This window comes from Gymnogyps californianus, chromosome 4 (genome assembly GCF_018139145.2).
Source record: "Gymnogyps californianus isolate 813 chromosome 4, ASM1813914v2, whole genome shotgun sequence".
Lineage (NCBI taxonomy): Eukaryota > Metazoa > Chordata > Aves > Accipitriformes > Cathartidae > Gymnogyps > Gymnogyps californianus.
In genome coordinates, this window is record NC_059474.1 from 10136805 (window position 1) to 10280983 (window position 144179).

General features: G+C 40.7%; 2 protein-coding genes across 2 annotated transcripts in view; one reads left to right on the forward strand and one right to left on the reverse strand.

The window, feature by feature from the left end:
* Nucleotides 1-10684: 10684 nt before the first annotated feature.
* Nucleotides 10685-96938, forward strand: FAM193A (family with sequence similarity 193 member A). The gene is made up of 22 exons (XM_050895624.1): nucleotides 10685-10733; nucleotides 47165-47230; nucleotides 49986-50231; nucleotides 52482-52648; nucleotides 52940-53107; nucleotides 56029-56263; nucleotides 59580-59704; nucleotides 64151-64295; nucleotides 69777-69854; nucleotides 71393-71505; nucleotides 71660-71902; nucleotides 73864-74017; nucleotides 74119-74298; nucleotides 77363-77614; nucleotides 80031-80229; nucleotides 81508-81780; nucleotides 82125-82407; nucleotides 84656-84842; nucleotides 86700-86930; nucleotides 88804-89644; nucleotides 93232-93313; nucleotides 96055-96938. Exons 3-22 carry the CDS (start codon nucleotides 50142-50144, stop codon nucleotides 96146-96148), a joined length of 4140 nt encoding a protein of 1379 aa, XP_050751581.1. The 5' UTR covers nucleotides 10685-10733; nucleotides 47165-47230; nucleotides 49986-50141; the 3' UTR covers nucleotides 96149-96938.
* A 44482-nt stretch (nucleotides 96939-141420) lies between these two features.
* TNIP2 (TNFAIP3 interacting protein 2) overlaps nucleotides 141421-144179 on the reverse strand; it is an 8113-nt gene continuing 5354 nt past the window's right edge. Inside the window, exons 4-6 of the mRNA XM_050895704.1 lie at nucleotides 143447-143728; nucleotides 142946-143065; nucleotides 141421-142458 (exon numbers count right to left, since the gene is read on the reverse strand). Coding sequence (XP_050751661.1) covers nucleotides 142177-142458; nucleotides 142946-143065; nucleotides 143447-143728 — 684 coding nt within the window. The 3' untranslated portion in view covers nucleotides 141421-142176. The remainder of the gene's footprint in view (nucleotides 142459-142945; nucleotides 143066-143446; nucleotides 143729-144179) is intronic.

Consider the following 144179-nt stretch of genomic DNA (forward strand, 5'->3'; position numbering starts at 1 on the left):
TTATCTGGCACAACAGCAATGTCATATTTTTAATTTTGAATGAGATGACTAGAAGTGCTTCATTAGCCAAAGACAAGGAGCTGTTATATGGCCTGTAGAAGCTGAAATGTGACAGAAATAAGTATAAATAAAGTTCTCGTAACCAAACCCAACTACAGCCTGCTTCCCTCGACTTCAGTTGGCATGAATTGCCTACAATAATGTAGATATTTTAAAAGGGGGAAGAGAAAATTTCTCATTTCTCAGTCAGCCTTGACTCAGGTACCAATTAGCCAGGATGGGGAAAATTTACCCTTGAAAAAACAATTTCTGACTATTTAAAGTTGCGGTGCTGTCTCGCTGTTGTTCAAAATCATTTGGGTGCCATCCCGGAGGGAACTGGGAGAAGTGGGAGGAAGATTTGCACAGAAGAAGAAAGAAAGGAAGATGCTGCTTTTGTGCCCAAGCTCGCCAGTATTTGCCAGGGGGATCAAACAGGCAGAAATCAATGGAGCAATCCACAGGGCCTTTGAAGCTGCATTTACATGCTCTCTCTTGACGTCCTCTATAACTGGTAGGCTTGCATGTGGTAAAATGTTTGCAATGTCCAGTCTTTCCTTGTTCCACCCCTTTCCCAAACAAATGGCACGTGGTTGATGGCATGATACACTCTCTGAAGGTAGATGCTTTAAAAACAAACTGTGGTGTACAACTGTGCCCTGATTTCTCTCTGGAGTTAAAGGTATGCTCAAATGTGTATGCTAAATGTGACCATAGGGGTTAAGTTCCTTTTTATTCATATACATGAACAAGCCGGTGCACGTGTCATTTTTACTACTTCAAAATAAATAAATAAATGGATAGATAGATAAACTCAGACTAGCAAAAGGCCTGAAACCTGGCAACCGTGGCCTTCTGCTAATGGTTTGTGCCTAGAAACAGCGTACATTAACAAGCCCATCTCTGCTGAAGTTTTTGATATTGCTGTTGCACTTGACAACTCTGATACTGAAGTGGCTCAGAAAATGTCTCTGCTGGCCTTGCTAATGTACAAACTGCCTCCTTGCACTTACAGAAATGCCTTTTGCAAGCACATACTGTGCAAACACGTCAGTGTTTACTAAATCTGGGACTGAGATGTGGATCGGCCTCAGTCTTCTCTGATACCAAGGCAGACGATGTTCTACCCCCTGCAGAATCAGCTCTTAGCTGGTAAATAATGCTATATTCTCATTCTTCGTCAAGTAAATTCCCTTTCTCTGGCAATCACACACTCTTGGAGTGATGCCAGCCTTATCCAAATGTGACTTGCCCTTTGGGGAATTTCCTTGAATATTTTCTCTCGTAGGGATGAGAGAAGCTCAGAATTATGACACCCTGTATTCATATAAATACCATGAAATGGTTGTTCACGGTGAACTGCTTATCAATCCAGCAAAAAGCTCCACTGTGCAAATGATGTGAATTGGTTAGAATAACAGGTAGCTCTTAAAGGACCTGCAGCTGAAACCCAGACGTATTTATACTTGCTGCTATGAGGTTTCTGGTGCTCAGCATCTTTTTGGATCCCATCATTATATTAACTGCTCAAGTTTTCTGAGGATTAAAAGACCTGGTTTGGACTTTAGGAGACAAGATGGAAATGATTCGACAATCCAGGGGCAAGCCCAGTCAGTTCCAATAATCTCATCAAGCAAACAAAATATTTAAGTTGAAGTACAGATGCTTATTGTGGTAAGGAATTTGGTCTGGACTGGAATTTCACAGCTGGTTTTGGTATCTTTGATCTTGGACCAAACACTAGCCCCCAGCGCCCCAGGCTTGGAGGCATCTCAGCGAGGCCACCTCTGAACCTCAGTCTTCACTGAAATATGCTGCTTTATGGGGAGTGGAAATGAAGTTTCCCATAGGGTTGGACTCTGCATCTCCACATTCCTTCCCTTCCCCTCCCGGCTCTCTCATTTCCTCTCTGCCTGGCCAGGCAAGCGGCAGCATCTTTTATGCCATGCTTGAAGTTACACGTGGGCTGACTGGCCAGCGGGTTCTTGCTTCTTGTTACAGATAAGAGACTGAAGGTGTTTTTCTCTTTGTGGGATGTCTTGGTTTCGGCTGGGATAGAGTTAATTTTCTTTTTAGTAGCTGGTACAGTGTTGTGTTTTGGATTTACTGTAGGAATACTGTTGATAACACACTGATGTTTTAGTTGTCGCTAAGTAGCGCTTATCTTAAGGATTTTTCAGTTCCCCATGCTCTGCCAGCAAGCAGGTGTGCAAGAAGCTGGGAGGGAGCACAGCCGGGGCAGCTGACCCGAACTAGCCAAAGGGATATTCCATACCATGGAACGTCATGCCCAGTACATAAACTGGGGGGAGTTGGCTGGGAGGGGCGGATCGCTGCTGGGGCATCAGTCAGCGGGTGGTGAGCAATTGCATTGTGCATCACTGTTTTTTCTTGGGTTTTATTTCTCTTTTGTTTTTTTGTTATATTCCTTTTCATTACAATTATTATTATTACTACTATATTGTTATTATTCTTAGTTAGTATTATATTTTATTTTACTTCAGTTATTAAACTGTTCTTATCTCAACCCATGAGTTTTACCTTTTTCCCCGATCCTCCTCCCCGTCCCACTGGGAGCGGGGAGGGGGAAGCAGCTGCGTGGTGCTTAGGTGCTGGCTGGGGTTAAGCCACAACATGGGGCTACCCTGGGGATGTGAAAGGTAATGTCCGCCTAAGACTTGTAGGATGGCATATCTGGGGGATCTCTGCCTCAGTTAAACGGGACTGAAAGTGATTGGTGGATAAAAAACATTCTTAAGCAGGTCACTGAGACAAGGTCGTAGCATACAGTTTGGTTTCCTTCGCACACTACTGCTAGAAACAGCTTATAGAAACTAGCTTTTCTAGCTTACTTCTTTTTTAGTGCTTAAACTGGTATGTTCTTCTGCAGCCAAAAACCTCACTCCAAACATGGGATGTGTCTAATGCACCGCATCGGGTGATTCAGATTAACCTTGTGTCAGAAGCAAAAGCAGAAAAACTTAGTTTTGGTGCCTTGTCCTCCACTGTGTCATGTAGCTAAAGCATCACGGTTTGGTGGCAGGTGTCTGCACCACAGCCTAGGGTGCAAAGACGACAGGCTCATGGGGGTTTGAATCCATTCCGGAACTAGAGGCTTTTGATGGACCTCTTCTCTTTCAGACTTCGCTCAGGGTGGGGACAGAAACAGGGACTGGCACATTGCAGAAGACCTGGGGAAGAGAGAGGCAGAGATCAAGAACCTGAAACACACAGGATTATCGGCTTCATCAGGGTTCCTGCTAGTCTGTTTGAGCAAGGCACCATAAAACTAGTGCCATAAAAAACAGTGCCCTGCCACGGCTTTGAAACTTCCTCAACGTGAGTGCCCCATGTTTGCTCCCCTCAGCCTGCCCACATGCAGGACATGACTCCCACCCCTTCTGCCCCACCATGAGACCTACAGGCCCTGCTCCTTGCCAAGCCAAATTACAATTACTGCCAGCACTGAATCTTCATTGCTTGGATTTGATCCGTGTGTTGCTTTTCCGGCTCGCTCCCCACCCACCCCATAATAAAGGATGAGCAGTGCCCTCACTCTGCTGTCATCCCTTCCCACCTCCTGGGCGGTCATTCCCAGGGGAGCACCCATGTGCTCCTCATTCAGTAAGTGGGGAAGCTGTTAAAATGTGCAATGAAGAAGGAATATGTTCCAGATGCATGAAATGACACTGGCCTTCCTGAAGACGGCACTGGACAAGGCTCCAGGCATGGCTAGGCCAGCCCGCCTGGCCTTTGCACCACTAACACTGCCATTTCTAACACTAACTCTGCCAGGCAAGGCTGTATCCAGCAAAGTCTGGGCTGCAGGAGAGTTACTAACATTTTAACAAGGAGGGTAATTTGCTTCCTCAGTTGAACTTTTTCTGTGACCACGTGTTCTCCATTATTGAGTATTTTTAAGGTCGGGACCAGAGATCTTCTGGAAAACATATTGCCATCCAGCAACTGATTTGGGGGCATCCCAATAATAAGTGAAATTTTAAGAATGATGTTGAAGGTGGTCAGGTAAATTGGGCTTTTCTAGGCTCAAAGGCTATGCCTGCAGCATCCTAAGGCCCGAGTTCTCCACTTCTTTCTGTTCAACCAGGATGGACAAAAGATGCTGTCTGTGACTGCTGCTAATTCCCCAGTGTCATGCTGGTGGAGAGATGTTCCCATCCAGTACTCCCTCTCTCCTGCCATCAAAGAAAGGCGGCACGAGCCCATAAAACTCCCCACTGTTACTCTGGGTTCAACTGCTCTACAAATGGCAACTAAAATTCATGAACTTGATGATTGCTCAGAGACAAGCAGAGGGAAACTGGAAATTTTTATCCCTTTTCTTTGCTGGGTTTCTCAGATATAGGGTGGAAACCCGGGTGATCCATGAGCTCTGCTGAGCATCCTCATGTTATGAAGAGATCTGCTACTACAACCACAACTCAGTGATAGGGAAAAATAAATTATTTGGGATATTTTGAGGAAACAGCTGACAGAAGAGCAATGAGATATTCTTTTCTCCCCTGTGGTGATAAATTTAAAAGCCAAAGAAGCAGAAAGATAAACAGTAAGAAAGATTCACAAGCTGCATTGTTCATTTTGATAATGTTAAAAAGCTCCAGATCAACGAGTGCAAAAGCAGAACATGCTTCTATCAGCACAACTCGCAATGAAATTGGACGTGTGCTTGCAGGTGCTAATGGCTGCCAGGAGGCAGGTTCTGATCTTTCAGCTGTCATACTCTGGATTAAAACTGATGGATGGATTTAGCATCTTTTAAAAGGTGAAAAGAAAGGGTCAAAAGAGCCCCAAACCTTGTTATACAGCAGTAGCTGGAAAACACTACTAGAATAATTCTGACCCGATAGGCAGAACCAACCCAAAATGCTGGGAGACCTCTCAGCAAATGGCTGCCAGTGCTTAATTTTAAGGGTTATTGGCAATAATGACGGAAGGAAAAGGCAGAGAAGGTGAACAACCCTGGTGATCGTGGCCTTCAGAGGGAGCGGAGAGCCTGGGCTCCTTGAGGCATGGAGCTGGCTGGGCAGGCAGGACTGGAAATTGAGCAAGGAAACCGCTGCTGTATTTTCCTACTGCGCAGGGACTCTGTGAATAGAGAAGATCACACTATGGAAATATCCTCTTCACTCCCCCAGCACACCAGCAAAGCTCTGAATGTGTAGGTTAACACCTATGCTGAAAGGTGGAAATTGGATTTTCTTCCAAAACTCTAGCTGAGAGACTAAACTTCTTTTCCCATACACTTTATTTCAATGGTTTGAAAGCATCTGAGGGCAGACTTGTCCAAGCTGCTCTGCTTCATTTTGAACTGCTGCTGGTATTGCTGGTAGGACATCTTCCAGCTGCATGCCAGCAACCTGCAGGTATACCATTTCCTACGTACAGGTATACCTCATGCTCTTAGGAAAAACTGGAACCAGTACAGAGTCCTACCTGCGGTATCAGTACTGATGTGCTAAATGTTTCTTTGTAACTGTTTCAATAGGCAACAAGGGACAGCAATGTGGCTTTTTAATGCAAAAAGGCACCATATTTCATTATGTAAAATGTCAGCTCGCAGAGAGCAACATTACATGACATAACACATATTTCAGTGGCCAGAATTAAGCAATGCTTTATAAAACGCAGGTTATCTTTCAAAAGACACTTTTCAGAATAGGCTGAAAGAGTTTACTCTGAGGGGGGGAAAAGTTGAGAATCAAAGGAATATTGGGAAGAAAGTTGCTGAATTAAGATCAGTTCAGTAGACATACATGTTCTAGCATTCCCATTGTAAGAAACAGACCTTCATTCAGTTTATTTACTGAGGTATTTGGGAGGAAAAAAAAAATTTCTTGCTTTTCTGCTTCTGCATTTATTGTTTATAAGTTCAGCACAACACAGGAGTCTTTCAGTGCTGGCACTGTGAACAAGAACCCAGGAATGACACACCTTCTCAGATACAGCAAGTACCAAGTCAAGGTTTCCCTGGGATATTGTTCTCCATGGCAGAGGCTCTGGAGCAAGTCTGACTTTCTGCAAGACCTCTGTGCTTATGGCTTTAAAGAACACATTGTTTAAGGATCAGTGAAGATTGTCTAGAAAAAAGCCAATAACCATAAAGCCAAAGAGGTCATAAAGCTCCTGAAATCAAATTTTATTATACAACATGTGAGATTCCTTTTATTTTGCTCTAAACCTCTTCAGCGTTAGATAAAGTTTTCTCAGCTCAGGCATCTGGCTGTGAAACAAACTCTAGAGGAGATTAGGTGAAACTGAATTTGGCCATCTAAAGGAAAACCTGCAGTCCTTTGCTTTATAAAAAGCCTTGCTAGAAGAACGACGTTGCTTGCATCATTCTTTAGTTTAGCCCCACCAAGCAACCAAAAACTCTCTCAACCAAAGCCAATAAATCGATAACCTTATCCTGAGAACATTTTCTTTCTTTGAAAAGGAGGCAGTGCCTAGGACTCCATGAAGGCCATCCAGGAACTTGTTGTCAATATCCATTGCACGTAGAAGGAGCTCAGATACTCTGGCATTGGGTATGAGAACTGAAGGTAAACTGATTAAAAGGTACTCAGTGTAGATATATGCTGTGATGCTGCTTTAGTGATCGATGTGCCCGTTTGTAATCATGATACTATCGCTGTGTGACCACAGACAGAGCTCTTCTGTGAGACCTCGGTCACCTCCAGGTGCTTTCCCAAAGAGTGGTGGGATGTGAGTTTGGTACGTGGATCATGGAGGGGGTCTCTCACCGTTACGATGATCCGTAAATCAAAGTAATAGAAATGCAAGGCTGGAAGAGCCGTGTCTAGTCCTCATGCCGTGCTGTGGCAAGGTCCAGCACAGTAGGTCCTCTTAACCCAACGCGGGGAAAAGACAGAACAGCCTCTGGAGGTGAACAGCGTGGACCTCTAATGCCACAGCCCCTGTCAACACTCAGGTGAGATGAAGTGTCTGGGCTCAACATTTTCTAAGTGTTTTCACTTATGTGTAAATACATCCTTCCCTATACCCACACACATGCATGTGCACTCTCCTGTAGAGAAGCCTTTTAGAAAAATGAACTTGCTATTAAAATGACAGCTTGTTGGACAGCAAAGACAAATTAGTGCTAGTTGCAGAATAGTTACATTGACAAATTGCTTGAGTTGTATAATGTTAACATCAGTGAAAAGCCCCAGGTCCTCAGTAAAACTGTAGCAATATGGGAAAAATGGAGAGGAAACCAAGACCCCAAAGTAAGTTTTCAAATGTAAATAAAACAATAGTTCTGTGAATCAGGGTAATTACAGAACGGTGGGGAACAGAAGGACAGCTTTAAACTCTTCTCAGGGCTGCCTTGCATGTGAGTTGCTCCTTTGACTTCAGTCTATTACTAATGTCACCAAGTAGCACTTGCAGAATTGGGAACTAAATGCGCAATTAAGAACCCCTTGAAACTAAAGAAACCATAAATTTTAACCTCCCTGGCACAGAGACTACTATTTCAAGAACAGTAACAATTAGTAGATCTCTTATTTTTCACTTGAAGTTCTAACAACAGTTCAGTATATAGATTCCTTACATCATTGTGTGTGCAACAGGAGACCAGCACAAATATTCCAGTGAGGTAGTAAAACCTTACTGAGTTTTCCCAGCCACCTCGGCATCTTGAAGGCAGAACTCAAAGGTAACTGTGACCTGCACAACTCTCCATACAGCCTTTTATTGACTTTATGGCTCACAGAGAAAACTACAATGCTGCTGAAACTGAGCTGGTTCAAAGGAAGAGCATGGGAGAGCACTGCAGTGATCTGCACTGTTTATGCAGTGAGTTTTTATAAATGTTAGTCCTGGAAAATTTGAAAAATTTTCAGAGTATAAATTATTTTTCCCCCCAAAAGATTTTGAAGTGCAATGCCACGCTTTAAATTAACAATGAGGTAAATTAAAGTTAGTTTGTTCAAATGACTGAGTTTATTTTCTTAGGGATGAGGTGGAGCATTTTAAGTAATTTGATTCAAATAAGGGCAAGAAACCTAGTTGTAGGTCTTCACAGCAGTCAAATTAATTTCCTCTCCCTTTTGCTCCGGTTCATACAAACGTTCAAATCCACCACCAAAGTGGCAAGTTCATTTCTAAAACAACCTACTGGCTCAGCAGCTAATTGTAAGTTAAAAACAAGGTGTGGTAGCTGAGTTCAGTTCAAAATCATAAAAGTACTTCATTTCTCTGAGCACTAGTATTTACTTGCGGGTTTAAAAAAAGACCCTGACCTGCACAGTTTATAAAAACTTACTGTCCTGCCCTGTGAATTTTCTTTAATATTGAAAACTGGATTTAAATAAAATCATCTGGATGGCCCTTATCTTCTGAAGTGTAAAAGGAAAACATTTATGTTTCTACAATGAGAGTATGGGAATTAAATGCTGTGATGTCAGACAAAGTAGTATTACTTTAGCTCCTGCATGGTTGAGTGATTTTACTATAATAGTTCCTCATAATAATGCTTTTTATCTGTAATACATAGGGGATAGAGAGACTGACAGAGCTGTAATCTTTCTTTCAGAAGCATGGTGTTAAATGAACAGGGGCCAAGCGAAAATATAATTCTGAAAGGAAGATAAAGATGGCCCTATGTAAGACTGAAGTAAGACGTGTCACCATTTCAAGTGATAGATGTTAGCTCTGAAAATAATGCCATATATTAAGAGGAGATGTCACATGAAGTCAACTTGGAATTTATACTACAAGGCTTAGAATTTATTTGTTTGTGGCAAAGGGCTGCATACAATTGTGTGAGTTTTGTATAGCCCCTACTCTTGCCACTGCTATTTGCTGTTTATGCAGCACTGTGTGTGCTGAGTGTTGAACGCATTTATGAAGACTAGGGCCCTGCCCCAAAAAACTCACCATTTACTAGACCACAGAATGAACAAACATGTTCTCCTGGTTTCACAGCTGCCTGCATGTACATGCAAACTCCTCCATGTGTACCGAGGCAAACTAAGCCTGGAACAGCTTCAGCATGGATGGTAGCTGCTACTGGAGCTGCCAACCACTCAGTAGGACATGCTGAAATTAGCGCCTTCTTCCATTTCTCTCCCAAAACTCCTGAAATGTCTTTTCCATGACCTTTTAAGCGTGTATGGTCATTGGTGAATGAAAGGCAAATACGCTGGTGCCCCTGAACTATACCCTGACCCACCATCGCTACCACGCAACGCCATCAAAATTTTAACGCTGCAATAAGATTTTACATTGCTGGAAGTTATCACCAGGTTTAACGCGCTCATAGCTATCACTTTTACATCATGTCACCCAGTCACGTCAAAGCCCAGCGCTACAGCATTTCATCTTTCCTGGGTCCACGTGTGTGATCGTGCCTTGTGGAGAACAAGCTGGGGAAATGGCGGCGATGGCGGCAGTGGTTTATAATCCGCCAGCAGGTGATGAGGAGCGGCCTGGCTGCCGTGGCTGATGGCAGGCGACAGGAGAGCCTCCTTCGGCCTAACCTGGAGGCTGGCACCTCGGGCACGAGGATCCCCGTGGCTGAGGCACACTGGCCTCGCAGGCAAAGGCCTCGGGATGCTTCAGGGCGGAGCAGGGCCCTCAGCCACCAGCCCGAGACGTGTAACCTCCATGTTCAGCCTGCCCTGCCCAGCATTTGGGGAAGGCGGCGTTTGTGGGGTGCTGAGGCCTGCGGTGGGGGGCGGGGGGGAGGGGGGCGAAGCCCCCACAAAGCCGGTCGCACCGAGCAACACGCGACGCTAAAGCAGTCCCCCACCGACGGGCTGTATTCTCTACGGGAACACGGCCTATGGCGCCTCAGCCCGCTGCGGGAGCGGCCGGGAGCTGCGGCCCCTTTAAGGCGCGGGGCCGCGCGTCACGTGGTGCTCGCCGGCTCCTGGGCGGCGGTGTAGTCCCTTGACTGGGGTGGCAACGTCGGCCGGCGGGGCTAACGGCGGCGGGGGGGACTACAGCTCCCAGCGGGCACCGCGGGGACGGATGAGCTCACCGGCCGCGCCCAGGAGTGCCTCGCAGTGCACGCCGGGAGTTGTAGTCCGCCGTCCCCCTCAGCGACGGGCTGTGGCGCGGCGCGGGAACTACGCATCCCAGCGTGCCCCGCGGGGCGGGTTCCCGTCAGCGCAAGGGGGAGCCCCCCGACGTAAAGGGGGATCACTTTCCCCTTGTGTCCGCCATATTGGACGGTAACTCTGGTCAGCGGCGCTGGGGCCGAGGGAGTCCCCGTTGCCGTGACAGTCGGTGCGCTCCGCTCCTCGGCGCCCGGGGTGGCCCGTGCCCCGGCCCTGCCCGTCCCCTCTGCTCCCGGGCGCTCGCGGCGGCCCCGCGCCCCTTCCCCTCCTCCTCCTCCTCCTCCTTCTCCTCCTCCTCCCCCCGCTCCCTCCTCCCTTGCCCGGGTGTCAGGCACGATGAGTCCGGCCGACGCCAAGCGCGGAGCCAAGCGCCGGAAGAACAAGCGGGGCGGCGGCCTCAGCAGCACCGGCGGGCCGGGACCCAGCGGCGGCGGCGGCGCCGGCGGCCTGGGCAAGGCCGGGGCGGCGGCGGGAGCGGCCCCTCTGCGGGCTGCGACCCAGGCGGCCGCCGCCTCGCCGAGCGCGGTGGGCGGCCTGCTGACAGCGCCGGCGACGGCCGCCGGCAACGGAGCCCTGGGCGGCGGCGGGGCCGCGGCGGGACACGGCGAGGTGAGGGGGGGGGCGCCAAGGCGGGCGGCGGTGACATCCCGCTGCGGCGGGCCCGGCACACACCCACCCGGGCGGGCGGCGCTGGCAGCCGGGGGGCTGCCGCCGCGCCATCCGCCTTCTCCCTCTGCCCTTTTCGGCGGGTGCGGGCCCCGGGGCCTCAGCGGGGCGGGGGAAGCGAGTGCTGGGCCCCTCGCGGCGGCGGGGGGCCGCGGCGCTGCCCGGCGTGGCGGGGCGGTGGGGCTGGGCAGTGTCCCCGGCTCCCCACCCTTTGTGGGGGAAGGGCAGCGCAGGCTGCTCGGGGCCGTGTCGTCCTGGGGTTTCTCCTGAAATCCCGGCAGGAGCCAGCTCCAGGGTCCCCATCCTCGGGGGTCTTCGGACTCGGGCCCCACCGTAATGGAGGAGCTGTAAGAAGTAGGTGGACAGGCCTTGAAAAAGCAAAAATATACCGTTGTGTATATTTTTTTTCCATTAATATGGGAGCCCTTTTTGCAGTAGACAACTTCGTTAAGCATAGGAGGTTCATTGTAGCTTGGACTGTGGTTTGCACTCTGGTGCCTCAGAATAATTTAGATCTGTTACATTATTTCATAATATGGTGAAATTTATTGGGAGCAGATTGTGTGGTTTAATTTGTCTTTTTTTCAAGAAATATTGCTCAAGGATTAGGCCTTTAGAAAGGTATCCTACTGGCTCAAGTGACAAAAGAGCAAATAAGTTTATGTTCCTTTCTCTCATAAAGGTTACCCCAAATTTTTTGTTATCTGCACAAAGCTTGCGTTTAGGTATCATATTTACAAAAGCATTTCCTGCTGACAGCATCTTCAGACTTTTATGTGTATGTCATACAGCCTGCTCCGTTTCCTCTCTCGCTCTCATAAACTTGTACACGTGAGGGGGAAATAGAAGAAATGGCTTTTGTGATGTAGGGTGTCTGAAATATCATGTAACAAATGGATTGTTTTTGTTCTCCGTGTAATTTTGTGCCCATCTATTTTGCTAGGTCAACAAGCAATTTGATGATTGTAGATTTCCTCCCCCCACTTAAAACTTGTCTTTCTATACTCTCATACTTGGTTACCCAAAATCTACAGTGCTTTAGATTAACCATTTCTGTATGACTGTTCTAATCTGACATTTACTTCAGGCATAATTTCATTTTGGGACGGTAGCCCTTACGTGATTTAGGTATCTAGAAGAATGATGTGTATAATGACGAAGAGGTGTGCAAGGTTTTATTTGTAACTTTGCAAGTCATCACTAAACTCTGTTCTAGTTAAACCTCTAGCAGGAAGATGCATCGTGTTTTGTTTTACATCTTAGATTGTGAGCTCTTCCAGGCACAGGTTCCTAGATATTGTTGGAATAAATGTGGTAATGCCAAGGGAAATAAAACAAGCAGTGGAGTGATACGCAGAATGGGACGTTGATGTGATTCAAATAACGAAGGCTCCGCTATCCCTGATATTTTGATCTGTTTGTATCTTGTGGTTATGTGTAGTCTAGGACTTTGGTTCTAACCTAATTGCACTCTATCAGATCTTTTTCTGAAATTCATCTTAAAAGGGCGACATCACTGCTAATCTTCCTACTTCATGTTTCTTCTTTCTTTTATACTAGGTAGTTCCTAATAAAATTTCTCAGTCTTCAGGAGTCTTCACTTGGAAAGTATAAGTCATACCTTCAAAATTAAATGCAGTGTTTCGGCACTGAATTTCTGGGAAAATGCTTCTGTATATTACATGTACTGATATATTATTCATACTCTTATAAGTATGCACAACATGTTATTTTGAATGCATTTGTAACTTTGTCTTAATTGATCTTTTTTGCTTGTACTGTTAGATGTGTATGCAATTTGTCAAATGTTTCCATTTCACCTAACGGTGTGGTACAAGTGATTCTGAAGACTGATGGACAAACAGGGAATTAAGAAGTTGGTTAAACTGATCAGTTAGTTAAGCTAGAATAAACCTGCAACACAGACCTTATTTAATCAAACAGTAAGCATATTAGAATTAGATTTTGAGGATAGATAAATCCCTGTGCTCAGTTTCTGGAAGGTAAATGCTTATACTCTGTAATACTCCTTTCAAGTTGGTGTTACTTCCTCCATACTGGTTTTAGTGACCTTTTTCTTGACATTTTCAATACCTTTCCAATGGTGGTGACATATGAAAGTTGCCAGTACTTAAAAGTTAACTGATAATCTTGTTTCAGAGATGAAAGCAAAGATGAAATCTTGAAGCATCATTACATGACTATTACTTACATGAAAAGGCGATCTCCTTAATGGTTAATAATTTGCTACTTAAGGGTACGTGGTCAAAACAAGACTTCATTCTTTGAGTGAAAGACTAGCATATGTTGTTTCTGGATGAAGTTGAGAAAGAAAACTGTATTTTACATGACTGATCACTTCTAAATTAGGTGCAATATTTATTTTGGCTGGATGGAGAGTAAGCAACACACTAATAGCTGTAAAGTACTAACCAGAGTTGCTTTACTTTCATCTTACACAGAGTATTGTAAAGTTCCTGATAGTGTGTAAGAGAAATCATCAGCCAATTCTCTGCTGGACAAACTCGAACGTTTAATCTCTGAAAATATATAAAATATAAAAAACCCCAGAATTTCATATTTGCTGCACAGCATAATATTTTCTACTTGTTAGCACGCTTTCTGTTTCCGGCTTTCATCAGTTCCCTGGTTTTAGGGCATCCATTCTGGATGTGGTGGGTACATCCTTCTACTAATGTTCTAGTAGATGCTTCTTCCAAAACTTGTCTAAAATATAGAGTGAAACAAGATGTTTGAGGAATGATCCCATGTGTTCTGCACGTTCTTGTGTGTCAATAATTGTTCAGAATGAGGTATACTTTCAACATGCTTTATAAAACAGGTTGAACAGAGTTTTAAAATGGCTATATTTATGGTTGAAACTAAAAGCGCATGTGCCAGTATTGAAATTCTAGCTAAGCCTGTTAGAGCTAACAAATATATTTTAATTGAGGTTTTTATACATCTTATCTGGAGGGTTTTTTTAAGACTGTAGGCTAAATTCTGCATTAGAGTACATGCTAAGTCTTGTTCTGGGATGCAAGTGGGCAACTCCTAATGGAATCTTCCTGGAAGTTACGTTGCCCCATGCACATGCTTTATAGCATCCAAATTCATCCTCTCTAGCACTGTCAGATATTTTAGAATGATAGTGAAATTGAGGATACTTGGGCAGTGTTTTAGTATCTCGGTTCTGGAAACCTGTAACTGTGTTGACTTCAACTGGAATTGGAAACAAAGTCGTTTAGTTGTGTGGTGCTGCTGCTGGTGGACTTCCCTATGAGTTATATTTTTTCTTTACAGAACTATTTACAGCAGTGTCATGGAGTGAAGAGTCAAATATCCTATAAATAACAGTAATTTGTAACCAGAAAATAAAATAAATATTTTGAAGTTTAATGTATATATTTAAAGAAATAGATCTTGCTTTCTGTTGGTTTGTTTTTTTTTTTTAAATTCAGTAATGCATTGCATCAGGCCTTCATACTTTGATCCTATAAATTTTTGACTGATGGTTGGATTATTGATGCTGTGAGATGCATTTGATTATCTTCATCAACCACTGCATAATAACTCATAGATATACTGTAGTAAAATTGGCTGTTTCTTAATGTGTTCAGGTACTTTGGAGTGAAGAGTTGTATGTCAGTGGCTGATCAGCTGCAGTAGTAGTTTTTGTTACAGGCCTGACTGATCTTGTGTTATTAAGGGGAATTATTTAGTAGCCATTTTACAATTCTCTCACTTGCATTTTTCAAAGTGTTGTTTGTCTGTCAAGTGTAGTAATGTATTAAATCTTCTTACATTTGAGAGCTGTCAGTTTTAGAATTTTCATAAAATATTTCACTGGACTGTTCCTTTATTATGAGATACTGCTTTTTAGATAGAGATTCTGTACATAGCAGACCATACATTGCCACCTTTTAGACCAATTTTTTCAGCAGCTTTGTAGTTCATTGCGTTTTACTGATATCTGTGCTTGATTTGTTGTTTGAGATTTTCCCTTTTTTCTCCCCCAACGCCCCCCCCCCCATGATTCAAACATTCAAAAGAAATAGTATACAAAAGACGAGCTGTGTCAGGAACTCAGAAGTTCAGCAAATAGCTAGCTTTTGTACTTGTATGTAGGGCCTCCTCCTTTCCAAAAGCAAACTTATTTTGGCGAATTTTTATCAAGGCTCAGGTAAACTAGATAAATTCCAATAAATAAAATAGTATTGTAACTTCTACTCTTCAGGCTGGGGAAGCAGGTACTTCTAAACACTCATAACACTTACTTGATGAAGAATGAGTCTTTTTGACAGTCTCGTAGCACATTTGTTCCTCTGACTTAAATGCAGTTCACTCTCTCTTTTTTTTTTTTTAAATGGATATGCAGTCCCTGCCCTGAAGAGCTTATGCTCTGCTTTTTTTTTTTTTTTTAATGAAAGGAGATGTAACAGGATGGGATGAAACTATTAGGACTGAGTTTAGGTGGTATGGTTGAGTTAACTTGCTAATTTGGAAAGTGAATCTGTTGTGACTTAAATGAATCTAACTAGAACATTTCAAACTTTAAAACAAGCTTAATGGTTGCATAACATTCACATTAATAGCTCTTTCTTAGCTTCTTCCTGTGATCAGTTAAGGCATTTTTCAGCTAATAGATCTGAGACCACAGGCACACGTATTAGTGGTTCATTCAGATCTTGTAATACTGCTCCTGGGAAGTGTGTGCCTGTGTGTACTCATGACCTTGAGGTATATCCAATCCCTGAGCGCTCCATTTCTCCCCCACCTCCTGCACCTGCTATATCATGGTCAATTGATAACAAGAATAATCAGTTGTGAATTGTTAAATGAAACATGTGGAAAGTGTGTCCAAAAAAATGGCATCTGTTTCAGCGGTGTCTAATCTGTACTAGCTAAGTATCCTCCTATGGCTTTGTTATGAGACATTTGATTCTGAGTGTGAAGGCAAAGGATTTTTTTTTTTTCCTTGCTGTATTGGTTGCAAAATGGTTGAGAGAGATTGAGAGAGAGAAATCTTTTACTCTAAAAAACGTAGTGACTCCCTTCCCCTCCAAACTTTTGTTTCCTGACTGTGAAAATGAAACCTTGTTGATTTAATTTGGAATTAGGTTAATATGAAAAGTTAGTTCTGAAATAGGTGCACATTGATGAGAATGTTCAGAGTTCTTGTCCAGTTCTTGTCCTGCAATTTTTTTGATCCCAAATAGTACCTGAAGCTTCATTTAGGTATTTAATATCACATTCTTTTCTTGGTTACGGCATTTATCCTTTTGTAGTGGTATCCCATCTTGAGGGGAGCCCTCAGATCCTTTCTCCTTTACAGTCTGTGTAAGGAAGGGATCCAGGCTTACTCTTGTCTCCTTGCCTGGCAAGGAGAGCTGAGTGGATGTGGCAATTAAATTTGGTGGTGTTTGGTGCCTACAAGACTCATGTTTAGTCCCTGATGTACGTGTAGCGAGAGTGGTCCTTAACAAATACAGGTCTGCTGAAGATGTGTTCTGGAGAAGTTATTAGGAGAAATAGCTGGGAAATAAACTTGCTTTGCTTAGGACATACAGGGCTTCATGGATGTGCTAGGCAGTGTTCCAGGTTCATATGGATCTGGGTAATCAAAGAAGATTTAATATTTGTTGGGGCTCCTTCACTGGTGGGAAAGAAGGTCATATATCCTCTTTTATTAAGGTAATGAAAACAGTTCCTACATTTTCCTTTCTTGTGGTAACTTTTTTATTTTAATAGCGAATGAGGTAGCTTTGGAGTGCTCTGTTTTGAGAAAGAGTATTTCATATGCGAAATTTTCCTAGGATAATTAAACAGAAGGAAAAATTTGAGTTAAATGAATAGAAGAATGCTGCAGTTCAGTTCTCTTTCTCTGCTAATATCTTAATCTACAAGTTCCAAATTTCTTGTGCAGCAAATAAAGAGTTCAACTGGGAAATGACATTTATGATGCCGCTCTTAATATTGTTGTGGGAACTGCCCAAATTGAGGCTTGTCTGAGAAGGCAATAAAATAAATATGCCATTATTTTTGACACGAGAATTATTTAATTTTATATTGTAAAAATTCAAGGCAGCCTATGACATTATTGACCTTCACCTCCTAGCCATGTGAGGAAACACACCAGAAATAGTATTAAAGATAGGTCTGAGCAACATAGTAATTTTCCTGAAGCATATATTTTCTTTTTTATATCTTTTCTATATATTTTTTTATATAGAATGTACAGCTGCTGTAGTGGTGCAGAAGTTACTCCAAGCACTAACTTTTTTACGAAGTGGATTTTAGGGGAAAAATTAATGGGGTTGCCTGCGAGCCTGTTTGAGGCTGTTGAGCTGAAGTTGTTCGCGTTGGACCAGTGATAGTGCTGGAGAAAAACGTTCTTGGAGTGTGAACTTTAACTGTCGTCTTAAATAATCAACTTACCTTCTGTTGCACAAGCCACAAATGTAGTTCTCTCCCTCTCAAAATTCCTAGTAATGATAGAACACACTCAGGCATCTGAGACGGAGGGATTCCTGTTCTGCATCACTCGGTAGAGTGGAGATCTCTCTCCGCTCTTTATTAAAGGAAGCCTTGAGGGACTTTGGTACAAGCTGGATGCCCAAAGTTGGATAGTATGAAAAATCTCTGGATAGTATGAAAAAACCTCCTCCTAAGGCCATGCTTAGCCTCTACTTGCCTATTCAGTTATGGCTTCTTCCTTTTTTTTTTTAAAAAAAAAAAAAAGTTGGAGCTCAAAAGGGTTGAGATGTATGACTCCCTGGGTCATTTCTTAAAACTGAAAGAATAGCTTTGCTCATTTATAGGGAGGAAACAAAAGATTGACTCCATTGTGCGTTTTTCAGAAGAAAAGGTCTGGGTACTTCCATGAAATATTGCTATGCATAATCTCTTCTCAGGCCTAGAGAAATAAAACAGAACAGGTTGCACGTGCCTGTGTAGCGTTACTTATGGTGGAATGTCACAAGTTAAGTCCTCATGCACAGTAGTTCTTTACAATAGTCCTCCTTTAACACATTGATCTGTTGAACTGGTTTGTAGTAGCTTTGTCAAGTGTTTGCTTCTGAAGGAACTTCAAAAACATGAGATCACAATCATCCAAATAAATAATTATGTTTTTACAGGGTTACAAAAGTCATTATTTTCAAGTCCAGAGCTTTGGACTGTCTTGATCTAGAGCAGACTTGTCAGCTGTGGCATCTGGGCTTTAGGGCTTCTCTTAGGGTCTCATCTTCTACTCGTCTCAGAACGTGGCTGTGGGAGGTGAATTGCTGGCGGTGCAGGAGGGGCCAGGAGCCCTGTGCCACAATAGGCAGTGAGGACTAATTTCTGGGAGTGTGCATGGATGGCAGTTGCTTTTAGAAAAAGCTGCTGGATTTTTTTTTTTTTAACTGCTTTGGCAGCAGTTCAGTGGTCTGTGTTGAGCTGCGAACAGATGGAGGATGTGATCAGCTGTTGGGGCAGTGTTTGCTGCTCTGAATAGCTGTTCCTTGTCTTCTCCAGGGAAAGGTAGCAGGCTGGATAGAAGTGTCCAACTGGCAGCCCAGGGGACTGCACTGTTCTAGATCTAAATTTTCAGATGCCTAGTTTTATTCTTCTAGATATTAATTACGCTTATGCTATCAAAAGTGTTAGTTTAGTCATGGCTTGCATTGCAATGTCAGCTTTGCTCACTTTGATCCATAAGTCAGTTGTTGCTCTTTTTGGAAATAACAGCTTCTCTGCTTAAAAGTTAAAGCAAACCCAAACAATATAGAGAACTGGGCAGTGGTTGGTTTATGTCCCAAATCTGCGAATATGCTGAAGAGGTAAGCTTTCTAAAGATTGTATATAAATACATGCATCACTAGCATATAAAACTCTAGTGATTGTTATCTGTTTATTAAATATTATATGGTTGATATGTTAGCTATAGTAATTAAATCCAGTAGTTGTCCTATAAAAATGTAAAGGGCTCCATGGACCCGTAACTATCTGTAGTTTTCGGAATTAGGAATGTAAACAGTGGCAACTTAAGTCTACACTAAGGCTTTTAGTACTTAGACTTCTATGGACAACAGTAAAATAATTGAGAGGTGTTTTTGTGTAGTTTTCTTTTTCCCTCCCCCTTAAAGTCTCACTCATCTCCTTTAGGAAATCTGCAAGCATAGCAGAAGTAACCACTGAAATTATTCCCCAAAGAGGGTATTGGAGAGTAAAGGGTAGAGTAGTAGGCATGTTCCTCTACAGCATCAGAAGCTGAAGGAGGTTTACAGTAATGGGGATTTCATTTAGTTATAACACTCAGAAAGCTATTGGGAAGGGGGGAAGATGCATATGGCATGTTGTGTTAGGATCATCCATCTCCTGAGCCAGCTTTCATCTAAAATTGGTCATCTAAGCTAATATATGATCTGGATTCATGGTAGTAATCTGCCTCTCAGGTGCACTTAGCACAGCTGTGTGCTAGCATGACTGTCTAGCTTCTGCCAGAGCTGATGCATAATAACTCAGAGTTAGTGTTCAGCCATGTCCATCAAACGTTCTTTCTCTACCACCAACAACTATTTAGGAGCTATAAACCTGCATATTTACCAACTAGAGCGACTACTGAACAAGACCCTGAAACAGCACCTGGATATACCTTGTGTGTAGCAAAATACTACTTTCTCAGGGACTGGTCTTTTTTGGTCTACTTTTATTCTCCCCATCTGTCAGAAGAAACAGGTGGCAATTACAGATCTGGTAAGTTAGGAGAAGTCTGTGGTTAGTGAATGAGGATGGGGTCTTTGGAAGCATAGAGTAAGACTAAAATGGCTTTTTCAATTCAGTGGATAAGGAATTGGCTGGATGGTTACACTCAAAGAGTTGCAGTCAACGGCTTGATGTCCGAGTGGAAACCAGTGTCGAGTGGCGTTCCTCAGGGGTCGGTATTGGGACCGGTGCTGTTTAACATCTTTGTCAGTGACATGGACAGTGGGATTGAGTGCACCCTCAGCAAGTTTGCTGATGACACCAAGCTGTGTGGTGCGGTTGACACACTGGAGGGAAGGGATGCCATCCAGAGGGACCTTGACAGGCTTGAGAGGTGGGCCTGTGCGAACCTCATGAAGTTCAACAAGGCCAAGTGCAAGGTCCTGCACATGGGTTGGGGCAATCCCAAGCACAAATACGGGCTGGGTGGAGAATGGATTGAGAGCAGCCCTGTGGAGGACTTGAGGGTATTGGTGGATGAAAAATTGAATATGAGCCAGCAATGTGTGTTTGCAGCCCAGAAAGCCAACCTTATCCTGGGCTGCATCAAAAGAAGCATGACCAGCAGGTCAAGGGAGGTGATTCTCCCCCTCTCTCATGAGACCCCACTTGGAGTATTGTGTTCAGCTCTGGGGCCCCCCAACATAAGAAGGACATGGACCTGTTGGAGCGAGTCCAGAGGAGGGCCACGAAGATGATCAGAGGGCTGAAGCACCTTCCCTATGAGGACAGGCTGAGGGAGTTGAGGTTGTTTAGCCTGGAGAAGAGAAGGCTCCAGGGAGACTGTATAGCAGCCTTCCAGTACTTAAAGGGGGCCTATAGGAAAGATGGGGAGGGACTCTTGATGAGGGAGTGTAGTGATAGGACAAGGGGTAATGGTTTTAAACTGAAAGAGGGTAGATTTAGATTGGATATAAGGAGGAAATTCTTTACTGTGAGGGTGGTGAGGCACTGGAACAGGTTGCCTAGAGAAGTTGTGGATGCCCCATCCCTGGAAGTGTTCAAGGCCAAGTTGGACGGGGCTTTGAGCAACCTGGTCTAGTGGAAGGTGTCCCTGCCCATGGCAGGGGAGTTGAAACTAGATGATCTTTAAGGTCCCTTCCAACCCAAACCATTCTATGATTCTTTCCTCTTGGCTGATGTAGGAGATGAGTTAATGTGGATGAGGAGAGAGCGAGCTGTAAAAGAGCAAGCATTGTTGATGTTACATGAAATATGCTTAGCCTTTTGAAATGGGCAAGTGAGTTCATGAAAGAAAGACTTTTGAACATACGAACTGAGCATGACATTATGTAACTTTTTTTTTTTAACTTGACTAGTAAGTTTTGGTCATGTCCTTCGTAGGTTTTGAGTGTCTGTCATTAGTGATATCTAAAATAAACTTAATTGTACCAGCATTGTGAGGTGAGAGAAGGAAAGGAAGGCTGTCAATTGAATCCTACTCCTGGAAGAAGTCTATTAATGCAAGCCATGACTCTTTAAAATCTATGTATTTCTTTATTCGGGCATATCTCATTGTGTGTAGTGCTGAAATTTATTGGAAACTGTATTAAATGTAATGTACATGTAATGTTCTGCAAAGTGCTGTAAGGCTCTACCTTGACTCCTGTTCTGCTTTAAGCTTTGTGCTGTCAGACTGCGTCAATGACAGCTCCTTACAAACAGAAGAAGTGGCTTTAGGCAGGAGTGCCGGACTTGAATGCACTCTGCCACCCGCTTCTTCTCTTTGAGGCTGTTTTCAAAGAGAGAGAACTAGTGCAAACAGCTGTATGTTGATGTGGTTGGAGTCAGTGCACTAACTGTGAGCACTGCAAACTTTTGGATTTCTGTATTTTGGGACTAAAGTAAATTTGTTTTTAAACTAAGATGTTTTTTGTTTTTGAAAGCCAAAGCTTCTTTTCTGTTGTTTGGTTTTTTCTTTTTTTTCGTATGTGCAGAAATAGTAGCTTTAGCTCTCAGAGCAGAACTCTTCCAAAACTAGGAAGGTGGTACTACCAATGAATTGTACATAAGGGTAGTTCAGCTATTTTCTAATATTAAGTGATTTTTTTCCATTGATCTAGATGCAACAAACTAACAGTGTGATTTAAAAATACCTTGAGTTAACATGTTTTCATAGTGTTGTGGTTTAACCCCAGCCAGCAACTAAGCACCACGCAGCCACTCGCTCACTCCCCCCCACCCAGTGGGATGGGGGAGAGAATCGAAAAAAGAAAAACCTTATGGGTTGAGATAAGGACAGTTTAATAGGACAGAAAGGAAGGAAAAAAATAATAATGATAATAATAATAAGACAATAATAATACTAAAAGAATTAAAATATACAAAACGAGTGATGCACAATGCAATTGCTCACCACTTACCAACCGATGCCCAGTTAGTTCCCGAGCAGCGATCCGCCCCTCCCAACCAACTCCCCCCAGTTTATATACCGGGCATGACGTCATATGGTATGGAATATCCCTTTGGCCAGTTAGGGTCAGCTGTCCTGCCTGTGTCCCCTCCCAACTTCTTGTGTCCCTCCTAACTTCTTGTACCCCTCCAGCCTTCTTGCTGACTGGGCATGAGAGGCTGAAAAATCCTTGACTTAGTTGTTGCTAAGTAATGTTTATACTAAAAACATCAGTGTGTTATCAACATTATTCTCCTACTAAATCCAAAACACAGCACTATACCAGCTACTAGGAAGAAAGTTAACTCTATCCTAGCCGAAACCAGGACACGTAGGCAGACTTTGGGTAGTTTGTGAATATTACAAGAAGTTACGGAACCTCTTTCAAATTCTGTAACCATATTAAACCCAGTAGTTGACTATTTCAAACTTGTTGTAGGGAGTATTTCACAGAGATGGACGTGAGGCTCTGAATTTCGATAACACTAATGTTGACGCAAGCCCAGAGACACTTTTGTGGACAGATGCGTGAGTGAGAATGTGTGTGTGCGTGCTCATACATGTGTGTGCATGTATCCAAGCTTTTTAAAACATGGCATTTTTGAATGTGGGTTAGTGATGTTGCTATGTAGGTGTAAGCATGAAGTAAATACTTTGTATGTGTGCATGTACATTTTTTTGGATTAGGAGAACGTGTAGATATGTGTTAGGTCTACTGATGGACAAAGAAGTGCCTGAGTAAATGTTTAAAGGTTCATCGCCATACTGGGTCTCATAGTGAAACCTGTCATTGGGAACAGAAGAGTTTGCCTTAAAAAGCAGTTCTGAGCCACAGTACAGTTTTGCCAGCCTTTAGTGTTTAATTGGTGTGGAGTTAATGACCAAAAGATTTCTTAATTGCCGTAATGCTTCCAGGCTGCTTATCTTCAATAAGCTGCTGCCACAACAGATGGCAAGTTAGTGGTTTAGCTGAGGTTCACTAGAAGTTTTTCACCACTTTATTTTAATGGCCATCACTTATCTATGTGGCTGTAGATAATGTATAGTTGAAACCCAAATCTTCACTGGAATAGGCTTCAGATGAATTAAGGTTTTATTTTGTCACTCAGCAAGAAATAGAACACTCTCTTACTGTCAGAAGAAACTTTGCAGTTTTATCTGTGTGATCATCTTTATTTTATCTTCTTTTTCCTGGCTACTCCCAAGATTCGTCTCCATTATACTGTCATTCTCCGTTTCTTTTCAGGGAGTCTGCAGGGAATTGTACTGGTGTCTGCAGTGATATGAGACAGCTTGCAGCAGCAGCCTGAAGCTGACTGGGGGTTTTTTTGTTAGTGTCATAACTGGCTAAGAGTCTGAACCACAGGAATAAAAGTGGACAAAATTAAACTTCCATAATTTTCAGATATACATTACTTCAAAAAAAGATTCTTATGCTTTCAATGGAAAAAAATCATAATGATTTTTTCTGTCCTGAAAACAGGCTACCATACTTGTACAGTATCCTCCACTAGCTATAAATTTGAAACCTTAATGGAGGAGGAGGAGGAGGAACTTTGTACTGAGGAACATTGCATAGTAACTAAGTTAAATATTAATTATTATTTAATGTTTTTGGAAGTAGTGTCGTTGGCGACCTAGCTTACTGGTTTTCAGAATTATGGGGAAATCATGACACTTAATCACGCATACTTTGAATATTATTTAGACTGCTTGTTGCATGTTTTTTAAACTTGATGGCTGTATCTTATGTCTTCATAGTAAGAATGAAGAGGAATATTCTTTTGTAAATATTTAAAGTCATTCTGAGCCTGTGTTTTCATTTTTAATCAGGTGAAAAATCTAGTGATTGTGTAAGATTTAGGGGATTGTTCTGGTCCCCAGGAATTTGTTAAAACATTACTAGTAATGGCCTGTGGGAATTTATTCCTTAAGTACAAGTAGAGCTTTCAAATAGAAGTCTGAATGTGTGCTTGCCTTTGTGGCTTTAGACGAAGGACATAGAAATGAGTATTTGTCTAAATGTGAAGCCAGTTCTGAAACAAACTCTGAAGTCAGCGGATTACATCTGACGATGTTACCTGTTAGTGAGATTGGCTCATCCTCTCTGTCAACAAGGTATTTCTGACAATTTGACAGCTAAGCTGCAAAAGTCTATCGTAGTCCATGTCTGTTTTCTGTTAAAGCCTAGAGGATCCTAACCAGCATTAGACCTCCCTTATACTGAAGACACTAAAACATCCATTAAAGAAAGTTACTTCCAACCCTGTTAATATTTATGATAATCCTGAGAAAGTCGACATCCCTATCATTAGCTTTTTCCATGAAGTCTTGGCTTGGCAAAATGGCTGATAATAGTATGCAATGTTATAATACAAGGATACTTGAGGTATTGCCCTAATATTAAAAAATCATTCCCAAATAGTTGTATTTTTACATTTTAATTGTTTTCCCAGGTTAGGGATGAATTCTTCTGATGAGAAAAGATTTTTCTATGGTTTCTTTGTGACTCATGTATTTCCTTTTTTATAGCAGGAAGTTAGTCTTCACTGTTTTATTTTGCTTGCATTGTCCTATCTCTGACACTTCTGCCACAAATCTGTTCTTTTGTATAGTTTGCTTGAGTAATTTAACTTTTTGAAGTTATAGGCAAAGTTTTTTTTTAGCATTTGTATTAACTCATGATCAGCAAAAAAAAGTTGATGCAATGGAGTCTGCCGTTGTTGATGCTTTTAAGGCTTTGTATTTATGACTAGTAAATTTTTAGTGTCCTTCTCTTAATCTTTTTCACCAAAATGGATATTTTGTAGGGGGGCTGTCTATGACATGAGAGAGTTTGGATAAGTATAGGAATAATCTATCAATAAGTGTTAGCATGTGGTCAGGGAGGTGTTACATCTGATGTAGGTGTCTCTGCTTAGTGGGGTTTACTGGGGTTTAGTGGAGCATGAATCCCTTTCATTGAACCACGAGAGGATCACTGGAAGAAGATGTCTTTCTGGCACCTGTTGCATCTGCCCCTCCGATATGTTGTTGTGATTCTTCCTTTCCTCTTAAGCAAAATTTGATCAACACTAGTGAACAGGGAAGATGACTGTAGCTCTTCCTTCTGGAAAGCCAGCCCTCTTTGTGGTCAGACATCCTGATCTAGTTGGCCTACTTGAAAAAAATTACATTGGGTAGGCTTACAACTCCACTGTAACGCCAGAAAATAGTGGTGGGAAAGGCATAAAGGATGGCTATGTGTCCCACTGCTACTGTGTGGATTTATCCTTCTAATTAGGCTGTCTTTTTTTTCCATCTTCCTAATTGCACTTTTACTTGTACATTCATGAGAGAGAGCATGCATTTGGGTAACTGGTGAGCAGGCACTGAGCAGGCAGGCAGTCTGAGCACAGCAGCGTATCAGGAGCTGGGTAGCTACTAGGGAAGTTGAGCTTTGTGGCCCTGTTTTTTCCCTTTGTGAATTGTCTTAGGTAGACTCTACTGATTATAGAGCTTTTTATCTTCTTTTAAAATATTAATGTACAACAGTGTTGGTAATTGTATTGGGTTTGCGTGGCAAGGTTTTGTTAGTGGAGGGGCTACAGGGGTTGCTTCTGTGAGAAGCTGCTAGAAGCTTCCCCTATGTCCGATAGAGCCAATGCCAGCCAGCTCCCAGACAGACCTGCCGGTGGCCAAGGCCAAAGCCCATCAGTGATGGTGGTAGTGCCTCTGGGATAACATATTTAAGAAGGGGAAAAGTTACTGTGCAGCAGCAATTGCAGCCAAAGAGAGGAGTGAGAAGATGTGAGAGGAACAACTCTGCAGACACCAAGGTCAGTGAAGAAGGAGGGGGAGGAGGTGCTCCAGGCGCCGCAGCAGAGATTCCCCTGCAGCCCGTGGTGAAGACCGTGGTGAGGCAGGCTGTCCCCCTGCAGCCCATGGAGGTCCACAGTGGAGCAGATATCCACCTGCAGCCCGTGGAGGACCCCATGCTGGAGCAGGGGCATGCCCCCAAAGGATGCTGTGACCCCATGGGAAGCCCACGCTGCAGCAGGCTCCTGGCAGGACCTGTGGCCCCGTGGAGAGAGGAGCCCACGCTGGAGCAGGTTTGCTGGCAGGACTTGTGACCCCGCGGGGGACCCACGCTGGAGCAGTCTGTTCCTGAAGGACTGCACCCCGTGGAAGGGACCCACGCTGGAGCAGTTTGTGAAGAACTGTAACCCGTGGGAAGGACTCATGTTGGAGAAGTTCGTGGAGGACTGTCTCCCGTGGGAGGGACCCAACGCTGGAGCAGGGGAAGAGTGTGAGTCCTCCTCCCCCTGAGGAGGAAGGAGTGGCAGAAACAACATGTGATGAACTGACTGCAACCCCCATTCCCCATCCCCCTGTGCCACTCGGGGGGGAGGAGGTAGAGAAAATCAGGAGTAAAGTTGAGTCTGGGAAGAAGGGAGGGGTGAGGGGCAGGTGTTTTTAAGATCCGGTTTTATTTCTCATTATCCTACTCTGATTTGACTGGTAATATTAAATTAATTTTGTTCCCCAAGTTGAGTCTGTTTTGCCCATGACGGTAATTGCCGAGTGATCTCCTTGTCCTTATCTCAACCCATGAGCCTTTTGTTATATTTTCTCTCCCCTGTCCAGCTGAGGAGGAAAGGGATAGAGCGGCTTTGGTGGGCACCTGGCATCCAGCCAGGGTCAGCCCACCACAGTAATTAATCTACCTTAGTACATATTAAAAGGTGGATGATTTGTCTGAAAAATACAATTCATTTTCTTTAAGGTTGGTTTTTTTGTTTTGGGTTTATTTGGTTTTGGTTTGGGTTGGGGTTTTTTTTTTTGTAATTGCACTCTAGGAAGCAGACATAAACCCAAGCAACCATCTTTTAGAGTACTGCTCATAACCATGCTAATTTAACTATCCTTGCTTTACATTTTAAATCTCATGCTAGCCAAGTAGCCAGACTTGCCGCTAGTCTAAAATAGCTGCTTACTCTGTGCAAAAATGCTTTGCTACAATCTTACTGAAACACCTGTCTTTGATTTCATTCTGTTACAAAGGTATCCTTGCTGAATAGGCCATGGTTCTTGAGTGTGGGTTTGGGGATTTTTCTTGTTGAAGAGCCCCTTAGAACCTGATGTTTTATTCTTGTGAATGTGCTTGCTTACTATAACAGAATTACCCCTCAACTTCCTTTTTCATAATCAAAACTCATTAGACTCTCAATTATTTCAAGCGTGTGCGCTGGCTCTCAGGTAGTTCTTTGGTTCCTTCTACACTTTTTAAACTATCTCCTTGAGTTTGATACGAGCTGAATGTAATATTCCAGAATCTTTTATCAGTGCTATAAAATCTTGACGTCAAGTTTCATTCCGTCCTGGTTTTTATCTCATTCATTTATCTGTCTTCTGGCCAGTGGAGACAGCACTGATTATACTTTTGTCACTTGTTTGTCTAACCTGCTCTTAAAATGACCTCGTTGATGGAGACTCCACAACCTCACCAAGCAGCCTATCTTTGTCCTTAAATACTTTGCTGTTAATTTTCTATTGCATAGAAATCTCCCTTGCTGCAATTCAAGCATTTTATTGGTTGTTCTGTTTGCTGTGAATGCAGAGAACTGACTCTTCCTCCCCTCAGTGTTCTGATCTGTAAGCTTGGTGTTCCTAGTTCTTTTAGTGTTTCCTGGCAGGTAATATTGTCTACATCTGGTAGTTGTTCTCTTGTGGCTTTTCTCCAGCTGTTCCTGTCTGGCTTGAAGATATGTGTTCAGAATGAGTTGCAGTTGTCCCTCTGAGACTTACCGGAGCAGTATTAGGTGGAAGGATTATGTCATGTGTCACATAAGCTATACATGTCAAGGTAGCATTAGCTTTTTTCCAGCAGTCTGACCTTGTTGACTCCTCTCTTGCATATAGTCACCTATGCCTATTTGGAAATTCATGGGAGTTCTATCAAGATTTTGCTTTTTAGTTTGGATATGAGAAAGTCTCAGTAATTCAGACTGTCACAAACATTAATCAAGTAAATAATGACATTTATTCTTTCTCCCCTGTCTAACTCTGTCATGGAAGAAAGTTGTACTGGTTTGACATGGCTTGTTTTTGACAAAACCAAGGTGGCTGTTTCTCCTCTCCGTATCATCTAAGTGCTTGAAAAGACTTGTTTGAATATATTTGACTAACTTTTCTGGGAACTGAAGACAAGCCAATATTGTTCCTCAGGTGTTTCTGCCCTTCACCATCCCTTTTCTCTCCCTCAGTTTTTTGTTTTGTTTTATTTTTGAGGGATGTGGCTGTTTATTTGCTTTAAAGAAAGGATTTATATAGTTCACCTTTTTCTAAGCTTCTGATATCTCAGGCATCCTCCATGATTTTTCAAAGATAGCATTATTGATTTTGAGATGGCTCACAGGATTTCCTGAGCAACTTGGTTGAATGTTATCAGGTCTAGCCAACTTGGAAAAAAATGTAAGTATGGCTATTTCCAATAATAGACTGACTCTGGGTGGGTATTTTTACCCATTTATTTGTGCTAATTGTGCTGGTGACCTGCTTGTAGTTGATCTCCTTAGTGAGTTGATCTCTTTTGTTCTTCATTAATCTGTTTTCCCTCTTCATTCAGTAATGGACAAATTCTCTTATTATTGGTAGTGTACTGATAGAATGATTTCTTAGTATCCTCAAGCTATTTTGTGAGAACTATTTCATTTTGTGCCTTTAGCCTTTTCAATTTGTCCCTTGTATTCTCTTGCCAGTGTTATGCTTGTTATTCCCTTTGTGTGTTTTTTCTGAGTCGTTATTCTCTTGCTGTGTTTTCTATTCTCTTGCTGTGCTTAGTTTTCTTGAATTTGTTTGTATCTATTGTGTCATTTGAGAATTAGCTCTTCCTTGCCTTAGACTTGCCTTCTGTGAGCTCTTATTTAGTGATGTTAAATCTGTCTCTTGCTATTCTTCCTTCATTTCCCTCTTCAGTAACCATTGACTTGACAGTTCACTTCCAGTGAAACTGTCTCTCGTTCTCTACTGTCAACCGCTTCTTTCTTGCTGTCTATAGCTAAAGGAGGAGTCTCTGGTTGCTTTCTGTGTTTTAAAAAAGTGAGTTCCTTGAACTCTCTCTGGAGTTCTGCTATGTTTCCTTCCCAGAAGGTGCCTAGGTTCTTAGTATCTCCTTGTAACAAGAAGTCCTGTGCTTTTCTTCACTCTTCTGCCTGCTCAGAAAAGGTACCATCTGTCTGTCCACTATTTTTGATGGTCTGTAGTAAGCCTGCAGCTTGATAGCAGTCATGTGCTTTCCTCCTTTTATTATTTGTAGGCTTCCAAGATACCCCTCTCTGCATTTGTGATGCTGACATCCTTTAGATATAGGGCATAACGCTCCTGGGCACTTGGATTTGTTTGTTTTGTTTTGATTGTTTGGTTGGTTTTTCTTTTTTTTTTTTCCCCCTATGAACTGACTGTATCCTCTTTCTGTTAGTATTCCAGCTGGGAATGGACTCTTATGGAGTAGATCATAGTGTTGATCATGCTCAAAGAATTCTAGCTCCTTTTCTTATGCTTCATACATTAGTATGCATACCTCTAAGACTGATGGATTAGTTGCTTGCTTTTTATGAACTTTGTGTGAATAATTACTTGTTCTTTTAGGTTCTTGTTCAGGTTGCCCTGGTATATCATCTTTGGACTCTTGATGTTTTGCTTGTGATCCTAGTGTAAAATATTCTTCACTCAAGTTAACAAGCAGGAAGAGATTCTTTTGTGTGTTAATTCTTTGAAATCTTCTACATTCTCACCTACCAGCACGTGGAACCTCATCATGTGATCAGAGAAGCCAAAGCTGTCCTTCGATAGCATTTTCAAACACATGGGGTTGTCTGCAGGATGAGTTTGTTCCTGACAGTGTTAGGATATGAAGGGCTGATTGGGAGCTTCCTGTTCTTTCTTGGTCATTGTTAGCAGTACAACTACTACCCATGTGGATGAGCAGCCATGAACAGTAGTTGGTGTGATGAATGAACATTGAACAGCTTTCTGCGACACCTTCAAGGTGGTGTACATCTGCCTGTTGGTTAGACCTGATATATGTGATTTCTCCTCCTCTTCGGAGTTGCTCCAGACAACCACTTTTGTTTTCTTGGGTTGGAAGGAGGCAGAGAGCAACTGGAGCAGCATGCAGCCCTAGGTAGGGCCAGCAGACAGCTTGTTCTCTACGGCTTTTTCTCCGATACAGCTGTTTAGCTGCCTTTGTCTTTGGCAGTCTCTTCATAGATTGCCTTAAAGACATCACAGCCACGATGTCTCAGCTCAGCTGCCTACTGCTTCTCCTTAACGCCTCACCCCCCCAAAACAAAACCCACACCCAAACCCACCCAGACCACTTTCTAAGCCAATCTGTAATGAAGAATTTACTGCAGTGGATGTTTTCCTTGTGATCTTCCTCAGTATAGGAGATATAAGCAACTGTTCCTACAAATCCAGTCCAGGACTTGGGTTTGGCTTGCCATCTGGATATCGCCCTTACATCTTTGGGTCAGGGAATATTTGAGAGGAGAGTTTTGGAGATGCCACTTTCCTTTTTTGTTCCAGTTATGTATGTTGGGATCATGGTTGGCTTCCTGCTATTAGCACCCCTGCCTTTTGGTGAGGGGTAGCTGAATAGACTCCCCTGGATCTCCACTTCTTAAGTTGCAGCAGTAAATCAGATACTTAGGTCAAAGGACTTCCAGCTTTACGTATTTCCTCGGATAATTCAATACATTTCTGGTCCCTCCCATAGTGGTAGTTGAAGCACACCATATGTTATGTTTCAGTAGTGTATTTCATGTGGCTGTAAGAAATGTAATACATGATGTGATGTATGCATGTACGGTGGACATCTAGAGCTGGGCAGTTTGGGGATAATGAAGTGCAAGGTCTGAGGTAATCTGCTATGGATATTAGCTTAACTTGTGGTTTTATTAACTTTGTAGTGATTTGTTAGAAACATAACCTTTGAATGTAGTTCTGATGTTAAAGCTTACTTGCTGCATCTTCTCCTGTAATTTTTCTGATTGCTCTTAAGTCTAGCTATTAAACTAGGACTCTGCTTCTTATTGATGCTGATTTTTTGCAGAACTGAAGGGGCTTAGAACTGGAGAATTATTTCTCTGCCTTGTATTGTCTGTGTCATGTCCGAGTACAGCATATGCAATTTGCCTGACAGTTCTGTTTCTCTGTTATGGGAAAAACACGGCTAGTTTTAGAAATTGTATTTTGTGGATCCTTCTGAAAATGCCTTCTCCCATGCATGGCTTTACTTAATATTTTAGGAGATTTTGCTGTCAAGAGTGAGTATGTTTAACCCTTTACCAGTTAGCAGGTGAGGTCATTTTTTTGTAACATAATTCCTGGAGTAGAGCATCTACAGTTGGATCACTGAAGCTGCATAGTCAAGTAATTAATTCCTAAATATTGTCTTACGCATCTTAAACTTGCCTTTGGATGAATGCTTCTTACTGTTCATAGGGAAAGTGCTGGCACATTTTGGGGTTTTTTTGTTTTGCATAATCCTATTATTTTTCCATATTTCTGTTCAGGATTGAAGTATAAACAACAGATTAAATCTCTAACAACTCTCTACTAGGAAAAAAATGTATATGCATGGTTGTTACCTGTCAGGGCTAGTTGAGAGAATTTTGGGGCGTTCTAGCTACCTGCTCAGAACACTTTTGGCCATTGTACTGGGGAAAAGAAATGCTTGACTCATCTTCGTTATTAGCTTTTGGTATTTTTTTAGCACATGTGGCTGCATAATTGCTGGAAAAACGTTGAACATTTTTCTAGTACAGGAAAGGCAGAATCCTGGTAGGAGGTGGATTGGCTCTGTTCTGCTGTGTCATATTTGGTTACAAAGAAGGGAAGTATTGCATGTGGGATATGTGCTCCTAAAGAATTTGTGAGGTGTGTAATTAAAACAAAATCTCTTTCCCTCCCTTTTTCCCCTGGAGAGCCTAGGTTCTTGGTGGCTGCACATCTGGGTATTACAGACCCAAGTCTTTTTTTCACTCAAGTCTAAGCTTGTCTGTGCTTAAATTAGTTCTGTTATTTTGTATACCTGCTGCCATTTCACTTGTCAACTAGAGAGTAGCATTTAATGCTGTACAGAAAACTCTTTAAATATAATTAATTACTGTACTTCAACCAGTAAAAGATATGATTTCCTCCTCCTCCTCCTCCCCTTATGGCTTAATATTAAATTTGATTTTAATTTGGTTTCAGGTTTTCAAGTTTGCTTTATCTTGCAAATTGTCCATACCTTTACACAAAACTTAAAATACTAAATTTTTCTGCTTTTTATTTTAAATGTAATGTTAAAAGGTATGTAAGAGCCTTGTAAAAACTACTGTAGGCAAATTTCCCTTCATCTCCCCTGCTGCAAATAGAATTTAAAAAAAAATACCCAGAAGACAAAGGCAGCTCATATATTACAATGGAGTTGCAAATATATTTGGGCAACTGCAAAGCTTTTTCATGTGAATAGTGATAAAAATGTGAAGGGATCTGGGCAGTTTTTTTGGTACTGCCTATCTGTAGAAATACCATAAAATGCCTTTCATTAACTGATTCAACTTCATTTGAAATAGATCTTCACTATTGCTATCTTCAGTTCTGCTTCACATCCTTCATGCTGTGACTGATAGTCTTTTAGTTCAGTTTGAATGTATTCCAGGACATTTTACTCTGCTTTCCCTGTCCTCAGTTTAATTCTTGTCTTCCGCCCACCCCCAGTGCATTCACAGAGAGAACTTCATTGCTTTGCGAAGCTAAACAAACCAGGCCTCTTGCTGACGACCCTGTTTGGCTGTCACCGTGTCTATTCCAGTTAGTCGTTTCTTGAAGGTAGCTGACCAAATGAGGTGTCCTCCAGAGGGCTGTGAAGCAGCACTAATACTTTCCAGTGTCTCTTGAAAACAGTATGATGCATCTTGGAATCATGTTTCCTTTTCACAGTCTTAGGGATGAGCATAAGCCATTGGTATAACCAAATCCTTCTCCCCATTCGCTTCCAAATCTTGATAGAGAATTAATCTCAGAAAGGTATTTGGTTGCAAATACAGCACGAGACACTCATTAGTGTCTCTGACTTTTTTTTAATGTTCCCTTAGATGTGAAATTTCTTGATTTGGAGCTGGGAATTGAAAAATTCTGACAGTTGGAAATGTAAAATATGAATAATTATTTGAATAAGATGAAAGGGAAGAAGTTACAGAATTATCAGTACAAATCATTAAATATGCATGTGCACAGTGATACTTCTTAAAAAATAACCAATTTCTAATAATGTATTTTTCAATTTACATGCACTACCTCAGATCAATGCAATGCAAAATACAAAGAAGATAAGGATATTAATTGCTGCTGGCTTTAATCTGAATAAATGGTCTTATTTAGCCAAGTAATTGGTTGCACAAGTATAGGCGTGCTGTAGTTTCTTGGTTACACACAATTTAAGAGCTGAGAACCTCATACTTACTGTAGTTTGTTGGGTTTTGTTCTGCTTAAAAACATTTTTCTTGGAGAAGAATGAAGATATTATAAAAAGATGAGCACAAGCTTATGTCATGGTTTGCAGCTTTCTGATTTGTATTTCATTTTTTACTTCAAAACGTAGAGCTTTGATTCTTCCTGTCTTCACCATTTCTTTGCTGAAGTGTCATTGTTTTAGTATGCTAAGCAAGCTGTAATATTTCTATGCTAAACCCTGTTTTAACTTCCTCCCTTAAGCTTAAATATAGATGTATTTTTTTAATTATTATTTTTTAATGACCAAAATTAATGTTTTGTTTTATTCTGGAAGTGAATTTTTCCTCTCTTTATGATGCTATGAGGAAATGGCTCATCGGCTGAGGCTGCCCATTTGTACAAATAGTGATGCTTGTAGTTTACAAAGTGAAGTTTGACAGCTGGATAAAAGTGCAGCTTTAGGCTTCTGTTCTGCCCCCCCCCCCCGGCAATATCTTTCATTTATTGCAATACAGTGTGAATTTCAGTATGGTGGTAGATATACATTTTTCTAGTATGTGTTTATAAATTTAAGCATGGTATAAATTGTGATTCTGATACTTTTAGTTTTTTGTAAGATGAGACAGATTGTTTTAGGTTCAAAGGAAGATAAAATGACAAGATGGGACTTGCAAGCACAGGCACTTTTCATGGCATCAGGGATCTGTTGCTTTCTCCTGTATCTATCCTTCTCCACTGGAAGGCAATTGACCATTAACCACCAGAGACTTCAGTCAGTGCAGGTTCACTATGGCATTAATAACCATTGTTTGGAGGCATACATCTTCCTTGAAAATGAACGTATGCAGGGCCATGGGGACGGCTGGGGACTTTTATCTTCAGGGTTGGGGTAGCATTGCATCTAATGTTCACTGCTTTTGAAAAAGTAAGGGTGACTTCAGCTTGTTAGCTTTTGAATGCAATAGGAATATTTTTGTTCCCAGATGATGTGGATCTTCCAGCTTTTTGCCCTGGAAAACCTTCAGTTATTAATTGTAAATGGGTATATTGCTAGTGGGTTACCGGGAATTGTGGTAATGCTGTTAACCTTTTTGTGTTGGCTTGGAAGAAAACATGAAATTTTATTGATAAAGCTCCCAGAGGATATAATGACTTAGAAAGGGGTAATAAGAGCTCTCAGCTGATTGAGGAAAACCAGTATTTGTTCATATGCTACAAACAAACAGTATTCATGCAAGTGTTGCCAAATTTCATGTGACTTACCTAGATAGGTAGACTGACCTTGGGGGTGGCTGTGCTGATGGCCTGTGCCTAGCTGCACAATATTTTGTGCATAAAAAAAAGACGACTAGCCTGGTCCTTGAATTTATTCACAATGGTATCAAATGGAGGAGTAGGGAGGTTATTTGGTGTCCGGCAGGGATTTCTTCCTGAATACCAGTTCTTGTGGCTACCTAGTAGGAAGGATCATGCTAATTGTCTATGTTGCTGACTTCCAAGGGCCTGTTTTCTAACTCTTTCCAGTTTCTCAGAAGGTAAGCGATAAGTGGCTCATCAGATAGAAGCATCTGAATACATAACAGAAGAAAAATAATGATGGGAGAGTAAACAAATATAACGAAATTTGCTAATTGATTCTAAGCCCAGATGAATTCTGTTTTAGATGATTTGCTACTTGCAATCTTTAAATAGGGATTATGCTAGATCATATCTTCTGGAAAAAGCGCCCAAACAGGAATTAATTCGGGAAGATCTTTGGCCTTTGTTAATACAAATTTCATGAGATCATGTGCCAGGCAGTACTTAAATATTTTTCTTAAGTACAGCTTATATAGGTTTATTTTTAGTGGTGGAATTCAACTTAGAGTGTCCATAGAGCAGGACTTCTAGTAGGATCTGGACACTTCATTCTACAAAACAACTGTGTTTTTCTTTTTTTTTTTTTTCCTTAGGGTATTATTTGATAGTGATTAGTTGTCATACCGGACTTTAAAAAAAAATAAAAAAAAAAGGGGGTGGGGGTTATTGCAGTGGTTGAGGTAGGAATGAATATACCCATCTGTAAACTTCATGGAATGAATAGTTTAAGTCTGCATCATTCAAATTAACGTCCAAGGAAGTCATTTGTCCTTGTTTAATAAAACAAAATAGATGAAAAGCCTCTTCTTTGAGTATAACCTTGCTTTAACTTCCAGTTAAAAAGTTAAGCGATTGTAGATCGTTCTGTCTTATAATGGGATACAGATCAGAGTTTCATCTTCTTAATTTTGGTTTATGAATGCTTCCTAGTTCCTGTAGATATCATAGCTTTTTTGTGTGTGCTAACATTTTCATATTGTGGCACTATAACCTGTGAACTCCTTATTTCCTAACAGGTACTCATTTCCTGAAAGGTGTATTTTAGATTGATTCAGCTAAAAGAAAAATTGAGTGTGCTATTTAAGAATGCATGGGAGGAAGGGCACAGAATATAGATGTTGCTCCCTTAAAACTCATTACAGAATAACAATATCTGCATTCTTTTGAAAGTACTACTTCAAAGTTGTCTTTTTGAGGTACTACTGAAAAAAACCTTTCCCAGGATAGTTTCAGGCACCTTTATTTGCAGTGTAGCTCATTTCATTTAAGATGGCTGTGTTTCTGAGTATAGCTTTTTGTCAATCAAGGTTTGATGGGTTTGTGAATTTAAGTAGCTGTTTAGACTTTAGTCTATTCTGATCACTGTGCTACAGTAGAATTGTTATATATTGGCTCTGAGGACCCAAAGGAAAAAAAAGATGCAACAGGTAAATAATCAGTTCTGTGTAAATCCACCAAAAGCATTGCTTTTACCTATTTTCAGAGGACCTGAGTCCTTAAAGAACTAGAACTAGAAAGAATATTGGTTTTCTTCCTATTCTGCATTGTTCAGTGCTGTCTGATTTCCTTCCTCCCTGCTCTATTTTTGAGGCTTTTGTGTGTGTCTGGTCATACTGAAAACAAAACAAAACCTTGATTATGTATACTTTTTGCACAGACTTTAAGAAGTTATCTATGTATTTGATCCGGCAGATGCTAACAGTGTGTGACCAGCACTTTTCCGAACCATGGGGGGGGAAAAAACGCCTTTAGCTTTCTCCAGCTACTAATATTGTGCCTTATGTTGAAAAACAGGGCTGTGTACAGGTGACTTAACCCCTGCTCCCACCGCCCCTGTGATGAGCCTGTAAATAGTTACAACTTATAAAAATTCTTTGGCACAGGGTCTTGTTGGCCAAGAAACTGAGACTTGAGTTTTAGGAGGAGGTGGTAGAGACTTGTCATCTTGGTTCTGTTTTGGGGTATCTCCCAGAATGGGCGAGATGGGGACAGCCTCCCCACCCACCCGCAACCTCACTCTTAACTCATAACTTTTGCTAAACCAGAAAGTATTGGTCTTTTCGAACAAGTCCAGTATATGCCTACTACTTATACTTTTTCTAATTTCTCTCCCTAGATTGAACATCTATAATGATAAAGGCTGCAACTGGAAAAAGTATTTCCTTGGAAATAATTTCAGTTTCTGTTGAAAACTCCTTTGATGTTTTGACTTAGTATCAAAGGTCCTAAGGGATTTCACTGCTGGAAAAGAAGCAAATCAGGTCTGAGATCTTGGGGTGTGGGGAGAGGAATAATTTTTGGGGGGGTTTGAGTCATTCATAGTAAACTTGCTTTGTTATCTATATGCAAGGTAGATTGAGCTTTCTAGATTAAGCCTCCCCACCCTCAGCTTGTCAGCTTGTTTGAAATGAACAATTTATTTTAGGAATAACTTTTACTAAGCTAGGGAAATACAGTGTTATGTTTACTTAAATCGAAGTGATAAGTTTTAATAATATGACTTGTTGAAGAAGGGAAGCCTTCAGAGAACCTGTCTTGCAGGTTAGTCAAATTCTGTAATGGTGTGATTTTACTTAATAAAGAAAACACTGGAAGTTAATGTTATTACATTAAACAGGTTAAAATTGCAATAGAAGTGTCACTAAAATTATTGAAGTCTCGTAATGTTGATTGTATGTGAATAAAGAGGAAAATTACAAACAAGAAAACTATTTGTTATATTGGCTGAAGAGGGATTTACCTGGGATTTCACAAACTGTATTTTAGCAGTAGCACAAGTCAAAAGGGATAGAAACCATTTTGCTTGTAAGAATTTTCTGTGAAGATCCTTGGATAGTGAGTACCTAATTTTGGATTAATATGATGACTGTCTATTGCCAAATATATCTTGAAAACTTCTAATAGATTCATCTTAATATGTTGTTCCTAATATGAAGTAATATCATACTTCACCTTTTGGAGGGCGAAATGAGTGACCTACTTGACAACAGCCTTGTTAGCTCCTTGAACAAGTATTTGGTTTGTAATTGAGTGCAACACTGGTGCTATCCATTCGGCATTTTCCTATCTTTTGCTCGTATTTACAAACAAAACAAGTGCGAATTCTCAAGTTAGATGAATTATCTTTTCCTAGTGCCAGCATTGTCTCTCTTCCTCCTTCCCCCTTCATAGGTTACTTCCTGTGGTTAGCCCTTGAGTACATATTTCCTGCTGGCTAAGCATGATGGAGGGAGCGTGACACGATGGGCTAGTGTGCTTTACAGTCACAAGATTTCCAGCCTACCCTGTCCACATGTATATACACAAGATCGTACATAAATCAGTTTTAGTAACACGCTGTTGGTTGTCATAGCTAGTTGATATATCTCACAACTAACATGGTGTTCTGCAGCAAATCTGCTTCCACAAACATCTTCTGTGACCAGGAGGGGGGTGTGCAGTCACGTCATGCTTAGCTCCTTGGCTGTCGAGTGGAGTTTTGGCTTATTTCTACTTCAGAACACTTTGGTAAGGTTATATATTTGACTGAGCTCTCTGGTATGATGTTAATGATTTCTGTTAAGTATGGTAGCTATTGAACATAAATGTGCTGTATATTAGATACCAGCGTAAGTAAGAGTTGAGTTGACATGTTAGCTGTGTTGAAGTGCGGTGCTTTCTGCCATCTGGAGCCTCTGCCAGGTTTCTCACTAATGCTTTACTCTTAGCTGTTGTTCATCTTCTGGCAACTTCTCTTTCTCCTGCTACTTAATTATTTCAGATCTAAAAGGTAGTTTATCTATATTTGAGAGTAATATTCAGATTTTGTATTTCAAATTTTGGATATCAAGAGAGTCACAAAAGCCTTGTGATACTCCTCGGAATGCTTGTTCTTCCGCAGCCTTCACATTTCTATATCCCTGATAACTGATGTAAAGATTGAAAGGTTCTCTGAAATTGCCTGTAGTCTAGCAGCTTTTTAAAGGAGTACCAAGGGATTGACTTCTTGCATCACTGACTTGTTTATGGATATGTTTTTCTTCATTGAAAAGTTTTCCAATCTCAAGAGTGTGGGCTATCCTAGAATAATGCAGGCTGGGCTGGGAAAGGATAACTTAGGTGTTTGTGAGTATTAATGCCCAGAATAGCATGCTTGGTAAAATGGATTAATAGTCTGCAAAATTAATCAATTGGCAGATCAAGTGTTGACTGCCTTAATATGGATATTTGAATTTTAATTATTATCACCTAGTCTTTGCTTTCTCTGGTTTCTATTTGGTACTTTGGCATCCTTAGTAAAAACAAGGATCTTTTTGTGTAGGAAACCTTCACAACTTTCCCTGTTGGTGATGTTTGCAGCTAATCAATAATCACTTTTTCTGTCAGTGTGTCTCCTATAATACTGAGACTCCCTGGCAAGCAAGTGTGTGTTAGTAAGTATAACTGCATTCAGTGTCACTAGAAATGTGTGATTATCACATTAAAAATTTAGATGTTTATAATGTCAGTTTCTTAAGCAAAACACTTCTGCTTCTAAATCAGGGAGGGATACTATGGTAGTTTGTTCATCTTTTATCGTTATAGTTAATAAAACTATTTGGTGGTCTTTATTCATATACACCCTGTCCCCCCCACCCCAAAGGCGTGTTTCACTACTGCATCACACTAAAACCATGACTGTGTTTGGAAGTAGGAACCTCCAAACTTTTCACTGTTGCCAATCAAACATTTACCAATTTCCAAGCTACTGCTTAAAAGCTCTTTGGAATTAAATTTTGTATAACTGGTTGTCCTGGTTTTGGCTGGGACAGAGTTAATTTTCTTCCTAGTAGCTGGTATAGTGCAGTGTTTTGGATTTAGTAGGAAAATAATGTTGATAACACACTGATGTTTTTAGTTGTTGCTAAGTAGTGTTTATACTAAGTCAAGGATTTTTCAGCCTCTCATGCCCAGTCAGCAAGAAGGCTGGAGGGGCACAAGAAGTTGGGAGGGGACACCGCCAGGACAGCTGACCCCAACTGGCCAAAGGAATGTTCCATACCATATGACATCATGCCCAGTATATAAACTGGGGGGAGTTGGTTGGGAGGGGGGATCGCTGCTCAGGAACTAACTTGGCATCGGTCAGCGGGTGGTGAGCAATTGCATTGTGCATCACTTGTTTTGTATATTTTAATTATTTTAGTATTATTATTGTTACTTTATTATTATCATTATTTTCCTTCCTTTCTGTCCTACTAAACTGTCTTTATCTCAACCCATAAGGTTGTTTGGTTTTTTTCTTTCCCCAATTCTCTCCCCCATCCCACTGGGTGGGGGGAGTGAGCGAGCGGCTGCGTGGTGCTTAGTTGCCGGCTGGGGTTAAACCATGACACTGGTGTAAAAAGAATCTTTTTCTCTAAAACAATAATAAACTCTGATAGCTGCTTGAGTTTCTTGAGTGTTGTTGTGCCAATGAGCCTAGAAATGTGTTGCATATTGCTGATTTTTTTTTTTCTCTCCTGCCTCTTGTTGGGCATGTTAATTTTGCATTCTCCATACTCCAGTGCTAAGATGATAACTCTTACATTTAATCTTTTTTAAAATACTGGTTTAGTATGCTTTTCTAAAAGGTCATGTCCTCTTACTGCAAAGCCTCTAGTACTTTTGGGGGTTATTTAACAATGAAAAATAAGGAATCTTTAGACTTCTATCTCACCTTCTATTAGAAAAATTTCCTGTTCACCTGCCCCTTTGGTGTCACACTTTCATGACCATGGACAGGGACCATTAGTCACCTTGGGCCAGTCCAGCTGCCCCTTGCTGAGTGCAGCAGGCCCAGGCATGCTGTGTCAGAGGACACTTCTACATTTCTTGGCCATGTCGATATTGACCATAAATGTACCTGTAGCTGCAGTAGTAACATGGTTATCCTCTCTGAGAGGATTCCTGAATATAGTTCTGAGTGATCATTCATCTGATTCCAGGACCTCCCTGGACCATTTCTTTCAATGTTAGACCACCCTTAACAACAGCTACCTTCATGAAAAAATGATGGAATACACTGTTTTTTGTAGTGCAGGTAATGTTCTGCTTTATTAGGCATATGCTTTGTTTTGCTTCGTTTTTGCAGTAGTTGATATCCTGTAGGGCTGACGATATTTTGGTGGGTGAGTTTGTTCTCGCTTTCATGTGGTGCATGGACCTGGTCTGTCCAGAGTGTAGCGAAGACAACCTTTTCTGTAATGTATTTTATTACATAAATCCAGACAGTACTTTGCTTAGTCTCTTGAATGGGTCCTTCCAATGCCTTTAAAAATATTCATGGATTTCTTAAAGTACAGCAGATGAAAAATAATCAGATTGCTGAAGTGCATGAAATCACATAGGCAAGAGTGATGCCACTGCCAAGTAGATCTGTTTGTTTGCTCTTCCTCTGAAAAACTGGGCTGTACCAGATGTTAACTAGTGTCATGGTTTAAGCCCAGCCGCCAACAAAGCACCACGCAGCCGCTTGCTCGCTCCTCCCCCCCGGTGGGATGGGGAGGAGAAAATACAGCAAAAAATCTCATGGATCGAGGCTAGGACAGGGAGGGATCACTCATCACTTATGGTCACAGGCAAAACAGACTCGATTTTGGGGAAAAATAAACGAATTTAATTTGTAAGCAACCAAATCAGAGTAGAATGATGAGAAATAGAACCATATCTTAAAAACACACCTTCCCCACGCCCCTCCTTTCTTCCCAGGCTCAGCTTTGCTCCCGATTCCTCTACCTCCTCCCCCTGCAGTGGCGCATGGGGCGGGAATGGGGGTTGCGGTCAGTTCGTCCCACATTGTCTCTGCTGCTCCTTCCACAGGGGGAGGACTCCTCACACTGTTCCCGTGCTCCAGCGTGGGGTCCCTCTCACGGGGGTCAGCCCTCCATGAGTTCGTCCAACTCAAGTCCTTTCCATGCACTGCAGTCCACCATGAACTGCTCCAGCGTGGGCTCTCCCACAGACTCACAGCCTTCTCCGGGCCCATCCACCTGCTCTGCCGTGGCATCCTCCACAGACTGCAGGGGAATCTCTGTTCCACCGTTGACCTCCATGGGCTGCAGGGGGACAGCCTGCTGTCTCACCACAGGCTGCAGGGGAATCTCTGCTCTGGTGCACCTCCTCCTGCTCCTTCTTCACTGACCTCGGTGTCTGCATGGTTGTTTCTCTCACATCCCACTCCTCTCCTCACTGTAGCTCTTCTTCTCCTCCTCCTCCTTCTTCTTCCTCCTCCTACATCTTACTCTCCCTCTCAGCAGTCTTTTTTCCCTTCTCAAATATGCTATCACAGAGGTACAACTGCCGTTGCTGATGGGCTCGGCCTTGGCCAGAGGCAGGTCCAGATGGAGCCAGGGAAGCTTCGAGCAGCTTCTCACAGGAGCCACCCCTGTAGCCCTTTCCCCGCTACACAAACCCAACACAACTAGGTATAATGTGGACTTAAAGGATTAAGGAAGGGATAAGTGTTGAGAGTTTACTGCTGGCTTTTACACTATAATATCTCTTCAGTTCTGTAATATACCTTCTGCAGAGGCTATTGTTACTGCAGAGACTACGGTCGCTACTGACAATGTTCAGGAGCAATGTTTAAAGCAAACAAACCCCAAAACCTTGCTGTGCTAGAGGTCTGGCCAGCATGCTGTCCAGTCTGACGGTGCTTGGTACTAGATGAATGGAGAAGAGAACTGCGGTGTGTGTGTAGAATAATCCTCCTCCCTTGTGCCTTTCCAGGTCTTACCAGTCCAGACATGTCCTGTGTCAGATTTTGTTTGCTACCTACTGTTGAACCTCTCTCTCATGCATTTATCATCATTCTTTCCCCTCATCCATGCATTTGACTTCCACAATGCCTTGTCCTTAAATCAGTTGGGGTTAGGGAGGAAGGATCCTAAATTTTCACTTACTGAAGTCAGATAGTTTCCTATCTTTTGAACTGGAGGCATAAAGAAATCTTTCTTCATATCTGAAAATCACTTAGGATTTTGTAAGTGTCACTCATCTGCCAGCAGCAGTTCTGTGACCAATTTAGCTGTGCCTGGGAGAAGAGATGAACAGCTCAGCCTGCGACTGGAGAGCACCCAAGTCAGAGCTTCACTTGGGCTGCGGGGAGGGAGGTCTTCACCAACCAAGAGTGCGACTTGAGACTGCTGCCTCCCAAACGGCACTGGGCGACAGCAGGGGGAAGCGAGGCAGAGCTGCTATGTGAAGCTGCAGAGCAGTGTCGTAGTGTGCTCGCTGACTGGAAGTGCCTGAGAGAAGGCTTAACACAGAACAGCTGTGGCAAATGGGTTTTGGCATAAAAAGTGTAGGCAGGAGAGCAAGTGGCATAGACAAGACATTTTGATGGGTTTTGGGGGGGTAGCCAGGGTTAGGTGCAGTACCTTTCTTTAGTGTTACTCAGACACTTACAGAAAATGTGTTGTTTCAGATATTTCAACAAACTTAATTTTTTGCCTCCCTATATAAAAAATAAGGGAATTCAAGTGGCGTGGAATATCTTTGTTATATTAGGACCTTGTAGAATAAAGTGTACCCTTAATCGTCTCTTGGTAAAATTGGGGTTGTTTTCTAGTCTATATCTTTCCTAATGCACCTGAGAAAATCAGTGCAATATTTTCTAGCTGTTTTCCCCCAGGAGAAATTTGATTAAACCCTGCATTTTTTTTGAGCATCATATTTCTGTTGAACTGTTTAGGGTTCAGTGATGATGAGTCAAATCTAAATGTTCTTCCTGTGCTTTTCTTTTCCTGAGCTCTCCTGAGACTTTGCATCACTCTCACTGTCATGATGTTTGTGTGACTTCACCAGGCTTCAACTGCGAGAAAGATGGGGGTGTGTTGTCTAGTAATATGTCACTCAGCCCACTGAAGGTCTGATTTTGATAGTGACAGGCTATTAGAGCAAATTATGGCAGTCTTTGAGTGCTTATGTTCTAATTGCTCAACTGGTTCTTCAAGGTCATTCAGGTGAAATCCAGGAGTATTGTTGAAACTGTGATTCTCACTTTCTTCATACTTCCTGGTACGAATTATACTGTGCCAAGATGGTGTATGCCTTTATTCTCCAGAAAATTAACATTGTAGAGAGGATGAGTTAGTGTGACAGCAGCTTGCAAGAAAAACAGTATTTCCATATATCTTTTCCATTGTAAATAATATTTATAGAAAGAACAAAGATTTATATCCCCCCTGCCCCCCCATTATGGTGAAGAGTGCATGCAGATTCCCATGTTCCTGATCCATGTCAGCCTTCCTTCTGGCACTTGTCTTCATGAAATAGGGTTTTAAAACATAAAACTTTAAAATCATTAAAAAGGATACTCAGGACTGTAAAAATAAGTTTTCTTTAATTAAAAAAAAAAGTTAGGGTTGTCCAGAAGTGACAGCTGTCTAGCTTGTCACTTCTACTTTAAATCTCTGCACACAGAATTATATCTGTCAACATATGGCCCAGTAACTAGATCTTGTAAGGTCCTTCTGCCATTCTCCAGTCTCTTTAGTAACATGAAGAATTTAGTGCTATTGGTTAACTTTTGTAATCTTGGGCACTTTCTTGCTACAGACTTTGGATAACTGCAGTTTCCTAGATCTCCTTTGAAAGCTTAATAAATTTTTTTGTTGTTGTTAAAAAAATCATCTTCCGCTCCTGTAGTACTAGTGAAGTATAAAGCAAGCACTAACATACTGAAATTATTAGTGCAACTATAACATCCTTGAGCTTCTTTAGGACTCTTGGCTGAATGTCATCCACTCTTGGTGGTTTGCTAATTTTCGAGTTGCCCATTTGCTCCATACTTTTTTCTTAACAGTGCTTTGCTTTGGAACAGATCCTCTAATGCATCTTCCATAAAGAAGCCTTTCACTGGGAGAATATCTTTAAACTCCTCCATAGTGAAGATGCGAAAAATAAATCTGGTGTTTCTGCCATGACCTTAGCTTGTTTGAGCGTTTGTTTTTTTTTTTTTTTAATGCGTCTATTTGTTTACTTACTTTAGCCTTACAGATCCTGACAGGCTACCTGCTGCTCCTTGCTCCTCATGTGCCTTGAAAAAGGATTTAGTTGTCGTTTTTATACTTTTTTCCCCTCACTTCCTTAAATTATTTGTGAGACTGTCTCATTGTATTGTTTTTCTCCGTCTGTTTTTAGCTTGCTATTGTTTGAGCCCCATTTGGACAACTTCTACAAGATTCTTCTAATGTTTTCTCTAATATGCTATTTAGCCATCTCCTTCCCTTGCCTGTCATGTCATTATTCACCCACACTTAAGTCCTTTTTGTGATTTTTGTATTTGCGCTAAGCCTCACGTACAATATCTTAAATCTCATTGCCCACAGACACTTAATTTTTGATGATTCTCTTTAAGTTTCCTCCTATTTGTCTAATTCCTTTCTTTAAATTCCTTGGTGTTTGTTCCTTCTGCAGATATTTAGGTCACTACTAAATTCTGGGGGGTTTACACTAATATTTTTGAACCATATTCTGCACAGTGCTTAGGATCAAGAAATGCCTTTTCTTTTGTTAGTAGCATGACAACTCATTCCATGAAGCAGTCAGTCCTGATGTTCAGTATTTTGTCTTGGCATCCTGTGACATTTTAGTGGGTAACAGAAACGTCCCACTGTTTTTGTCTTTGCTTTTGTAACATTTCTGACTGCCTTCAGCTTGGTCACTCAACATCTGCATGTTTAAATGTGATTGCTCATGCATTTCTCGTTATCACTGTCTTGAATGTAAAGAAGGTAAATGTACTCCCTTAATGAATAGGTAATGTTTTTGGATAAACTTACCTTTTTTTGAATTTTCTCCAAATTTTTTTTTTTGAGCTGCAGATAACAATTTCATTCTAAACTTTCTTACTGATTTCTTTGTTCTTGAATGCATCTGCATACCAATAACCAGTGGATCTCCAGTACTGGAGGATTTCTTTTCTTGGTGAAGACAACTTTCTTTAATTCAAAAGACCTTTTCTTTTTTCCACTTTTTGGAAAGTGGCTGAATTAAAATAGGGAATGTGTTCCACATCAGCATTTTTGCTCCTATGATTTTAGATCTGAGATGTTTGACTTGCATATGAGGGTTTTTTCTTAAATACCTGCTCTTGAAAGTTAGCATAGGGTATGTAAGTGAAGTTGTGTGGCTTCTTATTTGTATCTTCTCTAGCAATGATTTGAAGATTGTTTTGTCCTCTACTTTGCCTTTGAAAAATCCAGCTGAAGACAATGGCTTTGCAGTAATCTCAGTGGCTCTGTAGACTGAGCAGTCAGTAATTCTGTGGATGTGTGAAACTGAAGGACGCTCCTTTGTACTGGAGGAGGGTCCAGTTTGAGTTTCTGGTTTGGTAGCAGGGTAAAAATATTTTCTTAACTCCATAAATCCAACATGCAAGATGTGGGGGTTCCTACGTTAAACAGGCTGTTTTTTATTGCAGTCTTTAGAGCTAGTCTTAGAAATATTAATATCAGGCAATAGTAGGTGGAAAACTGGAGAGCAAAAAGAGGTTAGCAAAAACATGTGAAAGGTGGAACAGAGGCATGAGGTAAATTATACCTGAAATTCAAGAGATAAACCAGTGCTCAAGAAAAGGGAAAATAAATAAAGAATAAAATAATTGACTGACTTTATTTCCGCGCCCCCCTTCCCCCCCCCCTTTTTTTTTTTAAATCAAATGCCTTTTCTTCAAGTCAGTGTGATCTAGGGCTCTTCATTGTCACTGACTTGAATTTTTGTATGCTGTCTTAGCTTTACTGTTGGTTTAGTGTCCTTAAATAATGCTGTATGAAAACACTTGGGGCTTCTGAAAGGCACTTCATTGATATCTAGTGTAGTCTCTGTAACACTTGTGGAGAAACAAGGTATAGAAGAGATCTCTGAGAGGTTTCTGTATGAATTATAACCTGGGGCAGGAGGAAGGCTGCTGCGGCAGAGTAGCTGAATGCCATTTGGAGGCTTGCTGTGGAAGAGTCTTCCTGGTTAACACTGCATATTTTTCTAAGCAGTATTGTATTCAACTTTCAAAAGGCAAGAATCTTTGGTAATTGTCTCAAATCACAATAGAAGTTTAAAAGCTAAATGCAAACAATCAAATACGGAAGGAAAAAATGTCATTTTGCTTATGACTCTTCTTTTTTCCTGTATCAATTCTTTCATCTCAGAGTCACTAATAAAACAGCTATAGTGCAAAAGTTTAAAATACATAAATTGTAAACTTTTGCATCTGTAGAACTTTTATTACAAAAGAAAAGGGGCTTTTCATCTCTGCAGTCAAACATTCAAGTTTCAAAAGCTGTTTTATCAACCCTCAGATGCAGGGGAAGGTTTTGTTGTTTAATTTTTTTAATGCTCTTTTAGCATTAAACTCAACTATTGTAACCAATGTACTATTCATTTTTTCCAGGTTTCGCTAAATGGTACACAGTTTACAGACAGTTCTGTTGGATCAGAGTTCACAGGTGTTTCTCAGGTATGTGCAGCCAAGTTTTGTGGGTGTATGTGATAGCAGAATTGTTTACTAACGGGAGAAGGTATTAAAGAGTATTAAATATACTAGAGAAAACTCTTCAAAAAGATTTCTTTTTGAGATTGGGACTTGGGTAACTGAAGTCAGTTTCTGATGACTTCACTATTCAAGCTTTAAAAAGCAGAGAAAGCTACTATTTCTAAAGTAAAATTTTATTGTTATAATAAGCTTGAAATTGGACATAGATGTGTTAAAAAAAAAAGCTATGCAGTTTTATGGTAATAAAGTTATTCTTGGAAATAAATCTATATACATAGCAGAGATGCAGTTATTTCTGTTCCGGCTTGTCCTACTTCCAGCTTTCATTTATGAATGTTATATCTGAACATGTTTCAGAGAGAAAGTGAGACTGGGTGTTTTCTCGCAGACATGCATCACACATTTTTTTGAAGCTTGACTAGTGGAAAAATATCTTGCTTTTCTCAAAATGTACACTTTGCTCTGATTACACTGAAGACACGTACAAATGTATATGTGACCTAATTCTAAGCTCATCTAATCTAGGAACAGTTTACTGCTGCTGTTGAAATGGTCACATGAACAGTCACTGCATTCATCATCTTTTAAATAAATAAGGAACTGCAGTTCATAGCTTCATTTTAGTATGACAGAGCCATAACGGGAATCTGAGATGCTTATGGTCTAGATTTTGTCAAGGTTCTAACTGTCAATTTTGTTAGAAATACACTGCTAAGAAATTTTCATTCTTAGCAGTTGATTTACATTGTGCTCTAGGAACCAAGTGCTTTCATTTGAACTTCGTATCTGTTGTAAATACGGGCCCGGTTGGGAGATTGTTAGGGTTTTACTGAGTCTGTGAAGTAGCCAGAATTAAGATTGTTGTTCCTGCTGTATTTGCCATTGCTTTTTTAATGATCATGATGCAGCTTTAAGCAAATTACACACACAGGTCTTAACTTCTAGAATTCCTTGCAGCATGGCTAGGATATGTTTGCCATGATCTTTACCTTTGCAAAAGAGTAAGTGTCAGGTTGTCTTAACTTCTGAACTTTCACATTTTTGTCACCTGCTTTTCCTACTTGTTGGAAGATGTCCTGCAGATGATGTTCGTAAGGATCTGCCTGCAAATAGCTGTAAAGATGTCATCGTCACTCCAACAGAGACTTAATCTGGCTTCAGAAAAATTTATTTTAACAAGGAAACTTTCAGGGCGAAGGAGATGAGCAGCCATGGCCTCCTGCATGCAGGGTTTTTAGGCATTAATAAGATCTGCAGTTGAGCGCAGGTCAGCCAATAGGAATGTCTAACTTGAGAAATCTGTTCATGCTTATAGAGCCAATAAGGAGATGGTTCCAGCCTTTCAGGAGGCAGAGTGAGTCTTCCCTCATGAGAATGTTTTCTGAAAACCTGCAGTAGACACCTGGAGAAATTGTGTTCTTTTTCTTGCCTTAATGCTTAGGTGTGAATTCTTGAAGTGGCATCAGTGAGTAAAGAGATTAGCTGTTCTTACTAAATCTATTACCTTAAATTTCTCATGAACTTCTGAAAGATAAGATGATACTTGTGGAGATGAATTCAGTGTATCTTTTTTTGATGTCTAGAATTCTCAGTTTTTCTTTCCATATTGCTGAGTCTGTCGGTTTTATAGATGCAGAGAACACAAAAATCAGAGTTCGTAATGCTGTGCTGTTTTTCTTCAGACATCAGCAATAGGGAATTGATTTGTTCTTGCTGTGAAGACAAGAAGAGAGTTAGTGAATTGTGTTATGGCTTCAACTAGTCCTTTGCCCTAAAGAACTTTTCACCTGTGCTTGTGCAGTTCAGCCCTACAGGATCTTTAAAGCAGTATTTCTGTTAGTATTGAGGTTAGAGCAATATCTAGAGGAATGCTTGAATGACTTAAATTTTGTCTTTCCTTTGAGAAAGAATTTAACTATTTTGAGGCTTACATAGAAGATCTTGCTCATTAAGGCAGAGCTAGTAGCTGTAATATAATTAGACAATTCTGTGATTCTACCATTACAAGATGTTTTGTTCCATTCATTATAACTTTGCTTATGTCTTGTAAAGTTGGGTTCTCTTTGGCTTGTGCTGCTTGACATGTTTTTGAGTATCAGTCTTGGTGAATAATCAGCATCTCATGGCTGAACCATAATTTCATGCACAGTAGCATCTTGGAAGAGAAAGTAAGTTTTGAACTGCCTCTGTCCTCGTAAATTACCAAGTCTACTTTATTCAGTAGCTGATAGTGGATTTTAAGACCCTACTGATTGGTTTTGTTAAAACTCAGTTAAGCTTTTATTTTGTAACAAGCTTAGCTGAAAGTGTCTTTGTTTCAGTTAGTATTGAAAAAGATGATGCAGAACTTCAAAGAGCAGGTTTTTTTTCCTTTTTATCTCTAAGAATGACAACGGTAAAAGGAATTGTACTATCCCTTTTTTATTTTACTTCTAGATTATTACATCTGGGCTGAGTTACTTTAGAGAGGAAGGCTGTAGTCCATGCTCCCTGAAAACATTACTTTTTAAATGGGAGTGTATTCATAATCAGAATTGTTTGCCACATGGATATTAACACTGCTGTGTTTGATCTTGGGACACTCCAAATATTCACTATTTAATGATGACTGTTAAAATATGTTGGTTTGTTTGTTTTTTTCTTTTTAAATCTCAGAATAAGTTTTTTCTGGTACATATTCTGTGAATAACCAGTTATCTATCAAAACATTTATTTCTAGACACCATTTACCTTTGGCTTGGGCCAAAGGGCACCATATACAACTGGCGAGCATTGTCTTCTTTGTAGAAGTGAACGAAAAGATACTTCGCTTTCAGAGAGCGGAATAAAAAATTCTAGCAAAACAGCACTTTCCACATCTCCAAAAGCAAACAATATGCTGCATCTTCCACTGTGGGTGTGTCCAGACTGTCGACGAACAGTCGAAAAGGAGGAAAGGCATGCTACAATAGAGCAATCTCTTGTGGTAAGTTGAAGTACTTCAGTTCAGTAGACTAAGAAGGTATGTTGTTATGGGCTGAATGCTACTTTGTGCTTTGGAACCACTTAAACTGTAAATGAAGTTTAATACTTAGAAAGTATTTTAGGAGATTTTGAGTTGGTTTTCCTATGAGCTAAACTGAACAGGCAAGTTGTTCCAAAAATGAGGAGTTCTAATTCTGAGTTTTGGATTTTTGAGTAGAGCAAGGCTTGGATTTGTTTCTTGCTGTTTTTTTGCCTTTCAGTTTATTGGATCTCATACTGTCCTTTTCCCCTTTACTTAAATTATGTTTCTTCTACGCTTATCAATGCAACTTTAATCATTACACTTTTTTCTGTTCTCTGTCTGTTCATGTGTACTTCCCCCCTTTGAGGTAAACTGTCTGAATTTGCCTTGTTCTTTCAGCAGTGTTCTTGAGTCACTGCACTTGCACTGCCACCTTCCTGCATGTGTCTGAGTTTTGTCATCTTTTCTTTCCTGTATTTTTAAGAAAGAAGCACAACTTTGCATAGTGTGCATGTAACATTTTCTTACTCTTTGTTGTAGCACTGCAAACACTGATTTAATATGTGGTGCTAATATTTCAAGTTGTGATTATTTTCTAAATTAAGTGTTAAAATATATTTTCAAATGAGAATTCAACCTCACTTAAGAGCTGTGCTCAGTGTAGCAGAAAGATACAAAAAATTCATTGACAGGTCCAGCAAAACCCGATTAGAAGTAACCTGATGCTATACTGCAGAACCAAATCTTCACAACTGATCTGGGAAGCCACACATTTCCGATAATTGGACGCATTATGGATTCCAGCTGACATCTCCTTGTAGAGAGCTAACAGACTATGCACATGCCCATAGGCACATACAGATTTTTATTTCAGTAAACAAATCAGTGTGAAGAAAGATTGCCTTTGTATACCATATGTTGTTAAACTCATGTTAAAAGTACAGTTAACATAGTTTTTTGTAAGGAAAATTTAAGAGTGTATCACTTGTATACAACTAGTGTTTACTGATATTCTTGCTATTAACAAGGGTTAGTAAAATTAATCAAAAGAGATTACATCTAAGGGAATTATACTGGTAGTCTGGTAAACGCATCCTAGAGAGTTCAAAGCACAGCCAGACTGAAGCACATTATTGTTCAGTTGAGTCAAAATTTTTTACATTTAAGCTCTGTTTAATGAACTAGTAAAGAAGGTAAGTGTCCTACAATAGCAAAAGGATTTTCCAGGTTGGGAAGCTTGACTTAAAAAAAGCAGCTAAATGGATTAGGTGGCTAGTCAAATTAGAGAAACCAGCTGGGAAAAAAATCAGCTGGGAAAAAACCCAAAATGAGCTAAAAAAATCTGTTATCAGTCACTGCAAGCCAGAGTATAAGTGGTTTGCTATAGACGCTCCTGTGTTCAGGTTGCTGTTGCTCTCATTACCTAGCTTGGTTTGCCTCAGCACCATCCCCAGTAGCTGGTCTTGCTGTTGGCAGCAGATGCATGCAGGTTTGTTTTGACCTGTGTCTGCATCCTGCTCCAGGATCTGGGGTGAAGCACAAAAAAACCCTTCAGTCATGCTCCTAATGTGGGAGAGGTCTCTGCCTGGTGCCACAGAAAGCTGGTGGCAACCTGGGGAGGGTGCAGAAGGGAAGCATGGTATGTACTGGGGCTGGAGCACAGAGAAGGGAGAGGAGCTGGCGACCAAAATACCAGCAGCCTTGGGAGAGAGGTTTGTGTCATCTGCTAGTACTGAGCAGCACTGTGCACAGGAGATAGCATCCATTCCCAATGACAGCAGCTTTCTAACATCCATTACTATGAAGCAGTATGTCTCGCTGTTGTAAAAAAGGAGACTTTACGTATTTTGCTAGAAGGGATTGTTGAACTACAAAAGTCAGACATACTGTCAAATGGAGACTGAAGAGATATTACTAGTTTATGACTAATCATGGATGATGCAAGCCTTCCTGTAGCTTAGTTCATTGTTTATGGTGGAGTACATAAGGGTGGTAATTATAATCAATCTACTTTGGTTATTAGAAATGAAACTATATTTATTTCATTGGTTTTCTCAGTCCATATCTTGCATTTATTAGGCTTTTTGAAGGTAAATTCTTTGTGCCTGGTTGAGCGTCCTCCCAAAATACATTCAGCACTAAGAATTGCCACGTTAGCATTTGCCTACCTATTAACATTTCAGACTTCTACCTTACAAACTGAAGGCTACCTGTGTTTTTTCCTTTCAGAGCCAAGATTTCCTTTTGCACATGCCTCTTGGAAACAGTGGATCACAGCAGGAATCTGTAGGAGGAGGAAGAATAACTGTTGGTGCACAGACGGTGCCTGCTGCAGATCTTAGCAATTCCTCTCCTTCAGACATAGCATGCAACTGTGAGGCCTGTAATGAGCGCAGGTGAGAACTGAATTCAAACTCAACAGCACTGTGCCTGTAGTCAGACTGTCGGCAGTGTTGTAGCTTATTTGTTGGTGTATGCTTAAACTCTTTAAACAGGCTATCTGACAAGAACAGTAACTTATGGATGGCAGCTTTTATCAATTTTAGACATGTACTTTATTTTAGGCATTTTCAGATGTACATTGTTTTTCCTGAAGAGCATCTTCAGAATAGTAGGAATCAATACACCTATGCGATGTACAAATAGAGAGTAATTATTTTTGTAATTATTTTTGTCATTATTTACAGAGAAAATTCAGCAGAGCCTGAACGTGAACCTCAGCAGCTTCAAAATTACTGGTCAGAAGTAAGATACATGGTTCGGTGTATATATCGCCAAGCTGGGACCCCTTTGGCAGATGACCAAGACCAATCTTTGGTACCAGATAAAGAAGGAATGAAAGAGCTGGTGGATAGGTACAGCACTTTGAAAAATATCTATTAATTGCTAAGAGGATTTTTAAAATTAGTTTTTAAGTAGTTTGGAATATTGCTTTTTAATAGAACATTATTTACCATCTGTAAGTCTGGTTGCTTGGAATGAGTGCCTCTCCACTAGAATGAAAAATCAGAACAGTCAATTCTATTTTGTGCAGGATTTTTAAATGCTCAGTTGAATGCCTGGGAAGCTATTAAATCTGTACGCTGTTTGCAATAGGAATATTAATGTATAATTATGGAAGGGTCCCAAATTCTTATTCTTCAAAAGACCTTGACATGATTATTATTAATAAGACACTGTTTAGTTTCATTTGCCCCAAATGAAAATCTTATCTTGTTGAACTAACTTGAGTTACAATAATGCTTGCGTCTTACTGTAGTTGTAACAGCTAGAAGACACTTTTCAAAAAAAAAAAAAAGTATTATTGGCCATTGATCACTAGATGAGGCGGATTCCAAGAACTTCTCTCTCATTTCAGAAGTTGAAGTTGTAGCTTTTCTAGGTGTGAAGTTGAAGATGTGCTTAATGAGATCCTCAGCTGTGGGTTTTTCCTTTTGGGAATAGTGTGACTGTCCTTAAAGTGCTCCAGGAGGGTCCCCTCAATTTCTGTCTAACTGAATGTGTGATCAAGGAATAGTTGCTCTCCTTGGTTCTGCACATACTTAATATACTAAGATCTGACTAGTCTGACAAACTGTAGTTCTTATGTGGAGTTTCTAGTTGAGGCTAAATTCTGGCGAGGTAAAGAAACTTCTGAAAGATTATAGTCATCTAGCATTGCTCTTTATATGACTATACTCCTGAATCAGCCGTAACAGATAATTAAATAAGCTTATTGCACTTCTGTTATATAAAAACTGAGTGTTTGGTTTTGAACATGAGTTGTGTAAATGTAGAGGAATATAGTATGCCACCCTATTAGTCACACCTTTTTTAGTTAAGTGATCAAAACATGCAATATAGGTTTTGAAATCAAAGATGCTTAAATGTTGCATAGTGTGTAGGTAATTAAAACTAAATCACAGCTAAAATGGTGGTTGATTTTTATGCAGTTTCTCTTTAATGGAAAAATTTTGGAAATTGGAACGCATACTGTGTACCTTTCTTATGTACTTAGGAACTTTGATTTCTCTAGAACTGTTTTTCACTTTTAAGAGAGATAATTAAAATACAAAGGCAGAAACAGGATCTCAGAGAAGGAAACCTTAAATGTCAATATGATTGTTTTTCACTTGAGTTCCTTATGATCTCCAAAGTATGAAATAAAATTAGGATACTGTGTTTGAGCAGACACCAGTGTGTCCAGTCCATGGTGCTAATGTCACGCAAAATTTTTTAATAAAGCTAGTCAGTGTAGGTATTGAAAGTGTAAAAACAAAACCAAACAAAACAAAAACAACCCCAAACAAACTATGTAGGTAGCATGCCAAAGGTCATGCTGTAGCCAAGTAAATCTATGTTTAAAAGGGAGAAATTCCTAATTCCATGCTCAGCTCCGTTAGAGCTGGCAAGAAACAGGCTGTCTGGTCATCTTACTTGAAAATAAGTAGTGATGCCAAGTACTATCCCTATTATATATTGGAGCACTTTATGGCAATATGATAGTACTCTATTTTGTGAGTGATGAGGGAAGAGCAGGTACTAGACAGCAGCGGACTTTTATTCATCTAACTCTTAAGTACTTACCTAATCCCTTTCTTCTTCCCTACCTCCCTGTGCTGTAAAAAACCTGAGGCAAGTGCTTAAACTCCATGCACAGGACTTTAAATAGTGCGATTTCACTCTGAAGTGCTTCAAAGCAGCCATTGTGTTCAGTTTTCTTCTGTGTGAGGTGGTTCAAACCCATGTCTCACTTCCAGGAGAGTATCAGACCTAGCCAGCGGTATGCTCTCCTTAGCAGGAAGACCTGACCCTCTTTGAAGCTGTGTCTTACAGTGACAAGTCTTGCAGGTAGTGAGTGGCTGAATAGAGTGCATGGAGGGCAATATGGTTCTGGAGCTTCAATGTTAGTGTGCTTCCCTGGGACAGATGAGTCCCAAATTCTGGTCGCTGTTCTAGATTTTAAAAAAATAATAATTAAAAAATACACCAGTCATTTGTAATGATTGCAGTTATGCACTACCACAGTGGAGTGCCCTAAGTCGTGTTCCTTGAAGGGTGTTCTTTGTGGCCCTGTGAATCCTACACCTCTGCTATGCAGTAGCACAGCTTTAATAAAAGGTGCAAAAAGTGTCCTTGTACAGAAGATCTGCAACTTGGGGTAAGAAACTCTCAATGCAGGTGAGAAGGAGTTTCATGAATGAGTGTCTTAAAAGCTTGGTAATTGTATGAAATGTCTTCTTTCCGTTCAGCTCAACAACAGAAGGGTACCCCAAAGCAGTCACCAAGTCCAGTCTGGTTAGTATTTATTTAGGCATGTTCTGGCTGCCTAACAGGTCAAGCTCCTTCAATGGCTTCAAGTAAATGCCTGTCCTTCTACAAGATATTAATCAGGCCTAGGTCTGGCTGTTCCAACTGGGACATTTATTAGGGCTGTATGTAAGAACATGGAGAAGTTGTAAAGAAGCTTGTCTGAAGAGTCCAGGTGTCTGTAGGGTTGCATGCAAATTGAGTAAAGGTGTTTTAGCTCACAAGTTGAAGTGAAATACTGAGGTCCTAAACTAATTTGTTCCTCAGATGTGCAAGCATCCTAGTCCTACAGCTACACAGGAGCTCAGTTCCACAGTGTGAAAGTAGGGAACTGGACTGTGTTCTCCCATAATTAAGGTAGTTCTGTAAACCCTAGCCATTGTTTCTTTTTGATGATGATGATGGTAACTGGTAAATATTTTTAGGGAAGTGAAAATTGTTTATTACATGCTCTTTTTTTTTTGTCACAAATATTCTAAAAATACAGGCTTTGTGAAAGAGATCCATACCAGCTTTACCAACGGTTGGAACAACAAGCTAGAGAATATGTGCTTGAAATGAAGGTTCGTCTGCTCAGACACTTGTCACTGGGATCTAAAGTTGCATCAACATTAGCAATACAAGGGCCACCACAGGCACATCAGTTCATCTCACTCCTACTTGAAGAATACAGTGCACTCTGTCAGGCAGCATGTACAATCAGCGCCTTTCTAGTTACTCTGGTAAGAGTGAAAAAATAACCTATATACTTCTGCTTGCTAGCGGTAACGCTAGCAGAGGTGTTCTGGGCTCTTTCAGGTATCTTCTGTGGTTGTAAAATGTAAAGTGTTTTGTGTGTGCATGCTTGGAGACAGGGAGATTCTGAAAATGCAAATTTAATTCTTCAGAAATGTAGATTAGGCATCTCTTACAGTGAATTGATTATCTTTTGTTTGTAAAGAAAGCAGTGGGATGCTGTTTGTGGCACTTATTCTGAAACTAATCTTTAAGCAGATCTACAAAATTTTAGATAATGCCTTTGAAAATGTGTGAAACACTTCTCTGTTAATCTTTAGTGGTCTCTTGACAACCATCTTTAAAGGACACAAACTTTTATGTGTAGCACTGACTTAGATTGTTTCAATGTTCAATTTTTCTTTTCCCTTATAAGCAAGAATGGCTACTTGACAAGATGATCTCTTGCCTCAGAATTAGTCTGCTATGTTATTTATTATTTCTAAAGTTCTTGTTCTTTCTTAAACGATTGTTTTGTCAACTGATGTTAGACTTGGGATTATATTGTCATGTAGAAAATAAGCAATAGCCTTAAAAATCTCTTCTTGAGTAATTGTCCATCACGGGTGAGTAATAAAGTAAACAAATTCTGTAATTCTACTTGTTTAAGGGCTGAGAAGGTTATTAGTCCTGTTTTGTTAATAATCCTTTCCTGTACGTCCTTTGTTAATGTCCTTATCCTGTACATCCCTTTTCTTGTCTAAACTTTGTGCAAGCAAAAAAAAAAAGTGGATAAACTGGTAAATTTGGGTTTTATTGCCAATCAGCTGGAAGTGACTATCTAGATATATAAAGAGAGGAAAAGAATAGGCAGTAACAAGACTGTGGAGGCCACAGGTGAGAAGGATGTGGAATGGAGGGGAAGCACGAGTGTCTCTACTGAGGTAGGGCTGTTAGTAAAATTGAATTGGCAAAGCAGGAGGATGTTTCTGTTAAGAAACTTGAGCATATCTGATGCTTTCTTCTGTTGTCAATGCTCTGTATTTGCTGTTGTCTGTATTGTCTTCCCCAGCTTTATCATTTAGATACAGATGTGAGGTCACTGCCATCTCCAGTTTATTGGCTGCTTTTAATAGTCATCAAGTCTCTAACCAAGGTGCTTGAAAGAAGATTGCTCTTCAGGTTGATTTGCATTGGAACTTAGAAATTTGTTCAGCTGAAAAGCAGATGGATTACAGTACAAATGTTAGCTTTCTCAAAGTAGATCCGCCAGTAATGAACGCATTAGTGCCAGAATTACATAGCTGATCAGAAAATAATCGTTTAATATTTTTTCCCTTGGTTATTATTGTGAACTAGTAGTCATGAAAACTTAGCAGATATGAAAAATTGAGATAATGGCCATGAAGAGACAGAAGATGCTTGAACTCCTTAATCTACCCCTTTTTTGACAAAATTCAAAGTAAAATAAAATTCCTCTTCTCATTTAAAAAACAAAGCATAAGAAAACACAAAATACCCCAGACTTTTGATGTCCTTTTCCTTCTGCAGCCCAGTAAGTACTGAAAACTTCTTTCTGCTAAGCTGTGACATTCAGAAACTGCAATGTGAGAATGTAGGATACTGTCTCTTGTCATACGTTTCTTAGATTTATTAAATAACCTTTTTATTAAATGGAGCAGTGTGTCACAGCTTTCAGTACAGGTAGTAGGGTCACTAGCGTTTTCAGTGTGCATGGTTGTTTTCTCTCAAGATACCAGTGCACTGTGGAAGAAGGAATCTTTTCAGCTGAAATACATAAAAGGCAGTCAAGATCTCTAAACTTGGTGCAGTCTTCCTTTTAAAGGTAAAACCTTTGCATGTAGCTTGCTGTACAAAGGCATGTAATGCCTTGAACCTCCACCTGTGAGGAACTAATTTCTCAATGAAATCATGAACAGTCGTCCTTCCTTTCAAAGGAATCCAGCTAACTAGCGAAGTTCAAGAGCAGGAACTAAAGCCTTGTGCCCCCACCAGGGAATGACAGATTGTACTGAGAGCAAGCTGGAAAGACTGTGGTACAGAAGAGCCCTTGAGTACACAGTATAGCAGTCTAGAAGGGAAAACTTACCTGGTATTTCTGTGTAAGAAATATCATACTCTGCGCAATCTGATATACAAGAATTTGTAGATAAGTGTTGACTGTTTTGTTCACAGTATAATATGGAAATTGCTTAGGAAATCAACTTTTCTCAGTGTTGACCCTTGAGAAATTATTAGCGACTTACAGAAATTTTAAATATTTTGAAGACACAATATTCAAAGTGAAAGGGTACATGTTTCTCATGCAACTCAAAAAAAAAAAAAAAGAAAACCAACAAAAAAACCCCAAACCAACCCACCCACCCTTCTTAAATAATAATAAAACTCCAAACTTGATTCTTTTTTTGAATACTGATAATCTTGTGTTTAGGTCTGATATAAATATGTATTCAGTTTTTAACCCACTATGCTTAACAAAACTTTGAAATTCCAGAATATTCTGGTATTTCTGGGTACTTGAGGTTATAGTGCATATGGCTTACTTGCTGATCTGATAGCCAGAACGCTTGCATTTAATTTTGCAGTGTGGGGGAGTCCTGGTATAGAAAACCTGTGTACTGCTGGCTACATGTGGGAAAACTTACTGACTTGAAAAAATATTATACCTGTCTTTGATTCTTATGTTTTGATAATAATAGATTTAAGTTTTAGGCCTTGAAATTACATACAATTATGTGTTAAATAACCTCAAATAGAAAAACATTCTGCGTACTAGAGAAGTAAGCTTTCACTCTCTTATCTATTTAGAAAACTTCGTTTTTGAAGCTGTACTTGGAGAGACCTGTTTACTTGGTTTATGTCGGTTTTGAATAAAGATTATAGCTTGCCATCATATATGTGTCTGTTACTAGATAAGTTCAAAGAACCAAAAAATAATCAGAGATAGACAATTGTTTGACAAGAAAACCTGAGAATAACTGGTTCAGATCATAAAATACATCTTTCAGTGCAAAAATGAATGGAAGCTTTCAACAACATAATCTGATTTTTCTTTTTTCCCTAATCCATGACAATTTAGAAAAACAAGGAATGAAGCTATGGTTATTTAAGTCATTAAAGAATTACTTAAATTCTGAGTTTCTGGGTATTAAAACTGGGTAAGATCTGAGTGGGATAATCCAGCCTGTAGGTTGGAAACTAGATTTAAACAAAAATTCTTACCTCACACAGAATTTTTTTAATTTCTTTTTTATTTTTTAATTTTCTAATCCTGGCTTATTTCTGATTGTTCTTTTGTTATAGGAAAATGAACATTTGAAGAAATTTCAGGTGACATGGGAATTGCACAATAAGCATCTGTTTGAAAATCTGGTATTTTCTGAGCCACTCTTGCAGAATAGCTTGCCAACATTGGTGTCACAGCTAAGGTAGAGTTTAACTTTTCTTTTGTAATTTAAAGGAGAAATGAAAACCCATGTTTGCAACCACAGAGTTTAAAAAAAAATTCTCTGCTGCTTAATAGGTAAAAATCCTTGTTGATCTGTCTTGAAAACAGTATTGTTGATTGAGCAGGCTGCTGTCATAACTTGCGTGTCAGAAGAATTACTACTCTAATCTACTTACTAGTAGGTACCTAGTAAAATGACAGCATCCTATGAAAATGCTGATGGTATGACTGAGTAGTACTGTTTTCACTCGTCATCAGGCATTGCTGCTGTCTTTACAGCTCTACAAGCAAATTAAAGCGTCAATGCCTTCATGCTTCCCACAGTGCACAAATAACATAATTTGGAGTTTTAAGCAATCTTTTCATTGGAGAAAGCAAAAGAAACAAAATCCCTTGCTATAGGCTTGTAGATCTGATGGCATATTGCGTTTTCCTGGGGCTTTAGAATGTATGTTTTGTTAGCAAGGTGGCTCTGCTTGTAATTTGTGTACCTGCAAAATGTTTGGGTTTTTTAGGGAAGAGGTGTTAATTCATAGAAATTTTATTCTTTATCCTAAGTCTGAACATTTTTAAAGTACAGTCATGGATGGTTCGTGTTGACCCTCAATCTTGTTTCTGATGAAGAGGCATGTATGCTCTGCGTACATGTGTTTTAAAGGTATTGTCTTGGGTTTTTTTCCGTGGTACAAGAGCAGTTTGATTAAGTCTGTCACAAGAGATGTTGCTCACAGTGAATAAAGAAATCTCCGATGAGTTTTCCTTTTGCTAGAGGATACTAGAAAGGAAAGCAAGAAAAGGAAAGAAAGCTTAATTGTCACTGGGCTCAGCAAGAAGTCTAAGGTCCCTCAGAATAACTTGTCTAATTGGTTTACATGAAACTGGATGGGTACTGAAAGCCGCTTTTTTTTCTTTTTTTTTCTCTCCAGGCAGGTAATTCTGTTGCTATGTTCAATAGCATATTGTTCAATCACATATTTTTCCAGTGATCTGTGTTTGACTTCCCAGTACCACTGACACTGTATCCCTCAGTCATCTCCGTGCTTTCTGACAAGGCTTCTCTGCATCTCTTACTCCAGCAATCCTGGCTATATCAAGACTGATTATATTGCCTTCATCTGCAGAGCTGAGAATGGTCTTAGTGAAGCTTACGGTCGTTTCTTAACAAAAGCATTGGATGGTTTTCATTTACCTGTTGTTCTCAAGTGCTACTGCAATTAAAGTCTAAGCAACAGAAGGTGTTTCTCTGCAGAACTTCACTGTAGTGACAGCTACGTTCAAGGCTTAAATATGATGAAGTCAGAATCTCTTCCTGCAGGAATTTCTTTTCCAGTACATCTGTGTTTGCTAGATAGGTTTAAGGGTGTTTCACATAAACTATGGATTTGCCTACATTGATTCACATGAGCATTTTTGAAGGGAGAGGTTCAGCACAAGCTTCCTGTTCCATGGTTTCTAGTTTATATAGTGTATGTTTTTCTTTGGTAAACATATATTATGCCTGTTTTCGTGGACTCCCAGGATTTTACTGCTGAGTTCCCTGGGTCTTGAAGTAAGAGAATTAGGTAGCCTTCCCTGAGAAATTTTTCTGGAGGATAATTTGCCTTCCATTGGGAATTGGTGGAGGAATGTTCCATCAGAAAGGCCTCACATGGAGAAGCAGGGATCAGCCTAGTACCCTGATCATTTGGTCAGTAGAGAATCATTTGCATGCAGTAGAGAAGGTGTTGCCAGAGTTTCTTTACAAAAGAGCATTGGCCTCATTGTTTTCTCTTCCTGAAGAAGAAATGTGAAATGGCGTTTTGGCATCTCAGCTTCACTTAGATTTTGGGTGTTTACCCTTTCTCTCATCCCTTTTTTAAATCACTAAATCTTTTGTGTATCTCTGGCTTTTTCAAAATATATAGTTGGTGTGCTGTGATTAGTTCCAAGGATGCTTATCAGATGTTGGACTAGAAAAGATGTTCACTTAGGGACATTTAAACATAGCAGTCTTGTGGGGGTGGAGGTTACTAGCTGATACGAGATCAGCTGTGTCAGTATTTCACAGGACTGGCCATCTACTCAGGGTAAACTGCCAGGGTCTTAATGTGTTGTATCGTGTTCTGCTACCTAGTCAACACCTGTGGTTTGTTTAGGAGGCACACTCAGTTGTACAATCTGCAGTTAAGCTGTAAGAGCTGTCCGTATGCTTATCAAGAGTTAATTAATCAGCAGGGCCTCTACATCAGACACAGCATTTCATAAGGCTGTATTTTCATAATCAGTATTTAAGGAAATCCAGTCCTTTCATAGGTGAGTGGCTAGTACTTCCTGATGAAGGTTGTCTATATGAAAGGTTTCTTAGAGGTTAAATATCTTTCTTGAGTTAACATGCTTTTGATTACATGCAACCGCTGACACGCCTTCTACATTCTACACACTGCTTTATTGGGGTTTGGTAATGAAGTGACTAACTGATACCTGGGGCTTTTCTGTCCTCTTTGCTTTCCCTGTATGGGATGGGACAGTGTTCAGGGTATCTGCACAGCTTCAGTTGAATGCTGTTGGCCAAAAAATTCTGGGTTCCTGATCAAGATACGCAGGCATATACAGTAGGAGCTATGTCAACAGATATGCCTTGGCAGATTCATTTATTGTAAAGTAAGCAATTCTTGTTAAGTTTTATGTATGTGTGATGCTTTTTATTACCTTTTTTTTACTGCAGACCAGCAATATATTCCACCTGTGTTTACAGGACTGAAGTATTACCTAGATTGTTGCTTTATACTTGCCTTGGGGAGTGAAAGTGTATTTACTAGTAGCATGTTAACCTTTACTCAAGAGTCACAGTAAAAATTGAAAGTGTAAATGCTGCTTCTTTGCTAATCTTAATTTTTAAAAATTAAGTTCTTCTCCTTCTAACTTGAGAGCGTATTTAAAGAAGATCTTGTGCACAACTAGTGTTTGAAAGAATAGTACTACTTGACAGCAGTTATGAGAACAAATTCTTGACTTCTGTACAGTGGGGGATCAGAATTTCACATAATTGCATAATACCAGAAACACAGGCTTCAAGGAAAGTAGTAAATCGTGATCTAGTAACAGGAATTGACAGTGTTTGCACTGATAGTGAGGAAGTGTTGTATCCTAAAGTCACCGTATCCCTTTAACCTGCTTTTTGTACTCTACCAAGCATGGACTTCCCAAGTTTTTAATGTGCAGAATTGCTTATAGCACCCTTCTAAAGTGGTTGTGTTGCAGCTTCTGGGCAAAACCAACAAAATAAAACAAACTTGAATTTATTGGCAAAGTCATGCTGACAGCTGTATCTTAGTGCTTACCGAGTTGTCTATTTGGTCAGCTCTTTGTTATACTTAATTGCCATGTTAAGGGCTCAGTTCTTTGCCAGATGATAGGCAGAACTATGTAGTTCTTAGGTTGGGTTAGCATCCTGTTGCAATGGAAATCTATAACAAAACTCCCTGAAATGCTGGAACTGGGCTTAAATATCAAGTTTTGAGATGCTTGAAATTTGTTTTTTGGTACTGGCTTTGACTCATCACACAACCTCTGTGCCTAATTAACTACCACCAAGGTTCCTCTTAATTACTGAGTAGGAGAAACGTTGAAAAGCTTCAGTTTATTTGTGTCTATTTACAGGTCATTACAATTCAATGTGCTTTAAACACACATTATCAAATAGAATTTTGTCTTTTTATTTATTTCTGAAGTCAAGATTTCGGGAGTTTGCTTATTTACTTAAGAATCATTGTGATGATGTGCTCTAATAGATTTTTAAAGGAATTTGCTGTACAAAAATATAATAGTAGAAAGGGAGGTAAATCTGTCTCCTATTTCTGGGGCTCCTTACAGAGACAGTCATCAGTGAACGGCATAACCACATTTTGAACTTGATGCCACTCAAGTGATAGTAGATAACTGCATGCAACCAAATTATCTCACTTGCGTCATTCTACAGCACTTTTCCCGGCTGGAACTCCAACTTGTCTAGTAATCTTTTTAGCATTGATCATGAGAGTTCTGATTAACAAGCTTCTGGCTTTATTTTTACTATATAGCTCTTCAGTAAATAGTCAACATGTATATTTAGCCCATAGAATTTGGAAGGATAAATATATCTAGCAACAAAATTTGAATAAATACAGCTCAGTAGGTTTGACATCTGGTTGCTCGTGGGAAAGAGGCTCTAGAAATGTTGCACTTCCCACATTCTTGCTATTGTTGGCTACAGAACATTGGAACAAGCAGTTGTTGAATAGTTTTTGAAAAATGACTAAAAATACTCCATTTTGGGATAGAGGCAGCTATGTGGGCCTAGGTGTATCAATAACTGCACTTTAAAAACACTTTTTTGGCTGGCAGAACTTAAAAGCGTGATTTTTCAGTGAAATGTCTCTTCTGTAACAAGTGCTATTTGAACTTTTAGGCTTGGAACAACACACGATTCCTGTAGTGAAGATATGTATAGTACCTTGCTACAAAGGTATCATCAGCTGGAACAGGAAATGGGTCAAGTTGCTGAAGCATGGCTTGAATGCCAGAAAAGAATAGATGATTATGTTGACGAACAGGTAAGAATCATGTAAACAGTCTTGAGACTGATTAGGTAGGGAGCAGCCCGTACAAGGCTGTGCCTCCAGTGAAGAGTTTCTTTGGTATTTTTATCCAGAGCTTTGAAGCAACAAAATGTAACTTTTTTCATTGATGTCAGTCTTTCAGAATAGACGAGAACACTGACATAGCAATACGCAATGGTAATTGTACAGAAACATCTTCAAATTGTTGAAGCAGATTGTTGTGCCATTGTTTAGGGATGGTCTTTGAACATTTTTTAATTACTTCAGCCTGTAAATAACCCATAGCACAGTAATCTGAAACTTTTGTTTGTAGATGTCACTAGGAAAAGGGGGGGGGGGAGGGAGAGGGGGAAACCCACCCCACCCCACAAAACCCCGTAAGCTTCCAAAATAATAATTGCACTAAATGAAATTCAGAGGAAGAGATTCCTTTTAAAAACTACTGCATGTTGCATAGTGTGATGATGACCTTTGTACAGCAGTCAAAATTAGAACTCCAGTCTCACTACCTAAATACCTGAGACCTCTGAAGTTATCCTCTTTTAATTAAGTGTATGTTCTGATAGCTGATTCTTCTGAGTTTGTGCTACTTTTCAGAAAATAATCACGTTGTGCTGACTCCTACCTTGTCAAGAGCTTAATTTTCAGAAAAATAGCTGTTTGCTTTGCAAGTGGTTGTTTATACTATTCCAAAATTGCTCATGTGCTTTTTGTCTCATGCTCAAAGAACTTCAATTTATTTAAAACACCTCAGGATAAGGCTTTTAATACTGTTTAGTTCAGGCTTAAGTATACTAGAAGAAAGAATATGTCTTGAAATAACTGAAGATACAGAAATTTATAGAACTTTTCTTGTATTTTGAAGTTTTATGAGCATTAGGAAAATGGAGATCCAATTTGAGATTTAGTAATGCTGTTACTCCTATAGATAACAAAAATATTTTAAAGTCTTATAGTACACTGTAAATGTCCTTCAGAAGCTGTTCCCTGTGATGAAGATATAAGTGAACTTTTACCATTAATTCCAGTACCTTCAAGATGGAGACAGGACATAACTAATTTTGGTTTTAGACATTGTTCTATATTTGGGGTCTGCATCTGTGAGCTATCAGTTACGAAGTTTTCTCTTGGTCTGGCTGCTTTTGTGCACCTAAATACTTGATTGCAGCTCAGTAAAACTTCATCATCTCACATTTTGTACTACTAGAAGTCATTTTCGTCATGGTGTCGTGGCTGTCTGATACTGCCTCTCCAGTGAGAAAGTGTCGTGGTTTAACCCCAGCCAGCAACTCAGCACCATGCAGCTGCTTCCCCCTCCCCACTCCCAGTGGGGCAGGGAGGAGGAAACAAAAAAAGTAAAACTTGTGGGTTGAGATAAGAACAGTTTAATAACTAAAGTAAAATAAAATACGCTACTAACTAAGAATAATAATAATGTAATAATTGTAATGAAAAGGAATATAACAAAAAAAAGAGAAATAAAACCCAAGAAAAAAACCAGTGATGCACAATGCAGTTGCTCACCACCCGCTGACCAATGCCCCAGCAGCGATCTGCGCCTCCTGGCCAACTCGTCCCAGTTTATGTACTGGGCATGATGTTCTATGGTATGGAATATCTCTTTGGCTAGTTCAGGTCAGCTGCCCCGGCTGTGCTCCCTCCCAGCTTCTTGCACACCTGCTTGCTGGCAGAGCATGGGGAACTGAAAAATCCTTAACTTAGGATAAGCGCTACTTAGCAACAACTAAAACATCAGAGTGTTATCAACATTATTCTCACACTAAATCCAAAACACAGCACTGTACCAGCTACTAAGAAGAAAATTAACTCTATCCCAACCGAAACCAGGACAGAAAGGGAGCCTAGTTCACTTCTTATCATTCACTTATTTTTCCAAAAGATGGAATTTCTGTAGAGTCACATTCATGTCAGGCTTCTGACTGGTTGATCTGCACCACTTCAAAATCAACTCTTAGCTGATTTTTCTGTATTTCTCTGTATCAAGTGACCATGCAACTGCCGCAAGTACTGTCTTACAGCATTTTTTTTAATCTGCTCAGTGAAGCCTGTATCCTGATGCAAACAGAAACTCTTCTCCTATTTGGGGAAACTTAATATGATAACTTCTTATTTCCTAATGACCAAAAAAAACCTGCAGGGGGTTGTGTAGGGGAAACAATTCTAAAACTTAAACCATCAAATTTTAAAGGAGATATTGACATTTATATTGGTATTTATATGTAGAAAAAACATTTTCACAATTGTGCCTTAAACTCTGTGTTGGTGATAACCTGTGGTTATACTCTCTTGATCAAAAATACATCATTCAGTATGACCATCTTACCTGAATTTGCAGTGATATTTTCGTCAACAAGGTAGAAATCAGAAAGCCCGGCTACTATGGAAACTGTGGATCTTGACAGTGAATGCACATTCATTATTTGCTGCCTCTTGGCTTAACCAAATTGTGAGGTTTTATTGCTAGTGTATCAAAGATTAGAACGCAGACCATCACAGGGGAAAACTTAAGAATGGTCTTCATTTATCTGCTGTGGAACGATACCGAAAATTTTAGACAGGGCATCGGCAGAGATAATTAGTAGACCCTCCACTACGGTATGTTTATGTTACTTATTCTTGGGAAAAAAGTTAATAGCTTTTGCAAGCAATACAAATACAGCTTTTTTTTTAAAGACTGTGTAAGACAGCTGTGTCATGCACAGACATGTAACTTAATACACTGCTATACCATGTGTGTACACTGTAATAAAATTTAGAATAAGGATTCTTTTATATCAGCACCTGTATTCATCACACCTTAAAATCTGAGGAAGATGTTTAGGGTATCTGGAATACAGGAGACTTTAAATGTATGCAGCCTGTACCTCCAGATCCTGTTTTCCATACCAAATTTAGATGACATTTAACTCAGGAGGTCCTAAATATATCTGGATCAGTTCCGTAAGTAATGGCTAGATAGTCAGATGTACTTTGAGTGAAAGTGTTTCCTTTTTTTTGTACTGCTGGCTCCCACAGAAGAAAGGAATACAGGAATGCCTTTGCCCAGCTCCACAAGAGCCCAGGGAGAGCTTCTTGCTTGTCTCTCCATATTCATGTGTGATTTTTTTTTTTTTTTTTAACAGTCCTGGTCAACTTAATAGAAAAAAAAAAATAGTATTGTATGGGCATAAATGTTTTTTGTCTTTATGGCGGCTGTATAAATAATTGAAACACTCACTGTTTTTGGGTGCTGAGAGTTTGTGATAAGAGGAATTATTTTTATTATTTCTAGTGAAACAGGCTAGGAAAATAGATTAGATTCACAGGCGGAATTTGGGATGCTCAAATATGCTATTCACATTTGACACAGAGTTTGAAATTTGGAAGCAACAAGCATCCTGTGATGTATGTATGAACATCAGAGTTCTCACAGGTGATCTAGTGGTGTGTGTCAGTTCTGACCAAAGTGCTGGCTTTGTTTTATGATTAAATCTATTTCAGATTGGAAAAATACTTGTTCCCCTGCCTGTCTCACTTTACCATGTCTTGTCTGATGGATCTCAATACTTTTTAGCCTCAAATAAACAGGGAGGAAGGAAGAGGGTGGTAGTGGACCTCTCTTCTCCATCGAGCAGTAGTGGTAGCATATTCATTGCAGATGTGCAAGGCTGAACTGTAAATTTTTCCTTCTGATGGCATTTGAATTTATCTCCCACTCCCTAGCAGAATTCTTGGGCATCAATCATGTGGTTTTGTATTGCAGCTGCTTTGCTCTGCTGAAATAAATATTCATTGGGGAAAAGAAAGAGGGGAGAGAAATGATTTCCTATTATTTATGGAATTAATAACTTAAGATACTTGCAGACATGGGGTATTGGAAAGGCTACAAAGTTGGAAGTAGGAAAACTTTAGCATCAGCCCTGGTCCCCATTAATACTCAAGAGTACCAAGACTTAAACCGTGCTGTTTTCTTTGACAGTTTCTTGGCAGGCTTGAGTAGGCAGCTCCCAGTTAATGCACTGGCTGTTTTAAATGTCATTCTTTGGCATTAAAGCCTTCTCTTCTAATGTATAGCGAATGTAGGTGCCTGTCTTTGGTGAGGATTCAGCTAAGTGTCAGGGCACCTAAACCAGTGAGTGTTGCTGTGTTTAAATATAGCTGAAGGGTTCTCAGAAGCTGATAGTACAGCCAGGATGAAATTTCCAATGTTGTTGGCCACAGGCTCTGCAGTACCTTTTAGTGTGTCTAAGAAATGGTACCAATGGTTCAAGAATATTTCATGCATGCTATTTAAAAAAAAAAAAAAAAACAACAAACAAAAAACCAAACCACACACACGATAAACTAATTTTTTGGTGTTAACGTAACCTCACTGGAGCAAGGGACGTTAAAATCCACAGTAGTAATTAGAATTACATGCTGCTGATTGTTTCAGAAATTCATTAGGCGAAACTTTACCACTTAGTACTGTTTCAAATCCCCAGCTTAGAATTTCATTTCCCCAAGTTAAATAATGATAATTGCAGTAATACACTTAGGTTAATAGTAAGACTTTAAACTTTTGATCAAGTATGAATTTCTGGAGGCATGCTTTTGAAGGAAAAAAAAAGATTGCTAGTGGTATAACCTACTGAACTTCGGCTCACTCACATATCTTCATGAAGCAATATTCTGTAAGGTGGTAGGTTTTTTATTAATTAGGTAAATGAAAAAAGAACTGTAAAAAATAACCTAGATAGTTGTTTTTCCTCACTGATGAAGTAGTGCTCTTAAAATGTTGTAAGGTACAACAGGAGAAGCTTTGTTCTTGCGTTTTGCTGTGTTAAAATTCATGGAAGCTTTTGCTTTCTGTCAGAGTGAATTTATTTACTAAATCAGAAAAATATCATTTGTGTACAAAAAGTTATGGGCTTTATGTGCATTTATGGTGATGTCATTCAGGGATGAGTAATCATAAAATATTTTTCCAGCCTCAGATGGCATGAAATACATTGAGGAATAAAAGTGGTAAATAGTGTTAGTCTAGGTCACTACTTCTGATTTTTTTTGACTCTCTGATTGGGTGGTTAGTTCCACATGTGGTACATCAGAGTTTGCACTTGAGCTTGTGTTAAGGCCTTGCAGAAAGTCCTGTATCTCTAGATTGTAATGGATTTCAGTGGATCTGAGCTGTTGAGGATTTAATGCCAGTCACATTTTATTGAAAATGCTATGAAAATATTTAATGAAAGAAATATTCATGTAAGGAATAACAGTGGAAAAACCTGACTGAAAAATAGTGTAAACAAATATAAAATCTTATGTTTAAATGACTCAAATCAAATGATTAGCAAATAAAATACGCTTCATATTGACTAAGTAAGTACTTTCAAAATAGTATAGACAAGCTAGGTTTAATGAAACTGATGGACCAATTGACAACAGTGTAGGTTTTCTGTGATTAAATCAATGAGTTTTCCTTAAATTCTGTTTTAGATGGCAATGAAAACAAAACAACGCATGCTAAAGGAAGACTGGGAATTTTTTAAACAGAGGCGTTTTATTGAAGAGCAGGTAGGATTTTTTTTAAACCATACTAAGTTATACTAATGCTTTGTATATATTTGTAAGATGCAAACATATGAGTGTAGTATATTGTACTAGTTCTATGTGATCTAATTCTGCAACTATGCCAGGCATTAAATTTGGTCAGCTAAAATACAGAAAAGCAAGATCCAAGAAGAGTATGTAATAGTGTGTAATCTCAGTTACTACAAGGTACAAACATAAGCACCATAGTCTTAGGATTGAATATCAGGTGTTAAAATTCTTTATATAATAAAAGGGGAATTTTTGATGCCGTAGAGTGGGATCCAAAACAGCCAATACATTGAGCATGGAGCTGCCTTGATGTATGTGATAGGGAATATTGTGTTCAAGAGTTTAACAAATTCCCTTATGTGTGCAGAGCTGGGGAGTGTGAGCCACGGTAGGAGGGCAGATGATTGCATCTGTTATGACTCTGGAGATGGCTCCTACATCTGTTTTGTGGGGAAAAGGCTGAGCAGAACTATCTGCCTCTTTTTAGCTGTAGCCAGAGAGGGGCCTGCAGATGTTCCTATCTTATTATAAAACTATCTTCTGTTTAAGATACAGTACTCTCTTCGGTAGCCTAGAAGTGTTCAAGTATGTATCATGCTTTCCATAAGAGTACAGTGTGACTCAGCTAGAGTCAAGACTGGATGGGGAACCTCTCCGTTCCTGTACCACTGTGCAGAAAGAAATGCTAGTCATGAGCCAGAAAAAGAGAGAGTATGACAGTACGTTTTAATAAACTTAAGTTTAAGCTTAAATTGGCAATGTCTCAAAGCAGTCATCAGTAAGTACTTTTTCCTATAAGGAACATAAGCCTGTGTTAACCATGTCTTTAGAACATCTGGTATACAGGGCTCCTCAGAGACTTGAGGAAGAATCCTCTTTTTCCTTGATCCTAATTGGGCTTAAGTGAGCTGTAAGCCCATGGCTGCTTAGGGAAGGATCAGGTCTGGGCATCTATAGAAGTGGAAGCTTAGGCATATCCTTGTTTAACCTAAGGTTTCTAGGTATCTAATGAAATTAGGTGCTTTCAGGATTAGGCCTCTGCCAGGTAGAGGTTATTTGAATTGTATTTTTTCACTAATGCAGTCAAGTCCTGTTTTGGGCAGCTACTTTGTTCCTTGAATCTATGCCATTGTGGCTACAGAATTCTTTTTTGGAAGCTAAAGGTGAGTTTGCATTCTGTCTCCATTTGTCAGCGGTGTCCTCTTGTGCATACCATGAAACAAGACAAGAACTCTTCAAGTTCAGAGTGTGTCAGCGGAAATACCATGCAAGATGCACATACAAATGAGTCAAGGAGGTGGACTTGGCCACTTCACTGTTTCATAGTAGAAACATGCTTTCTTTGAAGAGTTTCAGTGCCAAATGTCTGTTGTTTGTAACTTATTCTGCTTTTAAAATATTTTGCCCAAAGAAACATTTTTGATTATGTAATTTGTTAATCATGATGTGTCATTGAATTGTTAGTGGAAAGACTTGCACTACTAAAACACTGCCTTTATAATTTACTTCAGCTTAATAACAAGAAAGCACTAGCTGGGGAGAACAACTTCACAGACACGATGAGACACATGCTGTCATCACGTTTGAGCATGCCTGACTGTCCCAACTGTAATTATAGAAGAAGGTGAGCTCATGTTTTTAATATGAAATCATAATAAATCATTAATTTCTTGTTTGAGGAAAAAGGAAATACATTATTGGAACAAAGAGCGTGGTTACTTTAAATGAATGCTACTTAAACAAGGTCATAAAAATCTGTAATCTTAATTTTTGAACAGATGTACTTGTGATGACTGCAGCCTTTCACACATTTTAACGTGTGGCATCATGGATTCTCCTATAACGGATGATATCCACATTAACCAGTTACCACTACAAATTGATTCTGCTCCGGATTATCTATCTGAGATCCGCCCACCCAGCATGTCTTCAGCAAGTTCAGGATCAGGTTCCAGCTCGCCTATTACAATTCAACAACACCCCAGACTGATCCTCGCAGATAATGGTTCTGCACCAACTTTGTAAGTTCTTTTTCTGTTTTAAAATTTTGTAGTGAATTGAACTTAAGCAGGCAAGTTGCATTGGCTGACTATCATTATGTAACACTAGTTTTACCTCAGAAAATTATTTAATAATGGCACTGTATTCAGCAGACCACAACTCCAGTGCTATATGTTGTGCAAACATAAAAAAACCGCAACCCTGTAAAGTTCTCAAAAATTTCTGAAGACATTGACTTAATAGTGTTGCTCTAAGCGTCTGTAGTATGTACTTTTCTGCTTTGAGATTACAAGGACATCAGATACTGATCTGCTTTAGAGCATCATTTTAAAATGTCACATTTTCTTAGACTGAGCAAGGGAACTGGTGATCTTTTCTTTGAGGGATGGTCATTTCATATCAATCAGTTTAGTTCCAAAAAAGCCTTTATTAGGAGGCTTTTAGGATTGTTGAAGTTGTGTTAATTCGAGTCTTGCATCAAAAATTATTGTCCCTGTCAGAAGGATCTGCCACACTCTTTCTTCTATTCAGATCACAATGACCGTCAGATTTGAGGCATTAGTCTAATGGTAGACTTCTGCCCCTTCCAGAAGGGTTAAAACTGCTTGGTAAGCTGGCTTATGTATGTGGTTAGGGTACAGCTAACCAGCAGTCTCCTCTGTCATGTGATATTCTAAAGGAGTATTTAAAAAAACCCGACTTCAGTACTGGTGGCAATGCTAATGAAATACCTGTTGTCAGTACAGTCAAGGAAATTGGCATTAACATTCTGTGTTAATATGGTGTAATGAACGAGGACAGTGCAGATGTGTGGGATGTTTCTGATGAATATCACTTCGCCAAGTTCAATTTCCTTTAAACGTTTACCTTTGCATCTACTACAATCAATGGTTTAATCTTCCATAACAGGACTTTAGTTTCTGAACCCATTTGGGGAGCGCTTGAAAACAGATTATGTGGCGGTATGTTTAACTACATATTCTTAAATGTGCGGTTTGCAATTTCTGTAAAGTCTCATTAGTTTTGGTGCTGAAACGTCCAAAATGCTTCAATTTGCTTCTTCAGAAGCTAGTTCAGTTGAATCCAAGTATTATTTACTGTAAGAAGCCTATTTTTAGGGAAATACCACTACTCCTTTGGGAAGGGCCATTTTATGTCTCATAATATCTACTGTGTTTTATTTCCTCATTGCACATTTGAAAGATGCCTAATGGTGCCATCATGTAATTAAATTTTGCCGCAGTATCTCATGGAATGCAAAAAGATAAAGTGCACAGTTTCAGAGCTCTTAAGAGCTCTGGATTGCTGTAGAAACATGAACTAACCAATCTTTCCAACACTTCCCTGGAGCGGGTAATTAAACATGCATATTTTTTTACTAGCTGTCTGTATGGAAAAAATTTCCATTAAGTATTTTAGAGCAGATTCTGAAAAGCGTGTAGATGTGAGGTTGTCTAGGAACTAATTGCTATTGAGAAATTTAAGAGTTACTGTGATGTGTTCAATGTTCCCTACTTACTGTTACTGGTTTGACATTTAATGTATGGAAAAACTTGAATTTTATATCACACTTTTTCCCACTTCACACTTTCTGTAAAGGAAGTCATTGGCATAAGGCTTTTTTCATCAAATTAAAGGTTATCCATATCCTGTCATTATTAATTCCATAGATTCTTGGTCAGAAAACAGTAATGGAAAAATGTTTTACACAGAAATAGCAGAGAATCTTATTTTTGATCCAGTCTGTCGTTCAGGCATGCAACTGCTATATTCAGTAGGATTATATGGCAGGTTGCTTGACTTTACTTGCTTGAAAAAATAAGTTCAGTTAAAACAACTTGGAAGACAATCCTTTGACTCCTAATTGGAACATTTATACAAGGGATGCCCTCAGCTTTATTTCATTTTGGTGTTCTATCTGCTTTCACAATAACTGAGGTTACTGAGCACTGTGATTTATCTAAGCCTCTTTTCCCCTCAGTGGTAGTGATGATGAAGATGTTGCACCATTATCAGCAAAATTTGCTGATATCTACCCACTAAATAATTACGACGATGCAGAGGTTGTAGCCAACATGAATGGAATTCACAGTGAGCTAAATGGCGGAGGTGAAAACATGGCATTGAAAGATGAGGTACAGCATTTACAGTGTCATATCTTTTTCTGACAGTTGGATGTGCTTGCTGGAGAAAGGTCTGTCCTTCATCCCTATGTTAATGAGTTAATGTTGTCCAGTCTCCTCAGGTGAGCAGTACTAGCAGCAGTTCCTCAGAAGCAGATGATGAAGAAGCGGATGGGGAGAGCAGTGGTGAACCACCAGGGACTCAAAAGGAGGAAATGTCTCTAGGAAAAAGGGCATTAAGGAAAGATGAAGCAAAAATAGATAGTCCACCACCTTCTTACCCCAGTCAGCAGGTATAGTAATCTAAAAGCAACCCTTTTAGTAAATTAATTTTTGAAATGTGGCTGCTCGAATGATAATACATTTACATCTTCAATTAAATATTTAACTTTTAATGTATTAAGTTATCAGTAAGTAGGTATGATACCTAAAATTTTTTTCAGCTGATTGTATATTGTCATGGCTAATATTTTCCTTTAGTCAAAACCTGAAACATGTTAGTTATATTGAAAGTGGCTTCAGTAAAAGGGGAAAAAATTTATTCCTGCCTGTATGAATGAGAAACAGAAACTAAGAAGCATTTCTGCTTGGAAGTTTGAACTTGGTCTTTGTTAAATGTTAATGTTTGAAATTAATTGGGGCAGGAGGAGAATCATGTGAGTACTTGGTTAACGGGCACTTTTTAATATTATATCTGAGGACTAACTTTCCCTCTTGAAACCCTGTGTAGTTAAATCTATTGCATGACTCATGGCATGGGTCTTGGAGTGTTTGATTTTTTTTTTAAACTTTTTTTTTACATGGTTTAAGATTATTAAGCTCTTTACTGCAAGGTCACCAAGCCACCCAGAGAACCATGCCTAGAGTATCTGCTCAGCAGGTAGTGGTGTTTGGTTTGACAGCTGAGCACCAAAGCAAAGCATCTGATGGACTTGTCTTTGTGACTCTGTGGCTTTTAATCTGAGTTACCCTGCAGCTACAACGTGGGCTTGCTGCTTTGAGAGAGAATGTACCAGTCACTTTTATTGCTTATTGTATAAAAGAATCCACATCAGAGGGGTCACCTTTGAGAGCTTAGACAACAGCCAGGTGGGAACTCCCATTAGGTGTTCCCCTGTGGTTAGGATGTTTGTAAGACCTTCCACTGGGAGTATTTTCTCATGTGTTAAGAGTATTAAGCTAGTTTTCTTTCAGTGAGTATGTCAAGATTTTTTTCTGTATGGCTGACCAATGGCATAATACTTAGATGGGCTGAGACCTCTGTCAAACTAGTTTGAAACTGGTGAATAGATTTAGCATTTGTTGTGGAAAATCAAATGAGATTATGTAAGTCTACTTGCCTTAGGGAAGCAAACGAAAATGCAAGATAAAAAGGCAGATTTGACCTTTCTCTTTTTTGTTTTCTTTGCGGAAAAGGAATTTCCTCAGAATTATTCTGAGGAACTCTTAATGACTTTCTTTTTTTAGCCTGATTTTTCTAATCAGAGCTGAGTATCTACCTTGTAACACTGCATTCAAGTGATTGATTTCACTGGTACATGTCACGTGCATTTGAGATTTTTTGGCATTATCTGTTGGGGTTGCTCATTTGCTCGGTATCTTTATTTCTCTTTGGATTCCTTTTCATGCTCAGTACCCAAATGTTAGTCAGAATTGGATTTTGAATCTCACCATATTGTTTGACATCTTTTTTCCATTTTCTTTCATTAAGAGATTAGTATTGGTTTCTTGATAATACTCATTTTTTTATGAGAAAGTTATTTTTTCTTCTTTATACACCTAATTAATTCAGTCATTGTATTTGGTTTATGAAATCTTTGGTTGTTAAAATATACTTTGTGTCTAAGACTGTAATGCTTTTAAGTGATAATGAGGAGTTATTTGTTTCTGAGAGGAAGACATATTTAAGAATACCACCTGTCAATTCTGTTGTAGAAAGCTAAGTTAGCTAATGTTGCTTTTTGGAAAAATGTGTATTGCCACGTTGCTGGGAAAATAGCAATTGGGAAGTGTTCCTGGTATTGCTTCTGGTAAAATTATCTTCCAGTGAAATGTCAGATGACAGTGGCAGGAAAAAGTACTGAGCTGAGAGAGGGAAATGGAGCTGCTTTTTCCTGGGCTGCTTTTCTTCCGAAGTCTTGAATCCTTTTGAGACAACAGAGGCTAATGATACCTTGAGATCAGTAAAAGGTTCTAATAAGGCATGGATTTCTCATGGTTGATGCGATTATGAAATTTTTCATGAGAAATGTCTGCTTCACACAATCACAGAATAGTTGAGTTTGGAAGGGACATCTGCAGATAGTCTAGTCCAGCCCTCCTGCTCAAAGCAAGGTCATCTAGAGAAGGTTGGTCAGCACTGTGTCCAGTCAGGTTTTGAGTATCACCAAGGATGGAGGCTCCAGAACTGCTGCAGGTAACATGTTCCAGTGTTCAACCGCTCTCACAAATAAACGTTTTAAGTTTGAGTGGAATTTCCTGTATTTCAGTCTGTGCCCATTTCCCCTTGTCCTTTCATGGGATACCACTGAGAGGAGTCTGGCTCTGTCCTTCTCTCCTCTTCCCCGCCCAGTCAGGGAACGCACACTGATAAGATCCCCCTGAGTCTTCTCTCTTGAGGCTGAACAGTCCTAGCTCTCTCAGTCTCTCCTTGTATGACGGATGGTCCAAGGCCTAAATCGTCTTTGTGGTCCTTCACTGGACTCACTGCAGTATGTCCATGTCTCTCTTGTACTGGGGAGCCTAGAACTGGACCCAGCACTCCAGATGTGTCTCACTAGTGCTGAGCAGAGTGGAAAGATCACCTCCCTTGACATGCTGGCAGTGCTCTGCCTAATGCAGCTCAGGACTACTTCCAACTTTATCAGCTAATCAACCCTTATTACTACTTTCTACACATACTTTTTTCCATATGCTTGGAAAATTATAGAAAATAATAATCCAATTTTATTTTTTTTTATAGTGGGGTAATTAATTGCCTAGTAATGATCAAATGCTGTCAAGGTTCCTATTCCTGTCTGTTCTTGGTTATTTGTATCAGTATCTCACTTGTCACTGATAGTGGACATTAAGTGTCTGTATATTATGAAATGCTGTCCATTTTTAGGGCATTCTTTTCTTAGCTAAGATAAAGATCCTTCACTAATGCTTTTACTTCACTACAAGGTTTTTCCATTGGTATTCGATGAAAGACTTCTATGGATGTTCTGAAAATACTAATTGATGTATGCAAAATGAAAATAATATTAATGATTACTAAGAAAAAAGGATGAGGGAAATAGCTAATTTTACTGTCTGTCAAGTAGACTGAAAAAAAATTATTTTTTTAAATTTTTTTTTTTTTTAATTTTCTTACAGGCTGACCAAGGTCCAAATGCTTGTGAATGTCACGTTTGCAAACAAGAAGCCTCAGGTCTAACAGCCTCTGCACTTGCAACTGGACGCCTACCTGCTGGCCACCAGTTTATGAATCCTGAAAAACCTGCACATCCTGCACTTCATCTTTATCCTCACATCCATGGACATATACCATTGCATACAATTCCTCATCTGCCTCGTCCACTTATCCATCCCACCTTGTATACAGCTTCTCCCTTTACACACAATAAGGTAAGCCTGACAAAGGAGATGGATGCATCCTCATCCCAGGAAAAATACTGTACACCTGAATAAACCAGCATGACTGAGTATCAATGAAACCATGAAAGCTGCTTAAAACTGTGGTCTGTTTGTAGTAGGCCTTCTGGAGGGAATAGTGAGGGGTAGGGAATAGGACAGATTCAGAGTTGGTGGAAGGTTCATACAGCAGGGCTAAGGGTAGCTTTTGTCAGGAAAACTGATAATTTCCTTACTGTGATTAGAAAGCATGTGGAGTCAAATGAGTCTTGAATGGTGGAAACAGTGATGGGACTTTAGTCAGTGTAATAGGACTAATTAAATCTTCATTTCATATATATTGAAGGTCAAAATTTAATATTCCATGGGTTTCTAGTTCAAAATGCTAGTGATTTTTTTTTTTTGAGGAAATTGAGGCATAGGAGTCTATTTATAAGGGTTTTTTGTGTTTTGAGAGAACTTGCTTTTTTTGCAGGTTCTGCAAAATTCTTTTGACTCAAAACTTGTATGTAATAAACAAGAGAAAGATGTGGAACAAGGATTGGGACCAGGTGACAGCTTTTCAGAATTATGAGTCAAAAGCAAGAATTACTATTAATGTGGTGATGTTTCACATACTGTTTAAAGCAGTTGAACTGTGGGTGCTGCTGAAAGGGGCAAAGCCTTTGTCATTAGGTACATATTGCTGTTGTCTCCCTTTTGTCTGGTTCAGTGATCCTGTGGTTGCAAGGAGAGTAGATTAGGTCACCAAGATGACCACTACTTACTCTTACTGTCCTTCTTAACATCCACTTTTTTTTCCTGTCTTGTCGGTGTCCCTTCATTATCGCTGTTGCAGTGCACCAGTTCCGTAACTGCAGTGTGCCAGCCTGCCATTTCTCAACAGCCCGCTGCCGTTCTTCTGAAACCCCTAATTCTTGTACCCCACCTTCTGCCATCCTTCCAGAGCTCTTTTTACTTCCCTTATAGCAGTCTACTCAAGCTCCCATCCCTCTACTCAAGCTCCCATCCCTGCTCTCTGCTGTCTTTCCTTTCAGAAGACCTTTGTGTAGCAGAACATCTGCAGCGCATTGTCAGGGCTGCACCAGAAGCCCCATACAGAGTAGCAGGCTGCTAGCACTGAGTGGCTTTGTAATGCAGGCCAGATCTATTAGCTCTGGCACAGCACCTAAACCAGCTGCGCTACATATATTTATGTTGTGCTGGAGCTGGAAAGACATATATGGAAGCTGAAGCTTTAGGGAGCTTTCGCCTTTGAAGAGCCAGCTGAATTCAGCAGAGCTGGTAGTGAATGAGCTAATAAGCCCTGTTGGATCAGGCTTGGTTCATCATGGATAGGCTGTTCTGCCCTGTGAAGTGCCTCTTTGTACCTGTGTATACGAGTTGTCTTTAATGCAGGGTATTCCAGCCCCTCCCACCTTCACCATTGGTCAGATAATGAAAATCCTGTATAGAAAAAGGAGACTAGGTATGTAAGTAGTTTGCTTGGCTGTGAGTGTTTAGACTTTCATGTCTGAAATGTCATTGGACTCAGCTGATACTTTTAATATCTGTATCTACTTCTGCGTAGCTTTTCATTGTATCAAATCTAGTGCAAAAATAGAACAAACTCACTTTTCCTTGGCTTTTTTAAAGGTGACAGTAATTGAATATAATGCTTGCATTGCACAAGGTCTCTGGGAGAAAGTTACATTTTAGAATGTGAATAAACAATTTCAGCCAGAAGAAATGGGGTGAACAAGAACAACTTGCCACTATAAAACAAGAAAAAGTGTGTATTCCCTTTTTTTTTTCCCCCAGTTGCTTCTTAAAGTAAAAGGGTGTATTCCTTGCCTGTTAGGTTTTAAGTCAGGAACCTGTCATACTTGGAGATGAAAAAAGCAGAAGAATATAATCAACTTTAAAGTGAAGTTTTCAAATAATAAGTGTTTTATTTCTTTCTACTGCACTTATTTTCAATCCTGAAGTGTTTGTAATCCCTTTATCACAATTGTCTTATGTGGTAATCATTACCACATCACAGAGGACTGGTTTTGGCAGCTTGGACTTTGAAAGGTAATAATTCCTAACAAGTTCTACATTCATGCAAGTACTGTTTTTAATTAAAAATGAGGGTCTACCGATATATATTAACCCAAGTATTTTTGGAGAGCGCTTTTTTGTATTCGTCAGCTGAATCTAAAAGCAATGTTTGTGATTATAAAATATATATATGTACATACAATCTGTGTAATATATTAGCTGCATTAAAAAACAACAAACCAGTCTTTTTATCATTCTGGTAAATACAGTTTATTATGCTTTTTATAATGCCTTTCACAATTGAAACACTATGATTTGAATATTGCTGTTGGAGTGACTGTGTAAGCAAACAGAATATTAATGAGGAAAATACTCTTTATTTTTGTAGGCATTGCCGCCAGCTCCAGTTCAGAATCATACAAACAAGCATCAAGTATTCAATGCATCTCTCCAAGATCATATTTATCCAAGCTGTTTTGGGAGCACTCCAGATTGGAATAGCTCTAAATTTATAAGTCTTTGGGGATCAGAGATGATGAATGACAAGAACTGGAATCCTGCTACATTTTTGCCTGATACAATTCCTGGTGAGGGTTTGTTACTACTTCACACTGACTAGTTAAAAGCCTTATGTTTTGAAATGGAGTGTGGCACTCTTTTCCAGGAATGGTAGGTTTCATCATCATGGTTTTATGAGATGGGATTCTGGCAGAGATTTGCTGCCATTTCTACTCCAGTGGGGCTGAAAATTGAAAAATAAATTCTTATGTATTGGGGAGAGGATGCTAAAGGCAAAAGAACAGCACGCTGTTTTTCAGCTATGGTCATTGTAGAGGTGTTTTTTGTCTTCAGAAGCTGAGGGTTGCAAAGAAATGGGAATTAAGGGGAAACTTAAATAACTTCTGGTCTTCTGCCACACAGGCCTGCTCTTTTTCTTACAGGGTCATAAGAGCACTGGTAACATGGTACTACATCCTACTTCTTATAATGCGCAGAGATAACTGCATTGTCATTCAAAAAGACAGAGGCATAAATCAAGCAAAAGATTAATTTAAGCCAGGAAGCCTTTGGGAATACTGATGGTTAAAGTGAAAGAGAATATAAGAGAAATAACAACAGAGAGAGAGAGAGTTTTCCATTCACATCATAGCAAATATTAAAATGCCTTTTTTATTTTATTTGACTTGTGTGAAAAAGGAAGCTTGGTTTTGTGTGTTGGCTTTTTTCAGACTGATCTGCTGCTAACTTGTGTCAAGCTACTACAGTGATATTAAAAGGAAAGGCATTAAAAACCTCCAGAAAACTTCCCCCGTAGGATAGCTCATCCATTTACAAATGTAGTTATGGGTAGCTGTTCCAACAGATGGTTAGCGGCAAGCTTGTGTGGAAGGTCTATCACAAAGGTGTTACTGTAGTTAGCTGGAATTTCCAATAAGTAAAGATAAGATTTATGATGTTATATTGATAGAAGGATATGTTGTTCCCACTTAATTGTTGCATGGCTAACCTGGGCTTCAGATATTGAAGCTTATATACTTAACACGTAAAATGGTGTCCAATTTTAATTTCTAAATTATAAATGGATAAAAGTATCTTTACTACTTGTTAACACACATTTAGTAGTGTTCTTAAAATTGTAACTTTAAGGTTTGTGACTTCTGCTCTGAGACTTCTTAGCACTTTTTGTTACAGCTAGATTATTTGGAGGGGAGGGAGGGGAAAAGGAGAATCACTTCACTAATCCTATGAAGCCAACACTAACAATATATCCTTGCTTGTCTGCATCTAAACTATTGAATGTTTAATTCTAAATGCCATAGAGACAATTGTGTGATTCTTAATTACTATGTGTGTTTCAATTGAAGGGAGTGATATATTAGCACCAGCACTCTCAGAAATAAGACCCGAAGCACTTCCTACTACATCTAGCAATGAAGCAACAGCGGTTACTGACAGCAAAGAGAAAAAAAACGCTGCAAAGAAGAAATGTCTGTACAATTTCCAGGATGCCTTTATGGAAGCTAATAAAGTTGTCATGGCAACCTCTTCTGCCACTTCTTCTGTCTCCTGCACAGCAACTACAGTGCAGTCAAGCAGCAACCAATTCAAAGTATCATCCAAAAGACCTTCATCGATAGGTAAGGATTTGTAATTCACATACAGCTTAGTAACTGACTCAAGTACATTTAGCTAACCATAAAGATTTCTATGTATCTATTTTAGTAATATTATGTATCTTGATGATTTTCATTAATTGCTGTTCTGCTTACTCTTGAGTTAACAGTCTCTATACTCCAGGATTAAAGAACTTTGTAAAAGACCTTGATGTTAGGTTTTGGAACTGGTAATAGAAAGGTGTTGAAATACTGCTGATTTTTACAGAAGCTGGGAACATCCAGCACTTCACGTGATTGTTTGGGTCATTAATGGAGACTTATTAATTATTTTTAATTGTAAGTGGTTTCTTTTTTCCCCAATTTAGGTGAAGTGTTCCACAATATTAATAAAGAGGACCATAGACATTCTGCACCAGTTGCACCACGAAATAGTCCTACCAGTTTAGCATCCCTTCCTTCACTGTCTCCTGCTGCACTGTCTCCAGCCTCTACACCACATCTTCCAAATCTTGCTGCTCCTTCTTTCCCCAAAACTGCTGCAACAGCCCCTGGATTTGTGGATCCTCATTCAGGTCTTTGTCCTACTACAGTTGCACCTCCTACTTCAACGACAGATAGCTCTGTAAGTGCCCCACCAAGTGTCTGCAGGTAAGTTTGTTGTTATTGTTGTTGTCATTCTTTTTTACAATAGAAGGGGAATTAAAATACAGATACCTCTTCTCCTTTGCCAATGGTTGTAGTGTGAAAGAAGAGCTGTCTGTGTTCAGCAAATGAGACTGAGTTCAGATACTTAGTATGTAACCTGGTGTGAGACTTTACAAATACAATTTCCATTGCAGAATCTAGTTACTGAGTTTAGAGGCTTAAAAACAAATGTTTGCTCACTTTTAGAAACGTGAGCTGGGGTGAATAAGTCAAGCTCTATTCTTTCTTACTCTGTCATTGCCAATAGTGATTGCTGCTGCTGAGACACAAACCTGTTGTATAATGTATCTGGTTTTTGTCATTTTGGCATTACATGCCAAGCAGGAATGAAAAGCTGTGAAAACTTAAGGAGTCTATAGACAGATTTAGCTCAAACTATAAAAAGGTCTTGAAACCTGCCACATAGTAACACATTTTCCTGACTACACTTAAGACTACTTAAGTATCAGTCCCACCATTTATACAGTGGTTGTAGTGTGGAAGGATGTTCTGATTTCCGAAGGTCTTCAAAGGTCTTGGAGATTGGAAGGAGTTTGGTGGAGCTGTCTTCTGCTAGTGTTACGTATTGTGGCCGACTGACAGTGGTGCCGACTCTTTCATATGTCTGAAGAGTGCAGGCATAACAGAAAAGCAGTTGAGTCATTGCTCTAAGTGCTCTGTGACCTGTAGGGCTGTGGTCATGGTTGCTATGAATGTAGTCTCCTGGCTACTGCAGTAGTTTTCAGAAGATGATGTGAGATTTAGGCAGAGTTAAATAACTGCATACCTGAAGTGCTTAAAAAAATGCCCTTATTTCTGTTATCAAGTGGTTTTATTGATGATATCGCAAAATAAGTAACTGTTCTTTCATGCTCAAGAAATTATTGCAATTTTGTAAAGAAACTTTCTTACCTAGTGCAGGGAGAGAATTGAATATAGGCTATTTAATGCAATAGAAACCCAACTTTTATCATCATCTACAGGTGCTAACGTGATAAAGTAATTTTAGTTCGTAAGGAATGAAATGGAAGAGAAGCCAGAAACAATTATTGCGGTCTATATGAATCAGTGATATGCTATAGTGGGAAGAACTGCTTTATGCTCTAGTCTTTCAATCCAGTGACTGAGCGACAGAACTAATGAAGCCTTGGTTTCTATGGAATTGTGTCTGTTACCCCTAGCACATGCTATCCCACCATGCCACTCAGCACTATAGTGCTAACTCTCAACAGGCAAGAAACAGTGATGCAAGGGCTGCTCAGACTGACTAGTCAGAATGTTCGCACTGACTGGCAGTATCTCCTGTTGTGTGCAACAGTTTTGCATGCCTTTTCCCTAACTGGGATACTGAAGTTGAACAATTTTTCATTCTGTCCTGGTCACTAATTGTTGAAAAAACTTACAGGAGGGGAAGGGGAAGTGAGTTTAGAAAGAAGATTCACATACATTTTGCAGATAAGACAGATTATGGCCTGTTTTCACCTTTCTAACATAAGAATAAAGAAATACTAATGCTAGATGAGTGGATTTTTTTTTTTAATACTTTTGAAGCAAGATCACATCAGTTTTAGAAGAACTGGACAGTAGATATATTGGGCGCACAGTTATGCAGAGCTCTGGAGGGAATAAACTGCTATGTGCCTGCTTATTGAAGAGACGTGCTAGTATTTCCCCTTGAAAATAAAGGTGCAAACAGGGTAATGGGAACATTTTGGTTTTAGCTGACCTTGAATTTTTTATTTAAGTCAAGGGCTTGAAAATCTATCTAAAACCAGGGGATTTTAGAAATAAGTTGAATATTTTGCAACTGCACAGCTCTCTTCAGACCACAAGTGATGAGATGGGCAGCAGTTTCAAAACCATTCCGTTTAAAAAAGCTAGAATAACTGCTTCTGAAACTATTCTACCTGTTTAAAGCCAGGACGAACAGTTCCAAAACTTATTCTCTAGGCTGCTCGTTCAGTGAGTCACTAAATGAGTTTTTATAAATTGCTTTCCCATGTATCATCTTATCTTGCTGCTTGGTTTTGAGCATCTCCATTTGCAAGCTACTGGATGAAGGCTTTAGGATTTGATGCATCACTGGTGGCTGATATCCCAGTTTGAGAGTCATTGTTCCTGGTAGATGTACATATAACTGTATATGTTTTTTTCAAATACTTTATTTACTATAATCTAGAGTTTTCATAAGCTTTTTCTTAATTTAACATAGTGATCCTGATTGTGAGGGCCACCGCTGTGAGAACAGTAATACGTATGATCATCAACGGTATGATGGAGAGGAGAGCCAAGATGAAGACAGCTGTTCAGAGCATAGCTCCAGTACCTCAACATCCACAAATCAGAAGGAAGGAAAATACTGTGACTGCTGTTACTGTGAGTTCTTCGGCCATGGAGGAGTAAGTTGTTGGATTTTAAATTGTTTTTATTTGTCACTCACTCATCATTGATTGCATGTGATTTATCAGACTGCAACTAAGGGGGTGGCATTGGAGCTCACTCAAGAGAAGTAGTAAAAGGAGCATGGTTAGAAAGTAATTTTCCTCTTTGAAATGAAGAATTGAAACAAACCTTTCCACTTGAAAGCAATTCAAGAGCAATAAAAATGACTAAAAGATTTAGGAAGCAACTCACTTGGGTAATAGATACCATGTTTGACTGAAACTGCAAACAGGGGCATTGAGCCATTTAAATAACTTTACAAAATTCATGCACTCATCTATAGTAGTGTAATTATAAATAACGCAATGAGTTTGGGTAAAAGTACACTTAATACAGGATATTTTTAAAATGTTCATGGCCATTTATGAGCCATTTTCCCATCTGTAAAAACAGCAATCCTCAAAGTATTTGCTTTAACTTGATTTAAAAAAAAGAAAAAAGAAACTATTCTTAGCTAGAACTTAGGCAGTGTACATTTAAATTATACTTTTATTAAAGGAAAACCCAAACTGCATTTTTCCCTGTTTTCAATATTACAAACAATTTTCTTTACTGGTGCATTTTGGTAGGCACTGACTTATATTTAAAGAGCGTTTTGAAGAAATTATGAAGTTCTAAAGCATGCAGGTTATACAAAATCTTTTCCCTTATGTTCTTTTTTTAATACTTAACACTTTGTTTGAAGCATCCTTAAGTTAACTTCATACCAGTAACATGTCTAGTGAATTCTTGTAATCGTATCTTTTCATTTGCACAAATGAAATGCTAAAAGCTGTTAAGTTGCCACATTAAATTTTTTCTTTAATTTTTCTTCCTGCTGGCCTCATTTGTAAATCTGTGTATGGTCTGTTTTAATAATCAGTTAACTAGTAGAATTTGAGTCTCTGGCATTTTTTTCCTATTTGAAGTAAAAGCTTAGTTTATTGGCCATGTATTTGATCAGATGCAGTTTCATCTTAGGGCTTGAAGTGAATTAAAAGCCCCTGCCTTGTGGCTGAAAGGGGCAGGGAGGGGATACCGTTTCTCGTTGCATGTTCCCACTATATCCATGATTCATCTGTCTTTGATAGTCATCTGATTGCACAGTAAGTTATTCATTTTGCTGAAGTGGCAGAACGCTACAGGAGTTTTAAGTTAATAGGCTTTATTTTGCTGGTTTAATGAGTTGAACTGGTATAGCTCCAAACAGATGGGCACCAGATCTGGTGCAGGAGGAGAGAGGGTAAAGCATCAGGAGGGGAGGAGGAATGAGGAGTTGAGAGGCAGGAGCAGTGGATGGGAATACAGATGTGAAACATGACGCAAGGATTCAACTTGCAGCAGTGTTAACAAGTTATTGATACGACTCTGCTGGAGGTGTGCTGGCATGCTTCAGTGCAGGGTAATCAAGCCTTCACAGTTACAGCCCAGAGGGTCATGTAGCCCAAACTCTGAAACAGACTTCATAGAAAATGGAAACAGCAGCAAATGTCTGCTCCTTTCAAATTTTCAAATGTGGTATACCAATCACAAGAGAATATGGAAATCTCCTTTCTCGCTTTTAAAGGTATTTCTTTGTCTTCTCACTTGTGCATTCCTCCACAAGCTCAGTCAATCTTTCAGTTGGAAAATACAGTTCACAAGCTAGCACCAAGTCTGGCAGGTCTGTTGCCTGTTAAATGCACCTTCAGGTACACATACAAACAATAAGGAGTCCGATATTCAGGTTTGGACCTTCCAAGTTATTTGAAGGTCTCTAAAATTTCAAAATCTCAAAAGTATTAGGTCAGTGAAATTTTTACATTTAGTCACTACATTTTTGTCTCGTCCTTCAGCCTCCAGCTGCACCAACCAGTAGAAACTATGCAGAGATGCGAGAAAAGCTTCGTTTACGTCTAACAAAAAGGAAAGAGGAACAGCCGAAGAAACCAGATCAGATCTCTGAAAGGGAAAGTGTTGTTGACCATCGAAAGGTGGAAGACTTGCTACAATTTATAAACAGCTCTGAAACCAAACCAGTAAGCAGTTCTCGGGCAGCCAAGCGAGCCAGACATAAGCAAAGAAAGGTAAGACATAAAAGTATCTTTATCCTAGACCTCATGGTTTTGAATCTGTGCACTCTCTGTAAGTATACCACTGTATACTGACTTTATAATAATGGTGTAATTGTTTTCTGTGTAGTTTGTGGTACACTGCCTGTTTGTATATACACAGCTAGCTTACCTGTTCTGATGCTACCTGAGGAGTTATGTAGTAGACTGGGAAGATTCCTCACAATGTCATTGTCATGTGTTTTGTTGCAAGCCAGCTTTATATTGGAATTGCCCACAGTTTAGAAAGCTATTTCTAAGTGTCAGAAATGTTAAGAATTTGATTGTTTTGTAGAAATGACATTTAAAAGTGGGGGAAGTTAGAAAACTAGTGTTTCTGTATTGGGATAATGGTTATGATAAAGGATCTCTGTAGGAAGCCAGGAAACATAAGGTCAGTGCTTTTATGAGAGGAAAAGTCAAGATTTGATATTTTTAGAATGATTGCACTGGGCACCTTGCTGTCCCGATTGAAAGAGGTTAAGTGCTGTGCCACATGACGACACGAAGGGCTATCCCAAGACGGAGTGAAGTGGCAAGCTGCAGAGGGGGCAGGGAAGAAAAAAATTACAGGTTGCTTTCAAATGGAAAGGGAAGAAAAAATTACAGGTTGCTTTCAAATGGAAATTGGCAAAAACATTTCTAAAAAACCCCAACGTGTAACAGTGAAATTATTTTTTGAAAACAGTATTTGCTGAGTTAATAGAGGAAATTATATTTTTTTTTTTCTAAGTTGAACAAGCAGGAAATTGGCTTTTCTTACTGCAATTCAAGTATCAGCCTTAGGTATAAAGTTCAAGGCACAATGAGATTGGTTGCTGAATGTTTTTGAATTCTGGTAAGCATGTTGTGTGATCACACTGTAAATACTTCTTGTTTGTGGATTTCCTTGCTGGCACTAATTCTGTGTTCTTTAAAGGCTTCCATGGGTTTGGAAGACCTGATGTTCACAAGTTATATTCTTTATGCTAATGTTGTAGCACTATTCAGCAACTTGAGGATTTAGTGAGTTATTTATAAATAAAATTCACTTTGCTCTTGCGATGCACTTTGAGCATAAGTGGAAGATTCTCATAGGATTTTTTGCATGACTTCTGTAACTGTGAAAAAGTTATCCCATACAGGCACTTCTAAATGTGCAAGAAAATAAATGGACATGATTGTTCTCAGTGTACGACTTTCTTTCATTTTGCTAACGATGCAAGATCAATGCTGCGCAGCAAAGTTTTAGGCATTTGCAGTAATGGCTGGAAAAAATCCCTCGTATCTTTGTTTCATGTGCTTAATGAACTTCTGGCTGACAACAGAAAACTACCATCCTTATTTTTGACAACTTTTAATGTAACTTTTTAATACGCTTAGTGTTTTGCTGTAAAATGTTTTTAATGATTGCTCTTCCTAATGTTCATGAACACTGAAACAGAGCAACTCTGCTACCATAGCAAGAGAACAAGTAAACGATGCAACATGATGCAAACCTGAGTTACCTTAGTAATACACGCAGTTGTTGAGAATGAAGCTGAATGTTTTCAGCAGATTTTTGTGGTTGTAGAAAACTCTGATGTGGCATTAGGCTTAGCAGTAGCAAAGAGAAGATCAACAGTTGGTATTAACAGTCAAATACATTACAGAAACATAGAAAATAGAAATGTAGAAAGGATTTTAATGTACTTTAAAGGGCAGCTTTTGTATAAGTTATTTGCTTGCTGCACAGACTTCTGGATTAAGTATGTTCATATGTTAACATCCTAGGATTTATGATGTTCATAGAGAAAGTAGTAATAATCCCTAAAACTCTAATTTCCAAAATATTTGTCACTTTTTCAATAAACCTATTGTTATTTTGTAGCTTGAAGAAAAAGCTCGACTTGAAGCAGAAGCCAGGGAGAGGGAGCATCACCAGTTGCTTGAGGAACAGAGGCGGCGCGAGGAAGAAGAAGAGAGACTGAAACAAGAATTACAACGGCTTCAAGAACTTCAGCAGTTGCGGGCTGTAAAGAAAAAGAAGAAAGAACGAACAAGTAAAGACTGTCAGAAGGTGGACATGCTTACTCGAAACTGCCAGGCAGTGAAGGAATCTGTCCCAAACGCACCCGAAGACATTCAGAATGGTACACTTGAGCAATCAGAAAAGATAGAAACCTCCTCCGGTTCGCTGTCGAGACACGTGAATCATACAGAACAGAGGCCAGTTTCAGAGACAGGCTGTGAACTATCCAATCCTGTAAACACTAGAGACTCAAAGCTGCTTTATCAGAAAGAGGGGAGTGTAAAGCAACATGAGCCCCTCTCTTTTCTGCTTGATATTATGCATCAACATAAAGAAGGAAACAGCAAACAGAAACTAAAGCAGATAAACAAACCGTGCGCTGAACAAGTGAAAAAGCCTGTTGAATCCCCCAAAGCAGCTGAGATTCAGACTAAAACCAGAAACCAAATAGAATCCAAAGCAAAAGCAGCAGAGCTCCCAGTACTTGCAGAACCTAAAAAAGAGGAGAAGAAATTAAACAATAACAACAAAAAACAGTTGAACCATGTAAAGGAAGAGAAAGCACCCGTAACAAGTGAATCCCCTTCACCAAGTGAACAGCAACAAAATAATAAGCTCATACTTGCAGATTCTCCTCAACCAAAAGGCAAGAACAAGAAAAACAAGAAGAAAAAAGGGGACAAAGTCAACAATTCCATTGGTAAGTGTATAAGAAAGTGGAAGAACTTGGGTTGTTTTTTATTGTTACCATTTAAGTCCAGAAGTTTGAAATCTTTATCTTCAGTCATTCCTGCCAGTGTAAATTAGAGAAACAAAAAAGCTGGTGTCAGGAAAACTCAAGTCATTGTAATTATAACAATGAGGAGATGCATATAGTTTTAGTAAAGAGGTGTAGGATGCTTTAAAGAACGAATAAACTAGCATATGTTGCTGGTTTTGTTTGGGGTTTTTTGTCAGTTAAGAAAGCCAGTCTCTTCTGTAAAGCCTATCTTGCTTAAAATAAGTATTTAAAATAATTCAATAGTATGCTGAAATCCATTTCGAACTTCTTTAAAAGCAAGATTGTTTCCCATACAGCATTAAGAGTATAGTCTAAAGTTGGTCTTACTCTTTGAGCAAGGAAAATAAGGGGATTCTGCAGCCAAAGAATGATCATTGATGCGTAAATATGCATTTTCTCAGTGGAAATAATTCCTTTCATATATTAATTACATTAACAGGTAAGTAAGTAAATACAAAAACCAATTTACTATTTTTTATTTGCCAGATGTTAATTAGTTGATAATATTGAGTGTTTTCTCCACATGAATATTAGTTTGTGCTATTAAACAGATTTTTTTATTTATCTGATAGAAATAGTAAAACCATAGAAGATTGAGTTGACTCAAACAAGTTGCACTTGCATAATTTTCTTCCCAACGTGTTTTTTTTGTTTTCCTGAAAACATCTAACAGCTAATACCAGAGCTGAGAAGCTCATGCAGTGCTGGCTGGTGGGCTTTGTCAGCACACTAATCAAACTGCCTTTCTCAGGCACCAGTTTATTCCTGCACGTGCTTGGTCCCTACTGGGACTGCCAGTTGGGATGGCAGTTTTGCGGTACGGACGTCTGTCTGCTCGGAGCACCCGGTCATTCCCCTGGGATCACCTGGTAGCTGAGTGGTAACGGTGCATAAATTAAATGTCTGTTCACCGGAATGACTTAATGTTGCAGTTCTCACTGCTGTTCTGTCTGGTAAGCACATCAAGATATGAGACCTTAATCCTTTGGCAGTCTCTGCTAGTGTTTCAGAATACTTACATTTTTGTAACAAAGCTTAATAAACATAAACCAAATTCCTGGTTGTTGCAAGTGCTAGGTGTAGAGCCCAGCTTTGTTTTTGTGGTTTCATGGTTGGGTTGAGTCAGCCCACCAGTCTTTCTTTTTAACTCTTATGTTCAATGTTTCCATTCCATGTCAGTCGAGCAGCGATACAGCATTGAACCCTTTTCTCTGATACCTTAGTTCTTGTGCATACTGTGCTGTGATGTGTCTGGGTTTTGTTCTTTTTAATTTACCGAGAAGAATGTACTCCAGTCATTGGAGCGAGACAAAACTCTAGAATTTGGAGCAGAAAGAGAAGACTGGAGACATTTGAAGGAGAAACTATTGGGGGGGGGGGGGGGGGGGGGGAGGTGGAGGGTGTTTAACGTAGGAGAATGCAGGTAGCTTCCTGCATCTTTTCCTCCTCTCTGCCCCTCACCATTTTCTGCTGCTTAAATCAAGTATAGTTACAGTTTCTGAAAACTAATGTTTAAATGTGAAAAAAGACAGGGACTTGTTTCTGAATTTGTAGAGAGATAATTGTGCTGCTCTCTGAAGAGTCGGGATTGGATCGCTACTTTGAGTAGTTCTGACTTTAGAACTACAAGAAAGATACGGTTTTTCATTTAGTTGTAATTTCTTAGACATAGGGTTGATGTACCAAATTAGCGAAGGCACAAAAAATGAACTAAGAAAGAAAAATAGAAGTAGAGTAATTGAAAGAACATGAAAAGAGGGTAACAAAGTTTGGGGGTTTTTTAACTGAGTTTTAAAATGAAGTGTTAAGGCAGTGAACATTATTGCTTTTGGTGTGATCTCTGTTTCTTAAAGAAGTTTATTCTGGCAGAGTGTTTTAACTCCTTGTTATGAAGAGGCTGAAGAAAACTACGGGTATAGGGAAGCCCTGTGTTTATAGGGCTTTCTGGTTCTTCAGAAGTAAATTGCACAGCAAAGACGTGCAACTTTTAAACTACCAGGAATGCCTTTAGAAGAGAGTCGTTTGTTCTCGTAATCTCAAGGATTCTAAAGAGTCCTGATGTGTACTAGGCATTTTCAGTTAGTTTCTTTGTCTCACCCTTTTTGGAATGTGTTCTGAAGCTGCTTCAGAAATGAAATTGGAGTATATATGTAGTAAGAAAAGAGACTTCAAGAGGAAAATGCTCAGATTGGTTTCTACAAAGATTTATGCTTTCTGAAGCATTTTTTTAAAGTACAAAAGAGAACCATACACTGAGACAGTACAATATACCAACAGACTTTAAAGAGACTTTGTTGCTATAGCTGAGGCCTAAATTCAGGCCATATTAAAATGTTAAAAAAAACATTTAAAAAAAAATTTCTAATTGTAGGTAGCATGACTTAGACTCTTGCAGACACAGCCTTATGATCATGTCTGTCGTGGTTTAACCCCAGCCAGCAGCTAAGCACCATGCAGCCGCTCCCTCACCCCCCTCCCGCCCCGCTCCCAGTGGGATGGGGAGGAGAATCGGGAAAGAAGGTAAAACTCGTGGGTTGAGATAAGAATGGTTTAATAACTAAAGTAAAATATAATACTAACAATAATAATAATGAAATATAAAAATAATTGTAGTAAAAAGGAATATGGGGGAAAAAAAAGAAAAAAAAAAAAAAACCACCAGTGATGCACAATGCAATTGCTCACCACTCGCTGACCGATGCCCGAGCAGCGATCCGCCCCCCTGGCCAACTCCCCCCAGTTTATGTACTGGGCATGACGTTCTAGGGTAATGGAATATCCCTTTGGCTAGTTCAGGTCAGCTGCCCCGGCTGTGCTCCCTCCCAGCTTCTTGCACACCTGCTTGCTGGCAGAGCATGGGGAACTGAAAAGTCCTTGGCTTAAGATAAGCGCTACTTAGCAACAGCTAAAACATCAGAGTGTTATCAACAGTATTCTCACACTAAATCCAAAACACAGCACTGTACCAGCTACTAAGAAAAGAATTAACTCTGTCCCAGCCGAAACCAGGACAATGTCCAAGAGAGAGTACAGCAGCTCTACAACCCCAGAATTCTTGAGGTATTTTTCTTTACAAATACCATTTTTAAAATGATTCTAAAGCTGCCTTTTTACTAGTAAGGCCAACAAATTTCAGGCAGTTGAACGCTATTCCTTACTTATCTGATTCATCGAGCCCTTTGTATAATTTGACCATTCTCATGTGTATTCCAGGTTTATGGCATTTTTTGCAACCCATGCAATCAGTAAATCTGCTGTTGATTCATCTCTTCCTTGTTCCCAGTGTAACTCCTTAAAGGCTGAGCAGAGTTACTAGTATAGGGTTTTTAAGAAGTGTCTTTTTAATTAGAAGTTAGTATTAATTCAGCCTAAACATGAATAATCGATAGTCTACAAAGTTCAGGCAGTTCTCCAAAAACATCTTTAATGAAGCTTTTTCAAGCTTCTTCCTCTTCTTCCCTGCTCCGTATGGAACCTAACATAGTGTCATCCTTTTTCCTTTGTAGATGATGTGTTTCTACCCAAAGACATTGATCTAGACAGCGTGGAAATGGATGAAACAGAGCGAGAAGTGGAGTATTTTAAAAGGTAAAGTGCTGTCATCCCTACACATAAAGCTGTTGTGCTTCTTCCCATGTGCCATGGTTTTAAAAAAAAAAAAAAAAAAAAAAACAAACCCATAACCAAACAACCCACAACTTAATAACTAACTCCTAGCAGAAAAGCCTGTGTTGTACTGTGTTGTAACATAGCAAATCCTGTTACAGCTGGCATTCTGAATACTATAACAATCACCAAAGCTGTAGATGTATGGGCACGGATCGTAGCTGAGTAGCACAAATACAGAAATGAGTGCCAGAATCATCTGTGTCCCCCCCAGGTTCTCATCAAGGCTTTAAGAATATCCTCAGTTACCATTTTTTTTCTGTAAGCAAAGTTTGCATGAATATTTTATTATCCACACTGACCAAATACCGATGAATGTTTTAAAAAAAAAACAAAAAACAAAAAAAAAAAAAACGAAAAATGCTATGTTAGGTGGTGTGTTGAACAAATAAAACTTTACGTTTTAGATTTCAGAACAGATACTTCAAAAAGATGTTTCATGATGTTTTCTTCCTTGTTTATAGGAGCTATTAGTTTTGAATTTTATACTGTACATAGAGATGGTATAACTGTGGGATATTAGTTTATGCAAATCATAAAGAGGGGATGCTTATGCTAGTGCAGTGACAGTAAAAGAATAATATGAACCTGTGCTTGTGAAACTTTTTTCTTCTGTGCATTTTGGTTGCTTTTGGGATTTACGCATCACAGTAGTTACCTTTTAAATTCCTCAAATATGAGCAGACAGTTCATGTTTAAATAATGTAGCACATGTTCTTCCATAATACTGAAATCTACTCAAATTTGTGTTCTTTAATGGTGGCTGGGTGTGCTAGTTTCCCATGAATACATCTAGTAAGCCTTTCATCATGATAGCTGAATCTGAAATGTTACAAATCAATCAGTTTCCTGCAATTGAATAATTTAAGAATCAACAGTAGTATTTCACAAAACTGCTAAAGCCATTTGTTTAAAGAGTGGGTTTTTTTAAGAAAGGGCTTTCAGTATGGATTTCAAGTTCTTTTCTAAATTTATATAGTTCTCATAGTCTATGTGCCTGGGATGTAATGTATGTCTGGGTCTTGCAAAGGACAGAGTACAACTGCTTCTCTACACTGCTTATTATTACTATACAAAATGCATATGTCTGTGATTTATTTATGGTGTTACAATGTACTAGATGATGAAATTTTCAAAAGTACATACTCTCTATTCTTAAAAATTATTTTTCTGAGTGGTGCCAATTAAAGGACATTTTTAAATCAAAACGTAGGTTTTTTAGGTGAAATGTGGTGTATTAGATAGTGCTAGTGTTGGTATAGCATAACCTTTGTTATGGGTTTCATGGAATATTCTTAGCTTCATTCAAGTTTGCAGTATCTGTAAAAAGAAAACAGAAGAATTCACCAATTCTCTACTCTCAATAGGATGAATGAAGCAGTGTCTTATATTTGTAGAAGTGCAGCTGAAGTTTGGAGATAAACTTGTCAAACGTGATTCTAAATGACAGGTTAACACTTCTAACTGTACTGTTTTGTAATCAAATCAGTAATTGGTGTAATCTACTCCTTTACTGTCATCTGTTAGGAAGTGTGTGTAACTGTCCAATTTTTGTATGTATACTTGTTTAGAAAAGGTGTCTGAAAAGCCCTGATCGGTGCTGTTCTAGGACAGAAAAACAGCTGCTGAATGCCGTGAAGGCACCTTTAATGCATATATTTTCTATCACTTGATAATTTCCAACATAATACTTAGAAGGCTAGCAACACTGCTTGTTTTAGTAACCCTCCATGGTAATGAGCTGCACAGGCCTACTGAATTCATACTTCTTACTGAAGGTTTGTTAATTCGTCATCTTTTCTTCTTGCTTTGTAGTGGCGTAATAGATGAATACTTTAATTACACCCTGACTTCAGAGATAATTTTGCAAGCTACTTCTAATGTTAGCATAGAAAGAACAAAATAAGTCTAATTCTTCTAACCTTCCACTGTACCTTTTCTATTTTGCTCCTTCTGTCTGCTCCCCTTTTTGGCTTTCAGTTGTTACAGAAGCTGTATAGCCTTCCAAAGGGAGTATACACTGCCTTGATGCTGTCATGCAGCCTTTAGCCTAAACAAGCCACATCTTGCCTTGATAAAGTTCTTCAGTATGAATTTACTGTCACTGAAATGGCTGCACGTGCCAACCTTTTCCAAAAGTTCTTCCATAAATTTTGTTCAGTGAAAGTGAATAAGTGGATTTTTGTTCTAAAGGTGCTTTTTCCAGGCATGTGGGCTATTTATCTGCTGTATTATAAACAAACTTCCTTTCCCTAGGTCTTCATCTCAAACATAACTTTGCTGTATTCAGAAGAGAAGCAGCAGTGTCCCATGCCATTGGTGCTTCTGCTTTACACATTACCTACCACTCATTCTTACTGTTACAAGGTTTTTGGTAAATACAGCGATGTCATCTCTGTTTCTAGTTAACATTCAGCTAGCTTCTGTGCTGCTAAATATGCAGTGTTCTTTGCTACTTCGTTCACTTACTCTTGATAATGCAGTGGTGTTTAAAGTAACTAGTTTATGATGTATTTGAATGATGGACAAGTGATTTTTTTTTAGGTATGATTTTTTTAAGAGGTTTTGTCTTTCTGAATGAGAGCTCCTCGTCAAAAGAGGGATAACACCTGTGGTTTGATTTTGAGTACATTGGTTTCACTTTATCACTTTTTTCTTTTCAGATTCTGCTTGGATTCTGCCAGACAGACAAGGCAGAGACTTTCCATCAACTGGTCCAATTTTAGCTTGAAAAAAACCACCTTTGCTGCACATTGAAATGACACAATATGGGGAGGGAACCCTGCAGGAATCAATGAACGACAACTCCACTTATCTGTCCTGCTGTGCTGAGAGCTTATCTGGTCTTGAGCCAGTGCTGCCTTGCCTTGTCCCCAGTGCTGTGTGGATCTGCACTGAACCCTTTGGCCTGATAATTCTTGCGGACTGAAAAATTGCCACTTTCTACCTGAATTTGTTAGCTTGTGTGCTTGTAGTCTGTGAGTGAGACTTACTTGATTGTAGCTGTATGCCGTTGGAGTTGGAACAATAGCTCTTTTCCATCTCCTTCTGAATGCCTTGGCCTCAAAGACTTTAAATTGCTTAGGCTTGGGTGGAGGCCAAAATACTAGTTTGCATCATCTGCAGTGACTCCTGTCACTTCTGCATCTAGCTATGTTTTGTCATTCTGACTCCTGACAAAGGAATGGACCTAGTCAGTTGTGCTTTCATCTGCTCCAGAATTCTCCTGACATGACTTCATGAAAAAGAGGCTCTTATGGGACAAGTATTTCCTCAATTCTTTCACAATCTACTGTTTAAGAGTGTACAAGTTACGCTATTTGTGTTTTGATTTTTTTTTTTCCTGACTTGTAGCCAGCTTGTGTAAGAATACTTGCAGAATGAGAAAATTTAAAAAAGAACAGTACTCACACTATCAAATCTGTTATAGAGTGTATAATTGTATTAACACTGAAGCCTAACTGGCTACTTTTTTAACATATTGTTAAGTAATATTAAAATCATGTCTTTCTTTTTGAAAGATGGAATACATTAGTATGGCAGAAGACTCGTGTCTTGCTTTTTTCTGCTTGGGTGGGGAAAGGGAAGAAAGAAATATACCAAAAAAGGAATGGTTTTCTAAACTAAATTTCATCTTGTGTCAAAATTGGTCAGTGAATGCTGCTTAACTTTAGCATATTCCTTGTTTGCCAGCTCATCTGATGGGGAAAAACTGCTATCTGCTAGGGCAAGAAAGACTCCTGCTGAATACTGGAATTAAGTTTGTGAATTCTGTGAATTCCTGTAAAGCTTCTATTTCAATAGATAATTTGTGAGAAACAAGGTAATACAAAAATTTCCAATTTAATGTCAGTGCAGAAGTAGGTAGGCTCAATGCTACTATCATGTAAATAGTTAACAATATAGTAATGTTTTACAGGTTGCATAGTATTGCCCAGCATGGAAGAAAACTGGTAATTTAAGATTTTGATCTGTGTAAAGATATCGCACTTGTAGAAGTTTTTCTGATACTGCGCTATTTATTCAGAATAGAGGCAACAGAAGCTTTCTTTTTACTTCCAGACGACCATACCTACCCAAATTATAAGGCAGTCTTCCTTTTTTTTTTTTTTTTTTTTTTAAAGAAAATACAACTTCCACTCAGCACGTATTTAAAAGGACAGTACAGCTTCAAAGCCCACTAACGTCCTTTTCCACAGGACGGAAATGGTTTTCCAGAACCGTTCCACATTTTTGTTTCTTCTACTTGTTAACACATTTTTCTGTGATACACCCACTGGACTTGGGACTGCTTTGCAAGACACAGTATAATTACACTCAGCTTTGGACTTGAGAAGGTTTAATGGATGATTGCTTCCGTGTCCCCTGTGAGGCCCGGGTGTAGCAGGAGGATTGGATTGGCTACAGACCACTGAGATATCTACAGCTTCACGACCCTCTTGTTAGTCCTGGAGCTCCCATCCCAGTGTGTGCTGCTGGGACAGAACATAATTAATTGCTCAGCTTATACCCAGCCATTGTAGGTAAATGAGCCCTCAGTCTCCTCTTGTAGAGGAGGGAACGACACAGTACCTGTTCTCAAAATACAGTCCAGGGATGTAAAGGGGACAACATCTATTACTCTTCTTCAGATTCAGGTTGAGGAAGGGATTAATAGCTTAGCCTCACTTTTTTGTCCATGCAGTATTGTAGTATATGTATTTATTTGCTTGTGCTGGAGGAATAGCATCTCACACCTAAAAGGTAGTATCTGTGCCACTTAGCACCAGCTGTCTCTGCAAAACTATGTACTGTTGAAAATACCTGCATCAGTTACTGAAGAAGAATGAACTTTGTTTCTTGGGATCATGGAGGCTTGCATCTGTAGCAGCCTGAGTTAGATCTTAGTTATGTAAAAGTGGAGAGGCCTCTCATGTGGGACAGTGGCTGTGGAAAAAGAAAAAAATGCCACTGAAACGGCTGAAGCTGTATGTTTGTGTGAAATCCCAACTTTTCAGGCTTTTTCAGTGCTAAACCGTAACACAAGGTGGCAGTGTATGTCATCACTAGTAATTTCTATGTCGGTGATCTCAACAAATTGAGGCATGGAATGGAAAAACTAGTTGATGTCACATGAGCGAGTATTGGTGCAGATCCCAGCTTCTCTAGAGTAGGAATGCTTTGAAAGTACTGATATTTTTAATGGTGCTAGAAAACTCATTTCATAGCATTTGTTTTCACTAGTAAATGGGGAAGAAAGTCAGCTTTATTCTCTATTAACAAAGCTGTTCAAAGAGTGATACATGAATATGACTGCTTCTCTTTATTTTGAAATCCTGGGTTAAGGCAACAGAAGTAGTCCTTTTGCATTTGAGGAATATATGTATGTATTTGTAATATCCTTCAAAGATACTTGCCTTATGCTCCATCATGGTATATTAGTACAACTGACATGATTCCACACACTATACAGAAAGCATGAAGAATGAGTCTCCATGGATCTGCTGTTACCTTCATGAGAACTTAAAGGCAAGTCATATTTTTCTAAATTCATAATTAAGTGAAGGTAAGCATGGACTAGTCTGGGAGCCAGGAGACTTGAAAGTACTGGCTTCAGTTCTACCACTTTTGAGGCCTTGGGCGAATGAGTTAGTTACTGTTACTCCATTCATTAAATGGTTTTATTAAGGATTTGCTAAATTACGAGCATGTTTCTTAATGCCTAAATAAGTAGCGATGTGAAGTCTGTTTAGGTGCAACACTATAACCTCCTATTAGAGGCACAAATGTTCTACACCGGTATTAGTTCAGATGTGTTCAATCCAGATAAAATACATTCAAAGGTAACTTTGAGTAGAGGAGTTCTCTATAAATAATACATCATGACTGAGTAAATTTGAGTTCTTTGTGAGAGTTGGAAGGGGGAAAAATTCCACCTTGGAGAGCGGGCTACTTTGATAACTGTAGTGTAACTTGTCCCCCTATTCCTTACTCCTCTTAACCTGTGTGAAGGATGAATATCTAAGCTCTGGAGGTGACTGGTGGCATATCTATTTTAGACCTCTGCTGATACCAGTGCTGCTGAATCTGAGGTGTGGTACTTTTCAGGCATTTCCTTAATGCAAAAGGGCATAATTGCACAAAATGCACAAAATCTTGGACAGTGTTGATATCAGATGCTCTAGGACAGCTTTTACACCGGGGTGTCTCATCTCTGCTTGGCATTCACTATTGCTGCTTTCTGAGGTAATGTAACTGACAGTTCAAAAGTCTTCAGCATGCTTTTTGAGTGTGCTATCAGTGGTACTTAAAACTGTGGCTGATGTTCAGCATGCTGGCAACACAAATCTCACCATAGCCTGAAAAGATGATTGATGTGTTAAAAATTAGTTCACATAGTGACTGTTGAGTGCGTAGGCGTTTGGTGTGCCCATTGCTGCTCAAAAAGGCTTTGCAAGTTGCTTTCTGTTTCAGTGAAAGGTTAGCTCACCTTTACTTTAGTGTGGATCCTGTTGTATCATGATGGAGAAATTAACGGTTACTGGAGTAAATGTTTACAGGAATATTCACCATTTTACACATCTCCCAGTGTAAATGAAGGTGTGCAACTTGTAATTGCAGAAGCTATTCTAAAAAAAAATCTCTGCTTGCTATGTTGTAACATACATCTGAGCAAGATTAGGTGTGTAGTATCTCTGTTGTCTTTGGCTGTTTCTCTGTATTTAAACCTCCAGGAAATCTGAAGACTGAAACCTTTGGTAGGGGAATTCTTTGAAGTGAAGTCACAGAAGTGTTGATTCGGGATGTCTCCCTTCCTCTTCCTGTCAATCAGAAAGAACTTTTCAAAAAAATCCAGTTTTCCAAATTTTAAATGCCTTCCTAATTGTCAGCAATGTGTCTGTCCTCTGTTACCCCATTCGTCATTAACTGAAAATGTTAAATAATCATAAAAATGTTGTATCTTGTACTGCTGCTACAAGCAGCTGATATAAATGAACTGTAGTTGAAAGGAGGATGTTTTTCTCTTCTGTTTTCCTCACTGAACAAAGAAGTAACAATACCAAACCTTTGGGCCTCATTTCTGTTCTTCACAGGTCTGTGTGTTTAGTTTCAGCTTTGCTGCTACTTTTAGCTGTACAGTTGGGCCTCTCCCAGCTCAGTGCTTAGAAATGTGGAAGAAACTACCTATTGATGTGCTCTGGATCTACATAAACTGTTGAAAAACATGCCAGGTAAACCTATGTTTTCCTGTAACTGTAATCCTGGGTTTTTACTGGTTTGCTTATAAAGGTGGTAGGTACAAATGGGATTTTAAGGGGGATGGTGTCCAGTTTCTATCTCTGTGGAAGACATACAACAAAAGGGGAGAAGTTATATATTGATTGTGTCTTCTCTGATATGTTTTTCTCAGTGATTTTTTTTTTAAACCTTCTGCTAGTTTGAATGTCTCATTTTAGGATGGCTTGAAGCATGTTTTCACACTTCGATCGCAGGTCCATAGCCTTTAACATTGCTGTTTCACCAGGTTGTTATTTGATCAGAAATATGTAGTTTTATTGTGTCGTTAGCAGCTCTTTAGGCAGAGTTGCCAGGAGAGAGCGGACTGTGTGTAGTCTGGATGTTTGTTTAACCTAAATTTTCCTTCCAGTGTGTCTGTGTTGCAGAAGTACAGCAATCCACAGGTCTGCGTAGATGCAATGTGTCAAGAGGGATCTACTGGACAGTTCTTTTCTAGGAATCGCCCAAAGACAAACCTCCACCCGTGATTAGCGTTCAGAAATCTCATGTCAACTCTTAAGCTCCATTTTCTTCACCAGTTTTTCTGGAAGCTGAACAGAAAAGTAAAACCAGCATCTCTTTTACAATGCTGTAATACCCATAAGCTGACAATTTCAGATTGTTAACTGGCAAGGAACATATGAAAGGGTAATGTTTTTGCTGCAAATAATACTTACGTCCAGCTTGCCATCTGTGAAGAGAGGAGGCAGTGGGCAGATGTAATATCTGTGAAGAAGTGGCGCCTAGTATTAAATGGAAGAATAAATAAAAATCTATACTGATGTACTCACAAATGATTATGTCACTTACATTGCATAAACTAGCATGTGTTCCACACCAAGTATGTCACTCAACCAGCTTACACAAGTTTGATTTTTCTGAGGGAAAGATGTCTAGACTTGTTTTCCCATTCTGGTTTCCTTTAAACAGGCTGTTGACTCAAATCAAGTTAGTACAATGGTTTGCACTGGTTTTGGGGGGTGTTTTTGCATGCAAGCAGCATGATGTTGTCTAAGGTTGTTTTGCTTGTGACTGAAATACAAGATTTGAATCCAGGGCTCTGGAGTGGAAAAGCTGGAATGCCAAATTCATCAGACCAGATGAGTGTATTGCTGCCTGCTGTTGCTTCAACAGACTTCATGCTGCAAACCACTCATCTGCATCAGCTCATGGGAGAGTGGTTCCATATTAACTGGAAATACATAATCAGCAAAGCCCTCTTTTTCCAAAAGGGAAAAAAAGCAGGAATCAAGTCACTTGAAGTCAGATATTTGAACATATATACCTTGTCTCATGCACTCTGTCTTCAAGACCTTGTACAAGCTTTTGTCCATCTATTGCTTGACCACTAAATGGATTGTACAGTATTGCTAAGGGCAGTTACGTTGAGGTTTTCAGGATTTTTTGGTTGGCTTGTTTTCTATTAAGTTGAGGGCAAATTAGAAGTAGCCAGTTTGTAAGGGAGGTCCTCTTGGGACAATCTTAATAGACTAACAGGGAAAGACAAGTTTTAAGTAATATTACATCAGCCTCTTCACTTACATATGTTGATTATATCAGGGGATGAGCTCTTTGCTCTAGTGAGCGAATTCTCGAGGCTGGAAGCAGAACCATAGTTGTGTAGTCTTGCTGACTGTGAAAGATGTGATTGCTAGAATTGTTTCTTGAAAGTGGGAGGGGAAGAGAGAGTACTCTAGTACACTAGTATCTAATGTAGCAACAATACCGTTGCCTTTATCCTTTCATGCAAGGTCACCTCTTAGATTTCTTAATTGGGTGTACTCTTACCTTCTATAACAGTGTGCAGATAAAGTCTTTGTCCCCTAGTTAACAAGTAAACAAACTTTTCCATTTGAAGGGAGTAATGAAAATGGAGTTTGCTACCATTTATCTTATATGGGTCTTCTACTTATTCCTTTCTTTGCCATCAATCTATCTTATAAGCTTTAAAAGGTAATGTCTCTTTCCTTCCTAGACTCAGAGTGCATGTCTGAAAAGTCCATTTAAAGAATTAATGAAACTTTTCAGTAATGTAACTGTGGTGCATGTCACTTGCCCAAGCCATTTTGTGGTCTATAGTGAAATTGTTTCAGTCATTCATTCTCCCCAGCTGCCTCTGAGCCTTGGTGTCATTTACATTGGTCATACTTTACATATTTCAGCAGGTGGGGAAACTTTCTGAAGGCTGTCTTGCAGAAAATCCTATCCTTTCTGTATCATGAGTTATGCTCTTTCAGTCAAGAGGCATGAAATTGTGTATTGACTGGGTTTTTTTTATTTAAAAAAAAATAATAAATTCTGGGACTGCCTGTGGTCTGCAAGTGTAATTCTGGGAGGAGCTGGCATAATGTCGATGAAGATAAACGGAGTGAGTAAGAACAGAATTGTAAGGCAAAAGGCTTAAGTCTCTTATGTGATATGTTGCTCCTTATTCATACTGCAGGGCTTTGTTTAACACCTAGCAAAGCAGTGCATCGAACAAGCTGCCAGAGAAAGTTGTAAGTACATCACTCAACTTCTCCGTACTGTGTTTTGCTGCTTTGTAAAGTGGTACAAAAACATAATTGGTAGTTGAGCGCTGGTGAAAGAGTTATGTAAATGCAAGTGTAAAGTCATAAGAGGTTTCAGATGTTTCTGAAATTCTCTGCTGAGCTACAGCTGGGGATGTAATGCTAGATAGTGAGGTAAACAAGTGGAAATGCAAGAATTAAGCAGGTCAGTGTACTGATTATGCGGTGTGAGAAATAATCATCTTGCCACGTCAGAACTGTTACTCTCTTCCAAAATGTTTCTTCATTTCAGTTCATTCAAAGACCACCAATTGTGATCATTATGGTAACTGCTCTTCTGAAATCCATTTTTAACCCATCTTAACAACTGGACAATCCAAACTGGTCACAGCTGAGTTACTGGAGAGAGTTGGCATGTTCTCATGTGATCTGAACTTTTCCATCTCTTGCTTTTGTCAGCGTTAGCCAGTATAGTCTGATTGTTTTTCTCTTTCTTCATGCAGATGCCTTTTTTGGACACTAACGTACACTTGTGCAATAGGAGCGTCATTTCTACTTGCCTTTGAACATCTTAGGCGTAGGAGTCGGGGCTTGGATGGGTTAAGCATTGACAGAGACGTAGATTTTGGCAATGCCTCAAACTAGGACATGATAATCTGTGTGATGCATGCAAGTAGACTAAACATGGAAGAGAAGTCTTAAAATGTTGAAGTCATTACCCATACAAAGGTATGTCTGTCTTTGGGTTGGAATCCTCTAAGTGATGTGGTGTAGGGACAGATAAGGTCTGGCATGACCTGCTGCCAGTTCCCTTTTCTCATACCAGCAATATGTCAGCATGACGTGGTATGATGTAGTGGGAGAAACATTTATTAAAAACAGCTGGAACCCAAATACAGTTGTCGATCACAGTGTTCTGGCTGGCTGGCTGATTTTGCTTATTGTCCAGTTTCTTTAAAAAAAAAAAAAAACTAACAAAAAAAACCCACACCATCCCCACCACCCCACCCCCCCAAAAAAAACCAACCCAAAAAAACACACTTATATATTTAAACTGGGAGGTTATCATCTATGCTCTGGATTTGGGTTTGATGCCAGTTGACACTTTGTAATGTTTAGCCGTTGGCAACTTAAGCAATCTTGAATGTTGCTGTAATACACAATCACCCAAACAAAAGTAGCCCAATGAGGAAACAGCGCAGCTGGTTGAGAAATTGTGGAAGTGATCGTGTTTTGAAATGACTGGGAGGAAAAAAAAAACCCAACACAAAACCTAATTCTTTTTGGGTATAGCCTGGAATGCATTCTGTGTGTTAGACTGCAGGAGATAATGCAGCATAAGTATGAAAAACAAGCATATTACTTCAGTTATGTGTGTAAATATGGATGCCCTGTTTTAATGTGTAATGGTCTTAAAGGTAATGTTTTAAATGTGTAAGGCCTAATCGTTGCACAGAGATGACTTCTTAAAATCCAACTTCCTCTTTAATTTTTTTTTTGGTTGTGGTAACATTTTTATAGGCCTAAACTTTATAAGATGTGTGATTTCATGGCCATGCTGAGCAAGTGGTGTGCTCTGCACAACTTCAGTCATTGTATCTTGTATGATAACCAAAATTAGGTAGCTGTGGGTAAATGAAGGGAAAAATTAAAAAAAAAAAAAGGTAATTTTTTTCTTCATCCTAAGGTTTTTAACAATTCCTTTTTGCATTTTAACTTTATTTGTAAAGCGTGTAAAAGAAGATTGTTATAAATCTTAAGTGCAGTCTTTTGTGTCCTACAACTCTGGAAACGTTTTACTTTCTTTTGGTAAAGGACTCGGATTTAATCCACTTACTTTCTTAAATAGCTTTTGCCTTAACCTGCTGACAATATTTCTGGTTTATTGTTATGCATGCAATTCAGTAGCTCATCACTGCACTGACAATTGGTCTTTCCTTAGGAGGATTATTAATGAATATCTGAACTGTGGTAAAGATGTCTCCAAGTTGACACTGGTGTTCCACCCTGGTATACAACTGGAATAGACGAAGCAGGAAAGATGTGAGGCAACTACGACTTTACTCCATTTTACAGAAGAAGCATCAGTGCCGACATGAAGCAGCTTTGCCCCAGCTACAGCGCAAGTCTGAAACGGAGTTGGAAACTGAACCCAGTTATCCAGAGGCCTCAGTCTGTGGCTGAATTACAAGCCTGTCTTATGTAGTGAGGATTTATACAAGAACTATCACTGGAAAACAAAAGAGGAGAAGCACTGTGAAGCATTAGCCTCTTGCTTCATGGTGATTTTTTGCACTAAATGTTCTCTTCTTCATCTGTTTATTCACATCACCTTCCAGACCATCTCATCGATCCTTCTTGCTCCTACAGACCTTGTGGCTGAGGTTCCCTGGAAATTCCTGAGAATCGATTGGGTTGTGTAAGTGGTAATGTGCTCCTGAGGCTTTTTGACAGCAGAACTTAGGAATTAATACTATAGGGTTTAGTTTGTTCAGTTAAACTGTTATCTCATGCACACCTGAAATGCCACCATCACACTGTTTCTTATCGTGTGGACAGCTGCGTGGATGAAAATAAATGGAGTGCCCCATGCTGTAGTGAGACCATGTTGCGAGTAAGGTCAGTGGGGTCAGAATGAAGTAAAACTCTGAGTTGTTCTCTAAACAGCATTTGATATGAGAAAGAGGAGGGGTCTGGTGTTTTTTTCTTAGCTCATTCATTCCTGGCACAGTAACGGCATGTCCTGTGCTGGAGAAAGCAGTCGCTGGGATGGATAGGAGCTGTGAATTTCCTGGTCTGTTGTAATCTCTCTTGGTAGATTCTCATAAATCAGGAAGCATGTACCTCACAGCTGTGGCCAGATTGCAATCCAGACCCTTAGTGCTCAGTTTTCTGTCGGTCGGTTTCACCTCTTGCTCCTGACTTTAGTAAATTTGTCTTTTGTCTTACCATGTCAGGGTATCAGGTTAATCTGGTTGCTTTTTTCCATCACACATGACCACATTTCCTTGCGGGAATTGGAACTGTGAAGTGACCCTAAAATCAAGTATCACTTTTGTACTTCTGAAAGATTACTTAGTCGTTATTAAATACTTCTTTTATACCCCTAAAGGGTGCTTGGTCTTTAGAGTGTGGAACAGGTGTATGGAGGGAATTTTCATCTGAAAGGTGTCGTGCAGAAGTTTAGCAGCAACTATTAAGTGAGGTGATGGGAACATTAAATGCTAATTAATGGTGTAGGTTACATTCTGAGATCAGTGTTGCATGGACTGGCTACCTGGTGCAGTAGCACCGTCCTATGTATGAGGAAGTGAATCAGCTGGCTTACATGTTTAATGCTTAAGAAACTCTAAAGATACAGCACCTCATGTAGTTCAGTTATGATATAAATGTGATCTCCAGCAGTGATTGTCTACTGTGTAGAATGGCAATGGTTTCTACCCACTAGAAATGAATTTCCAGGAAAGCACGTGACTTATTATGTTCACCTTACTTTTGCTAATAGAAAGAAACTGAGAGCTTTCATCAGCGGCAGCAAGTTTTGCATTGAGTGAGGATCCTTGTGTCGTAGCAGATGTACTCATTTGCATGGGAGTGAGCTAATTTCCAATGATCAGTTCAGAACGGGTTCGTCTAATTCAGCTACTAAGTCTGCCATTTCCCGTTGAGAAGTGTAGAGTGAGTTGAAATCATCTACCGCTGTGCAAACACAGGGGAAGGAGACCAGGTATATGTGAAGAGCTTGGCCAAGTGTGTGTTTAAGCATCTTGGTCTAGTGGAATAGCTTTATTCCAGTAAAATGAAAAGTTGCCTCTTTTTATTGAGAATTCACTATGAAATTTGACACTTTGTTTAAAAAAAAAAAAAGTAGCTTTCTAGTGTCTTAGTCTTCAGGTGAGAAAATAATCTTCCCTTTAACCAGCAAGACAGGATACTGGATGCCAAATTTCTGTAAGGAATGTGTGATGCTTTTAGATCACTTAAGAGTTGCCATAATCTGTGCAGAAGATTAAAACATGTCAGTTGCTGTGTTTTCAGCCAAAGTGGACTTGCCAGGATTGCAAAAGCTCTAACTTCCTCAGTGGTGATGAGACCCAAAGGTTAACCTGAAAGGTTGAAGTGCCTTTTCAGGGTAATGTTCACTTAGGTGCAATTTGGTTTGCCTTTTGTCTGTGTAACCAAGGCAGAAGCTTGGTTACATTGGAAATCCGGGTTTCAAACTACAGTAGCTCTGAATTTCACCTGTTGGAAACACAAAAATAATTTGTGTGGATCCTGTCCTTTCGGAGCGTGGAGGTTATGTCCTGCTTTTCCTCTAGGATGAGTTGCTGAAATACTTCTGCTCCCTTTTATAGTGGCATTCTGGCAGTCCCTTGCTGGAGAAGCTGCCCAGGAAAGGAAATACTCTGGCCATAGTGAGAGTGGTGTGGCCAGTACGGAAGTTTGTGCTTCGTGGCCAAGTGAGCTTCCTTTTTATGTTCACTGTCATCTGTTCTCCATTGCCAATACCAGATGCTTTTTCATGTTTAGGGATCAGCATCAGGAATGTCTTAAATTTTATTTGAATTTTAAATAATTTCCAGTTCTTTCTCCCTGTTACCCCATGCGTGGTGTCTCAGTGGACATACCTCAAAGGACAAATGAGTTATTTGAGCAGAACTTAGCAGTTGCACTCTCCAGGGGGAAAAAAGGTGGTGAATTTTCAGGTAACAATAAAGCTGCAAATGCAGTTTGATGCTATTTCTGTCTAAAAAAATGGGACAACCAACAGGGCATCAAGAAGGGTGCTATAAATTCTATCTGGTTCCTTAAGGCAATTATCCAGGCGTGCTGCTAGCCAGGAACAGACGAGAAAAACAGATGACAGAAACAGAGATTCATTTGACAAGTTTGGCTGGAATTTTAATTGCACTTCTCCCTGTGTTAATTAAGAAAACGAATGTTTAGCACAGACTGGTGAGGACTGGTAGCATGCTCTAGAGAGAACTCCTGGTGCAGCATCCTGCCCCTGCTTGGCAGTGCTTTTGGGAGACACGAGGTGGCGGTCGGGGAAAGTCTGCACCCAGCAGAGGGCTGGCCACCGATAATCAGGAAACAGGCATTTTGCAGGGGTTTTGGCTTCCCTTTCAGATTTTGAACTCGACTCAATTCTGTATGACTCAGCCTGGTTTGATGCTTCAAGGAGGCTGGCTCAGGCCATGCCTGTTGCAAGATGCCACCTCCCTGCCACCCTGCCTGCTGTGCTCGTACACCAGCCCAAAGTGTGGGCTGCACTTTTCATGGTGATTGTGGTTTCTAGTGAGCCCTGAAATCTGGCAGGGTAGTGAAGTCTTACACACGCGTTACAGCCTTGGCATCCTTTTAGATGCTCTCTAGCACCCTCCCTGTGCCGCCTCAAGGGTTGTTGCCCAGCTCTCTGGTGCTCCTTCAAAGCTGCTGCACGACCTGGCAATAGGTGATCACTGAGTTGATGGTTCCATTTTATTGGGCAGGAGGGTTAATGACTTCCTCACTTTCATATTGTAAGGCTGGAAGGCCGGCAAGGGGAATTTTAGTTCTGAAGGCTGCGCATGAACATGTCTGTGTTGCCAGGCTTGAAGAGTTTGATAGCCTCTTTAGTCAGAGGCTGAACCCAGGAAGGCTGCAGAACAGGAACGCAGGACAGGAGAATTCAGGTCGGAAGGGACTTACGAAAGTCTCCAGTCCAACCTCCTGCTCTAAGCAGGGTCAGCTTTGAGATCAGATCAAGTTACTCGGGTCTCTATCTGGTTTGGCCTTGAAAACCTTTTAGGATGGAGAGTGCAACCTCTCTGGGCAATCTGTTCATTGATTTATTGCTTGTAATAAATTGGCATTTTATTTATTATTATTGTTCATGTACTTTCTAGCCTTTAGGCTCATCTTTCATGTCTCTAAGCTTTCTGTCTGTATTGGTAAAAGCAATCTCATGGCTTCTAAGCAAGTTCTGGGGAAAGAGTGGGGATTAACCCACGTGTTTCAAGAATTTGAAAGTGAAACAGCATTGCCATTCCCAATTTTCCATTTTCTTTAAGCATGTTCCCTCCCTTTGTTTAAAACCCCCACTGTCTTTTCCTGCTTCTTTCTCCTTACATGGTTCCCCACTCACACCTATGATAGTGGCAGAGGAGGAAGGACTCTTTTCCATGTATCTTGGGCTGCTGCTAGGACCTTTGTTGTACCTTTAGATACCTCAAACCATTTGATGCTTCTTCTAGAAAATCGGTATTACCTCAGTTGCTGAGGAACTGAAGGATAGGGCCAATGAGATGAGAACAGGATCCAGATCTCCTGTTTCTAGGTACTGCCCTAAGAAGCTCTTCATGACAATTTGTATTCATATAATGTATTTCAAATATGGAACATTGGATGCTGAAGCGCCTGGTTTACATCACCCTTGAGGCAGAGATCGTGTTCTTGGGGCAGGTTGTTCCACTATGTGACAATAATGGTGTGAGCATTGCAATGGTAGTGTTTGTTCGTGGTGGAATAGTGTATTAAACCTGGCATGTGGTGTGATATGTTTGTTACTATTGTCTCAGGCTGGTTTTGTTGATGAGGAGCCTTGTTTCATTTTGGCTGCATCATGGTTGTCTCAGGCCTTTCCCTTTTTAACCTACTCATTCTGTGTAAGTTACATTAAGGAAATAATAAATAAATGGCAATGGGCTTTCCCTGGCTGAAATTAGCTGTTGACCTTAGACTACCATAAGCTACATCTACAAAAAGCCCCCACTGATTTTCCTGGTGAGCTTGAGGAAGCCTCTGAGTGGCTTTTTGTGAGTTAATGTTTGGAGGAGGAGTGGTGGGGATGGTGTGAATGTTATGTGTTTTGCTACACAAGCTGATGATTGCTTGAATGAGTGGACTTCCTGATTCAGAGGTAAAGAATGAATGGTCTCTCCTCATAGTTTCAATTTTATTATAAAAGGTACTTTAGCAGCTCAGTGGTGTCTGCAGCCCCACGCATGTGCTGCCTAGACAATTGTTTCCACTGCTTGAGAAAAAGTCCATCTGACGCACCAATGGGAAGTTGACACTTTCAGTTCATTAAAGCGAGCATCTATGAGTGTATGTACTCAGCTAAGAATGTTTCAGCCTCTAAGAAGGGTCTGAAGAAGGCTTGAACTTTAAAAGCTTCCATTGTCTGAAGGCACAGGCTGTTACAGCTCAGCTCCCTCCTGCTGTAGCACTGGGACTGTGTAGTTGCTATTTGATTATTGCAGCAGCCTTACTGTATTGCTTGACCTTGCTTTATTTAAAAATAATAATTAAAACTGTTGCTTTCTGTGTTTGCAAGATAACAATGAATTTGGAACATGTAAAAGAAGTTATCTGGCGGCTGGTTCAGTGAAGGGACCTTTAGAGAGAACTGATGATATACTTGTGTTTTACTCATTTTCCTAACATTTGTCTGGTTTGTTCTCTTCGCGGAGCTAACATACCTGTCTGTATTTGCAGACTAGCTCCTTCAAATTGGTTATTACTGTGATCCCAGTAGTTTTGGAAGGTGGCTCTGTAGGGTTTTTCCCCCTATTTTACTCTAATGGTTGCTTTGACATTACATCAAAATAATGCCACTTGACAATGCAGCAGGACACTGATGACCTCTGGGAAAGGTTTCTTAATACATTAGCAATTGCATCCTACAGACCAGACTTAAAGGGAGCTCAGATACTCTTGGAGAAGTTAGCAAGCACGACCAGCAGGATAGGGCGTGGAAGTTGTTATTGCCTTTTCCATCCTAAATGAGTTTACTGCTTGCTCTAAGGGCTTGGGGGCTTTTTCATATTAGAGTATTATAGGATTAAATATTCAGCCACCAAATCTCTGATGTCAGCCCCTTGGTAATAGAGGGAAGCAATGATGATAACAGTTTTTCTGACATGGTTTAGAGGGCGGCGCTATGTTTGTCCCCATCTTGTTCTCACCTGAGATACTGGTGTCTGAAAACATAACTCAGTGATGTCAGCATCTACCAGTATAGTGTATATGGATAAGAACTGTTAGTGAACTTAAAATCACCATTTCTCGTATGCATCGTTACATTATGTCTTCTGTCTTTAAACATAGCAGCTTTTTAGCTTTGGCACAGCAGTGGTTAAGATGATAGACAGATGACATTTCTACTTTGATTTTTCTTTAGACAGCAAAAGAGTTTATGGTGATCCCTGGGAATTTATAATCAAAACTAATTCAGGTTAGAAGGGACCTTTGCAGGTCATCTAGTCCAGCCTCCTGCTGTCTTTTGTGGTGTCTAATGCGCTGAAGTGGCCCCTAATCCACTCTTTCTCTACTCTGGGTCATGCTTCACTTGCACAGACTCTGCCACTACCATCAGGCAGGTCTGAGAGCAGACCTTCCCAGCCAAGTAGACATTTTATACCTTGGCCTTTTTTTGTGCCCTTTGTCCATGGACCAGCATTTTCCTTGCTGCTGAGATACTTCTTGTTGCCTTCTGCATCCATTCCATGTTTCAACTGCAGCCAAGCCTTTACTTTCCTGTCCTCCTATGTGCTCAGGCGTTGCCTCCATATTCCTCCTAAATAGCCTGTCCCCACTTCCACCTCCCGTACACTTCCTTTTAGTGTTTGAGCTCAGTCTGGAGTTCCCCCTTGGGCAGAGCTGGCCCACTGCCATGTTTGCTTGACTTCCTGCACATCAGAACAGGCTGTTCTGCTTTGAATGGTTGTTCTTGGAGATCAGCCGGCCCTCCTAGGCCCCTTTGCCTCAGCCTCCGATGGGATCCTGCCTACCAGTTCCCTGAACAAGCCTAGATCTGCTCTTTCGAAGTTCAAGATCTCTATTCTGCTACCTGCCTACCTCACTTCTTTCAGGATCTTTATATCACCGTCTTTTGATTGCTGCAGCCAAGGCTGTGATCAACCTTCACAGCTTTAACTGGTTCATCTTGATTAATGAGTGGCAGATTGAGCGTAGTGCCTCTCCTAATTGACTTGTCTATCAGGTTGTTTTTTTTTTTTTTTTTTCAAAAAGTTGTCCTCCAGGATTGGTCTCTTGGAGTGCTTGCACCCTTCCTTATTGCTGTCCCAGCAGATACTGGGGAGGTGAAAACCCCCAGGGAGAAACATGGCCTGCAATCAAAAGGCTTCTCTCAGCTGATTACGGCTGATTTCATCCACTTTCTCTCGGTTTTGGTGGCCTGTAGCAGACACTTATCACACTATTATGCTCATTGGCCTCCTCTCTCGTCCTGACCCATAAGCCTTTGACCAGTCTGTCACCTGTTGTTTTGCAGAGCTCTGCATGTTCAGGTCGCTTCTCTCTGTTTTCTCTTTTTTCCTTCCTGAAGAGCCATCATCCATCCGTCACAGCACTGCAGTCATGTGAACTATCCCACTGCATCTTTACTCCTAGCGATATCATAGCTTTGTGTCTGCACATGGACTTCCAATTTCTTCTGTTTTGCAGCATTTGTTTGTGTACAGGCCCTTCAGAGAGGCCCCATGTGATACACCTTGAGAGGGGGAGAGTCCTGGGAAAAGATTAGGGACACCGGCTACTATTTGTTCCTTAATTTTCCTTTTCCATAGAACTGGTTGCGGTGTCACAGTGTTAATCTTTTTGTGAAGGAAAGGAGCTGCTCCACTTGTGTAGGAAATGTCAGGAATGTCGCTCCTGTGTACTGTTATATCCTGGGAAAAGACCTTTCGTAACCCCTTTCTAGGACCAAGTGACGGCGCACACAGTAGGAGATACAGGCATTTCTAATCTGGCTCTTTCATATGCAACTGCTATGACATAGGGCGGGTTTGTGTACATGTAGAATGATGCTGGTCTACCTCTTATGGATTGGTCACTGTTTAAGACAGTTTGCAACTATGCTAAATCCCAGATGATTTACTTTAATACACTCTTTCACCTACTTAACACACTTGCACACACGCGTGTATTCTGTCTCTGTCATAACTTCTGTTCGGCTTACTTCAAGCAGATTTTGCTTTTCTTCAGCATTTTTCCATATGGCGGACTCTGACTGTCCCACAGTGGATTTGAGAATTAGTCCCCAATGAGAAAGAATGGACGAAAACTTTTTTTCTTCTTCTCCCCAGTGTAAGGGAGCAGAATCAGCTGGCGTTGGTCCTGTACTTCCTCCTCCTCTTCTCAGAAGCTGGAAGACTGCAGTTCCCTCCTCCCACATCCTCATCTCTACTCAGATGTGTGTAACTATTGATGATTAGAAGTCATTTTTTTTCATGTCCAGGGTTCTTCAGGTGAATTCCACCCAGGCTGTGATAGCTCCTAAACTGTGCCCTGACTATCTGAAGAGGAACCATCCTAGAACAATTGCTAGGAGCTCAGTGCACACTTCCCCTGAGCACTTCTCCATAGCTGTGGAAGTTGCGATGTGCTCAATGGCTGTAGTATCTTAGTAACTTCTCTTTGGCCTTTCTCTTTGAGGGGGTTCTGCTGCACATAGTTTGAGACTCTTTCAAAAGAGAAACTAGCCAGTCATTGTGGCGTTGTGTGTCCGTCCGTCCCCCCCAAGAAAAATTCTGTCCACTGCCAAATAGATTTCTCTTATGCTGGTTAAAACACAAGAGATGTCTGCATGTTCTGGAACGTATTTTGAACTCTGTGCTTCTGTAGCACAGTAATTATCTGCTTTGTCACACCTATAGCTGTGCTGTGTTCCCTGCGCTATACAGCTGCTGTGACCAGATTGCTCAGTTTTATGCTCTGCTTTGCTGTACCTGCCTGTAGCCAGGAGAGCGCATCTTGCAAGGCTTGGTTGTGGCAAAAACATTGCAATAAAGTAGACTGGAGGCAGATGGCAGCTGTAAAGCCTTGGGATGGAGTGCCTTCCTGTGTCATTTTATTGCATGCAGCCTGTCACTAGGCAGCTGTGAAGTTGGAAACAGCCTGTTATTAGTGGAATCCTTTTCAAGAAGGAGTAGACCTTTTCATGTGCTTTGACAGTACAAGAATATCTTACTGTAACTTCCTCAGCTTAACGCTTGTCTGAGGGCATGTATGTTTTGATGAAATCATAGTAATGTGTTTTTCTTGTTTCTGTTGTTAAAGATTACCAGAGTAGTGTTTTGGGTAACTTCATTTTCTGATCTGTGGTGTAATGACTGCTCTGTCCTTGTCTATTTGCCCCATGTTCAATATGGGCCCTGAGACTTTACACACAAACAATTGTTGTTTCCTTTCTTCTTCTTTGATTAATGCTTTTTCATCTGTTTTATCCTACTTTTGGCTTCTTCCCACTTGTAGGCTCCTTAAGACAGAATCTAACAAGTCACCGTGTACATTAATGGTGATTGTATTGCAGTAACAGGGTATTTGGTCCAAAGTAACTTTAAATACCAAGGTCTGTCAAAGCAAGCTCTGGCTCCATTCAGTCTCATGCACGCACTTACCCTTCTACACCCACTGCTAAGTTAAGCTTCATCCCCCTTCCACTGCCAAGCCAGCTTCACCCTCCGAGCTACCCTGCGCTCTCTGAGCCCCTGGTGCACCAGCTCCATACCTCTGCTCCGGGCGCATCGGGTGCACCAGCTCCATACCTCCGCTCCGGGCGCATCGGTCTCTGCAGCGGTGCACAGAAGAAGGGCCTTGCTTCTCAGCACGCTACTGCTTTGTCCGGTTTTATGACCCCCTTCAAGGGGGAAGGAAACACAGCTGCCAGAGGGTATATCTGTGCCACGGAAAGTAGACCTGAGCCACAGTGGGAGGCCGAAGGAATAAAGAGGCAGCCCAAACCCAGGCAGCCTCTCTGCTGCAGGCATGATATACCTGAGCTTCAGCCTTGGTTCAGCTCATCTTCAGCTGGAGCAAATACAGAGCTCCTGTATTTGAGGAGATGAAAGGCAGGGAGTACCAGGAAAGGAGGAAGGATTTTTCTTAGGATTTCCTATTTCTCTGCAGCATGACTCCATGTAGAGAATGCCTGGTGTACCAGTGTCTCCTTTACTGCAGCAATCTTGCCCCCAGCTAAGTCCAGTTACGCTTTCAGTGAAGCAGGAATCTCCTGGTGATAATATAGTTATAAATATGCAGCCATAGCATGTACACAAAGGAGCTGAACTGGTGCTTTGCTGGAGAGAGTCATTTCTTAACTTTGAGTGTGCGCTTAGATTGCACTTCTCGTATACGCATTCATGCTGAGGGCATGCATGACATTCGTAAGGTCAACAGGAGGGTAAAATGTGGAGTTAAATGACTCACTGAAAGCAGTACAGTAAGTCACTGTCAGCGCGTGGAGCATCCCTGTCTTGTCCATGGGATCCTCTTCGTGTTCAAACCAGAGACCCATTTAAATATGGACTAAATAATTTTATAGTGACAGCAAAACACAGAAGTTGCTCATGCATCAAGCTAGCTGTGTCTGTTTGTGTTAGTATGGGCTAATCATTATTCCTAAGAAGGGTTTTCCTGTTATGAGAAGAAAAGGCACTTTTCCTTCTTTCCCTCCATAGCTTTATTGTTTCACTTGGAACAAAAGGTTTTTTAAAAGCAAACTTTACCTTGCTACCGTAATACAGTTGCAAATACAAATTTAAAAAAAAAAAACTTTATGTGATTCAAATGCAAAATGTGAATATATTTGGAACTACAGTCAAACAGGATCTGTCACTTGATTGAAAGACTATAATGTTCAAAATAGATGTTTAAGAAATGTGTTAATTACGCTGAAAAATGCTCTGTACTTCATTTCTTACAGGATAGATCTGTCACCTGCTACAGAAGACTTTCTCACTTAATATTTTGATTTGAATATTTAAGTGAGCTTTTCTCACTTAATATTTTGAAAAATTATAGTATGGGGAAAAGCTTTCTCATAATTTCCTGCAAAGCACTGTTTTGCCTTGGTCAGATGAAGGTCTTTCAACCAACTGGTATGTGTCTATTTTCAGTGTTTCATTCTGCTCTGGTTCTTAGCAGAGCAATCATAATTGGAAGCTTGTTAGGTGCCTGTGGTTTCCAGCAGTGCAAGTGTAATGTAAAGCTGGGGTTCAGTCTAATGAATGCAGTGTTCTGTGTTTTCTCACTGCTAGAAAATGAATTTGAGCCATGAGGCACGGCAGAGGGGAAGATCAGTTGTCATTTAAGAGCCATTAATCTGATATAAATGCTTTCCCTCTTCTAGCTGATCTCTTTTTGAAATGTTGCCCAGTTTTAAGTGTCAAAACCAAATGAAGCAGACGAACCATACTCCTGTGTTATTTCTGCAAGTTACGTGTTTCTCAATTACAGCTTTTGAGCCAGAGCAAATACAGAGCACCTCTGCTACAGGCAGTGTTGAGGCTAACCTCTGCTCTTGACCGTGAGGTTTCCAAACCCTTGTGGTGAAGGCTGGTACGGCTAATGATGCACAAACGGTATCCCACTAACAATTTCCACACCTCATTTGTCTTCCCTGCTATGGAGAAGACCTGCTTAAAATATCAGCATCCCTCAACCACAGTCTGGTTGTGGTGGCTTAACCTTGCAATAGCTCTAGCCAGCTTGGTAATTCCAGCGCACCGTTCATGCGCAGCTTGCTCATCTCGACAGGGGCATTCCCGTGCATCGCTCCCATGCTGACAGCGGGTGTCTGTCTTTGTTCCTGTCTAGAAGGATAGCCATCTTTGTGTGCAGCCCCAGCTCCATGAAGCTGCTGCTGAAATTCCCATTGACTTCAGTAGGGTTTGGCATTCCCCAATCGTTCTTTCCTTCGTGCCTACATTCATTCAGCATGTGTTCAGCTCTGGTTTCATGCTCAGTTCTCTTCTCTAGCCCTTCCTCCTCCATTCTTGTCTCCTTAAAAGATGATAGAGGCACAGAAATAGCACTTTCTGCAGTCTTTAGAGGGGTTATTTTGTGGTTTCCTGGAGAGTCTAAGCTTGCGTCTACCTTGCTTGTCAGCCTTTTTTTTTTTTTTTCCCCTCTCTCTTTTGAAACTTATGTGCTGAAGGCCCAGCCTCACAGGAAACCATCTTTAACCAAACCACAGCAACAGAATTATCATATATACCCCCCTCCCCAAAACTGTCTGAAAGATCACATAGGTGGCACAGTTTCACAGCCCTAAGAATTTCACTGCTTTGCAATGGGAATGCACACGCTGGGTAGGAAATCCCAAGACGTTCCACTGTCTCTGCCTCAAAGGGCCAGCACTTGTTAGGCTCATATCAATTCCTCTTAGGGTTTTGGGGTGGGGTTTTTTGCTGGGGTGAGGGGAGGAAGGACATTGCTTCTACCTTCATCACAGTGAACTTCAAAATAGCAGGAGTACTTTTTCAGGTTGTGTGTGTGCTGGAAAGGTCATGTGTCGAGGTCATGCTGGGTTTTGACTGGAGTGGATGAAAATTTAGACACTAGCTGGAACTTTTCTGAAGTTGCCATTTGTTGCCTACTGTCATGATTCTTTTCTTTGGAAGAAAAGCCTGATGGCTTTTTATTTTTACTAAGATGTAAGCTCGCTTAGCATCAGTACAGAATCAGGGATGCCTTCACTTACACTGGTGATGCCCTGTTTTGGGAGTGTGCCAGTTATCCATAGTTGTGTTCTCTATTTATCTTTGTCCTCCACAAGCCTTTATGGTTGGGTGGGTTTTTTCTGCTAAAAGGTAATGCTACCTGTCAGGCATTCTTTCGACATGCTGTCTCTGATTTTAGATAATGCTCTTATATTGGCTAGTAATGTACTGAGCACAAACAAAAGATCACTGAAAATACCCTTCTCAGTAACGGTGAGAGTTTCATATTTGATTGAACTCTTCAGTTTTAAATACTACTTTTTAACAAAAAGACGTGTATCATTGCTGTTAAGTGGTAACTCTCCATGGGATCAGGAGACATAAAATTCTATGGTTTTCCTGTGCTGTAGCAATCACAAGTTTTGTTGTATTCACTTTTCAGGCTGTTAAAGGATAGTAATTGCTCGTTAGCTCCATTTCATGGCAGAAGGAATCATTTGAACAAAACGCAAAAGAGGTACTGTAGTAAGTTAGCACCAAGTCAGAACCGGAACTTGGAATTCATGTTGAAAATCTTGACCCTGTCTTGTCCAGGAGTTAACGAGCACCTGGAGCTGTTCCTGTTTTCTCTCTCACATCCAGGAATATTTGCACAGAAATTACAACATCCTCATAGAACAATAACATAACTTTTTCTGATAAAACAATGAGGCCTTTTAGATAAAATAAGAAAGAATGGGTTTGCATGACACTCCAGTTCATCTGTTGGAAGACTCTCTTCCTGTGCTGTTCCTTTTGTTTAATTTGGTCTTCTCAGAATTCTCAAGTTTATCTGAATTTTCCAACTTCCCTCTGATTTATGCAACTTTCACAGTTCATTGTCTGGACTAATTCCACCTCTCTCCTTTACTCTCAAGATTTGTAACAAGTTAGTGGAAGGCCAAATTCTGCTTCTAGTCTTGGTTGACCACAAAAGAAATTACTTTTTCAACCCTTTTTAAATTAGTATTTATTTCCTATAATAAATAATACCTTTCTTATAATCTCTTTAGGTGTGGTCACTATACTGCATTTTTGTAGCATGCTGAATAAATTATATTTGCATTAAGGGTTGGTGGTTTTTTTTTTTCCTCCAGTGTCTTTTCTGTGTTTCTCCATACCTTCCTTGAAGCACAACTTTTTTCCTCTCGTTCCAGGAGGTGGGAAAGAAGCTGTGTGGGTATGGCGCAGCTGCCTTTCCTACAGATGCCCTGCTGGTGCTTGTCCCGGGCAGAATCTCAGATGGGGTGGTTGTTCAGTTTGCCTTCACAGGGCAGTAATGAGCAGTAATAAGCGGTGAGCCCATGGGCAGACCTTGCTGACCTGGAGGACCAGGTCCTCCAGGCCCTTCTCAGCCCTCACCACTTGAGGGCTGGGGCAGGTTTGGAGGTGGACGTTCTCTACATGCATCGACTGCAGCCTCCCCTCTCCCTTGTGTCACCATGGCTGCACGTGGGAGCTCAGCCGTGTGGCATACCTGCTCTGTGGTCTCCACCGCAGTTATCAGTCAGCATCTTCCACAAGCTCCAAAGTCTCGTCCTCTCTTCTGCTGGCGAGGAAAAGGACCAAAACCAGTTGGATTTAACACTTACAGAGCAAAGAAGCCTAAGTGCTATGATACATGTAAGGAGAGGTAACACATTGTCTTTCCTATTTTTCTCTCCCTCATCCTTCCCCTTGAGTTTTTGCAGCGTTGATGGTTGTTACCATGTACATCTCTGTCTTGGACTGGCAGCTTGTGCCAGAGTGAAAAAGGCAACAGTTTAAAGGTGTGAGGAGCATCCTGGGGCAGGAGAGAGGAGAGATTTGTGTGGGAGAAGGGTGATTTGCTGTAGTGAATGTAGCAGCTGTGGTCTTTTCTTTTGTCCGTGCACTGCTTCAGTGCTGTCCTGCATCTCCAAAGCCTTCACACCTCTGTCTCTGGGGCTCAGAAAGATGATCTGAAGATGATCTCAGAAAGATGATCTGAAGCTTGTCCATGGCTCATACCATGAACCTGTTCATGGTAACATCTGAAGCCTGTTCATGATTCATACCTCTGCTGTATGTGGTCCTGCATTTTCGGACAAGCAGTCCCCCAGTCATGGAGGGGGGACAAGCAGCACCAGGAACCTGTTCAGGAGGAGCGACACAACTCGCATGGCCGTGTGATATGGCAGACTGGTCGCATGACTGCGAGATAATGTCTGGCACATGGCAGCTCTGACCACAGGTACATAATTCAGTCGCTGGATGGGGAGACAGGGGGAAAACCCAGAAGAATTTAAAAATCTGCTTGAAAAAAAAAAAAGCTCTTGGCCCTCTGGCTGCACACTGAACCATAAAAAACCTGCACACCTAACAGTTCAAGTAACAAGTCATAAAAGAGGCCACACTGTGAGATGAAAGATTTTTTTTTTTTTTTTTTGACGTAGGGTACCAGTGATGAAAACTGCCGGAGGATGTCGCAGTCGATGACTTAAGGATGGAATTTCCACATTGCTTCTGGGTCCTCTTGGTTATGCAGAGTGACGCCAGCCCTTCGGGGTTACTTGAACGCTGATGGTTTTGTAACAGCCTTTAACGTGCAGGGATTTTATTTTGGACATCAGCACTCCTATCTCGGGAGTGGATTTGAGTGACGTTTCCATGTTCCTGTCCAGGAAACGTGAGAAATCCTCTCCTGTTCCTGTACGGTCAGAGGAGGCTGGGGAGAGGAGAGGGCTTGGTTAGCTCTCTGAATGAATGAATGAAACTGCCCCTACAGCGTCACGTTGCCTGGTGTGTTTAGAGATGCTCTTTGGAGCACTTCCAGAGATGGGCTTTATCTTCCAGGAACGAAGAGCTGTATATGACTCTCTGTTTGCAGTTCCCAGTAATGCTGCTGTGATTTTGCTTCTGATTGCTCTGAGCAGACATGAGCAGAGCTGCTCAGCGGTAGGTAGCAGGGTAATAACACAAGGCGTTGACACTTCTGCATGAGGTTTATGTGGCTGGTAGTTTGCTTTAAAGGTGGACGCCTCAAGACTCACTCCCGTTCTTCTGATGCACTATGAAGATGTGTTTAAAGTTGTTTAAATGAAGAAAAAAAAAAAAGTAGATTTCTTCAGCCCTAATTTCAGGATTTCAGTTCCTGATGTTATTGGTAGTTTCATCAGGTCAATACTGAGATAGGTTAAAAAATCCTCCTAGAAGTTAGAAGAAGAATCACATCAGGTGACATATTTATTACAGGCATAAAATATGTCCCACTTCAAGTAACACAGAGGCAGTATGGTATTGCAGTGACTAATGGGACTCTAATGCTGCTGTTTCATTCCCGGGATGGTTTGAAAACCCCTGGTCAAATAAAAGTTAAGCTGGACATGGTGAGTGTTCCCTATTGCAGCAAGTTTTTGTGACATGCAAAGTTTAAAAACACAATGTTCTAGGAAAAGTTTGTAGCTGTGGGAGTAAATGCTTCTTCTGGCTGTCACCCAGGTTTCACGATAAATTTGTGTGTTCCTATGTGTATGCACGTGCCCCTGGTCATGGCTACTTGCAAAACTTATTTGAGTAAATTAAAGTGAAGTGTCTGTTTTACTTTCCCAGGCAGCCGTGTTGTCCTCTGGCTGTCGTTAAGAAGCGAGCTTCTTGACTTCCTGTGCCGCGTCCTCGAGCGCTGCAGCGTGCTGCGCGTGGTGAAATCAGGGAATTTCAGTGAGCCGGAGAAGGAAGTGAACGTTCTGTCCTCCTGCGTGGTCATGGTCAAAAGTACCCGGGTAAAATTGGGGGGGGGTGAGGCAGGACATGTTCGAAGAACTGCGGGAAGCGACTCCTTTTCTCTAGCAAATAGATGCAAAATCCCTGGATTTTCACAAGTAAAAATCTCCAGCGGTGGAGTTTTGTGAACCTAACACAGCTGTGGTGTCTGTGTGCCTTTTGATTAAGGTTGACTGTGAAGCAAATGCCATGTTATACAGCTAGCAGGTGGTTAACCAAAGGGAATTTCACTTTGCTGCAGAGATGGGAAACCACAATACGTGTGTCTTCCTCCAGGTTATTCAGTGGGCATTCAGAGAAAAAATCCTGGGGGTGGAGGATGTGGGGAAGATACTAAAAATTTCAAGTTTAGGTTCCTCTAGTCCATTCAGAGACTCTGTAACAGATCTGTTGGGTGGGTGGAGAGGGATGTGTTGTGCCACAGATACCTTTAAGAGCTCTCCTGTCTTTTGTTAGCAGTATCAAGATGTGTAATCGGATTGTAGTAAAGTATACCTGTTGTAAAGGGCACTACTTCCAAGTACCTTCACCAAATGATGCATTTATTGTAAGGCTATTAAAATGAATTCCTCAAAAAAAGTCCCTTTTAAAAGCAGTGATAGGAAACTAGTTTTTGGGCTCCTTGCTTTGTGCTGATACTACTGGGGACCACTCTTACTGAATGGCAAACACTAAGCAAAATGTTGTTTCTTCTGCTGAACAGAGTAGCTGAAGGTGGCCTGCAAATAAAGAAAATCTAACTGGTGATGGTTTAGCTTTTGGAGTTTTTTTAATAATAGAATTCTTGGAGGGGTTTTACGGGAAGGAGGCAAGGTAGATGAATGGCCAGAAACCAACTATATCTGCTTGCTTTGTGTACTATAGGGATGTCTGTGCTTTCAGTTGGATTGCTGCCTGAATTGGCCCTTTTTGGTGCGTGTCGTGGTTTAACTCCAGCCAGCAACTAAGCACCACGCAGCCGCTCGCTCACTCCCCCCACCCAGTGGGATGGGGGAGAGAATCGAATAAAAAAAATCAAACTCGTGGGTTGAGATAAAGACAGTTTAATAGGACAGAAAAGAAGAAAATAATAATAATGATAATAACAACAATATAATGACAATAATATTACTAAAAGAATTAGAATATACAAAACAAGTGATGCACAATGCAATTGCTCACCACCCACCGACCGATGCCCAGTCAGTTCCCGAGCCGCGATCCGCCCCTCCCGGCCAACTCCCCCCAGTCATACCATATGACTGGGCATGATGTCATATGGTATGGAATATCCCTTTGGCCAGTTTGGGTCAGCTGTCCTGGCGGTGTCCCCTCCCAACTTCTTGTGCCCCTCCAGCCTTCTTGCTGGCTGGGCATGAGAGGCTGAAAAATCCTTGACTTAGTATAAACACTACTTAGCAACAACTAAAACCATCAGCGTGTTATCAATGTTCTTCTTATACTAAATCCAAAACACAGCACTATACCAGCTACTAGGAAGAAAATTAACTCTATCCCAGCCGAAACCATGACAGTGTGTTTTACAGAAATAAGTTGAGTAAAGAAATACCTGGATCCAGAAGAGCATTACACAATGTCAGACACTTAGTAATTTCAGTATGTCCTTCAGGTGGTTGTGCTGTAGTGATGTTACATGTGCACCAGCAGATAATTTACAGTCACCAAAATGAATTACATCATCTACTAATCTGACTTCTTATCTCTCATATGTCAGTTGTCCAGATACTCAGAGACAGCTAGAATGAACAGGACTAAAATCAATTATACAAACCCCCAGACCAAGACAGACTTTCTGTAGGAATCTCCCAGAAACAAGAAGAGGTACAGAGCTTTGTTCTCTTTCTGTACATGCCAATACAAGAATGTGAAAACTGCAGTCCTTGATAAAAAGTGTAGGATCAGCCTCTGACAGAGGTCAGTAATGAATAATATAGTGATGACTGTGTATTTGTTCTGTTTCTAATCTTATTTCCCTGAGGATTCCCTGCTGGCTTCCATCAGCTAGTGATTTAGGGACTTTCTGAGCCAGATGCTGCATCCACACTTGTGCTTAAAAGCTGACAGACTTTTCTTCCTTCAATTCATCTGATCATTTTTGAAACCATTTATCCTTTTGCCATCCAAAACAGCCCATGGCAGTGAGTTCCCAAATCTGATTATACCTTTTTTTACACAATAACTTTTTGGTTTTGATTGTTGTTCCCACCCACCCCACCCAACCTGCCCTGCTTGATACTGAATTCTTGCATTATGAAAACCAGCAAGTACTAATCCTCTGTTCTCCACCTTGTTCACTCATGATTTTATAAACCTCAGACATCAGTCATCTCTCTTCCTACTTAAGAGGTTTGAGTTTATTTAGTCTTTTCTTGTGTGGAAGCCTTTCTGTATCTCTGTATCTGGTTCCCTTTCTATATATTTTGTATGTTGTCTGCATCTCATTTATTAGAAGGCGACCCAAGCTGTACAGTGGTGATGAGAAATGGATTTATAAGTTAGCACAATGTCTTTGGTTTCTCTCTCTAATTCCCAGCTTCTTTTTGTCATGGCACCTGATCCCTTCCCTGGTATGTTGAGGGAGCTTAAAACTAGTCTTGAAATGGCAAAGGACGTAACGTTTCCTGAATGACTCACAGAAGATACTCTTCTTATAAGCGCTAGTTCAGACTTTCGGTGGAAGGATGTGCCAATACGTATCAGTTAAGACATGGCTTCGTGATATTTACAAAAGCTGACTTGCTAGAGAGGGAGAGGATGGCTTTATGTTGTTATAAGTTATAGTCATTGGTCCTCTCCAAGTTCCATGCCTGTTTCCCTCCATTCCTCTCTCCCCTCCCAAATGACACAGCTCTGAGAAACGGAAAGGAAAATCTTCCTAAAACTGTTTTAGTTCCTTTTCTGATTCCGAAGGAAAATACCTGAGTCGTGCTTCAGAGTACCAATAATTCCCAGGATTACAAAAGCAAATCACTTTCTTCTTTTGATTATAAGAAGAGGAGCTGAGAAGAAAACAGGAAGCTGATCCTGACAGTCTGATCTGAGCTGCATGTGAGGAATTCGATTTCAAAAGCCTTCCCAAGCTCAGGCTTAAGGGATGGAAAGTGCTGTGGGTTTTGCAGCAACTGAGGAGTTTTGTCATTGGCTTTACTGGTTTGAACTACTTTTGTTTTTGTGGGAAAGTAGAAGCATAAAGAAACTTTAAATGTCAGTGATATATGCTGATACATCCTTGATCCTACAAAAACTTTAAGCATCAGGTCTCTTTTGTATGTATGTTCAAGTGTATTGGAAGGTCTAAATGTATGCTAAGAAATGTAAGTGTTCAGGAAAGCTCTGGGAGGTAATATGAGAAAATTACTGCGGTATTGTTGTTGAAGCTTTTAATGAACTTTTTAAAGAGTCTTAACGAGTTCTGAAACGCTAGTCTTATTCTGAAACTGATCTTTTGGGGAAAAAAATTGGAGGAAAATTTTAACTAATTTTTCAGCCTTACCACAAATAAGGCCAATTGTGGGGTCCTGCTGGCCTGGAGAGATGGGACAGGCTGCATTTATTATGTGGAAAAGGATGAAATACTATTTCAGACCAAGCTGAGATAGAGGGTTAGCTGTTTTTTCCAAGGTATTGGTTGGTCTAGTGAAAGATATCATCTTTCTACAAACCCTTGTCCTGAAATAACAAGCACATCAAAGATGACATCAGACCTTAGTCTACAGTGGTTAACTTCCATTTCTGCAGGACTCTGTTACCTTCCAGCCCCTCTGTTGTGTCTCTGTGTGAAGTAGTGTTGTATTTGGGCTGCAATGCAAAGCCAGTGTTAAGTATGCATCGTGTTTTCTTCTGTTTCACTTGATTTTTATTCTTTTCCTGGATGATTTTGCCTGGCATTCCTCTCATCGTTATCAGACAAAATCCCCTTTGTTTTCCTGCCTTTTATTTTCATCCCCAGCTCCTTCTATTTACTCTTCTCAGCCCTCTCAAGTGTTCTCCTTTCTAGCAGAAGAGACAGCCCTGTGGCAGATGTGTCTCGGTTTCGGGTGCATGGTACCTCCGCTTACGAAGCCAGAGCACCTGGCTGCAGCCAGAGAGACCTCCCCTTAGCTGGGAGGCGGCTGCAGCAGCGTGTACGCAGCACTCTGTGTCTTCCCTGTTCCGACAGCCACCCTCCACCTCTGCAGGGGTACGTTGCAGGGAAGCAGGAGGTGAAGCCAGACGTGCAGTTCTCACCAGCGCTGCCAAAGATGGGATTGCTTTCTCGGTGTTTCTTCCGCGTCAGCCCTTCCACTCATCATCTTCTTGTCCATAAATTTAGTGCCTTTCTATGCTGTCCTTTTTTGCAGCAATGCTGGGCACTCCTTTAGCAACACCAAACTGGACGAGTCAGGGTTACTGGGAAGCTCTGAAGCTGGCCTATGTTCTGCTGCTGCAGACCTGCCTGCATCCTGCTGCGTGCTGACCCATTTCGCCCACAGCGTGGGGAGCGAAACCCCATTGCCGCTCTGCTGGAGGCTGCTGCAGGAGCCTCCTGCTCTGCGCCTTCCCCACCCGTCGCAGGCACTGAGCAGTCCCTGGCAGTGGAGGCTTCTTGGAGTCACACTTGGGTGTTAAGTCACTCCAGTCTCAGCTGTGTTTTAAGGCAACTGTAGGAGCTTTAACCACTACAAGTCTCTGCTATTAAGAGCAGGACTGCCCCGCTGCTGTGAGGCTGAGATCTAGAAAGAGGAGCCTGAGAAATTGGATCAAGGCATTAAAAATCCAGGAACTCTGTTCACTGGGATCAGGGATTTTTTTATTACTGATAGGGGGGTGGCACAGGGAGTGTACACTTCCCCCCCCAAGTCTCCCATTGTTCTGCATTAGTCACTGGTGCTGATTAAAGCCCAGCCCAGATTAAATACATTCAGGTGACTCCATTACTATGTCAAGGAACAGGAAGGTATAAACTGATAGACGGATGCAATCGCTGAGTCCGACCCTACGTATACAATAGGTGTCCGTATGTCAGTCATCCCTAAGGTGGTGGTGGTTAGTGGAAAGGCTTGTGCAAGAGCCCAGAAAAAAGGAATGAAAGGTTAAGCCTGGAAGGGTGGAGAAGGGAAGAGGTGGGCGTGAAGAGGAACTGAAGAGCTGGCAAAGGGGATTCAGCTTCTTGTAAACATGCAGCCTCATGAAATCACAACTTGGATCTGCGTAGCTGAAGGTTTTTGGAGGCTGTCTTTTATAATTTCTCTAGTCCTGACTAGTGCAATGGGATGCAAAATTTTTGTCTGTATTCGGTGTCCTTGGACTGGAGGAAGTGTGCAAGTGATGCAGCTCCCAGACATGCGCTTTGCAGAACATGGAACCAAGTCATTTCAAAATTGCAGTATTTAAGGGATCGATGAAAACACGGTGAGATGTTTGAAAGAATTGAAAATACCAGGTCTGCAGACACTTGAGAGGTTTTGAAGAGCTGTTTTTGGAGAAAGCTAACTTAACAGAACAAAAACTTTTATTGAAACTTAGCCTCAGTTAACTGTTGACTCTTCTGGGGGAGATGCAGAAAGAGCGAGCCCCTGTGAGCCAGAAGGCCAAGGTGAAGAGTGGGCCCATCTGCAGGTCAGGACGGTCAGCTTCAGGTCTCCTTCCAAACAGTCTGTCTGAGCCCCTGTCAGCATTTGCATGTGTAGTGGAAAAGCTTCAGCAGGACAGAATGGAAGAGGCATCCTTGAACAACCTGTCACTTAGAGCACTGCCCCGTGGCAGGAAAGGTTCCTGCCCTCCTACCAGATGTAGATGCTCACATGCACGCGATTTAATCAAATATACACTGTTCTGCTATATGCATACATGGATGTTGGAGATTTTTTGCAGGCAATGTAGTGAGCGGCTGTGGGAGGTGGTGCACAGCGTTGTTTCTCTTCAGTTTGTTGCAGAAGCACTGCATGGTACACGTTGTGTCTGAAAAGGGTAGGATGGCAGGAGGCGGCTGCTAGTTCATGTGGTCCTTGGGGTCAAGTTAAGTGCTGTGGAGGGAGGGAGGGATTGCTCCATCCCTAGGAGTGCCTGTGCTGGGCCTGGAGATGCTCCCACAGAGTAGGGTAGGGCTGCCAGCTGGCAGAAAGCTGCAGCAGGCTACAAAGGCTCCTTGTAGGAGGGAAGTACACAGCACAGTGGCAGAAAAAGGGTGTAAACTTTTTGTAGGGACCAAGTGGACACTACATGGAGTTTTCCAATCAGGGAAACTGATGAAATTTGCTGTAGTGGAAAGAGCGGAAGGCAGGCTGCGTGGTTTCCTTGCCTTCTGCAAGGATGTAGCTGGACTTCCCTCAATCTTCTGCTCTGTTGCCATATTTTATAATCTTTTGTTAAAGTCCTGTGGTCTTTTGTCTGATTCCCCCACCCACCCACGTGTTTTTCTTGACGTACAGTTTTCAAAGCTTGGTGCAGTACTTCAGCTGCGCTTTATCAACACCGCGCGGAGCAGCGGGATTTCTTCACATCTAGCTGACAGCTCTCCTGTTTATCCTCTGCACTTTGGTGCGTAGCTTACTCACAGCAGCCTGTGACTCAATCCAGCCTCTGAACCTTTTTGAGGAATTGCCTGTTAGTGATTCCACGTCACCTATTTGTGCAATTCATTGTCCTCAAGCGACGTAACTTTGCATTAGTCCTTGCTGAATTGCCAGCATTTTCCAAACCACCTGCCCAATTTGCCAAAGTCGTTCTGATTCCTTTCACCAATGCACTAGCACCTTCTTTTCGTTTGGGATCTGCATGTGTATTTAATACATCTTCTCTGTCCTGTCCCCCAAGCGCTAATGAAAATATCTGATTGTTAGGTCCAGGACCAATCTTTGAGGAGCCTTGCTGATATATTCTCCCAGACTGATTTTTGCACCCCTTGAGATAATGTTTTTCAGAGTTTGCTTATTGAAATGTCATGTGAAAAAGGCATTGAAGCTCTCAGTATCTCTCACGATATCTACTGTTTTTCTTCTGTCCACAAGAGCTGTTATCCTGAAAAAGGAGGAAACAATCAGTGTGACCATGAGTAGCAGCCAACATGGATTTGTCAAGAATAAATCACCTCGTTGCTGTCAGGTAGGCACTTAAAAATCATCTGCTTGTTCCTTTGAGGGGGGATTGAAGTTAGTTAGTTTTCATTTTAAAGATGTTTGTCCTCTCCGGGTTTCTGGAGTTTCATCCATGACTTCCCAAACAAGACTGAGTATCTTTGGGAATTCAAAAAATTCAACCAATTTTTTTATTATAAAGTTTGTGATGATTAGCATCAGCCCAGTCACTTTGAAAAACCTAGTGTATCCAACGAATCCCTAGTTTAAGTTCATGCTCCCTTGTTACCACTTGTGTATGTTAACCGCTCTGTTACAGCTGACTTTTGTAAAGACAGCAGGAACTGTGCACTTCTTGTATCAGACTGCAGTCCTTTTCTCTTGGTCAGAGTCCAACTGCTTCCTTTGTCTTCCTCTTTCAGTTTAATATCAGGGTCCTAAATGTGGTATGCACACAAGTGAGATTCAGAAGGACGTGCTGAAGTTCAGTGTAATTATATATAGATTCACTGTCGTACTAAGATCAGAAATTCAATAACATCAATAGTGAGTAATGCCCTTCTTTTCTTCACTGTAAGTACCAGCAATTCAGATCCTGGCTTAGAAAACAACGCAAGTGTTTTGTGCTTGGTCTTGCTCTCGTTCTTCAGTAGATGTAGATCAACATCTCAGGGCCGCCTTCATGCAGCCTAGGAAAGCGCAGAGGTTGCAGGTCACATTCGTGATGCACTCGCAAACTCACGGGAGAGTTTCCAAAATGACTGCTTCGTTTTAGTCAACGCTGCTGTTTCCTCACCTTTGTGAGCAATGGAGCCGCATCAGCGTTGTAATACAGAGGAGGGAATACTACAAGCACTGACAGTAAGTGTGAGGGATTTTTATGTTCTCGCCCACTAGTTTGCACATGGTCTGGTGTGATTCATCATCTTCACAAAATGGGAGAGCAGCTACAAAGAGAGCAATTTAGAAATCTCATCCAATTGAGCCGTGAGGAAATCAGACATAACAAAAGAACGGAAACAGTTGCTGTACCCCAGGCTTACTGTAAAACCTTCACAAGTTGCAAAAAAAATACAAATGTCATGAACTGTGAAGTCAGGAAAGAAGGGATAACGGGTCAATATCCAGCCAGGAGAGGGAGAGGGTCTAATGTATGTATAGTGAAACCATACCATCAGGATTTTAACTTGCTGTGATTTAGGGGACCTACTTATAAAAGGGGTACCTGCATTAGACCTCTCAGGTTTTCAAGGCGCTCTTGCTTTCTACCAGTCTGTTAGCCAAGTTTTCAAAACAAGCGTGTGCATTTGAATTGAGGAATTTCTAGAGTCTGCCCAAAAAAGGTGGAAGATTTCTTTCCTTCCTCTTCACCCTCCATCCCTGCCAACAATGAACTGTGTCATCTTTCTTATAAACACTTCAAGGAGTGTTTGTTTTGGAAGCCATGCCAAATACGCCGTTTTTCTGAATATTCCGCACTGGTTCCTGAGATAAGTGTGTCACTTCTGTGTCTAGTGTTTTAGCTGAAGTTTTACATGTCTCCTCTGTATCTCCATAGGGTATTTATTTACCCATAGATCTTGAATACTTTGGATGTGACAGTTAATAAATAAATTTATAAAATCGCTCTCAGGATTGGGGTCAGAGGAGGAGCAGGAGAAAGGGAGAAATAGGTCTATTTTTTTAACAATAATAATTCATCAAAATCAACAAATGTTTTGGGTTTTGTTTGTTTGGGGTTTTTTTTGCTTGACTGGTGTCAAATAGCTCAAGCTGAGGTTAACTGGGGGGTCCTGGTAGTTAAATGTGAGCCATCAGTGTGCCCCTGGTACTAAAGGTGGCTGCTGTTAGGCAGAGTGTTGCCAGCAGGTTGAGGGAGGTGATCCTTCCCCTCTGCTCAGCACTGATGAGACACATCTGGAGCAGTAAGTCTGGTTCTGGGCTCCCCAGTATGAGAGACATGGACATACTGGAGAGAGTCCAGCCAAGGGCCACAAGGATGATTCAGGCCTTGGAGCATCCGTCAAACAAGGAGAGGTGAGAGCTGGGACTGTCCCACCTGGAGAAGAGAAGGCTCGGGGGTCTTCCCAATGTGTATAAATATTTGATATGGGGGCAGTACAGAAGACTGATCCAGACTTTTCTCAGTGATGCCCAGTGACAGGACAAGAGGCAATGGGCACAAGTTGAAATAAATGGAATTCCATTTAAACATAATAAAAAACTTCTCTACTGTGAGGGTGATTGAACCTAGGAGCAGGTTGCATAGAAAGGTTGGAGATGGTCAAAACCTGACTGGCCACAGCCCCAAGCAGCCTGCTCTAGCTGACCCTGCCTTGCACAGGGTGTGGGTTGGACTGGATGATCTTCAGACCTTCCTCTCCTCAAGCTCAACTGTTCAGTGACTTTTGCAAACTTGCCATTGATTATGATAGTCATAAATTTGATTTAGACAAATAATTCATGCCTAGACCTGCTGTCTTCATTCAGAAGTTCCAGTAAGTTTCTTTCTGTGTTTCCTTTAGGTACTGGCTCCATGCCCATGTCCTTTTCTGTGAAGTTTAATTCCTATCAGTACTCTTGCATGCGTACAGAATTTTCCATTATTGATTTAATGCATGCTTAGAAGCTATTCTACTGTTTATTTCCTAAAAATCCCTTCCTTCATGGTCAGTCTTGGCTTCCAAATCAGTAAGCTTTTATAGCCTTTTGATGTGTTTATATTATCCTCTTTCATATTTGACCTCTCACTTGCAAAGAGCTGCAGTGAAAATCCTAAACTCCAGACACACAAACACAAGTTGACATTTTCTGAACCTGTACACCACAGTTCTCGCTTCAAAGAGATTCTGGCTTTCCAAATGTGAAGGATCCTGCACTGCTTACACTGGGGTCTGAGTTTGTTACCTGCCTCAGCTGTCAGGCTGTTGTGTAGATCAGACTCATCTTGACTCATGAGGAATTGCATCAGTAATTGGAGTAATTGCACCAGTATAAACAACTGTGTAGCTACAGGTACTGGTTTGGTGCACTGAAGATCAGAATGGCTGTTGCAGGTTGTGTTGCTACTACAAGTGCTCCCTAAACTCATTAGTGGCTGAACTTTCACTATACAAACCATGCCTGTTTAAACATAATCAAAAACTTCTCTACTGTGAGGGTGATTGAACCCAGGAGCAGGTTGCATAGAAAAGTTATGGACTCTTCATCATTGGAGATGGTCAAAACCTGACTGGCCACAGCCCTGAGCAGCCTGCTCCATTAACACCTGGAAATAGGTGTTAATGATGTGTTGATATATTGAGTAAGGCAGATTTTGAACCACAACCTGTTCATGGACATCAAGTAATGGGATGGGGTTGGGTGTACTGGAGACTTGCTCTTTGTTCTATAGCTGGGATTTTTAGTCAATATAGCTTTCAAAGGTTTTGGGGGGGGGGGTTTAATGCACTTAAAAAGTTGCATGATCATTGTAATTATTTAAGTACATAACCCCCAAATGTGAGCACAGCCTTAAACTACAGCAGTGCATCAGGCCTCAGAGTTAGCCTCTTCAACCCAGGCGTGTCGAATCGGTGACTGCCTAAAAACACAGGTGGATGCAACTTGCTGGTCCTTGCAAAAACTGGCTGAGACAACTCGGGTGCAGAACCAGGCCTGCCTGCTTGCTCCTTCTTTGTCAGCCACAGGGAGGAAAAACATTTAAATAATGTGGAAAACTATGGAAAGAAGAGCCCCAATGGAGTCTGTAGCCTGTGACCATACAAAGTGGCTGTACAGGTGACCTGAGGCTGAGATTTTTAGAGTATGCAGCCCAGGGCTTTCTCCATGAAATCACAGGAGTCTCATTGAAACGATGTCAAAACAGTTGCGCTGTTTGCAGGAAGCTTGTTCTGGTTTGTGCATCAGAGATGCACATACATCAGAGATGCACTTCTAGAGATGTGCACCGTCCCTAGAAAAACTGCAGGGATGCCCCTGTGTTGTGCACAGTGCCACGAAGCACAGCACTTAAATGAGTGACAGCCCTCTGTCTTCCTGAAGTTGAAAGCTGCATGGAGGAGACTAGAACTTGACTTTTCAAGTCCAGTCAAACATTAGCCACTTTTAATATTAGCCTTATAACAATATTAACACTGGCTTGTAGACAAACTGCTCAAAGATTCAGAAGAATCGCTGAAGAGGTACACAAGCCCAGCTGCTTACTTATAGACATCAGGGTCCTTTTCTGTAGATGCTGGGGACATTATGTGCCCCTCTGGTTAAGGAAGCAACCTAAGAGATCAATTTTGTGAACATCTGTTACAAGTTATTATCTGTTCTCACTATTTGTTTTTGCACTATTGCAGCAAAACAGAAATACTTGCAAGTACGTATAGTGCAGGCATCCTTTTGGGGCTTGACTCAAAATCATTCAGTTGCCCAGACTCTAAAAGAGGTCCAGGTAAAAATTTTGGTGACTGCAGGATCTATGTTGTTTACAGCTGCTGGGAATGCAAAGGCACAAGCTGACTGCAGGGAAGAGTAAAAGGTAGCGCTCGCCTGCCTTCCCAGGCTGTGAGAGTGGCTTTTACTGCTTAAGTATTTCCCAACCTTGTTACTGCCCAGTGTGTGTAACAACTGATATTAATGCATGCAAGAGAGTACAGCAGAGGCAGGAGGGAGAGTGTCCTCACACTGTTTTGCAACACTGCACATTTGAAGTTCCTCAGCTGTGCTAAGAGGAAGCGGTTATTCGGCTTTGCTGCCATTTCAGGAAGGATAAAGCTCCAGTAAACTTTCCCTGAGAGAGTCACCTGGAAACCACAGAGGTAAAAATTAATATTTGCGCACTGCCTGTCAAAGGAGATGCCACCAGGAGGAAACTTAGGGCAAGGTGAGCGCAAACCCTGAGTTGAGGAGAAAGGCAAGACCAGTGCAGTCCCCACTGCACAGGAGTTACACTGGTCAGCACACACTACTTTTCCCCCCAATGGTTATTCTTAGGAGTTGAAGACTTTGACATTTTGTAGGAGGGGGTGCAGTGCCGTGCGACCGGTGTGTGTAGGTGCAACAAAACGAAGTCTCAAAACAGTTCACAAAATAAGTTGTTGCCCATTCTTTGGGTGACGGTGACGAGGTGGTTGTGCCCATCAATTTTTTCCACTGCACGTTGTGCCTCCCCAGGAGCTGTCACCGTGCAGAGAGTTTAGGGGATTCCGCATCTGGTTATCAAAGGATGGATCTTGTGTGGGAGGGGAAAGCCTGCCTGCACCCCACACTGGCTCCTAGTCTCAGCCACAGAGATTCATCTAAAAAGATGACTTAGTGCACACAACTGTCTCTAAAATACCCTGGTCTGGTCCACCTCTTTGCCTCGGTGTCTCTTTCAAACAAATTCGACCTTACTCCCCTTTCCAGAGCCTGTCTGCTCAGTGGCGAGTGCTGCAGAGCCATCGCCTCTGCTGGGAGATGAATTCCGGGTTTGCACATAGCACAAATCTTTTGGGCTGTCAGAGACCTCCCATCGGTCCCAGCACACCACCGGGCACAATCTGTGTCCTGTCTATTTTGGAATATCTTTCTTGCAAGAAGACTTGCCCTGAAAAGGTGTAAAACCTTGCAGGTGCCACATGGGAAAGTGACATTACCTCTGGAGATGAAGTGCCTTTTGATCACCACTCTTTCTGTAATACGAGAGGTACTTGAAGCAGCAAGAAGGGCAATCGTGTGGTGCCTTTGGGGCCAAGCTGTGTGTCTTGGTGATTAGAGGCACTCAGCTGGGGTGGCCAGTGTCATGGGCTCTGGATCCTGCCCCAAGAACTGGTTTTGTGTTTGAGTGTGACTGGAATAGGGCAAAAGTGGGCTCTGATGATCAGTAAGTGGACTGCTCAGGAGAGGGAGAGAGGGCCTGGCCTCCTCAGTCCTATTAAAAGAGATTACTTGTGGTTTTAAAGCTGCTTTAGAATCACGGGTGAGCTGTCAAAATTCTGCTTTATAAAAAAAATGAGAGGTGCAAGCTTGGAGGCAGATTTTATTTTGCATCATTCACCCTCTAATAAAGGCTAAAATCCCTTCTTTTTTTAGCACAAGGAGAAGTGTGTGTACCTGCACATGTATGCCTATTGCCTGCTATACCTAAGTTTCAAATTCCCTGCAAGCCACTGCACTCCTCGATCACTCCCTGGTGATGCCGTGTTACCTTCATCTGTATCCCTTCAGCTTCTTTTCAGAGGGTTGCTTTTCATGGCTAATTTTAGACCTGACCTTGCAATTACTGGTACTGTGAGCTTCAGCTTCCTGTTTAAAAGCTGCTCTCAGGACATGGCTCTGTAGTGACGAGGTTAGTCTGGATTTCGCTTGCTCTTCCCACAGGCTGTAGCCACTGTTCTGTAGGATCTTCACATGCTCCGGACTCTCACATCTCTTCCCCTCTCAACATGCTCACCCAGCAAAGAACATCTCGGACAAGTGAATACTGGTAACTGGGAGGCTGTTGTTTTAAGAGCAATTAAGAGCATTAGAGTAGATCACCATGGACCTCACTAATTAATTTTGTAATTGCAGTGAATGAAAAGACTTTTATATCTTCCCACTCCTGCCGTTGATAGATGTAAGTTTTAACAACATTTAGACCTCATACTCTCCAGGCAGTTGCGTTTGGTGTGATGCCCCTCCTCTGCATTGTGCAGCAGAGAAGCACGGACAGACAGACTTCCTGCACATCTCTGCTTTGTTGCTGGTGTGACAGGGGCCATGTCCCTCACCCTAAGAATCATTTCATGTACATTCACAGTTGGCATCTGTTTGATCCTTAACTATAGGTACAACTTGTCCCTCCCAGGTGAAGGTTTGCTGGCCTCGTAGCAGAGGACGTGTGTCGCTGGAGAGCTGTCACTAGGAAGGAGCCCTTCCCCACTGCTGTGCCCAGGTGGGCCAGCACAGAGGTACCCAAACGTGGGGAAAGATGCCCCCCCTTAAAAACATATCCTTTCTTGTGCCCACCACATGTGTGTGTAACAGGTACTGTTTCAGTGCATCACTTAACTGCCTGGAAAATATGGCGTGGTTTAGGGGTCGTGTCATGTTGTGAGTAAGGAGGGGTCTGGAAGATGCAGGCTGCTGGTGGACTTCTGCCCCACTCGCCTCTCTGTGCTGCTGTTGCTCTTCTGCCTCTTTGCTTTGACTGTCCTGTTGTGACATGTGAGGGGCAAAGCTGGGCTTTTGCAAAGTGCTCGAACAAGTCTCGCATGCCTTTAAGGATGGGAACTGCTGTAGCTCTTGTTTTCTAGGGAACCTACACCAGGTCTCTTATGGGGCTTGCTCGGTGGCTCTGGCAGTGCAGAGCAGTCAGTGCTCAAGGAGCAGCTCCTAAAATGCACCCAGTAGGTGCATCTCATGGGTGACATGTTCCTGCTGGTAAGGATCAACCACTACTCAAGTTTAGGGCTGAAATTAGGACTGGTTTTGGTGGAGGGCAAAGAGGCCCCTTATCACAGCAGCCAGAATCAAAGGAAGATCCCTTTCCCTCCAGAGATGTCTGGTTCCCATCTGCCAGCTGTTGTTGGGGGTGGCACATGGGAAAGCTCTGTCCTTTCACCTGGGGAGTTAAGAACAAGCCTTGCAGAAGGTGGAGCAGGTTCTCAGTGCTGAGGTCAGAAGAGGAGCTGAGAACCACTAAATTAGATCTGCATCACTGAGGGCAAGTTCAGATGGTGGGAAAGAGGAGTAGGATGCTCTTTGAGACTGTGCTCAGCTGTGGTGTGCATGAGTCACTTCACATCCCACCAAGTCCCCCCTTTCTCTTGGTAGATGATGTTCTTCCTCGCATGTCTGTGGACCTTTGCGTGCCTCTCTGGATGCCTGATCTTCCTTGAGATGTGGTGGTGATGATCAGAATGAGGGCTGATTCCTCTGTGGGTGTCTGAGCTCCTTTCTTTACTCCTTTTCCCCCTCCTATGAGCTGGGATTGCTTAGTCCAAGGAGATCTGAACTCCTCTCACCTCTCCCACTGTGTGTCCTGAGAGAGATGGAGACCCTGCCCTGTAGTGTGGTCTGAGATCTGCTGCTTGCTTCACACCGGGCAGGAAAAACCCCAGGGCTTTGCGAGTGGGACTAGTCACAGTGGGACTGCTCCCAGAGCTGGTACATGTGCCTGTGGCTCTCCTAGCCCGGGGCCCAGGTGGCAGGCACAGGTGGCTAGCTCGCATGAACTGCAGCTGGCCCGGCCCAGGGAGGGCTGCGGGGGCACAGCTGGAGGGAGACCACAGGTTGGCACCTTGCCCTCCGTGCCAGCAAGGCACTGTTCCCTTGGCGTGGGCTCCTGTCTCGGCAGAGTAGGTAACCCCGGGCATCGCCCAAGTCCGGACTGCTGTGGAGCAGGACACTGAGCTCTGAAATCCACTGTCCCATTCAGCCATGCCATTTTGGGCTGTGCAGGGGAGGTTTGGGACATGGCTGGAGGAAGTCTGGCTGCAGCAGGAACCAAGAAGCTCGGCAAGGCATGGGGTGTGCTAGTGCTGGCTGAAGAGCTGGCGGGGCAGACACCAGGCTTGCCTGGTAACGTGTGTCTCCTGTAAAAACTGCCTGTGATATTTGTGTGTAACCAAGAAGGTGTCTATTGGCGATTAAAAAAAAAACCAACAAACGCTTTTTGTATGAAGACAGATTTGACAAAGAGATTGGGTGAGTGCAGGATGGGGGAGGAGGGGAGAGAGAGGGTTGCAGTGGTGACAGGGAGGGCATGGAGGTGGATCTGCAAGTGCTGCAGAACTGGGTCCCACTGCGCTTTCCTCCCTCCCACTCCTTGAGAAATTAGAGTGTGAAAGCCTCAGGCAACGTGAGTTCATGTGACACCAAGGAGATGGGCATCAGCACGAGCAGCCAGAGCTGCCCTGCTTGTGAGTGCTCGGCTCATCTGTCAACCAGGTCTCCAGAAGGCGTGCTGGAGGGCTGGCCCAGGGAAGGACGGCCAGGGGAACAAGCGTGGTTAAGCCAAGTACATGCTTCAAATGGGGTTTTTTTTGGTGCCTTCTAGAAATAAGCTGTCTTGTAACCTGCCATCTGGTTCAGTGCTGTTCACAATGGAGCTCCATGTGCTATGGAAATATCTCAAGCTCCTGAGGGAGGCTGTCGGCCGCTATAGACCCCATACATCCAGTGCATGTTGTGAAGAGTTCCTGCACCAGTAGCTTCTTACCAGTAAATGTAAAAAAGGAGGAAAAAGTGGACGTATTAAAGAGAAAGGGGAAGAATGCACTGAGCAGCAGCGGGAGTGGAAGCTGTGCCACTTGGGACAGTTGGTGCCTTTCAGGAGCCCCTGCTGCAGCAGTTGCTGCAGCATCTTGTAAACCCCGACCTTGCTGGAGCTCTGACCCCCTGGCTAGGACAGCCTGCGGCAGGGAACGCTTCAGTGAGGGTGCTGGGCTGTGCTTTGCCCTTAGGGAGCAATTTGAGGCATCAGGTGAGAAGGCAGGAGTACTTAACCTGATACCCCATCCCTCTGCTGAGGTCCTGCTGGGTTGACCTAGTGCTTCGTAAGTATTTCTTATGCTTTAGGTTTTTAGCTGAACCCCCCAGCTGGTAGCTACTGGAGCATGGTACTAGGAAATATTACTACAGCATACTTTGAATTCACATAGATTTTGTAGAAAAAGAATTTGAGACTTCCCTTTTTTAGAATGAGAAGCGCTGCTGTTCTGAGTACAACGGTGTGGCATCTTGTTTGGAATTTCCCTTGCTTTCTATATATACACATGCAGCGAAGCCACAGGAAATGGAAGTTTAAAAAAAATACCATACAGCATAGGTATCTGCTTCTTGAAAAAATTTTATTCTTGTAGTCAGTTTTATTATTAGTGAGCACTTAATCTTCAGGCATCATTTAAGGCTTCTTTTAAAAGGTGTGATGTCCTAAATCATTGGGGGGGAAGCAGACATTGCCTTAAAAGTTGCAGAAGATTTGAGAAGTTTTTTAGGCTCTATACTGCCCATGCTACAGAAGGCAGCATTATTGTTGATGTTCTCTCCCTTGGGGCTTTTGGGGTAGGGACCAACTTCTAAGGCTTCTCCCAGTTGTATTTTCTGAGGTTCAGTGAGTCAGTCTTGCCTACAGCTGCTGTCATGATTGTGTGCTAAGGGCCTACTTCTGCATGGCAACCGGCATAGTTATTAGTAGACAGCATTTACTTTAAAATCCCAAGCAAAATACATTATAATTAGGCCCAGGAGTAATGAGAACCAGCTTGCCAGCACTTGGAGGATATATGGTCTGAAAACCTCATTGTTGGTGAGACAGCTGCTCAGGAGCTCTGAACTTGTCCTGGGCCTGAACTCAGGCTGGTTTGGAGAGCAAAACTGAGGGAAGGTAATTTAATGAGGGAGAAATTTTAGGAGAAGGGATGGACTAATCATGAAGGCAATTGGACAAACACATCTTGGCAGCTCTTAACATGCTAAGACACATTCCTACAAGTCCCAGAAGAGACAGTTATCCTGCCTCCTCCCAGCCTGCCCCTGTGTTTCGTCTAGTATTGGCATGCTTCTCCAGTGCGGGCATTGCTCACCAGCAATGAGAAATTTACAGAAGCCTAAACGGGCATTAACTTTCCCTGATAACAGGGTTCAGTTATCTTGGATGCCTTTTGTTACCGATACAGAAAATAAGGAACCAAGTCCCATATGGTCACATAGTTTTTCTGTATGGTTTCAAGAGTCTCTTATGTGAGGACTTGTTTCTGCAGTTTTACAGATGATGTGTGTTTCAGTGAACAAATGTAGTACAAATGGATAATGAAAGTTCATAAAGTTTATGCTATTGAAGTTCCTTTCATTTTATGCAGTTACTTTCTTACTCATATGCCTTTATTTCTTTCTTTTGGGAAAGGAGCTGGGTTGCTTTTACAGTTTAACCAAACAAGACACACACTACTTGGCCATCCAAGTGGCAGAAAACATCAATGTGAGGCCAGAAGGAGCTTTCCTTAATTTAAAAGGTTCAAAAAATGCTGGGAACTCATGGCTGCTTTCACTTCAGTGTTGGGGCAGTCGAGCTGACAGGGTTTTTTGTGCATTCTGGTCTACAAGTTGAGGACTCTGAATTGTGAATGTAGGTGGTGGTGGCAGTTGCTTGGGATGCCTTGATATGTATGCTTTGCCCGGTGAGGAGAGGGCAAGTAAAGATTTTATAGTGTTTCTTCAAGAGATCTACCAGTGACTTTGGTGTAAAAGTCAAAGCACTGGGTAATAAACAAGTTTTCTTAGGAGGAATAGGTTATGCCCTATAATCTGAAACAAACATTTGCATGTAAGAAAGACACTGGTAGTTCTTCATAGCGTGTGTAACTGGTTTCTTGGTTAAGCCAAAACACAAACAAAATAGGTAAGGCTTTTTACCAGCCAGAAAAAAAACTCAATAGGAAATGGTAAAGTAAAATAGCTCTGAAGTGAGGTATTTTTATACTGAAAACCAGCAAATCTGTCCTAGATTTTTGCCACAGGTATTCAAATTCCAGTCATCATTTATTGCACAGCTTTAGGTGGTAGCTGTAATCTGTGCTTGATCTAGAACTTCACCAGTTTGTGTCTGTTGGTCCAGTGTGGTCCTCATTGTAGCTATATCCAGTTTCCCAGCACTGAAGAGCCCTCCTTTCCCAGGATTCATACTAATCTCTGCTTTGACCAGGGACTAATTCACAGGTCTTAAACCCACAAGAATAGGTACTGTTAATTTCTGTGTACTGCAGACTGCAGATTCTTGTATCTAATTCTTGCATCTGTTTCTAATAGTTGTAGGTCAGTCTGTACAACTATACCCACGAGGACTAACATGAGTGGAAACCTATAGCAGACTTGAGCTTCTGATATATACTAAAGCAGTGATCATCTCAATGCAATTAAAAAAAAAGGCACCACCAAGATCTAACTTCTTTTATTGTTGTGTTTGTCTGTCTTTGTAACTAACTGTCTTGTAATGTGAACCACTAAAAAAAAAAGTGCATATTCTGCTGTATCAATCACTGGCGATATAGTATTGATGTACACTGAAGCTGTAAACAAGGCTTGTCTAATGAGAACAGTCAGAAAAAGTAAGATTAGCTTATGCCACAGGAAGTTTAATCATATGTTTCTCAGCCTATATTCTGTGGGCTGCATCTGATCTCTAAGACCTTAAAAGGCAATGTATAAAATGGTCACTAAAAAAAAAAAGAAAAAAATAAAAATCTCTGCATGTTTGTGCATGTTGTGTTGGGAAAAACAAGCTAGTAATCAATCACAGGTTTGCAATCAGTTAAAGATTAGATTAATAAGAACCATTGCACCTGCACACTGCATGCAATGGCCCATGCATCTTTTATGGTAATATCCCACCTAAGGCAACATTGGCATAAACCACCAGCTTCCTTTTGGGGCTGTAACAGGATCCTGAAAAGGAAATATCAAGGAAAATATCCACAATTCTCCTGAAGTGTAGTACTGGGAAGGAAGCAAAGCAGAAGACAGGACTGTTGTTATACAAAGCAAGTTTTCTTTAATCATGAAAGGTCATGGTTGCGCTAGGCCTTTACTTTGTATCCCATCTGTAACTCCAGCTGTGACATGGTGAGAAACACCTGGAGCCAACCCTGAAAAAACCTACGGCCCTGTTACATTTGTACGCTTTAACTTCTGATACTTCTTCTCAAAACAGTCCCTGACATTTGTTGAAGTTATCTCCAGCGTAGATAGGATAAGAAGAAATTTAAGCTAGCGTTGGCATCATCACAGAGTAGGGCGTTAATGTGTTCTTGTGCATCTGAAAGGTCATTCTTCCTCTCATAAATGAGGAGTGATTTTTTCAACGTATTTGAAAATAGTCTGAGACACTGGTTATCACTGAAGTAATGAAATAACTCTTATCTGAAACCATGACATTTAGTTAGCCCTTAGTCCCAGTAACTATACTATTTCACATTTAAATACTTACACTGAAAGAGAGATTTTTGACCACTTTACTAATGTAGTAAAGCAACTGCACAATCACTTTTATTATAAAAATAATCCATAGGTAAAATAGGAATACAATCAATAATTACACAAATACACACTTACAAATGTGTAAAATAGTTACTTATGGCACAGAAAAAATAAATATCCCTGTACATTGTTTCTGTGCAAAAAGACAGGCTAGTTTTAGTCAATAACCAGCCTTTTTGTTTTCTTCACTTCTCCTGATTTCAGTTGAACACAAGGACTTTCAGATCAGATGTCTGAAAGTTCAGCCTCAACAGACAAGAAAATACTTTTGCTTTTAATCCAGATAAAGCATAATAAGATTTTTCCTATCTTCTGCCAAAATGCTCCTCCTCTGTTCTTCAGCCTACATTTTTGGAAGAGGAGGAAAATTTCAAGTTCAATAATTTTTTTCACAAGCCTTCAGACTGCTGTGAAGAATTAGACTCAAGTAAGAGTCAAGCTGCACTCTGAAGCAAACTACCACTGTAAGTTTCCGTTTAGTTTGTAGTGGAATTTGCATTATGCTTGCCTTCCTCATAGTTGTCAAAAATAATTCTTCATAAAAACACTTTGCTTTATCTTGAAGTCTTTCATACAGTCCAAGAGAAGGTGAAATCAAATAAGAGGTAGATATTGTTCGTCCTCCTAATTCCTAAGAGCTGTCCATTTGAATTACTCTGTTTTAGGACTGTAGGAGATATATATAAACCAAAGTTTTACTGTCTATAAAGTAGTGATTGACTTACATGCCTCACATCATGTGGTCACTGGCAACATTCAGCAACATGCTTGAGGAATTCATCACTGAGTTCATCACTGAAAAACCTCATACAATGAGGGCATCTAAGTTCACCTTGTGCCCTGCCCTCGGATCCTGAGTTTCCATTGTCCGCAGGAGGAGAAGCTTGTTCAGACTGTGACGATGTTCTTCTCACGCCTGTTTGGCCTGGGCTATTGCCTCGTAGATGTTCAACGTTTGTCTGTACGTACATATGATTTTGGTTACCAATGTGAACTCTGAAATGACTACTTGTGTCTCTTGAGTCCTACAAAGAGAAAGAAGAGCTCTTGAAAAAGATGCAGTAAAAAGATATTCTTTAACAGAATATTTTATCACCTTTATCTGAAACACTGCTCATGTTTTTATCAGAAGATGTGTAAATAAAATATGCATCAGTTTTTGCAGTTTTATTAATATAGTTGTAAAGAAGGCTTGTAGAAAACACAGAATATTGCCAGTATGCTATTTTAAAGATGCCACTGTTATAAGAGTCATGGCCGTCCTTCCCTTCCTTCTAAGAATTCACCCTTACTATGTTGATCCAACACAGAAGGAAAATGGACTGGAAAGGGGTATTACATGTGTATTGGGAAGCATCTCCACTAGAACTGACTATGAAATAATGTAAGTTTTTGATAGCTGCACTAAGCTGAAATGGTTTTAAGATTTTTTTAGATATAATTAAAAGTATATTTTAATCCTGAATCCTGTTGACATGCTTTAATTGAAAAAGTAGCATGTTGCTGTCTTACCTGTCTTCTTGCTAGCTGGTGTTGCAGACATGCAACTTCTGCCTGAAGCGCCTGTATTTTACTCTGTGCTCGTTCTCTGTCTGATCTCTCAGATGTGAAATCATCTTTATAAACTAGGACCTGAAAAAGAATTATTATGTTAATATTTTATAAATTAGAGCATTGGCAGGTTAGATTAAAAAGTTGAGGCTGTGATTCCTTTGTTTGTAAATACTTATTCCCAGAATCTCAATATTATCTTCTCTATCATATCTGTACTTTAAAGGTATTTGTATTTCTTTTTCAGGTCTTTCACATTTTGTGTTAAAGCCAAAAGAACTGCATGCAGTTCTGCAAGTAGTGAGTTTCCTTTAAATCTGTGTTGTTAAGTATCTGTATAGCCAAATGTGGCAAGACAAGTGGCAAATGTCAAAAGAAATAATTTCATTTTCCCCCCTTGGACTTAAGTGGTCTGGGGAGAAACTAAGAATTCCCACCTCTAGGAAAAAGAAACTTAATGACCTGTTGCTCCAGCATTTGTATGCGCTCATTATCTCCTTCACTAGCCTTCTTCACATCTTCTAATTCTCTCTTTGTTTTTATGCATTCATTCATTTTTTCTTCCAGTAGCTTATTTAACCGGAATATCTCCTTGTGCATCAGGTCAGAATTCGTTTGTGCTGAAGTTATGCCATGCTGCTGCTCCAGTTGTGACTTCATCTCTTTTAGCTGCAAGTGGAGTCGCTTCACATACTCATCCCTACTTGCATCGTATTTCTGCCATTTTGCATTTAAGTCTTCCACCTGAAAGATTACCCAGGAGAGTCATGAAGAACATGAAGACACACACGTGAAGACACAAACTTCCAAGCTTTCATAGACTGTCTACATGTGCAGGACAAAAATTCTCTAAAAGATAATATAACATGCTGACTCAACCGCTCAGTGTGGATAAGCCACTTTAAAGGACAGCAGAAGATCATCATGCTGTAAGCCAGGCTCTTCACAGGCAGCCTTCCCCATTCACCAATCCATAGGGACAGTATTAAATAATATGGAATGGGAGGGGCTGGTGGTCACCCTGGGCCTAGTGCTGTTCTCCTGGGGTGGAATACTGATGCATGGAAGGAACACAATAATTGTCTTCTGCAGTGTATTTTTAACTACAAAAACCCAATACATTAAAAATAATGTGATAAGTTGTTCTTAGCTAAGGGAACAAAGACTATGTTCCATGTTGAAAGGACTAAGAAAA

Bases quoted from the DNA above. Each gene is read 5' to 3' on its own strand.
- FAM193A (XM_050895624.1), top strand. From the start codon at position 50,142: ATGCTGCATCTTCCACTGTGGGTGTGTCCAGACTGTCGACGAACAGTC. The intron at 71,506-71,659 runs GTGAGCTCATGT...ATTTTTGAACAG, and splicing joins AACTGTAATTATAGAAGAAG to ATGTACTTGTGATGACTGCA. The intron at 80,230-81,507 runs GTGAGGGTTTGT...TTTCAATTGAAG, and splicing joins TTTGCCTGATACAATTCCTG to GGAGTGATATATTAGCACCA.